General features: G+C 40.0%; 7 protein-coding genes and 1 pseudogene across 18 annotated transcripts in view; 3 read left to right on the top strand and 5 right to left on the bottom strand.

Moving 5' to 3' along the window:
• The window catches only part of kcnt2b (potassium sodium-activated channel subfamily T member 2b), a 79504-nt gene extending 19511 nt beyond the window's left edge, over positions 1–59993 (top strand). The window contains exons 1-30 of one of the 3 annotated variants that reach the window (XM_088328331.1): positions 23614–23750; positions 24660–24739; positions 25220–25322; positions 25406–25468; positions 27717–27765; positions 28101–28160; positions 33846–33920; positions 34150–34233; positions 36515–36609; positions 38091–38271; positions 44243–44407; positions 47108–47244; positions 47466–47529; positions 48827–48935; positions 51659–51767; positions 52102–52158; positions 52756–52908; positions 52968–53221; positions 53853–54177; positions 54247–54352; positions 54414–54586; positions 54982–55053; positions 55822–55956; positions 56036–56147; positions 56321–56422; positions 56517–56600; positions 56673–56801; positions 56916–57261; positions 57399–57483; positions 58407–59993. In XM_088328331.1, the coding sequence (XP_088184457.1) occupies positions 25234–25322; positions 25406–25468; positions 27717–27765; positions 28101–28160; positions 33846–33920; positions 34150–34233; positions 36515–36609; positions 38091–38271; positions 44243–44407; positions 47108–47244; positions 47466–47529; positions 48827–48935; positions 51659–51767; positions 52102–52158; positions 52756–52908; positions 52968–53221; positions 53853–54177; positions 54247–54352; positions 54414–54586; positions 54982–55053; positions 55822–55956; positions 56036–56147; positions 56321–56422; positions 56517–56600; positions 56673–56801; positions 56916–57261; positions 57399–57483; positions 58407–58524 (3531 nt within the window). In that variant the 5' untranslated portion in view covers positions 23614–23750; positions 24660–24739; positions 25220–25233 and the 3' untranslated portion in view covers positions 58525–59993. Of the gene's footprint in view, positions 1–23613; positions 23751–24659; positions 24740–25219; positions 25323–25405; positions 25469–27716; positions 27766–28100; positions 28161–33845; positions 33921–34149; positions 34234–36514; positions 36610–38090; positions 38272–44242; positions 44408–47107; positions 47245–47465; positions 47530–48826; positions 48936–51658; positions 51768–52101; positions 52159–52755; positions 52909–52967; positions 53222–53852; positions 54178–54246; positions 54353–54413; positions 54587–54981; positions 55054–55821; positions 55957–56035; positions 56148–56320; positions 56423–56516; positions 56601–56672; positions 56802–56915; positions 57262–57398; positions 57484–58406 lie in introns of those variants that run through there. The other 2 variants (XM_088328314.1, XM_088328322.1) reach the window with 2 other exon arrangements.
• A 1591-nt stretch (positions 59994–61584) lies between these two features.
• LOC148373689 (uncharacterized) lies at positions 61585–73136 on the top strand. Of its 4 annotated transcripts, none has more exons than XM_088328289.1 (9): positions 61585–61682; positions 63065–63144; positions 65091–65138; positions 65818–65971; positions 67024–67078; positions 68243–68430; positions 68495–68656; positions 69742–69852; positions 72890–73136. In XM_088328289.1, exons 4-9 carry the CDS (start codon positions 65828–65830, stop codon positions 73001–73003), a joined length of 774 nt encoding a protein of 257 aa, XP_088184415.1. In that variant the 5' UTR covers positions 61585–61682; positions 63065–63144; positions 65091–65138; positions 65818–65827; the 3' UTR covers positions 73004–73136. The 4 variants fall into 4 exon arrangements, with proteins under 4 accessions (XP_088184415.1, XP_088184407.1, XP_088184420.1 ...); XM_088328281.1 differs by having other exon boundaries at positions 63065–63208; XM_088328294.1 differs by having other exon boundaries at positions 61600–61682; positions 63069–63208.
• On the top strand, positions 64370–64507 carry LOC148373690 (U2 spliceosomal RNA; annotated as a pseudogene).
• A 1614-nt stretch (positions 73137–74750) lies between the features above and the next one.
• On the bottom strand, positions 74751–90219 carry LOC148373688 (E3 ubiquitin-protein ligase TRIM39-like). Of its 5 annotated transcripts, none has more exons than XM_088328230.1 (6): positions 89399–90219; positions 87321–87416; positions 80508–80738; positions 79347–79369; positions 79136–79254; positions 74751–76828 (listed from the first exon to the last, which is right to left on the bottom strand). In XM_088328230.1, the coding sequence occupies exons 1-6, from the start codon at positions 89927–89929 to the stop codon at positions 76269–76271; spliced, it is 1560 nt and encodes a 519-aa protein (XP_088184356.1). In that variant the 5' UTR covers positions 89930–90219; the 3' UTR covers positions 74751–76268. The 5 variants fall into 5 exon arrangements, with proteins under 5 accessions (XP_088184356.1, XP_088184366.1, XP_088184373.1 ...); XM_088328240.1 differs by having other exon boundaries at positions 74751–76801; XM_088328247.1 differs by lacking the exon at positions 89399–90219 and having other exon boundaries at positions 87238–87362.
• Positions 90220–91949: 1730 nt separating this feature from the next.
• On the bottom strand, positions 91950–99288 carry gipc1 (GIPC PDZ domain containing family, member 1). 2 transcript variants are annotated; one of them, XM_088328217.1, is made up of 7 exons: positions 98995–99288; positions 98740–98925; positions 96108–96288; positions 95926–96038; positions 95776–95857; positions 93272–93460; positions 91950–93188 (listed from the first exon to the last, which is right to left on the bottom strand). In XM_088328217.1, exons 1-6 carry the CDS (start codon positions 99286–99288, stop codon positions 93309–93311), a joined length of 1008 nt encoding a protein of 335 aa, XP_088184343.1. In that variant the 3' UTR covers positions 91950–93188; positions 93272–93308. The 2 variants fall into 2 exon arrangements, with proteins under 2 accessions (XP_088184343.1, XP_088184332.1); XM_088328206.1 differs by having other exon boundaries at positions 91950–93460.
• Positions 99289–99717: 429 nt separating this feature from the next.
• Positions 99718–111464, bottom strand: LOC148373686 (serine/threonine-protein kinase pim-2-like). Its single transcript, XM_088328192.1, has 8 exons — positions 111148–111464; positions 109345–110073; positions 108575–108669; positions 108454–108501; positions 107987–108211; positions 106748–106925; positions 103572–103745; positions 99718–100443 (listed from the first exon to the last, which is right to left on the bottom strand). Exons 1-8 carry the CDS (start codon positions 111200–111202, stop codon positions 100352–100354), a joined length of 1596 nt encoding a protein of 531 aa, XP_088184318.1. The 5' UTR covers positions 111203–111464; the 3' UTR covers positions 99718–100351.
• Positions 111465–117243: 5779 nt separating this feature from the next.
• Positions 117244–127526, bottom strand: LOC148373685 (uncharacterized). 2 transcript variants are annotated; one of them, XM_088328179.1, is made up of 8 exons: positions 127424–127526; positions 122747–123772; positions 122572–122666; positions 121720–121767; positions 120384–120608; positions 119407–119584; positions 118464–118637; positions 117244–117545 (listed from the first exon to the last, which is right to left on the bottom strand). In XM_088328179.1, the coding sequence occupies exons 1-8, from the start codon at positions 127440–127442 to the stop codon at positions 117454–117456; spliced, it is 1857 nt and encodes a 618-aa protein (XP_088184305.1). In that variant the 5' UTR covers positions 127443–127526; the 3' UTR covers positions 117244–117453. The 2 variants fall into 2 exon arrangements, with proteins under 2 accessions (XP_088184305.1, XP_088184302.1); XM_088328176.1 differs by lacking the exon at positions 120384–120608.
• A 6135-nt stretch (positions 127527–133661) lies between these two features.
• Positions 133662–139312, bottom strand: dnajb1a (DnaJ heat shock protein family (Hsp40) member B1a). Its single transcript, XM_088328171.1, has 3 exons — positions 138723–139312; positions 137283–137845; positions 133662–134841 (listed from the first exon to the last, which is right to left on the bottom strand). The coding sequence occupies exons 1-3, from the start codon at positions 138931–138933 to the stop codon at positions 134611–134613; spliced, it is 1005 nt and encodes a 334-aa protein (XP_088184297.1). The 5' UTR covers positions 138934–139312; the 3' UTR covers positions 133662–134610.
• Between the last annotated feature and the right edge of the window lie 3969 nt (positions 139313–143281).

Below are 143281 nucleotides of genomic sequence, written 5' to 3'. Positions count from 1 at the left end.
CCGGTAGATTTTTATTTTTCTAGCATGTTACCCCCAGCTCAAATAGTTTGACACCCCTGGGGTAAATAAAGGGTCATTGAACTTTTTGAAGCCAAGAGCTGCTTCCTAGCCACTGATTAGCAGTTTGATAAAAAATCTAAAATAAAAGTTGACCTTTATTATTCTATTGATCATTTGTTTATTGTTAGGGAGAAAATGACTATCTGGGCAAAGTAAAAATAAAATGGACGCAAACGTTTCAGCCTCAAAAAAGGTCCGCAACAAATAATTGATGAGAGGGTAATTAAAGGAATCCCTTTTAAATATATTGTGAATGCCTTAGTTTTTAAGATGATTCATTTAGGTGAAGATACCCTTTTATGACTGATTCCCCATAATACCTAGTCACAAATAAATGCCAAGACGCAACAGCTCAATTTTAAAAATCCTTCCACTGTGTACATTTTGAAATGCTCATTTATCTTCACTGTCATGTGTTTGTCCTTTTTTTTTTTAAATTAAAAACATCGCGGAAAGGCTACAAATGTTAAAAAGGTGGATCCAGACACATGAGCTGAAACGACAGATTTATTGTGGGTCAAAGGGAATTAACAAAAAGCTCTCCACAAAAACACTGTCTGGCGGTGTACAAGAAGTCTTGAGTTAGGCGCAAACAGGGGTCAAGGAAACAAGCGCCGGAAGGACATAAACATGGAGGGCAAGAATCCAACAGCTTCCGCTGTCAGCACAGTCATTATATCCAGGGTTGTTAATGAGCGTCAGGTGTGGGTGATTAGAGGCAGATGTGGTGACCCTCCTGTCTATTTGTCTCCCGTTGCCCAATCAGAGGATGCTGGCATACCAGATACTGTTGAGGAGTGGCGTTTTCTTCAGCGTCTTTGTTATTCTTAGATATTTTTGAAATAGAGGCTGAAAACAGATGAGCAGTTCCTTTGAAGGTTTTACTGCAGAATATATTTTGGGCGTACATAAACAAACAGAAAATGGCTGCAGCAATTTACTTGTGTACCATTATTCCTTTACAAAAAGGGCAGTCCAGAAGCTGACTGAGAATCTATTACAAGTCAAACATATGTTTTGGAACCAGCCTCTGGGCTACTGATGTGTCCATTGAGGGCTGAAGATCTTAAATAATTTTTGAACTAATGATTAAAAGCAGGGCAGCACGGCGGCGCAGTGGTTAGCGCTTGTGCGGCACAGTTCATGACATGGGAACCTGTCGTGGGTTCAAATCCAGCTCCAGACTTCCTGTGCGGAGTTTGTATGTTCTCCCCGTGCTTGAGTGGGTTTCCTCCGGGCACTCCGGTTTCCTCCCACATTCCAATAACATGCATTTCAGGTGGATTGGCCGGTCTAAATTGTCCCTAGGTGTGAATGAGCGAGCGAGTGAGTTGTCTGTCCCCGTGTGCCCTGCAATTGGCTGGCAACCAGTTCAGGGTGTCCCCTGCCCACTGCCTGGAGATGGCTGGGATGGGCTCCAGCCCCCCTGCGACCCTAATGAGGATAAGCGGTACGGCTAATGAGATGAGATGAGATGAGATTAAAAGCTTCATTTTATTGAGTCATGCGAGCAAAATACATTTGGACTATTGAATAACCCAATGTGCATCGGAGGCTTGTTCAGTATCGTTACTCACTTAGGTTTTCCTGTAACCTTGAGTGTGTCTGGATTTAAAAGCTAGAGCCAGGTCTGTTAAGTGATGAGGATATCAACAAATCAGAGTGATAGGGATAGAGGTGTGAGTTGACTTTGGTGATCTCAGGTTACTTGATAACTATTACCTGACCAAACCTTATTCATTTTTGCCTCGCTGTCAGTTTTTTTCTATGGCAACATATGTCTAAAGGTTCAAAGAGTACAAGCTAACCCTCTAAAACGTTTTTATCATTTAATTTAAAATAGAGCCTATCCCCCTCAAATCAAATGGAATAGTTGAATTGTTTAAATCTTGCCATATACTACACTCCATTAAGAGAGATATAGTTTGCTATCAATCGTTTTTTGAAAAGAGTATAGCACATATGTATGGCAGAGAGCACACAGAATTAATTTTAGGTCTAAATATAAGTTTCTCTATATCACCTGTTTCAAATCCATGGTCTGCGGGCCAAAAATGGGCTGCCAGATTCTTTTATGTGGCCCGGAAGAGCTTAAAAAGTTCTAAAGTCTAAAAAAAAATATGAATTAAAAAAGTGTTTGCCCAAAAACTACATTTCCCATGATGCTTGTTGACTAAAATACCTGTGAAGTGAGGGCCACTACACGGCAGTGTTTTTTGTTTCAAGGACTATAAGTGACATTGAGGAATCTTTGCAAAGTTGTCAAAGATGATTTTGAGATTTCTGTTATATTTAGCTTATAACATCTGATATACCTGTATGTATAGCTTCATTTTTTTAAGGTGACTGTAATGTTAGTGACTTAAATAGGTTCTGAGTTATTTTACATGAATGAGATGTAAAATATATTTTTCGTACCATTTAGTCACATTTAGATACAGCTGATGAGGCCCTTGGTGAAAATTAGTTTGAAACCCCTGCTTTATAAATGACCAAGTTGTGATTATGTGCTATTCTATCCAATGTCTGCAAACTGTTTTCTACCACCATTTTAAATGACGATCAGCAAATATTTTCTTGAACAATTTTTCTATAGAGTTTGGTGTAATTACAGAGAACCTATGTGCTCAGAAAGCAACCAGTGTAGTGAAGAAAATGTTAAACTTTGTTTGTTTTTAAAGGGACAGTTTGTAATATTTAGTGACTCCTAGTGGTACAAAAACGCTTTCATTCAGTAAAAAGAAATTTAAAAAAATTGATTTCAATACAAAGCAAAAATACATGGAGTATGATACTAATGTTAATTTTTATTAAAAAAAATCATAGGTTGGTTTAAGATCAGGTAATCGTGTAATTGTAATCCTGTGCAGTCCTTTGAGACATTTTTGTAATTAAGGGCTATATAAATAAATGTGACTTGACTTGACTCTAGGTTGAGTAATTTGTATTTCTGTTACAAATATGCTGAGCCAGTGGAGGAGTGAACATCTTGGGCATATCAGGGGCCAACAAAAGGCCAGATAGATAGATAGCGCCGTTTGAACTTTTCGGTGTGTCACTATCAATCTCAGGCCAGCCCCGCGTTCTAATCTGGCCACATTATTAAAGCTAACGATCTCTTGCATGGAGACGGGCATAACAGCATGGGGAGGAGAGAATTAGGGGGATTAAAATAAACTTGTAATTCTATTCAAGCTTGAAAAAAATAGTCTCAAACATTTAGCTGTGTGTTATCACACTATCTCGATTTTAGCTATCCTGCATTGGCTCCCTTTTAGCTTAAGATGTGATTTTAAGGTTCTGTTGGTCTCATCTCTCATTAGCCGTACCGCTTATCCTCATTAGGGTCGCGGGGGGGCTGGAGCCCATCCCAGCCATCTCCAGGCAGTGGGCAGGGTTCTGTTGGTATTATACCAAATCATGCATGGACTTGCTCCCTCATATCTTTCAGATTTAATTTCTCCTATGTTCTGGCCTGGAGCCTTCACTTTGAAAATGCTGGTCTACTAGTGATCCCAAGAGATCCGCAGGATCGAGAGCGTTCTCCATTCGGGCCCCCGTGATGTGGAATGCTCCTCCCCCTGAGATTCGATCTGCAACCTCTGTGGAACTGTTTAAATTTAGGGTTAAAACACACTTTTATTCTATAGCTTATGAATGACCAATGTTTCATGTTGACAATATATGTGTATTATTTCTTATTGCAACATCACCAATCAAAATGGCTACTACCATATAGTTAGATAACTCTTGCAAATATACCTGTAGTCTTTACTAAGCTGAAAGAGGGTGTCGCCATATGCAGGCAATACACAAAGAGGTAAGTATTAGTTTCAGGAGCGAGCAGCAGCAAGTCAACTGCAGGAGAGAGAGTGGGAAAGGTGAGATGGCACAACATTCATTTGGACAGGTAACTTAAAATTAGTTTTATCTGGTTATATCAGTATCAGAAATATTTTATTAACACTCCACTTATTGAAACATGAATATTTTGTTTGTTTGTTTGTACATGATTCAATTGTTTGTTTGTTTGTAAATGATTCAAATTGAATCTTTTCTTCCGGCGCCGTCACGAATGGCAGCCACTCCAGCAGCTCCCGTGTTATTTTCGATTGTTCTCGATTGTTCTCAGCTCAGGGATGCTGCTGGAAATGTGAATTTCCCTTCGGGGATGAACAAAGTATCTATCTATCTATCTATCTATCTGTTGCAGCCTGGTCATCCTGGAAGGGGGGGATTACCTCATGTGCGGTCCCTTCTCAAGGTTTCTTAGTTTTCCTCATGTTGAAGTTTTTTAGATTTTCCTTGCCCTCATGTAGGTTTTAGATGAGGGAATGGTGAAATAATAGTCTGTAGTTTTCAATAATCTGTGGTCTGTGCAGCCATTTGAGACTCCTTGTGATTGAGGGCTATACAAATAAACATGACTTGACTTTCTCAACTACAGCATTTTTGTAAGGTTATTAGATATTATTACAATTGTGTTACAGTTCCTATCGAGGGAGAATGAAGCGTAAAACTAAATGAAAAGGATGTTATGAAGAAAGGCAGCAGAAGTAACTCTACAATAAGTCTTGGTACACCACTTAATGGAAATGCAATTTCCTCATCTATAATACCATGCTGTAAACTCAATTCTAATACAGATTCTTCAAATGTTCCTCTCTATTAACAGTAAGTAAAAGAGGACACTTCTCTTATAATGTGTACATGCACTAAAATACTTGCAGGCAGACTTCTATTTATGTACCTTTAATGATCTCATAACGCGATCTATTAAGTGTGGTTCGGTGGCTGGGTAGAGCGCACGATAGATAGATAGATAGATAGATAGATAGATAGATAGATAGATAGATAGATAGATAGATAGATAGATAGATAGATAGATAGATAGATAGATAGATAGATGGATGGATGGATGGATGGATGGATGGATGGATGGATGGATGGATGGATGGATGGATGGATAGATAGATAGATAGATAGATAGATAGATAGATAGATAGATAGATAGATAGATAGATAGATAGATAGATAGATAGATAGATAGATAGATAGATAGATAGATAGATAGATAGATAGATAGATAGATAGATAGATAGATAGATAGTACCAATGTTGTAGGTATGACTTGGCCGAGACTTGAACCAGCAACCTCCCAGTCTCGGAGCGGGCGCCCTACCATCTAGAGCTGGTAATGGTCCCAAATGATCAAGGAGAAGGGGTTACTCCAGCTTGACAAAGACACACCTTGATTCTGATCAACGCCTTCAGACAATGACTACAATCATTATCAGTTCAGAAGTGGAGAGATGTAGACTGGAGGAGAAGAAAGCAGTGAAAGTCCCCTACACCATGTACAACAGGGCTAAGGAAAGAGTTAAAGGGCCAGAGAAAGAAGTTCAAGTAGGCGGGGGAGAAGGAGAGGGTTTCATCAGCAAAAGTACGTAACATCCTCAGCAAGAAGTTCATGACTCTAAGGAGAGCGAAGTGGCAGAGGAGAAGGAAAATAGAGTGGGCCAAAAGGACAGCCTTTTTTATTGCAAATCCCAAGCACCTACTTGGGAAAAAGCAGAATGGGCAGCTCTACTACTCCAAAGAGGATCGATGTATGTTAAAATCATTGTGAAATCCCCTACTTATTCGCCGCCACGTTTGGCTGCCATCTTGTTGCTTGCTGTGGCAGTCGTTGTCAGTGCCATCTAGTGGTCAAATATTACAAATTGGGGCTTTAAACATCTGATGACAGATTGATACATTGATACAGCTCTTTTCGGTCATAGTTTTTATAGCGCTCAAACATTAATATTTTTCTTCTTTATGGTTTGTTTTACAGCGATTCTGTATTGCTTGACTTTGAAGTTGCATAATATAAAAAAGTTCAGAGTTTAAATTAGTTAAAGGTTCACTGTTGAGCGAAAGTATATGTAGGCCAGTATTATACTCTTTTATCAATTCATCTAATGCCTTTTTATTGGCAATATATCGGTTAAATCAACAGCAAAATCTGATGAGCCGTTTGTGAGCCTAGTCGAAGGAGACGGTTCTCTAAAAATAGCCGGAATACCCATCAATTTTAAGGTTTGCGTTACAATAATATACCAGTCAATGTATACATTTTCCCCATATTTTTCCCCAGTTTTTTGATCATTTCAAATTGTGTATGCCGTATACAGGTAAAAAAATGTAAGGGGAGGAAAAGTAAATTTGAAAAATTGTCTTTTTGTTGAACTGATCTGCCCTAATCTTCGTCCCTGGTAGCCGATGACAACATCATCATAGATTTATGATATTGCCGTGGTACACTAGCAAAGTAATCCTTGATCAAGCATATTGTTGCCCCATCTATTTTTTAATCCTAAATCCATTTTTATCTATCTAATGAGCTACAAGAAAGCGGCCATGTCACTCCGGTCAGGGTGACGCAACACACTCTTCTGTTCAACAGCAGGGCCCGACAGCTTTCACTGGTTTGCCCCTGCCGCATCATACAGGTGCCCCGCCCATCCCTTAGAACGCGTCCAAACATCCTACTATCCTTTCACAACACCTCTCCACTCATTCCTATCACCAACAAGAACTCTAGCTTCCACTATATTTAGATCTCTTTCCTCTAGTGCACTCATACACCATCCATCCCGGTCAATCGCGGCCCTCCTCTTGGTCTTCTTCCATTCACTCCTGCTCTGTAGATCCTCTTCAATATTCGCTCCTCATCCATCATCACCATGTGTCAACCGAGTACTCTCTTATTCGCACGCTTGCTCAGTTCCACTCCTACTCCGGTTCTGTCTCACACAACATATTCCTAAAACACTTCATCTCAAAAACATTTCATTTCCTTCTCTACATAGTCGATTTTTCTGTTGGTAAAAAAGGAGCCTATTAATCTCCCGTCTCGTTTACCATGCTTTCTGGGTGTGACTTGTTTGCTGTGTTATTGCCTTTTATCCGAGTGTATTTATGATTCAGTTGTTTACAAGGGAACACAATCACCATAGTTCTAGCTTCTTGATTTCGCTATAAAAATGCACCAGATTGATAAGTTCGAATTTAAAATATACAAAATTCACTTATGAGGGACACCCCTAGACCGTCCACCAACCAGGGTCCGAAAAAGTTCTATGGTAAACACTGTTAATGGGAAACAGTATTTTTGGGAAACAGTATTTTGAAAAGTGTCCTTCAATGATGTTAAAGCTCTACAGCAGGGGTCGGGAACCTTTTTGACCCAAAGAGCCATAAAAGCAAAAAAAAAATGTTTTAAAAAGAAATTGAGAGAGCCACATCATATATTTTCAGACAAAATTGAAAAAACTGCAAAACACACTCTAGACAAAAGCTAATTATTCAGCACATTTTATTTCACTGTGTGTCATTTGATGATTGAATCAAATGTATGAAATGATAATAATGCCAAATCCTGTGTCCCAAATCAATGTAAATATGCCATTTACAATTTGTCTTCCACCGTCAGTTAAGAGTGTTGAGGCAATTTTTTACATGAAATTTGTCCTTAATAACGGTTTCAAAACAATGTGCATGTTGTTTTGTAAAAATGTCACAAATGACTGCAAATGATAAGCATATCGTCATATTCACTTTCGGTGTAGACTGCACTGAGCGAGAGAGAGAGAGAGAAGAAAGTGCCTTGCGCTGTGTCCAAGGATCCGCCCACCTGTACTGCTCACCCAATCAAAGTCGTTTGCCAGCGTTTTTTTTTTATCAGTTTAAATGGTTTCTTATCAAACTTCTGCGTTAAGTTGCTTCGGCTTTATATGGACCAAAATTGGGATGAAATCACTTAACTTTGGAACGCCACAGGGAGATGTGCAATAGTTAGATTTTCTTTCGGACCCATACGTACTCATGAAAAGAGCCATATATGGCTCCCGAGCCATAGGTTCCCTACCCCTGCTGTACAGCAAAGCAAAACGATAGTTCAACTCTGAGACTACGTTTCTTGAGATTATTTTTCAACATATTTGCATAATTGAGGTAACGCTAGACGTACTGTGCCTAGTTGAAAAGAAAAATTATGTTCGGGAATACCTTTTTATACTCTGCCTGCGGCGACCGTGGTGATGGCCCCCTTCATGTATCATTCCTTTCACAGCACTGATTCAAGAACATAAAGATACTCTATGCCGAGTGAATTTGATGGCGCTTGTCTTTTCTCTTCAGCGAACGACTAGGAGACGGAGAGATAAAGTGTCACTTGTTTTTTAATGGAGTTTCCCATTGTGAGGTTTATTTGGTTTCAGGCTTTGGGAGATTATTTTTCTCTCCAAAGACAAAAAGGGTCTAACGAGAGACGCCCGTGCACAAAATTTTTCAGGAGATGAGGCAAGGTTGATAACGTCAGGGAGCAAAAGGCCTTTGCACAAGCATGGTGATGTCATTGAGCCCTTGTACCTGTACATGGAAAGCCACGCGTTTCACAGGATTGCCATTGGAACTAAGATTCCAAACCTAGTGCCAGAACGGTGCCTAAGTAAAACTCAATTTTATTTCATTTTAGAGCTAAATGTTTCATTTTCAACTCACTTTTTTTCATTCCATAGTTATTGAGAGTTATGCTAGCTCATTTTGTGCAGTTTAAGGGTTGCCATTTTTGGACAAAGAATATAACTACTTTTAGTTCGCTTTTAAATTATTTTAGCCCAGGGGCCAAATTCTGGGGGAAAAGGAGAGAAAGAAAGAGAGAGGGTTGAGAGAAAGGAAAGAAGAGAGAGAGAAAGAGAAAAGAAGAGCGTAAAAGAAAGAACGAGAGATAAAGAAAGAGAGCGTGTTGTAGAAAGAGAAAAGAATGAGAGAAGATAAAAATAGAAAGACAGTGGTAAAAAGAGACAAAAAGGGAGAAATGGAAAGCAAAAAAAAGAAAGAGATTAAGAAGAAAAGAAAGAGAAAAAGATGGGGCGAAAGTAAGAAAGAAAGAAAGAAAGAAAGAAAGAAAGAAAGAAAGAAAGAAAGAAAGAAAGAAAGAAAGAAAGAAAGAAAGAAAGAAAGAAAGAGCATGTGAAAGAGAGAGCATGCGAAAGAGAGAGCATGGGAGAGAGCAAAAAAGAAAGAACCAAAGAGAGAATGAATAAAGGTGAGAAAAAGAAAAGAAAGAACACAAGAAAGGGTGAAAAAGAATACGAGAAGAAAAACAGAGAGAGACAAAGGGAGAGAAAAGAATAAAAAAGACACAGAAAAGAGAAAGGAGGAAAGGAAGAAACATAGAGAAAGAAAAGAGAGAAAGAAAAAAAAAGAAGAGAGAAATAAATACAGCTAGAGTGTCTTTGTGAGATAAAGTGGGCAAAGTGTCAATTTAACTCTCAGCTTTGCTTTCTATCTTTGTCAGGTTGTTGCCATTGTCACCCAATGTCCACGTCCTATTGTTTGTGTCAACTTTACGTTTTGGACTCCTTGCTTTCGTTAGTGTGAGTCTTGTTACTTTGCGTTTGGCCACAATTCTCACAATAACTTCGGCTTGATGTTTGTCGTGGGATCAACAGTGCTCAAATTTACCATCTTTGAACATTCCATGTAAAAATTGAGATTACAAGCTTTTTGAATTTACCAGATGTGCTTTTAAATACTTAAAAGCTTCCGAGATATTCAATATGTGTCATAATTACGCAAGTGGAGTCACCTGGGGTAATCATGTGGCGCGCTGGAATGTGCTTCCTGATTGGTCAATGCTCCCCTTTTAAACGCGTTACGCGGAGAACTCCTCGTCGGAGGATTAACTTCTGTACCCCGTAAGACTCTCCCGATTACCTGCTTTCTTGATTACCTGATTCTGCCTGCCTGCCTGCCTCCGATCCGACCTGCCTCCGTCCCAAGCTACGATCTCCTCTTCAGTCCCGGTAAACTCGACCTGCTTCCGTCCACGCTACGATCGTTTCTTCAGTCCCGGTAAACTCGACCTGCTTCCGTCCCACGCTACGATTGGCTACGTGTCCCGAAGCTGTCTTCACGGCGTTGCTGCTGACGTTCGACGGTCATCGCGTCTCCCGCTAACCCTGTACGCTTCCCCCAAATAAAGAATTGTACGAACGCTCTGGGGTCTCCTGCTCTGTTCTGGTCTTCCGTGACAATATGGAAATGTGTCCGAGACTTTCAGTGACTTTCAGTCAGTTTCGAATTATTCCAATGACAAGTTGTAGAAATCAGTTAAAGGAAAAAAAGTGCAAAATAAAGAGTGAAGGAAAGAGGAAGAGAAAAAGGGAGGAATAGAAAAAAAGAGAAAGTGAGACACAAAAAGAGAAAGGGATAGAAAGCGAGAGAAAAAGAGAATGATGAATATGTAAGAGAGAGAGAGAGAAAAAAAGAGTCAGAGAAAGAAAGGAAAAGACAGAAAGAGAGAGAAGATAGAGAGAGAGCGAGAGAGCGAGAAAGAGAAAGAGATCAAGCTCCAGTTGCTTAGCGAGTGGCAATTCGCTTGGCAACGTCAAGTAGACATTTTATCTGCTGCTCTCAGTGTTGTCACAGGGGTCGGATTCAATATCTCGGCGGGCCGAAACCGGCCCACGGGCCAAACGTTTGATAGTTCTTCAAAGTGCAAGTCATGGTGGCAAATTTAAAGTGATTTATGAAAGAAAAAGAATATAGCAGGTTAATTAAAGGTTTAACAGTAAAGATGATTGAAACAGAAGAAAATATTAAAATGAATGGAGAGTTAAAAATGTTTAAGATCAGACTCATGAAAAGGAATGATTAAATCAGTATTTCGTGGTAACGAAAAAAGGAAATTTTATGCCGCGATTGAAATGTTTCGACAGTCAGATCAGACTTTAGGTTTTCAGGACTTCTGTTCAACAACTAATTGACACATTAGCTGAATTTTCTGCTTCAATTTGTTTGGTTTGACGTGTTGGATCCCAACAAAAACCTGTCCTAGAGTATCTTTAGAGGCCTGCATGCATCACAGAAACTGTCCTGTGACTGATGGGAGGGCAAGTAGAAATTTTAGGACCTGTGTGATTTATTTCAATTTTCTGGTTGAAGACAACTTCTAAAAGATATTTTGATAAGGTTGGAGACTTTGGACTACTGCAGGGGTCTCAAACTCAGTTTATTCAGGGGCCGCTGGAAACAGAGTCTTATTTCCAATGTTCTGTTTTTAATACAAGGATGAAAAATATATATGACCAAATTACAAATTCATAAAGAAATCAATATACTATAAATAATAATAGTATTGGTGATAATAATAACAGAGGAGGTATAAACGGCTGAAGAAACCATATGTACCATAAACTCTAGACTACGGAGCGCACCTGACTAAAACCCACATATGCCAACTAACGAAAGAAATTCTGTTTCTGTACCAGCCGCACCGGATTGTAATACGCAGGCTTAAACAGGCATAAAAACGAGCTAATTCATGTTCATTTTTTTATATTTAAAAAAAAAATCAGTGGGGAAATGTCTAGTACAGAAAAGTAACACATTGTGCCCCGATGAAGACACCCGTTTGTAAACTGAGTCCACAGCTGTCAGTCTTAATCATCTAGGGCAGCAGTCAATTTCAATAAAATTGGTATTACAATTACGCAAAAGCGTGACAAAAACATTTTCAAAACAAAACTCAATGTACTATACTAACTAAAATTAGAAGCGTGTACACATGCTGAGCCATGCGCCTGATCTCAAACTCTCCCATTCCTTGCACACGTGACAACGTGATACAAAGGAGACCAAGTTCATTAAATACAAATCTTTATACATAAATGCTTGGAATGTTTATAAAAAGTAGTGTCAACTGATTTAGATTTTTAGTGTGGTAGCTGTTATCAGTACGACAGCTGTCAGCCAGATAATGATCAAGTAACCCACCTTAGTTCGTCACAAATGTTGCCATGTACAGTGATATTTTTTGCAAAAAATAAGTAAATAAATAACATGTTTTGCGATAGGGACCAAAAACAATTGCCAAACGATCCACGGTTGGCCCGTGGGCCTCGCGTTTGAGGCCCCTTTTCGACACTATTTGTTTTTTTCATCTGTTTCGTCAGTCTTAATATACAGTGAAGAAAATAAGTATTTGAACACCCTGCTATTTTGCTATTTCTCCCACTTAGAAATCACTGACGGATCTAACATTTTATTGTAGGTGCATGTCGACTGTGAGAGAGATAAACTAAAAAGAAGGATCCAGAAATCACAATGTATGATTCTTTTAACGATGTATTTGTGTGATATAGCTGCAAATAGGTCTGGAGACTGGCTGGGCCATGCTAGAACCTTGATATACTTCTTGCGGAGCGACTCCTTGGTTTTCATGGCTGTGTGCCTCGGGTCGTTGTCGTGTTGGAAGACCCTACTACGACCCGTCTTTAATGCTCTGACTGAGGGAAGGAGGTTGTTCCCCAAAATCTCACAATACACGGCCCCAGTCATCCTCCCCAGTGCACTCGTCCTGAAAACCCCCCCCAAAGCATGATGCTACCACCCCCATGCTTGAATGTAGGTGTGGTCTTCTTCGGATTGTACTCTTCAGTCTTCTTCCATCAAACAGGCTGAGTGGAATTATGAGCAAAAAGTTCTGTTTTAGTCCCATCTGACCGCAAAACTTTCTCCCATGACTTATCTGTATCATCCAGATGGTCATATGCAAACTTAAGATGGACCTTGACATGTACTGGTTTATGCAGGGGAACCTTTCGTGCCATGCATGATTTCAAATCCTGACGTCTCAGTGTATCACCTACAGTAACCTTAGAAACGGTGGTCCCAGCTCTGTTCAGGTCAATGACCAACTCCTGTCGTGTAGTTCTGGGCGGGTTTTTCACCTTTCTTAGAATCATTGAGACCACACGAGGTGATATCTTGCATGGGGCTCCACTCCGATTGAGATTGACTGTCATGTTTAGCTTCTTCCATTTTCTAATGATTGCTCCAACAGTGGACCTTTTCTCACCAAGATGCTTGGCAATTGCTCCGTAGGCCTTTCCAGCCTTGTGGAGGTGTACAATTTTGTATCCGGTGTCTTTGGGCAGCTCTTTAGTCTTTGCTGTGTTACAAGTTAAAGTATTACTGATTGTATGGGGTGGACGGGTGTCTTTATGCAGCGAACGACCTCAAACAGGTGCATATGATTCAGGATAATACAAGGAGTGCTGGTGGACTTCTAAAGGGTGGACTAACGGGTCTTTCAGGGTCAGAATTCTAGATGATACACAGGTGTTCAAATACTTATTTGCAGCTGTATCACCCAAATAAATTGTTAAAAAAAAAATCATGCGTCGTGATTTCTGGATTTTTCTTTTTAGTTTATCTCTTTCACAGTGGACATGCACCTACGATGAAAATTTGAGAGAAATAGCAAAGTAGCAGGGTGTTCAAATACTTCTTTTCTTCACTGTAAGTGGGTAGTAATAAATAAGGTATATCATAGAGAAACGTATTAGCCAACTTGTATCTCGACCACACCGGAAGAGCATTTGAAGATTTAGGCATTACTAGGTGATTAGGAAAGTCTCTGTTTCACTGGGGTGTTCAAATCCAGTGGTGCACAATTTTTAATGTTTTCCTCCGTCTCCACGGAGACTTGTTGTCTTGCGCCACTTGGAGGATGTCAAATTTGTTTGTTTTGATGACTACTTGTCTTTTGTAATATCTACTTTTATCTTTGTAATATCAGGTATTGGATTAAATCACAGTTGTACACAATTAAGTGTACAAAAGTTCCCGTTACATTACGACTGCCAGCATTTTCCGCGAAGCGCTTCGAATGAGGAGGCATTACTTGCAGCTAATGAAAACGACGTTGTGAAGAGCAAATTAGTAGTCAAGTATTTTCCCTTTGTGTCGTCTCTTTTCATCCTCTCTCCTCTTGGTTGTCCTTGTGTGGTCTTGAATAAAACACCGGCCTCCATATTGAACTTTTAGCCCTTTAAGCTATGTTTACTGATCCAGTGAATTAATTTTCTTAGTGTTGAAAAAACAAACGTCTCTGGCCAATCACCATGAACGTTAAAAAAGTCGTGTTTGCCTGAAGAGCAAAACCAAACAAAACACATTAGCTGGTATTCGACCGCGATTTAGTGATGCAAAGGTCGAATTTTAAATTTTGTTTTGTTAACGAAACATTTAAGACTTATTTGCTGTAAAAGAGTGCAAAAGCGGCTCACGGATCAGGAAAGGTGTCTTTCCGGCATCCAGGTATTTGCGAAATACCTGGATGCATGAAAGACATTTGCTCAGCCTAATGTTCAATTCCTGTTTTGGGGTGAAATCTGATTTACAACTAAATGCGACTTTCTTTTCCTATGAGGATACTTGAGGTCAAAGGTAATATGTCCATTGTTTACGGAAGTACTCATGGATACCAGTGCCGTAGCGTATGTAGCAATGTAAAAGTCATTGTGCTACTGGAGGGTGAAAAGAGTTGGCCCCTAAATTATTTATTAAATCCAAAACCTTACTTTCCTGCCATTATATGCATCTAGAACTCCTGTTCTAGATGATGGCATAGATCAGATCCAAATGCCAGTACAATGGCTCAAAATGCATGTGCAGTGCAATAACCAGGCTCATCCTTATCCCTCATGGACAAGAAAACAGCAGTATGAGGTTAGCATCACTCATAAGCTATAGAATAGAAGTGTGTTTCAAGCCTAGATTTAAACAGTTCCACTGAGGTTGCAGATCGAATCTTAGAGGGCAGAGCATTCCACAGCACTGAGGCCCGAATGGGGACTCTCTCGGACCTGCAGCTCTTGGAATATCCCCAGAAGATGAGGATTTTCTGAGTGAAAGTTCTGAGCAGGAGCATATGGGGAATTTAAATCAGAAAGATATGATACCAACAAAACCTTAAAATTGCATGTGAGACTGACAAGAAGCCAATGCAGGTTAGCTAAAATCAGGGTAATTTGATCAAACTATCTTGTCTTAGTTAAAAGCCTTGCTGCAGCATTTTGTACCAGCTGAAGGCTCTTTATTTTGGACTTCGGAGACCAGAGAGTAGTGCATTACAGTAATCGAGACGGGAGGTAACAGACGCATGAATTATAATCCCCGCATCCGACTGAGACAAAAAAGGGCGGAGCTTTGCAATGTTGCAAAAATGGAAAAAAGCTGTTCTAGTAATATTCTTTATGTGTAACTAGAGTAGAGGTAAGATCGGGCTTAGAAATCCAGCCTGACCCGACCCAACCCGTGGGTACAAAAGCCTGAACCAACTCGAACCAAAACGATTTACTTGATTTGAGGGACCGGGCCCAGAGTAAACCCGAAGCTGCGTAGTGTACGCTTTGGCACAGATGTGCCTTCTTCGGCTGAAGTAAACGTGACACCTGAATTCTTGACCGAGTCACTTTGGGTGATATTACATTTGTCAAGGTTCAGAGCAGTGTTTAAGAACAAGTCACGACATTGTGCTGGACCAATAATTGACATTTCGGTTTTTCAGGGTTAAGATGCAAGAAACTAAGTGTCATCCATCTTTTTATCTCAGTGAGGCAGGTCTCAAATTTCTAGAATTTAACAGAATAGTTTCCTCCGTTGGCAGATAAAGTTGATACAGTTGATAATTGTCGTTTTATTAACATCAAGAGAATAATACAAAAAGCACTAGACACAAAAGCTGCGGCTGGCCACAGCTCAAGCCTAGAAACCCGCACAGCACAGATGACCACGCCTTTTAAAAACACTGCAAACAGGATCTTAATTGGGCTGTACACACATGATAAAATTAAAGAGGGATTAATGGGATGTACGGGCATTTTGGTCATATTTGGCCAGTAAAATATAATGACAGAACAAGGAACAACATTCAGGAGTGAGTGTAAAATGTGCTGCTGAATTTAGGATTGTGTTGTCATTTGGTTTCACTCAATGCCGTGACTTTCAAGTTGCATCCTTGAATAAATCAGGATGCAAGCAATGACCTGGTCATGCTTATAAATAGCTATGTTCCTGTCTCGCCACCGACTGCGCTTACGGCATTTCTTTGGTTCCCCGTCATGTGATTAGAGGGCACTGCTGTGTCATGATTGGCATGCCCACATGGGTAAAGCAGTGGGAGAACCCAAGGTTCATGTAGTCATTCTCGCATCTGCAGTTACCCCACGGTATGTCTGCCTTTTACTCGCTACTTTGAGACTTATTCTCCTGAAGCTTATTTAAACTACAAGGTTAAGGTGACTTGATGAATCTCAAAGCACTTGAGTACCCATTATTAATACGGTGCTGCAACACAAAAACTGCAACCTTGCAATGGATTTTGAGAAGTCCAATATACAGTGTCTCACTTAAACACATATATGATACTTTAGCAACTACAGACTATCCTCTACTTACGACCATTCAACATACGAAAATCGTTAGATAAGATATGGTTAGTATAAAGTATATTGAAACGAAAGTGGAATAAGAAAGCTTGATGCGGTTGAAAAAATGTTTGGATCGCTTTAATTTCGGCCACTCTCTAAAACGAAGGAGGACCCCTTGAGCTTATCTTCCAAAAGTAAGTTACACCTACTATTTATCTTTATAGAGCATATTATTTTATGAAAAGTTTATTTTTTAGTACAAAACAATACAGGTTACTTATACAAGCCTTAAACATACTTATATAAACCTTAAACATACAAAATACAGCACTGAAGCAACTTAAGAACAAATTCAACTTACAAACGATCGTCCGGAACGAAAGTAGGGCAGCGTCTGTACATTGATCTCTCAGTTATCACAGTTAATGTTGAACAAAACCACTCACGAAAATGGAAAAATCAGCTAGGAAGTGTACCTTCAATAAATCTCCCAAGGGTCAAACTTATCTTGAGATGGCGCCCGTACAATTGAGAGTATACAACGCTAACAAATTGACAACTGTAGATCTTCAAATAGAAACTTAAACTTAAAGTTGAATGAATGCTCTTTAATGTAATTATACGAAATACAACAAAATTGGAGGGCTTCTCAATTCAGTGCAAGAAAGTATTTGAAGAGAGGCCGTCTAGCTGCACGCTAGCATCGGGTATTGAATTGAGCCAGGTCTCTGCAATACTCAAAATACAACCGTCCCAAATGTAGTGGTTTTCCACAAGTTGTAGCTCCAAGTCATCGATTTCATGGGCAATGAATCTGGAGTTGCTGGCATACAGTGTGAATAAGAGAGTACTCAGTTTAAGAGAGTTGTTAGCCTAGCCGTAGCTGTACCTTTGCTAATGGACTCTCTCCCAACACTGTCTGAGTCACTTCGCCAACCTGATAATAATCCACGGAGCACCCATCAACGATCACCGTTTTTTTGCGCTCTTCGGACTTTCTTTAGAGTCTGATTCAACTCATGAATCTATTTTCAATGTTACGAGCCGATAAAACTAAAAACTGTCTAACTTTCTGTTCGTCTGTTTTGGTGGCCACATTGACAAGTGGGCCTGCCCTGCTCTTTAACTGACAGCATACACCAGCCTCACACAAAGAGTCACGCCCACTCAACTCCCAAAGCCCTCCCTTACCTGCCACTGTGATAGCATTTGCTGTTTGCTGTCCTCCGAACAGAAATGCATAATACGTTGATATCATTGATGATAGAGACCATTCAATTCAATTAAAAATCCTTGAAACAAACCATAGCCGAAGCGTAAAATAGTAAGGGGTCTCTCTATTTGAAGATGAATAGATGGCAGTGGCGGGCCGTGCATTTAACACCGAGGCTTTCAGCTCCAGTCTGATTTAGTGATGTATCAACTGAACTCGATGACCCATGCTCTTGGAAGTGAACAACAGGAGCCGGCTCACCACCAATGAAGAGCCAGTTCCGTTCGAGACCTTTTTTCTCCTGCAATTGGTCAATATGCATGTGTTTTTAGGGGATTCTGTGTCATAGAATTTCAATTTGTTGAGTACAAAAGGCTAAAAATGTTCTTTACATCTGTAAATGTTACATAATTATCGGTAATATATGGATTAAAGCAACAGAAAAACCTGAGCAGCCATTTAAAAGCCAAAAGAGCAAGCTCTTTTTAGTGATCTGAGCCAAAAGAGCCGGTTCTCTAAAAATAGCTAAAATTCCAATAACAATTCTGATTCAATCCAACCCTCAATAATTATTTTTTAATAAAACATGTATTGGAACAAAAGCTAAAACACATATGAAAAAAAGCTTCAATTAAAACCTTGAAGAATTGCACCATTATTTAGGAATATAGCTAGATTTGTGTAATTGTTTTTATATTTTTTTAGCATATTGGTAATTGCACTACTTTTGTATTCTATGTAACTTTTAAAATTCGATGTTACTTTTTATGTTACATGTTAATTTGAATTTTATGTGTATATGTGCACTATATGGGACAGCTTTGAATCTCATTGACACTCAGCTTTGAATCATTGACACAATGAAAATAAAGGCCTTCTATGCTAATCTACATGTTAGTCACTTAAAATCCTTTTTATTTCTACACAAAATCGATCCTCTTTTCTTTCCTGGAGATCATTTCAATTACTCCGTAGTGCAGATTTTCCATGATTTTCAGTTCCATCAAGAAGTCTTTTTCTATCACCATCGAAGTTGATGCTGAAAGTCAAACCTGTCCTGTTGTACTTTTGGCATATGTTTGTATCAGATTTTAGTCTGAAAGAGTCAGTTTGACAGAAACAGTGAACACAGAGATTTTTTCTTCATCTCTTAAATGTGATACTTCCGTTACCGCGCCCTAGCCAATCATAGTTTGTAAAACCCTCAAAGTTTTATTACGCCAGCTCAGAATCGGATTTGCTAAACCAATAGCTTCAGCAACACCGATGTTTTGCTTAAACCCAGCCTTCAAAATCCTTTTTGAAGGCCTCCAGGCAGATTACTGACCCTGGTAACAAATAATGACTGAAATGTGATTGGTTTGCTTAAATATAAAAGCACACATCTGGAAGCAACACAGCCAAGTTAGAACAATAACAGTAAGCTTGCAGACAATTTAGAATTAATTAATAAGTATCCATCAATTATCTGCATCACTTATTCTCAGTCGGGTTGCGGGGGGTCTGTCCCAGCTATCAGGGACACCCTGAAGTTGCCAGCCAGTCGCAAGGCACACAGAGACTGACAACTCACTCGCTCATTCACACTAAGCGACAATTTGGATCTGCTTATTAACCTGACATGCATATTTTTTCGAATGTGGGGGGAAACCGGAGTGCCCGGAGGAAACCCACGCAAACACAGGGAGAACAAGCAAACTCCACAAAGGAAGGATGATAGCTTTAATTGAACCCATGACCTCAGAAATGTGCAGCGGACACACTAACCACTCAGATGCCATGCCGATTATTTAATGAGGATTAATGGACAAAATATAATAAACATCACAAGATTCAGGCATTTTTCAGACCAGCAGAGAAGGCCTTGCAGGGCCTCTTGGTCCACCACTGATGAATCGGAGGATTTAGGGTGGAAGAACACTAACACTTTAAATGGTAGAGTGTAATTTTTCCTTTACATTTTCAGGATGGACACAAAGCTCTTGTATTGCCATGTGTTTTTCCATCTAAATCCTTTCGAGTCTTATCTGCTTACATACTATCCATGTTCACTCAAGGGAAAAGGTTGCAGCTGGAAGAAAGCCACATGATCCTCTTCCTTTGGGATGTTATCACAAGCTTTCCTGACATTATTTGAGTAGGCTTCAAAGATTTTGGGTGAATGACTTATGCATTGAACAGAGGTCACGTTGTACGATTCAAGTGGTATACAAAGGGATTTGCTTGTAAAGATGGTAAGCATCACATGCTCATTTAACACTCATTTCTTAGGTCTTTAGATGTCCTGTAGATGTTCTGCAAATTCAGACATTATAAAATCAGGCGTAATCCTTTTTTTGTCAGTGACGCTGGAGATAAAATGTTTTAAAGCTTCATCTAATATTTATATTCAAAATTATGTAAGACCTCGGGCAAGAAACTGAACCCTTAATGTCCTCAATAAACAGATAGACGCTTTTTATGTCTATCGCTGCTAGTGGTGTGTGAGTGTGTGTGTGAATGGGTAAGTATGAACCACATTGTAAAGCGCTTTTGCAGGTCTTCAGGGACTTGAAAATCACTATATACAGTGGGACCTCGGTTATCGCGGTTAATGGGGACCAAAACCACCCGCGATAAGTTAAAATCCGCAAAGTAGCGGCGCACCTTCAAAAAATGTTTTTTGTTTTCTTTTTCTATTTTTAATTAAATTATCATTTTTTTAGACCCGGTTAATGGGGACCAAAACCACCCGATAAAAGTGAAAATCTGCGAAGTAGCGACGCCCCTTCAAAAAAAAAAAAAAATCTCATCTCATTATCTTCACCACTTATCCTTATTAGGGAGCCCATCCCAGCCATCTCCGGGCAGCTGACGATCGGAGACAAATTCACGACAGGGTTTTTCCTTGCGCCGCACCGCGGGTGCCGTTCGGTCGCTCCCGCGAGCAAGCCCCTAACCCGCGGCGCGGGTACTTTCGGGCGCGATACGCACGACACCGACACAGTTACAGGGGTCCTGGCCACGTCCGCCGCCTTTCGCCCGCCGCGCGCGAACGGCCTCCTGTCGTCGCGCCGCGCTCCTAGGGTCGTCGGACAAGCGGGCTCCCCCCAGTTACGGGGGTAGCCCGATCACGCCCGCCGCCTTTTCTCGCGTCGCGCCGTGTGACGCCGCGTCCGCCGAACTCGCTCCGTCGCGCAGCCCAGGAGTGACTCCCGCCGCCCCCCCCACCTTATCCCGCGTCCGCTGACGTTTCGCCAAAAAAACCCGCAAAAAGTGAAAATCTGCTAAGTAGCAACACCCCTTCCAAAAAAAGAAATATATATATATATATATATATATATATATATATATATATATATATATATATATATATATATATATATATATATATATATATATATATATATATATATATATATATGTATATATATATATATATATATATATATATGTTTATGTGTGTGTGTGTTTTTTTTTGTTTTTTGTTTTTTTTCAAACCATTGCAGACCGCGAAGCTCTGAAGCCGCGAATGTCGAACCGCCAAGTAGCGAGGTCCCAATACTGACCAATTACATTATAATTCGTTGAAATGATTGTTGGAAGAAATTTCCAAAGTTATTTAGGAAACAGGTCTCTTATAAGACTTTGGATTTTTTCTTTTCCGGAAACGTGAAAACTAGAAAACACCAAAATTATTATTATCATATTTTTTTTGCTCCCAGCCCAAAGTCAGCTGGGATTGGCGCTAGCCTCCCCTGCAATCCTGGTGAGTTATAAATGGGTATATATCAAATCATGGTGTTTTATATTATTACTGAAATTTATGTGAACAATATTTGTTTAATTTATTAGGCATTTTGTGATTCTCAAGTCTTGAATGTGGGAGAAGATTATTCTTCTAATTCTCTTTATATAGTCCTAGAAGTGTTTGTGGATCTGTGTAATTTGTAAGTTTTTTATTGATTTTGGGGTTAATGGTATAGCTTTTCATTGTTTTAAAAAGTTTAATTGGAAAAAGTACTTGTTTGAAAAACATGTCTGACTTGTTTGCCCATGGAAAATATTGATAACAGCTCATTTTGCCATGCGGCAATAGTGTTCAATTTATTTGCACATTTATTCAGCTTATACTTACTCATCAATGAATTTCCTTAAACCGACTATACTTCAAATAGAAATAGAGCCAAGGTCTTGTTGTATCTGCAGCACTCAGTTTTGCTGTAATCCGAAAGTACTATTACACCTGCACGGGCCTTTGGGATCCTTCAGATGTGTAAAATGTGTGAAAAAGTGGATGATTGATCTTAGAAGCAATAAGGGTGTAGGTAGTGTTGCCGTCAACAGGTTTGGACTTCGTGGCTGAGTGCCCATCAAAAGTATGTTTGTTCACATTTGCGAGGGGAGAAGGAGAGCTTTCTGTGTGTTGCCGTGGCAACTAGAAGGAAGCCTGTCCCTCCCTCAGCCGAAATGTGTATGCACATGCCTGTATGGCCACAAGGGTCACTCCTTCAAATTTCTGGGTGTGCACATCTCTGACGACCTCTCCTGGTCTGCAAACACCAGAGCGGTGGTAGGGAAGGCCCAGCAGCGACTGCATTTCCTGAGAGTGCTCAGGAAAAACCAGCTAAAACAGCAGCTGCAGGTGTCCTTTTACAAATCCACAGTGGAGAGCATTCTAACGTACTGCATTACGGTGTGGTATGCTGGGTGCACAGCAGCAGACAGGAAAACGCTCCAGAGGGTCATCAAAACAGCCCAGAAAATCGTCGGTTGCTCTCTGCCCAGTCTGGAGGACATTGCCTGCTCTCGCTACTTTAGCAGAGCAGAAAACATCATCAAGGACTTTTCTCACCCCGGCCACCACCTCTTTGACCTGCTGCCTTCCGGCAAGCGCTACAGGTCACCCAAAACAAAAACAAACAGACTCAGAGACATTTTCTTCCCCAGAGCCATTACCACCCTAAGCAGACACCGCACAAAAAAATGAAAAACTCTTGCACTCTTACACTACCTCATACAAACGTAAAATGGTACTCATGTCTATGTCTCTTGTAAATAGATAGATAGATAGATAGATAGATAGATAGATAGATAGATAGATAGATAGATAGATACTTTGTTCATCCCCGAAGGGAAATTCACATTTCCAGCAGCATCCCTGAGCTGAGAACAATCGAGAAAATAACACGGGAGCTGCTGGAGTGGCTGCCATTCGTGACGGCGCCGGAAGAAAAGATTCAATTTGAATCATGTACAAACAAACAAACAAAATATTACATATTAACATCACAGTACACTCTTAACCCAGCCCCGCATAACGTAGCATACCTCACTCTGTTGCTTATTCTAACGGACGACTCACTCGTACTATTTCACTTTTTGTAAACTTTACCGACATCAATGTTTACTGCTCACCTTGCACAATGTTGACTATTTTTTTTTGCACTATGATGACTATTTTTGCACCAAATGCATATTGCACAAACCCTTACGATACCAAACTGTATGTGACATCCTACATGCCGACATTTCTTGTTTAAATATTGTGTAAATTATAACTATAACCTTATCCTCCTTGTTTTATAACCTTATCTTCTCTGTTCCTTTATCTTCTTGGTTTTTTACCTCACTGTGAATGTGTGAACCTAGTGTCATGCCCAATTTCGTTGTCACAATATGTTAACCCATTTTGTAACAATGACAATAAAGGTATATTCTATTCTATTCTATTCTATCTATTCTGGTGTCTTTGCTTTGCTATTACATTTCTTCTTTCCTCGTGATTAACGGCAGCTGGCATTTGTTTGTATGGCGTTGTCATGTAAAGTATTATTGCCCCCCATAACCCCTACCCATTACAAGTGTGACATAGCCTTGCTGCGCACAAAATGTTGAGACAGAATGGCAGAATTCATGCCAGTTTATGACAGCCGATGGACAGAAAAAGATCGTTCATTGTAGATAGCACAATCCTAAATAAGCAGAAAGTACAGTATGTGCTTGCAACAAGCTAGCAACTTTACTTTAGGGTTCAAAGTCAACAAAGAAAGCCTGTTATGTTGATGGGCACTACACATTACTGTGCGAGCCACGTTGCGGTGTGTGCCTTTTTTCCTTTATACACATCACTGGTTCATATCTTGTATGTAAAAAATGGAAAATACCTTTTTATGCTAGCAAATTAAATGATCGAAAACAGTGGCTCGGATGACTGGTTCATCTTTATGGTAGGTCAGCTTACACATTCATTAACAGTTAGAAGAACTGACTTTCCTTTCTCAACAGTTTGACGTCATTGAGTGCTTTCAGAAAATTTTATACAACATATACCAAATAGAGAGTGCAGCAAACACTATTGAAATGGAGCACAAATACTCAGTTTCACTTCCATTTTATATGCGCCTTTCAGTGAATATTTGGCTTAGGATGTATCTTCTTCTTCCTTCTTTTTCCTACAGGTAGCACTCAGTGAGGTCAAACAACCGGGCTTTGGATTAATTCAATATGGATTTCTTCCTTTAATGGTACAAGAGAAATTGGAAGATTGGCTTTGAAAGTCCTTAAAAAGTGCTTGAATTTGGCAATGAAAAAAAGGTGTACAAATCCTGTCTCTTCCATCCCCCACCTGAGTCATAAGACTCCCAAAGGACAGATGAAAGGAGTCCGAGTTGTCAAAGAGGATATACGGTCACCTCCAGCCAAACCGCTCCCATCTCGGGTAACTCAGCAGGGCCTCTTTGTTGTTTTGCATCACGTCTCTGCTTGAGCGCTGTAATAATCATAATCACCCTCGATTGTGCAGGCGGGTGTTTTTGCAAACGGCGCCTTTGCAAGTAGAGTGCAGGCATGAAAAAAGGGGTGGAACAATAGCAACAATTATGGACTCCCATGTTGAGCAGTCATCTAAAAAATAAAGTAGTTTATGGCACTGCATTTAATCAGCACTCCTAACAAGATCGTCAGAAGATGACCAGGCTCGCGTGGAGTTCCATTTCCTCTTACCAGCCATTAGAGGCTCTTTTTCAAATACTTAATATGCTTAAATAGTTCTAACCTCTTTTAATCTTCAATTCAAATTGTTCTCCCTCACAGTCTAATTCCTCTCATGGCATTTCTGTCCAACGTTTGTGCTTCAGAGTCCAGGTGGAGTTCTATGTAAATGAGAACACGTTCAAGGAGCGTCTCAAGCTGTTCTTCATCAAAAACCAAAGATCCAGTGAGTGGCAAAGACTCTGGTACAAGTGGAATACATGTTTGGGAATTCAGCATACAAATTTTTGCCTGAGGTGTTATTAGGACCCCATTTTGGTAGAAAGGCATACATTTTATTCCCCCAAAATTTCGTTTTCAGTGTTTGGATTTTTGAACTTTTATAGCCCATCTCAAATCATTCCAGCAATTCAGTAAACAATATAGGCTGGATTTTGGACAAGGTAGAAGGGGGTTTAATTAATTAGTGGCACACTTTATTGGGATTTTGATGGATTTGATCAAGGCACAAGCAAATTCGGAAGTCTCAATATGGGTGGGATCATTGTGTACCATTGATAAGTATGCTTACTGCCAAATTCAGGCCAAACAGACACATATGTTGATGGAAGTCTAGTAATAAAAATCGTATCGTAAGAAATGTTAATAGTTGAGTGGAATTACATACATGACTTTAAAAACTTGACCCTTAAATCTCTAATTGCAGGTTTGAGAGTGCGAATGTTTAACTTTGCACTGAAAGTTCTGAGCTGCCTCCTCTACATTGTTAGAGTGTTGCTGGACAATCCACAAGAGTGGAAGCCTGACTGGTGAGAACCACAGCGTCACCGCGCAATAAAGAGCATCGTATGAAAAGACCTAGACAGGAATTGACCTTTCTTTTGTCCTGCAGCATGAGTGGCACAAACTGCACTAAACAGAACACATCATCCCGTCAGTGGAGCGAGTTTGACTGGTAAGCGCCCTCTGCGTCCTTAAATTTGAAGCGATGGGTCTTGCACATTGTGATCAATGCGATTTCACTTATTTGACGTGATTCACATGCTTATATCGAACATAACAGATCCACATTCATTCATTATAACCAGGCACCATGGATTAGCTGTCGGTATAATACGTATTTAGTGCCTGTGCAGCCTAATCAACAGCGATCTAGTGGAGATAAAGCTTGTAACATACAGCAGGCAGAGAGTGCGGGGAGAACAGGAAGTTGGCAACCCCAGGCCCTCGGAAGCCTGTGTCTTAAGCCAAGGGACCTATTGATCTAATTGGTGTTCCATGACGCTGGCTAAGCTCAGTTTCCAAATGATGTAGGAGGCCTACAACAAGCTCAGAGAAGGCAAGCAGCCATAATATGAATCAGGTGGCAACAAGGGGGTGGGGGGTGGAGTGATATCTGTCTTACAATAACACTGTAAATTTCCATTTAACTTGGGAATATCACTTTTTGACTACAATTTGAGGAAAAACAGCCTGCTGATGGTGCTGACACAAGTATGTAGACTATTTAAAAACCCTGGTCTCCCCAGATAAAAAATCTCTAATTAGAAGTTGAAAATAATACTGCAACCAAAATTTTATACAGGAAACCCACGTAGGCACGGAGGAGAACATGCAAACTCCACACAGGGAGGTTGCGGTAGCCTGGGCTGCGTGCTAAACACCCAGCCGCCGTGACTGAGAAAAAGGGATTGGGAAAATGTTACCATATTGTCTTTTGTATCTCTTATCAGTATCATATATGTTAGCATAAATTGTAAGGAGTTTACATTAACAAAAACTTAGGCACTCTAATTAGCAGAAAGCACATTGAAAATATTGGTAATATCATTTTCTTCAGTAAGTCACTAAATGTGTTTTTGCGGGCACAGTGACACTCCTGTATTTAGAAAATAGCCCAATTATGAGCATAATACGGGCACATACGGGCGCTGCCATTAACCAAGAAGCAGCTTCGACTGAAAAATAAATTAGCTGCATAGAGCTAGCCACTTTAACAAGGAGAGTCATTTGGAATTGTGAGCAGTGGCTGTAAATTGTTGCTTCATATCTATTATTAGTTATATCATTCATGACTACCTTACTGTCTATATCAGGTGTGGTTGCAAACTACGGCCCTCAGGCCAAATGCATTTTTTTAAATCCGGCTCACCAAACGAAAATGGTCAAGATAAAATTACAACACACAAACACACGTATACAAATGTCTGTATTGTCATGTTTATACAGACTATAGACTACCATTGCCTACTCTAAAACCTACATGAGGACGAGGAAAAACTCAAAAACCTCAGGGAATAACAAAACTTGAGAAGGGGCTGCACATGAGGTGATCCCCAGTAATACAATACAAAAAATTACTGCAGAAATATTATTATTGAAATACTACCAAACTGCAACCACAGTAATATTATAGAAATACTTAAGAAAATACTACAAAACTACTACGATGGAAATATTCTAAAACACTACAGAAATCCCACAAAAATATTACTATGGAATGCTTCGAAAATACTTCTACAGAATAACTGCAAAAATACCACAACAATAATATTATAAGAGAAAAATACCACTGTATTACAAAACTACTATTACAGAATGACTACAAAAAGACAGCTACAGTAATGATCAAAAGTACTTTTTCATCTTTACTATGGCCAAACAAGAATACCGCATACATTCTACAAAAATACTACTATGGAAACACTACAAAAACATGACTTCAGAAATACTACAGAAATACTAAAAAAAATCCGCCAGTCATACAACAAAAAGCTGACTGTAGAAATACTACAAAATAACTAAAATAGAATACGACAGGAATACTACAAAACCACGTATCAAATGTAATATATTATTTTTGCCTTGATTGTGAGCTTTTCAAATCCAGTTTGATAAAACTAATCTTATCAAGAGGAAATATACTGTGAAAAGAAAAATACCATGTAGATATTTGCTTGTACATTTGTTCCTAAAAGAGAAAAGTTAGACAGGTCTGCGGGACTGGCCTCTTGGCCCAATTTTTAACCCAATGCCGCCCGCGACTCCAAATAGTTGCCCACCCCTCAACTATATGATTGATCTGAAAACAGTATATCATGCTATCTTGGTTTGACAATAACATTCAGGTTTCCTAGAAAAACGACTGCATTTGTATTGGGTGTACCTGTACCCTTATTCTGTCATCTCCTTTCACTTTGCAGGAAGCTGATCATCTGGGTGGAAAGACCACCATCCCTTTGGGCCCTGCAGGTCAGACCGAAAAGTGTAAAGTACAGTCTGAATATGTGCGCTTTTCTTTTACAGCTTTACCGCCCTTCTCGTATTTCACTTGCATACGTCTAATGAGATGCGAGTAACGGCACACTAATGGACATAAAAGCGGATGCAATCACAGCGTATTCTTCCGCCTTGCTCCCATGTGCTCCTTTCTCTCTGTAGCTCAATCATCAACACACCCACTGATGCCACCCACGCACTCTTCTTACATCCCCGCCATGCCTAATTTCTATCTCAGACTGTCTCAACTCGCCCTCTGCTCTCTCTCCCTTTAATGCTAGTGTTCCCTCCTCTCTCTCTCTTTGCAGGTGCTCGTGGCTTTTATCAGCTTTTCAGAAACAATGTTGCTTGTATATCTTAGCTACAAGGTGAGTTGCTCAGGGAAGACTCTTTATGACAGCAGTGGCGTAGACGTCACCAGATGCCTTTGTTTACAATTTGTGATCTGCACTTTGGGTTTAGGTATTGCAGAGCAGCACTCAAACGCCCCCATGTCTTTGTATTATTACACGAAGAATCATTTGTTTATCTTGGTGCAAACTGGCAATGCATATTTTGGAATATCTTTTTTAGAATTGAAAAAAAGAGTGTACAACGTTATATGCAATCAGTATTTTATGGCAATTGACGGCAAAGAATGAGATTGATTGCCATTATCTGTCAAAGTGTTGAGTGACTTGTAATGTCCTGCGGCCATCCACAGTTCATGTGTAAATGTGCTTTTTATGTTTGCCGTCACGGATGAATGGCTAAACCTAGTGGATCAACGTCAAACTTAAATAAATCAAAACAGTATATTACAATCCATGGCATGGGTCGGCAAACTTTTTGATTCGCCGGCTGCAACGAGGTGAAAAAGGTTGCATAGGGAGGGGGAAAAATAGATGATTCGTGTATGTCATTTTTTTGTGTATGCCAATACAGAGTTTTGAATCTGATACCTTGGCAATCAGTTCACGGTTCACAGTTCCCGGATCCTTTCAATGCTAGAGTCGTAAGGGCCCCACTTCCTGTGGTGTGTCTTGGGCAAGTACAGCCCGACGGCACCCATCCCTTTCCAGGACGTTTTTTTTTGGGTAAGGGTTTGCACCCCACAGATAATACTGATTTCCATAGTCACCAGGTGCAGGAAAACCCCCCGATGTGACTCAGATACAGCACCTTCTTCATCTGCTCCAGCTCTTGAGAGATGAGACAGATTTTGGCATTGAATGACAGTGTTGTGTGACAATACTGATACCAGATTCATAATCACTGGGGAAAAAATATTTTGTTCTGAAATTTCAAGGATGACATCATTCATGCATCACTTGTGGCTTTAAATATGAGCAAAAAAGATCAAATAAGCCGATACAATTTTTCTTCTTTGCATTTTCATGCACAATATATGTTTTATTGTGTATTTGTTTATAAAGGTCTAGTACCCCATACTCGGTACATAAACATTTCACAGAACGGTTTATAACAGGAGCAAAACGGCAATCCATTCAATATTTATCATGTACTCACGATATTTCAACTTTTTCACTCTCAAAAGTCCTAAATTTATCAAATTTTAATACAAATTTTATGCAATCATTATATACAATTGAACAGCAGGGGAAGTTATCTATCACACACACACACTAAAGTTCCCTTTCCGTATCATCTGAGTCATTGACAGTTGCTAGGAGTTCCCTCTAATCCTTCAAGCAGCACTCATTCATTTTCTCCTTCAGCACAGTGGCAAAAGGCACAACAATATGTGCTTGTCCTTGTAATAAATACCTGACTTTGTGGTAGTTGCCATCTTGAATAGTTGATCTGAAAAACACGTTACGTGTACAACTTGGATTCGGTATGAAAACGGCCCAGTCTGGTGTGCGGGGGACAGCGCTGTAGGCGTTCTGCAACCAAAGGCGTCGCTCAGAAAATTCACCCCGCAACTGACATCAGGAATCTGCAAGGCCATACATCAATTAAGATTAGAATTTGGGTTTTCTGACCAATCTGAATTACCAGTTTACCTGACAAGTGACAAACAACTACTTCATTTTTGCATCCCATGTGTTTGCATGGATTTACTCTCTCTCTCTCTCTCTCTCTCTCTCTCTCTCTCTCTCTCTCTCTCTCTCTCTCTCTCTCTCTCTCTCTATCTATCTATCTATCTATCTATATATATATATATATATATATATATATATATATATATATATATATATATATATATATATATATATATATATATATATATATATATATATATATATATATATATACTGGACTGTCTCAGAAAATTAGAATATTGTGATAAAGTTATTTATTTTCTGTAATGCAATTAAAAAAACAAAAATGTCATACATTCTGGATTCATTACACATCAACTGAACTATTTCAAGCCTTTTATTATTTGAATATTGCTGATTTTGGCTTACAGCTGAAAAAAACTCAAAAATCCTATATCAAAATATTAGAATACTTCCTCAGACCAAGTAAAAAAATAATTTTATAACAGCAAAACTAAATCAAACATTTGAAAATGTCCATTGATGCACTCAGTACTTGGTTGGGAATCCTTTTGCACGGATTACTGCATCAATCCGGCGTGGCATGGAGGCAATCAGCCTGTGGCATTGCTGAGGTGTTATTGATGCCCAGGATGCTTCGATAGCGGCCTTCAGCTCATTTGCATTTGTAGGTCTGGTGTCTTTCATCTTCTTCTTAACTATACCCCACAAATTCTCAATGGGGTTCAGGTCAGGGGAATTAGCAGGCCAATCAAGGACAGTGATGCCATGGTCAGTGTACCAGTTACTGGTGGTTTTGGCACTGTGGGCAGGTGCCAGATCATGCTGGAAAATGAAATCCTCATCTCCATAGAGCTTTTCAGCAGATGGAAGCATATAGTGCTCTAAAATCTCTTGGTACACAGTTGCATTTACTCTGGACTTGATGAAACACAGTGGACCAACACCAGCAGCTGACATGGCTCCCCAAACCATTGCTGATTGTGGGAACTTCACACTGGATTTCAAGCAACTTGGATTTTGCTCCTCTCCAGCCTTTCTCCAGACTCTGGCGCCTTGACTTCCAAATGAAATGCAAAACTTGCTTTCGTCTGAAAAGAGGACTTTGGACCACTCTGCAACTGTCCAGTGCTTCTTCTCCATAGCCCAAGTCAGACGCTTCTTCCGTTGTCTTGAGTTCAGAAGTGGCTTGACCATGGGAATACGGCTATTGTAGCTCATTTCCCGGACACGTCTGTGAACTGTGGCTTTTGATACCTGGACTCCAGCTTCAGCCCACTGTCTTTGAAGCTCCCTCAAATTCTGGAAGCGGCTCTTCTTCACAATTTTGTTAAGGCTGCGGTCATCTCTCTTGGTTGTGCAGCGTTTCCGGCCACATTTTTCCCTTCCAACAGACTTTTTGTGGATATGCTTTGAAACTGCACTCTGTGAACAGCCTGCTCTTTGAGAAATTTCTTTTTGTGTCTTACCCTCCTGATGGAGGGTATCAATGATGGTCCTCTGGACAGCAGACAGATCAGCAGTCTTCCCCATACTTGTGATTTAGTTTACTGAACCAAGCTGAGTGTTTTTAAGGCTCAGGAAACCCTCGCAAGGTGTTTCGAGTTAATTAGATGATTCAGGTGATTAGTTGAATAGCCTACTTGTATACTTTTTCATGATATTCTAATATTTTGAGATAGGATTTTTGAGTTTTCTTAAGCTGTAAGCCAAATTCAGCAATATGCAAATAATAAAAGGCTTGAAATAGTTCAGTTGATGTGTAATGAATCCAGAATGTATGACATTTTTGTTTTTTTAATTGCATTACAGAAAATAAAGAACTTTATCACAATATTCTAATTTTCTGAGACAGTCCAGTATATATATATATATATATATATATATATATATATATATATATATATATATACATATATATTGTTCCACATTCATTGTTCCACTATGGCTGTGCGGACAGAAATTAAAATGTCACAAAGAAATCCATCAATTAATGTGAGGATTATTTAGCGAGTCAGCCAGAGTTGTTTCCCACAGGATGAAAATTATTTGTACCACCGAGGAAGAAAAAAAATGCAGAAAAAGGAATTGAGCAATGTCTTTCAAGTAAAATATATATACGTGAACAACTAATCTGAATATGAAAGGACTAATCCAACCCTTTTAATTGGACTATTGGCTATCCAAGTAAATGCATATTCTGATATCTATGTGCGTTTGCATTGCCTTACATGGCAATACAGTGACCTGCATATGAGCTATCCTAGATACAAGAAATGGAAGATACGAGATGTCTTTTGAGCAAAATTCTTGCCCTACATACAAGAGAAAATCCAAGTTACGAGATCCAGATGCTACCACTATAGGCCTGAGTGCTTGAGACCGCTCACTACCAGCATGAGGTCGTCCAAAATAGAAAGTCTAATTTTTAGCCTACAGAACTGATCTTGCGTTCTTGTGTTGTGCTCCCTCGCTCCTTCCAAAACCTCACTCCATCACTCCTCCCCAACCACGCATACTCCTTCAGTTAGAAATGGCCAATTTCTTCCATGGTAATTGCTGAAAGGAATATGCGGGCCATGGACATGCGATGGAACAAGAAACTAGCATCAGCTACATAGCCCATGTGACATATGAAACCAGACATGGGACCAAGTCACACATGTGCAAGTCTCAAGTAAGTCTCAAGTCTTCACCTTCAAGTCCCAAGTAAGTCCCAAGTATTTTTTTCTTGGGCAAGTCAAGTCACAAGTCAAGTCCCGAGTCTTAGATTGCCAAGTCCAAGTCAAGTCACAAGTCATAAAAACAGCGACTCGAGTCGACTCGAGTCCAAGTCACTAAGTCTCAAGTCCCCATGTCTGTATGAAACTGCGCAACACCATCAGAGTGCACAGTGGATTCTAAGAAGAACTGTAGGAAACTGTGCTCAGACAAAAACTAGTGGTATGGTCATGTCACAAGACCAAGGGGACAGGAGGAGAGTAAGAAATGGCTTGACAACATCAAAGGATGGACTAGTGTCAACTTTGCCGCAACACAGGCGCAGGCCAGGAACCATCATCAGTGAAGAAAGCTGTCCAGGGTTGCCTCCTCAGTCGTGACCTGACAACCCAAGGGATCTGTGAACTGTGAACCATCTTATTCAGCTTATCAGTATATTTTTATGTTCTATTACTATTTGACAGACATGGGACCAAGTCACACATGTGCAAGTCTCAAGTAAGTCTCAAGTCTTCACCTTCAAGTCCCAAGTAAGTCCCAAGTATTTTTTTCTTGGGCAAGTCAAGTCACAAGTCAAGTCCCGAGTCTTAGATTGCCAAGTCCAAGTCAAGTCACAAGTCATAAAAACAGCGACTCGAGTCGACTCGAGTCCAAGTCACTAAGTCTCAAGTCCCCATGTCTGCTATTTGAATTTGTTTTCCGTGATCAGTAAGATCTATAGCTATTTTGGGTTAAGTTGGATGATTTGGGAGTCCGGGAACGGGTTCATTGTTCTTCAGTTAAATCATACAGGAAAATTGGTTCAAAATACAAGAAATTCAAGATAGGAGTTTGAACCGGGAACAAATCAATCTCGCATGGAGAAGACCAGCTTTATTGAGATTTTCATATATTGTATGTAAACGCACTGATTGATACATGAGATGATCTTTAGGAGGAGCCCCCATGTTGCTGCCACGGGGCATCAATGAATCCAGTTGTGCCCATGCCTTTCATGTGCTTGGCACTCCTAAGCCTATGAAGGGCCCCACATTTGTGTGTTAATGCCAAGGCTTTAAAGCCAACTGCGTCCTGGGGACACGGGAGATGTGAGGGTGTCCACCTACACTTCTGGGAACGAGGGTCACAGAAAATATGGCATGCAACTCAGACCGAGTCAACGTATTTTGTTCAAATGGTGTTCAAAACTATTATGAGCTGTCTTTCCGTTCAGAGCTCTAACGTTTGCCCTTTCTCTAAATGGGCCTGTTACACTGTAATCCTGCCCACAGGGGTCGTCATGACAATGGAGTTCCCTGACCTCTTGTGTGTGCTTTGTGTTTCCAGGGCAACGTCTGGGAGCAAGTGCTACGTGTCCCCTTCATTCTGGAGATGATCAGCGCCATCCCCTTCATGATCACTGTGAGTGGAAAGACATGCGCCACTGAGCACCAAAAGCACTCACCCAAAAAAAAAAACCCCGACTTCCCTCCACCTTAGTGGAATACACATTTAGTACCTGCTGCTACAGGATATGTCACAGTAGGCTTCCACTTTTCACCTCTTTGCAAGAGAAGATCACATATGCACTCTGTTGTTAAAGAAACCTAAGTAGAAGTGATGTGTTTTCTCCCACTTTCTGTTCCCACAGGTGATTTTGCCGTCCTTCAGAAATCTCTTTATCCCCGTTTTCCTGAATTGCTGGCTGGCCAAACATGCTTTGGAGAACATGATTGTGAGTCAAGCACCTTCATTAATCATCACCATGCATTTCATCCACACATTTGTTGGACTGAAAAAACAAGGCACTCTTTATTCAAGCAGACAATACTATTAGGCCTGAACAGGCATACAGGAGTACATTTTATCAACTGACCAAAACTTTTTCATGTCACCAAATAGACAGCCATTTTCAAAGATTTATCAGAAAAGCGGACGCAACAACTAAAACTCAAGTAATACCCACAAAGTAATGTCTATGTCAACTGGCTTGTGTCATTGCACACAGCATTTCGTTTAATATCACGCGTTATCTTTACCTAATGGTCATTTGCCCCTTTCTCAGAAATAAGGCATTTTTTTTCAAATAACAGGAGTAGAATGTGTTTTTAATTCAATGTAAGTGATATGTGTTTCCTCAAAACAATTCGGACAGCAGTCATATATTCATGTCAGGGGATGTGTGGGCCTCAATCGCTTTGTGCAAAAGTTGTGGGCAGATCAATCCAATCCAATTATCAATATTGTCAGTACTAAGAAAGTTCTACGATTGGATCTATGCTATTGTCCTGTGATCGATACTTGGCGTGCCATGGGTAGCCCTTTGCTCCCTAACCCAGCGCCCTCAGCCACTCCGTTCGATGTTTGCCTGAGTGTGAGACTGGCAGGCACACTTTTAGCACATTTCCCTATCTGGCCTTATGCTGCATTCTGACTGCCAGCGTGAAAAGAGGGCCAAATCTATGTGCCTAACCCTACCAGAAGTGGCAAACAGGAAGCGCAGCAAGGTGTGGACGTAATTATTTTCGCTACAGATAAGGACAATGCCAGATGTCATTTGTGTGGTAAAGTGGTCTGCTCCTGTTAAAACACCACAAATTTAAATAAAATCATGAAAAAAAGCTTACCCTACAGAGAGCAACAAGGTGGAACCAAAAAATGTAAACATAATACAGTCCCTGACCAAAAACCTGTAAATCTGTTGTCACTATGTCAACAGAGCAAATGAGGGACAATTGATACTTTATTTGCATTATTGATTTTATTCTTAAAATATTTTGCAATGAAGGAACTTTAGTTGTGTTGATGACATTGTTATACCATATTGTTATGTATATGTTGGGAGTAATGAAATATTTCACTGCAGTTGAAGGATCCCTTAACTCCTAGGGTCATAGCAGCACCACTTCCTGTGGTGTGTCTTGGGCAAGTACAGCCTGGCAGCGCCCATCCCTTTTCAGGCTGTTTTTAATGTTTGGGTTTGAAACAAATTGATTTCAATGGTTACCTAAAGCAAGAGAAGCCTCCTGATTTAAATCTGATACAGCACCTTCTTTAGCTGGTCACCTTTGTTTTTCGGTGTAAAGCGTCATCTGCTCTTCAGGGATAAGCGATAGCTTGGCATTTACGGGCAGCGGCATGGGACAATATCAACACCAGATTATAAATATCTGGGGAAAAACAATTTTGTTCTAAAATTTTGAGTACATTATTTATTGCATCACTCATGGCTTTCATATTTTTGGTAAAAAAACAAACTTTGTGGCGATGGCATTACGTCATTTGCTTTTCTAGCATATTAAAGGCTATTTGACCGGCAAAGGACTTTATGTTTAATATATTTTTGTATCAATATTCGAACGATTCATGTATTTAAATCAACGAATAACTAGATGGGTAAAAAATGAAACAGTACCTTCAAAAAGAAAAACATAAATACATAAACAATTGAATAAATAAGCACTATAAAAACGGCTGAATTGTTAAATTAATCTAATCGAAATTCACAAATAAACTACAACATGTTGTACACTTGACATAATCTATAGTTCAGGAAAATGAACTAGTATGGTTGTAACAAACAGTCAAACGTAGACGACTGAAAATAGGTCAAGGGCTACTACCTTAGGGTACAGCAAGACATTTGCATTTTTACATTATTTGTAATGGTCAACATCAGTCATGTAAGCCTACATCGATCTGTGTGACAGGACAAAAACGTGCATCCCTATTTTCATGTCATAGCAGTCTACCGTGCACATCGGTGCAGATGATGTAAATAACAGTTTTAACCTTTTTCTTTACTGACAGAAAAAGAGGATGTTTTATTGTCACAAGTAGATGATGAATTGGGCCATGTGGGAGAAAGCTGTTATTTAAGGAAATATTCTTCCTCCTCTACTGCAGCAAGCCCATGTCCAATCCATTTAACCTGAGCAACGCACCTCTAGGGTTCAATTCCTTTTTTGCTTGTCTCATCTAACACATACTTTTTGTTGTTGTTGTTCCCGCTCCAGAATGATCTGCACAGGGCCATCCAGCGGACACACTCGGCCATGTTCAACCAGGTGGTGATACTCATCAGCACGTTGGTGTGTCTCATGTTTACATGGTGGGTACACGCACCGACTCCAGAGCCAAACAATGCAAAATGACAGGGACAGAAGGTGATTTCACAGCTAAAGGGGGTAGAAAGACAAATGGGCAGAAGAAAAGTGAGCAGATAATGGTGCGTTGATACTTGCAGCAAGACAGGAACAGAGTGACAAATACAAAAAGATAATTATTGACTGTGAGTGCAAGATAGCTTGTGATTGTTGCAAAACTGAGCTGAGCTCATCTTTAATGGTCGACTGCAAAGTCAAGTCATGTCAAGTCATGCTTTATAATTATGAAAATCAGCAGAAAATAGTTTATTATTACATAGAATACTACAATGCAGGCTTTAACAGTATACAAGTATATATGAGTATTTATATTACAAATAACCAAAAAGAAGCAGCATTGTGACGAAAATACAAATATAACAGATTCATCATGAGGACTATAATACCTTCCATCTCACAATATTTTGAAAATGAGTTCAAAGTATAACAAAATACTTCTAATGACAATGACTGTTTCAGAACAAAAGTCAACAAAGTCAAACCAAAAGAACAAAATGTGACAAAAATACAAATACTGTATAACAATATCAACAAGACAACTTAAATGCAGTGGTTTCCAGTGTTATAAGGTGCACCCAAAAACCCCAATTTTGCCAGAGATTTGAAATGCACCACATAAAGCCGGAAATACGCTAAATACATTCAAAAATGCATAGCTACCACAAAATGCTTCTACACCGATTACAGTAATCCCTCGGTTATCGCGGTTAATGGGGACCAAAACCACCCGCGAAAAGTGAAAATCCGCGAAGTAGTGACGCACCTTCAAAAATGCTTAAAAAAAAATATATATATATATATAGGTATTTTTTTTAATTCTTTTATTTTTTTATTATTATTTTTTTAGACCCGTGAAGCTCTGAACCCGCGAACGTGGAACCGCGAAGTAGCGAGGTCCCACTGTATTAAGTGATGTATTTGTTTTAGTTGACGAACCAGAATCCTAACATTCATGTTCTAAGAAATACGTTCTTCTGTTTTCTTTGCATGTGCCTTATAGTTCAGTGTGCCTTTTATCTAAAAAAAAAATCTTTCACAAGTGAGTATTTTTTTAGGGTGCGTTTTCTAACCAGGTGTGCCTAGTAGAGCGCAAAATGCTTTACATTTAAAGTCAAAACGCAATTGGATCGAATTTGAAAGTTATAATGAATGTATAATTTTGCAACCTATTTACAACATTATTATGGTGATAGTTAAATTGGGAAGACTGTATTGATCTTATAACAATAATATTAATCCAATCCATGTACTCGCTCGGTATCAATGATATTGATATTTGTATTTATCTGCCCACTCAAAGCATGTAGTGGTGTTATACTACATAAAAGTTGTGTTTCAACCCTGGTACACCCAGTAAGGGCTAAGAAGTGTATAGCCCAGCATGCTGCCTGCCTATGATGTTCTTCTTACGTCTTCATCAAAATAGTATCTGCGGCATCCAGCACCTGGAACGGGCCGGCAACAACCTGACCTTGTTCGATTCCCTCTACTTTTGCGTGGTCACCTTCTCCACGGTGGGCTTTGGGGATGTCACCCCGCAGATCTGGCCTTCGCAACTGCTGGTGGTCATCATGATCTTTGTGGCCCTCATTGTGCTTCCAATCCAGGTGAGAAAGACAGGAAACAGGAAAAAGCATGGATTACCAAAGCGTACGCACCAATACAAACAAGTCTCCAAAGACAAGATTGGCTTTTGAAAAGTATGCCTTTGACTAAAAAATTGAATCTCACACTTTGCCTGGTAAACTCGTTTTAGCAAAGGTTACATTGAGACAAGCACATTGAGTCAAGTCATGTTCATTTGTATAGCCCTTAATCACAAGGAGTCTCAAACTGCTGAACAGACCACAGATTATTGAAATCTACAGACTATTATTACACCCTCACCTGATCTTAAATCTTCATGAGGGCTAGGAAAAACTCAATAACCTCAACATGAGGAAAATGGAGAAACCTTAAGAAGGGACAGCACATGAGGTAATCCCGCTTCCAGGATGACCAGGCTGCCATGGATGTTGCAAAAACAAATAATGCACAGATATTGTCAACATAAAATCTAGGTCATTCCTAAGCTATAGAATAGATGTGAATTTTAAGCGTTAAATCAAACAGTTCCACTGAGGTTGCAGATCGAATCTCAGGGGGCAGAGAATTCCCCAAAAGTAGGCAAAGGACACACTGAACTGGTTTCCAGCCAATCGATTAATGTGAACAAGGCATTTTCTGGTGCATAGCTGCTGAGGAATTACATAACTTTGAAGTCTTGGCTTCAAACCATCATCATCATCCGCATCATTGCAAAAGCCGCAGGGTTGAAAGCTTGGGAAAAAAGTCGCAGCTTATAGTCCAAAATCTATGGTTTTCAAAAAAATGTTTGGCCCCCCCAGTCCATCATACTTTAACATTTTTTTAAGATGATATTATTCATACAATTTTACGATTACATTTTTCGACCTATTTCCATTTTAACCCTACAAATAAACAATTGTGATGTAAGACCCACATTGTTCCTTTAAAATGTCACGTGTGTACGTATTTGCTATCTGGCGCCGCATTTCTCAAATGCCAAACAATAACAAAGTCATTGGAATAAAATTTCTCCTATTACACGACAAGTTCACGACCAAAATTGATGCCAGGTCCCGTCGTTCTCTTTACAGTAATTACTGCGCTCTTCCATAAATGTCCATTGACATTTACATTTGGGCCAAGCTTAGTTTTGACCCACATGAATCGTATTTATGCACATGTGTGGGCCCTGTCATGACCTACACTGAGTGAAGTTTAGACCAGTGTTTCGCAACTGGTTGCCTGGGACCCGAAAGTGGGTTGTGGATGCGTTTTCAGTGGTTTCCAGGTGTTTCCAGGTGTTTGCCTTGGCAAAATAATCCAGGGTAAAAGAAAATAACGAAGGGTCAATAACACTCCTTAATAGTCCCTGTTGTGTTTGTTGTGTTTTTTTATAGCATTTTATTGTGATATCGTGCGTTTTATTTCCCCTTTCTGCCTATAATAATGAGTTTGCAAGAAAGTTAATCATAAGGAAAAGAAAAAGATGAAAACAGTGACAACGACGTCCAAGTCGAAATAGGAAACGATTACGAAATACCAAAATGGTGTATGAGTGTATGCCATTGAAGCACTGCTGAACAGTAAATGGTTTCTGTTTTTAGGCTTTTACCAGTATATTATTCTTTATTATCTACATGATTAAATAGTTTTGATGTTTAGGTATATATTTTCAAAATATTAAGGTACAAATTTGTTTTAGAATGTGGCTATTTTAAAGCAGTTTTTGGTGGTTGCCTACAGAGATGTAGGCTTGTATGCCAGTTTATACGGTACTTGAAGTTGTTCAAGTTTTGCTGGTCATTTATTTTGGAGGGGGAAAGGGTTTTTATTCTACTATCTCTGCTTTAAACTGTACAATTATTTCCTTTAATAAATTTGTTTATTTCTTAATGTGGGTTTGCGTCGCAGCCTGTCGTTAGGGTGGAAAGGTGGGTCCTGAAGTCAGAGTCGTTGAAAACCTCCGGTTTACACAACATCAAGATTGAGCTATTTTTTTTCCTTTTTCTCAATTAAATCCGCTACACATTTTGCTCTTGCTCATACCTTTACCTCTCTTTGTTGTGCTGTTGAGAACACAGTAAGTTATCGTGATGTAACTTCGATTTTGTCTTGAGCTTTATATTGTAAAGAAATGACAAAAGGGTTGACTTAGATGGATCACAGCTTTTCAAAAGGTGCAGACATCGTCTGAGCATAAAAATCAATGGCATTTATCGACATGACCACCCACGGCAAAGGACCATGTAAACAAATTGTCGCTTGACTCCTGTTGTCATGTGCCCTGAAATTTTGATTTTAGAATACAAGTCACAGTTTCTATATCCACCAAAAGACTCCGTTGTCCTTATTAATATATTGATTTTTCAGTTAGATCTGCAACTTTGAAGATTACCAGAAACGAAAATGCAAAATGAAGATTTGTAGTTGTAGCCTGTTGCCATATTCAGCAAAAGGCTGATATCATAGCAAAAGAGAACGGGATTCTGTGGAACCGATAAAACATTTCACCATAACCCCTTATAGATTTTGTAACAGAACGTATGTGTTTCTTAAAAATACACCATCATGTTGACTACTAATGGTATCACGTCCATGTATTATCAATCCAATTTATTGACCTTAATCGCAAACTACAATTTGCTTTCAGCTATCTGAACATTTCAGGACCCAAAAATTTTGAAAATTCAAAATGCAACTACAAATTCTTCAACTGCAGAATCTGGGTGGGTTAAAAGTGTGAATAAGAAGCGGATCCCATAAATGATTGTGGGGATTTATTTAGGATGAAACGCTAAAACACACATTTTTGTACTAGATTCTTCTTTTCAAAACAGCATTTATGAGGGCAGCATGCCTAAAAAAATGGGGGCAGACTTTTTTTTTCAATTGTATTGTAAATTGTAAATGTTGAATTCATTGTCCCCTTGTATCTGGATAAACAGAGAAATAACAATGAAATGTCAAAAACAGCAATTGCTGTGGATTTATCCAAGATAAAACTTGCACAAAAAAAAAATATATGTATATACATATACATATACATATATATATATATATATATATATATATATATATATATATATATATATATATATATATATATATATATATATATATATATATATATATATACATATACATATATATATATATATATATATATATATATATATATATGCATATACATATATATATATATATATATATATATATATATTATATATATATATATATATATATATATATATATATATATATATATATATATATATATATATATATATATATATATATATATATATATATATATATATATATATAATGTAAACGCTTGAGAGTTACATTCTCATTGGCTGATGAACAAAAACATTCAATAAGAACCCGTCACAAGGACCACTGGGTTCGGGAGACTATCCCATCTGTCTTCAAGCAGAAGACAGAATACACCCCAATATTGCCAGCCAATTACAGAACACACAAAGACATGGCAACAATTATTTACACCCATTATTTTACATTAGGACAATTTCACACCTGCCATGCCAGTTTTTCTATTGTTGAAGAAAACCACATTAACATGAGGAAAACCCACCGAGGCAAAGGAGAAGATGCAAATTTCACACAGGAAAGTACTAAGAAGTATTTCACCTGACCTGGTGCTAGTTTTTAGTGTCTTATGGAAATGATTCATCAGGGAACGACAAGAAACTAATATTGATGACACTGTAAAAAAATGCGTCAATGAGCATAGTACTGCAAAATATCCCACTCATTTCATTATGGACAATTTCAAGCTGATTTGCACCCTGAAGCAATGTTGAATCTACTGCATGGCTTTTGCCAAATCAATTGGGGACTCTCCGCAGCACACGGCCTGTTTTTCATTGCCTGTTTGAATCTAAGGGGCCGGTCACACAGACATTTGCGGCTGAATCACGGCCAGAAATTTCTGACTTTGAGGCGGACGCTATAGGACGCATTGAGATCGCCATTCAGACGAGTTACGGCAGTGCATAACACGAGGTCGGAAATTTGCGCGCGGGTGGCAGCGCGAAAAAATTTTGCGCTGTTCAAATCTTGAGAGCGCGTGGACACAGCCTTTCACGAGTTTATCGAGGCTGGACCGCGGCCGTAAACTTCTAGCCGTGAAGCAGATGTCGTTGGGCGCTGTTGGACGTTTTGAGACCGCCATATCGACGAGATAGAGCAGTGCTTTACTCGCGGTCGGAAATTTTCACGTGGTTGGCCGCGTTCAAAACTTTTGAGCTGCTCAAAAGTTTGAGCACGTGTTAAACCGCGTGCCGCACACGTGGTCAACACGAGGTAATGACGCGGAAATGACGCGGAAATGACGCGGAACGACGTGCTCTGGCCGCGGCCAGGGCGTAGTTACACATGGGTAGGACGGGAAATTTCAGCGGGTAATCGTGGGCGGAGCATGGTAATAGCATGTTCTGCGCCTGTATCGCGGTGTTATTACGTGAAATTAGCGTGTTACGCGTGTGACAGTCAAACGCCTTTCTCCGCGTATATACAGCGCGATTTGCCGAGCACACCATTGTGCTCGTGACGTCAAGGGGGTGAACATGGATCACCGTCAGCGTAGTTTCTCTTCATTTCGAATAAATCTTTCGGTGCATCAACAATGGTCGTAGCAAGGCTTTGATGCTAGGTCCTTAGTTTGGCTAACGGTGCATTCGCAATGATCGCAGCAAGGCTTTAGGGCTAGGACCTTAGCTTGGCCTTTTGGCTGAGAGTAAGTGTCCCGGCTCCTAGGCTTTGTAGCGTATTATGAACTGACCGATAACGGATAATGGATAATGAATAACGAAGATAGAACAATAACCCTTAAAAACCCCTATAAAAAGCCGGTGCATTCGCAATGATCGCAGCAATGCTTTAGGGCTAGGACCTTAGCTTGGCCTTTTGGCTGAGAGTAAGTGTCCCGGCTCCTAGGCTTTGTAACGTATTATGAACTGACGGATAATGGATAATGAATAACGAAGATAGAACAATAACCCTTAAAAACCCCAAAACCCCTTTTGGTCGAGAGTAAGAGTCCTGGCTCCTAAGCTTTGTAACGTGTTATGAACTGATCGATAATGAATAATTAGAAAAATAGATAAAACAATTACCCTCAATAAACCCCTCCCTGTCAGCGTAGTGATCTCGTCTTAACCCATATTTATTTCTTGACATTTCTTTTCAAGATAATAAAATAGCTTGAAATCTTGATATTCACGGGTCTGTGTCTAGAGCGTTTATGAATTCTACAGCCCGATAAATACATTCCTGCCGAGATTTGCATTTCCTCGCTTCTCCAACTATTTATACCTCGTTTTATCTCACTTATAGGAAATGTAATGGCGAACATATAACCAAATTCACTTTGTTTTGCAATCGTTGGGAATGTAATACAACATAATCCATTCTGTCTTTATTTTTATTGTGAACGTAATCGAACGGTAAATCCTTCCCCCCTCGCGTGAACGCGCATTCTGCTGCGCTTTCATCAGAAGCGATCGTATTCTATATTAAACGCTTATTAAAACAATAAAGCGAGCTAATTATAATAATTGGGAGATCCTAGTCTATATAACGTGTTTATTTAAACAATAAAGTGCGATCGTATTCTACAAAATGCGTTTGTTAACGCGGATGAAAAGGTCAAAAGCAATCGCAGCAGAATGCGCGTTCACGCGAGGGTGTGGGGAGGGTGTGTTGCGTAGGAGTCGGATTTGGGCACAACACCGGCTCGGGAGCTTTTATACCCGTGGTCCACACGAGGAAATGACGCGATGAGGAAGCGGAACAGTCGCCGGCTTTTTTTTTCCGGCCATACCACAGAGGAACGGCGGGTTGTCAAATTTTGCGGATTTTCCATCCCGGGCAACCACGGGCAAAAAAAAAAACGCAAAATTTTAGCCGTGATTCAGCCGCAAATGTCTGTGTGACCGGCCCCTAATGTCTGTCTGCTTAGTATGTTTAATGGTATCTTGATAACAGTTCGAGCAGCTGGCCTTCCTGTGGATGGAGCGTCAGAAGTCCGGTGGGAACTACAGCCGCTACCGGGCACAGACGGAGAAGCACGTGGTGCTGTGCGTCAGCTGCCTCAAGATCGACCTTCTCATGGACTTCCTCAACGAGTTCTTTGCACACCCTCGTCTGCAGGTACGTCTCCAACAGCTTTAGGTGGTACTTACAAACGTGGGCTAATTTAGGATGGTTTTAAAGAAACATGTTCATGCTTGTAATCTCAGAAAATATATTCATCATTCATTTTCCAACCATACGGGTGCTTACACTCACTCACCACCCATTCCTAGGGATACTTTTTTGAAAGACCAATTGACCTGCCGAGTATGTGTTTGGGAGATGGGAGAAAACCAGAGAGCCAGGAGAAAACCAACGCAGACACTAGGAGAACTAGCAAACTCTACACAGGGAGGCCGCTAGCTGAAATTGAACCCAAGACCTCCCAAGACAGTCAAACAACCTAACCACCATGATGAAAATTAAATCTCAAATCTCAGTTCCATCCATCCATCCATCTATCCATTATCTTCCACTTATCCAGGGTCGGGTCGCGGGGGCAGCAGTCTTAAAAGGGAAGCCCAGACGTCCCTATCCCCAGCCACCTCCTTCAGCTCATCCGACGGGATCCCGAGGCGTTCCCAAGCCAGCCGAGAGACATAGTCTCTCCAGCGTGCCCTGGGTAACCCCCGGGGCCTCCTGCCAGTGGGACATGCCCGGGACACCTCCCGAGGGAGGCGTCCAGGAGGCATCCTTATCAGATGCCCGAGCCACCTCAACTGGCTCCTCTCAATGCGGAGGAGCAGTGGCTCAATACTCAGTTAACATGGCAATTTCGTAGCTATGTCCCGCCAATGACATTTTCAGTAAACACTGAAGGGCTATTATTCCAGTAACTAACCATGATAAGTGAAATCCAAAGAGCAGATTTTCTGTCTATTACATTTTTTTTAATTGATCACACTCTTCCCACCCTCTCAACATATGGTACACAATAACATAGACACTTTCTTACATAAAAACCTGTACGGACAATGTCACAGCAAGTGAAAAAGATCTGGGTCTTTCCCAACCAATGAATCCCAGAAAGGTGACTGGTGCAGATGAAGTAACAGAGAGGGGGTTTTGCCATGATCTTCAACTAGTCCCTGTCACAAGCTACTATTCCAGCTTGCCTTAAAATATCCATTGTCATTCCCAACCCCAGATGTCATCAGAGTTCAGCTCAATGTTTACTGCTAGATCATTGACTTTCTTTCCAACCGCCCATAGGCTGTGAGACTCGGCCACCACATCTCTTCCATCCTAAAACTGAGGACTGTCTCCCCAAAAGCACGTGTGCTGAGCCCTCTGCTGTTCACTCTTTAAACCTGTTCAACACCCCCACCACCACCCCCAACACAGTTGTAAAGTTAGCCTTGTCTCTAATGAGAATAAGGTGGCTTACAAGGAGGAAGTGGAGGCACAGAAAATGTGGTATTTGAAAATAAACTCACACTGAACACCACCAAATCCATGGAAGTCATACTCAATTTCAGGAGGACAAGCACGGATCCAAGTGCACTCATCATCAATAGACATTATGTAGAGAGAGTCATTCTTTTATATTCCTGGGAGGGCACATCTTTGGTGACCTCTGCTGGTCTGCCAACACCACAGCTATCATGGGAAGGCCAAGCAGCAACACCACTTTCTGAAAGTGCTCAGATAAACCTGGTACAGAACCTGCTGGTGTCCTTCTTTAGACAGGGGAGAGCATTTTGGCATACGGGATCACGGTGAGCTTGGCTGCGGACAGAAAAACCTTTCAAAATATCATCAGCACAGCCCATAAAATCATTGTCTGGCTTTCTGCCTACTCTTGAGGACATTACCAACTTGAAATACGGCAGCAGAACCAACAACATTACGAAGAACCCCTCTCACTCTGGCCTCTACCTCTTTGACCTACTTCCTTCTGACGGGTGGTTCATGTCTCTCAAAAACAAGGACTTACAGAGACAGTTTTTTTCCCCTGGGCCATCCCCACCTTAAACAAGTGCACAAGACTGAAGAAATACATATCTTGCCAATGCATTTGTATTTATATTTTTTTCAGGAATCTTATTTTGGAAATATGTTGCTGCTAATGTCATCGCATGGTTTTCATCTAGTATTGTTCTGATGCGCTGATGACTTAGGCCAGTCTCCAAGCCCATTTATCCTATTTTCCTTTTTTATCTCGTTTTTCTCTTTTAAGATTGTTTTACTGAAATGTTCATCCTGGAGTGGCATGTATTATAATCTCATTGTAAAAAAATAAAAATCACACTACACTTTAAAAAAAACACAAGTGTGTCCAGAAAAATCGATGTCCTGTGCAATACTTGAACATACAGGGAATTTCAGAAAATTGTTCCAATGTGCTATTTGGTTATCCACAAGGAACCATGTGACAAGACTAACTATGTTAGTTTTAATTATACAGGATTAAAATTAACTGATTTCCTGAAAAGACATTTTATCAACTACAATTATTTGTTGCAATTTAAACAAAGAAGGTACAAAAATGTATATTGGTTTAAGAGTTTTTGAGGCTGTGATAAATAGATTCCTTGAATGTGTATTATGTCTATTATACCACATGCATATAATGTTGCCTCGATTGCAAGGATGTTTGTCAAGAAGTATTGTTATTTTCATTTTGATATAAGTCTGACAATTTATTTTCCTCTGGGCCTTGCGACAAATGAGAGGATTGTGTCCTGTTTGGGAAGTCATTGATTTGAAAAGTGCTATATAAATGCAGATCATTTCATTTTCATTTCATTTAAGATGTGCTTTTATATGTGTTTGCAGGATTACTATGTGGTGATCCTTTGCCCGGCAGAAATGGATGTCCAGGTTCGACGAGTACTTCATGTTCCCTTGTGGGCTCAAAGAGTTATCTACCTGCAAGGGTCTGCTCTCAAAGACCAGGACCTGATGAGAGCCAAGTAAGTCCTCATTGCCACATATAATATTTACAGCATACACAGTTGAATGAATGCAACATCTTGTTTATGGTACACCTGCTTCACAGTGACTGACTTTAGGTCCCTTGTTCATTCATCAAAGATACAATGTTTTTGTCTGCTTTTCAAGTAAACCAACAAAAGCTTTGCTTCCAGTGCATTCCCTTGACTCTCTCCTTCTCGCTCCTACTAACCACCTGCAGGATGGATGATGCCGAGGCCTGCTTCATCCTCAGTAACCGCTTTGAGGTGGACCGTATTGCTGCTGTACGTTACACTTGGCTTCTCTAACCCTTGATTTCGCCTTTTCAAAAAGCCTTATATGAATGAATGCCTGCAAATTATTCTTGTAGAGCAAAGACTAACTGAAAAAACATCTCAACTTATGCGTAGATAATTATTTGTATATTCTCTACAATGCAAGTAAATACCCGATTTAAATTCACACCTTTTAGTGCTTTTTTGTAGCTCCACGGTGTTAGAGCAGCAGATTTCAAACTATTACCCATCAATGGCAGAATGTGATCAAATGTATCACCCATGACTTCTTTTAAGTCATGTCTGACCAGATAATGGTGCTTATATCAATAGTAGGCATGTCACTATGGAAAATTGGATGTCATTGTTATAATATACCGCTTTCTCTAAGTTTTAAGAAAACAGGTACAATACCGTATTTGATTTATGTGTTTTTTTAATATTTAAACCTCAAAAAGATTTTAGATCATTCATCAAACCAATTTTCATATCAAACAGAGACAACACAAGGAAATACAAAATGCAGTTTAGAAATGTTGATTCCATTTATTGAAGACACAAAAAATCCAAACCTGTCTGGTCTTATGTGAAAAAATAATTGCCCCTTAAACCTGATAGCAAGTTGGGCCACTCTGGCAGCAATAACAGGATTCAAACGTTTTTAGGAATGAGTCTTTCACAATGCTGTGGAGGAATTTTGGCCTTCTCTTCTTTGCAAAATGGTTTTAAATATGCTTCTTTGGAGGGGTTTCAAGCATAAACTGCTCGTTTAAGGTCACACCACAGCATCTCAATTGGACTAAAATCCGGACTTTGACTCTGCCACTCCAGAACCTTCATTTTGTTTTTTTTGAGCCATTCAGTTCTGGACTTGCTGGTGTGTTTCGGATCATTTTCCTGCTGCATGATCCAAGAGCGCTTGAGTTTGAGGGCACAAATTGATGGCTGGGCGCTCACCTTCAGGACCTTCTGGCAAACTCACAAATTTATTTTTCCGTCAACCAGAGCAAGTTGTCCTGGTCGTGAGGCATGAAGGGGGCATATATTAATCATGGTACTGTATACAGTAAGTGTTGTAGTACGCCTCTGAACTTCATGTGGCAACATGACACAAGGTCATTCCAGGGCAGCTACAACACAAAAATTCTGTGTGAAGTATTGTGTACCATTGGATTGCACCGCTCAGTAAGTAGTTAAAGAGGATTATTATTTGAGGTCTGCAATCTGATTCGGTTAATGAAAGTGTGCAGCTCCATGTCACTCTGGTGTCACCCTCACTCCATCAATTTCTCTCTAATTTGATCAGGATCATCAGACTATTCTGCGGGCCTGGGCGGTGAAAGACTTTGCTCCCAACTGCCCTCTGTACGTACAGATCCTCAAACCTGAGAACAAGTTCCACGTCAAGTTTGCAGGCAAGCATAAAAAATGAGAAAAATGATCAAATACAAATTGGAAAGGACAAAAGATTGACCACAGATAAGTTAAACGGAAACAAAAAAAGTCAAAAGTATGAGATTTGAAGAAGTGCAGAAGGAATATTAGATCTGAGACATACAGCTGTAATAGAAAATGTTATTTCCTCATTCGTGTTTCTGTCCTTTCCAATTGACCAGGCTGCCACCTCTGTCAAACACGGGAGATGATTGTGCGTGAGCCGCATTCTAACAAGACTGTCTGCTCAGAGACAAAAGTTTTGTTCAAGCTCTTAAGAGTGTGTTTCCAAAGAAAATCCGTTCATTTTCTTGCCAATATTGAGAAGCAGCTCAATGAAGTTAGTTCACACAACTTCACAGTGTTCACAGTAGTTTTTCAGAGGGGTATGTTGTATAATTATGGTTTCATGCTGTGGAATTTGAGATAAAAAGAACGAAAAGCCAAAACTCCTACATCAGAAGGATTTGAGGACACTTTTGTTGAGGGTTGTTGGTAATTAGCCTCAACAGTTGATCCATGCAGTGCTTTTTCATTGATTAATTTACCCAGCTAAGCCCTATGATGCCTGGCCAGTCAACAATGAACACAACACAATTACGAATTACGGGACACAGCAATGGCGCTGAGTACATGCAGGGTCTGTGGATTGATTGCCTCACCAGAAGCATTAATCGCTGTGCTGCTTTTGCCAATGATGAGCAATTGTGTGTGGTCACAGCTTCACGCAAACTGCCCTTTTGTCTGTCCAGTTGTGCAACAATGGATGTTCCTGTTGACTAGAACGACAGTTACCATTAACTATTTATGTGATGTTTTATTTGCTTTATAATATATAAATAGGCTAATCGACAGAGAGCGAAGGATATATTCTTACTTAAAGAGCTAAGCTAAGCCTTCATTTTCATCCCAATTTATTTCAATCATGTTTTTGTAGGGTTTGTATGATTGGACTGTAAGGAGCTGTTTTGACCTTTTACAGAATGAAGGCAACTGTAAAAAGGTGAGACACAAATGTGCAAAGATATTTTTGCTTGTTTACCAAAGCAAAAGAGGGTACATCTTTAAAATTCAAAAGCAATTTGAAATTAGAAACATATCATCTTTTGTAATGTTGTTTCTGTTGTTCGGCACACAAAGGAACTTCTGATGATTGCTGTGGAAATGCCAGACACGTAATTCTTTCTACCTGCTACTTAAACTTGTTCTTTTATGTTTCGGATTAACAATGAAACCGATCAATTTTTGCTCCTGTATTGAAAACACTGGTTCATCTAATACAGGGGTGGCGAACTTGCAGGCCAATTTTGGATCACCAGTTGAAAATTTGAACTTTGCAAATGTTAAAGTTTGATATGGCTGCTTCTTCTCTGCAATGGCAGGACTTTAAATTGGGAACAATTCACTGGTGAATGTGGCCAATTACAGTGCATCTGCGTAAAAAAAATTAAATGAAATTACTAGCTCACAAAACATGAGTCGCATGTAAATAAAGTCCACTTACTTGGCTGGCTGCTCATGTTGAAAGCATAGGACTGAGCGAAATACATAACTTTTTGTTTTTTTAAATCAAATTCCATGCGTGAATTTTTAAAAAAAGATATTTGGGACCAGGGATTTTTTTTAATCATAGTTTTTCTTGTAGAAAACCCAATGCGACTCCCCTATGCTCTCGTTTATGGCGGCCTCAAAGTAAATTAAATTTGAGACCCCTGATCCAATGGAGAGGCATGATGCATGCGCTTATTTTTGATACATCAACAAATAAGCAGGGTTGGGTAGGGTTACTTTAACTTGATTACTTTCAATTACTTTTGGATTACTCCAATACCAAATATGCTAATAAAAGACCAAAGAAACTAAATATGAATAAAATGATGACTCACAACACGTGGTAAGCTTTCTCTCCTGGCTTTGATCTCTTTGATCTCCGGCAAAACTAACATAAAATGCGACAGAATAAAATGAAAATAAATCCAAACAGCTTGCCAACATCATTTTTGCCGTTCCATGTATTCCGTTACTCCCCAAGCCTGCACAAAATTTAGTAATTGTATTCATATTTAGTTTCTTTTGTCTTTTATTGGCATATTTGGTATTGGAGTAATCCAAACGTAATTGAAAGTAATCAAGTTAAAGTAACCCTACCCAACCCTGCATTTAAGTGATACATGTATACCTGTTAGATTAATACTGTCATGATTGCTGCTGAAACGAAAATGGATACTCTTGAACTTGGACCTCGCCTCTTAGGAGGGATTAAATTAAATATCCCCCTGACATGAGAAGCTGTGCATCTCAGGTGTGGTCGGATAAAGGTGACTGACATGGCTTGATCCGTGTTTTAAAATATCATCTTAATAAAAAAAAAACATTAAAAATTACGCCAATTTAGAATGGTTAGAAATGAGATACTTTAAGAGCAACTGGATGAATTTTATTTTGAAGACACCCCAGACATATTCTTTGGCCCACATCAACCTTATCATTTACCAGGCATACATTTTATAAAAATGTAATGGTCTTTAATGCCATTCAATCACTTCAGTGCAGCGTAGTATTGAAAGATACTAGTGATTTTATAAGGAAAGACACATCAAAAAAGGATGCAGTGTGTCATTGTCTCTCTCACAAGATCCCCACTGCCCAGGGTTGGCAGCTCGCACTTGCTGACCTCCACAACTGGTGTCCTTTTTGTCTGCAGATCATGTTGTGTGTGAGGAAGAGTTTAAGTACGCCATGCTGGCTTTGAACTGCGTGTGCCCTGGTACTTCAACACTCATTACTCTCTTGATCCACTCCTCCAGAGGACAGTAAGTTTGTTCACCTTGACTTATTTTCTCAAAAGGAAGACACTCGTAAAACCTCATACGACACAAGAAATTGATTAAAAATAACGTTTGTGATATTGTCAATGTTTTATTTGTGCGAGTGTATTTTGCGGCCACATTATATCCAATTTTAAATTGCTATGGCTATTTAGCGAGTATTGAAAACAGCCCTGAGTAGAATACACTCAAACAATACAGAATCGCAAAAAGTCCAATAATCCAATGATTGGACCGAGGTCATGTTAGTGTCCTTGCGTGGAAATGATCAACTCCATTTGCCATGAATTTTAGATGTACATTTTCTTTTGTTTTTTAGAACTGCCCCTCAGGAGGGATTTAAGCAACGTGGGGGTGCGTTTCAAGCCCTTAACAGGTAAGCTGTGTCCTGCAACTGCGTTTGTCATGTGTGTTTAATAAAAACATATTTTACCTCTCTGAATGTTTTTTTTCCCTTGGGATTGTGGAGGAAAAATGTAACACATTTTGTGGCAGCCGAATCTACTTACACATTAAAATCCAGACTTGTCTACAGGTTATTTGGCCAAGGCAATGATTCATGACAAGGATGTAATTATATCATCAGAACTTTGTCAAATGCGAAGCTGTTTAAATGTTTGTTTTAAATGTTTTTTTTTGTCACGAGCCACCCACATTCACACTGCACCCACAGCCTTTCTTTCTTTAACCACCTAGGTTGAGTCGACATCCAAAGCTGTACTCCCCTGAGAACACGGCTGTCTATTTAACTTGTTTCATTGTGGGCACCACAGTTCCAACAGGCTCCCTTTTTGTGTGTATTGATTGACCTGTTGATCCAGGTTCTGTGACAAGTTGTAAGATGATAATTCTCCAGTCTTGGCTAACAAAAATCATTCTCAAAACAAGATTCATGTTGGAATATTTGAGTTAATTTCTTCAAAAGGTAACTCTCGGACGCCACAGCCAATGAGTCCCCCTCCTTGTTTCACAGGGAGGGTGGTGCCTGCTCGGCCGACCAGTGGCATCGAACGTATCGCCGCTGCTCAGCCAATGAAGTGCACCACATTCGTCTTGAGGAGAGCAAATTCTTTGGGGAATACCAGGGCAAGAGCTTCACCTTTGCCTCTTTCCATGCTCACAAAAAGTAAGTGACAGTAAAAGTCAAGAGAATGTAGGTCATGTCTTAACTATATTTGGCATCAGGTACGGTGTGTGCTTAATCGGAGTACGGAGGTTGGACACCACCAACATCCTGTTGAACCCTGGCCCATGTCATATAATGGGAGCCTCTGACATTTGCTTTTACATCAACATCTCCAAAGAGGAGAACTCTGCATTTGTCCGAGGACAGAGAGAGCCATCGTGGGGCAACTCAGGGAGCAATGCCAGAGAAGTTCATCAGAGCATTTACCACGGACTGACCCGTCTGCCAGTGCACAGCATTATTGCCAGCATGGGTCAGTGAGCCAGGATTGGTATATTCTTATTCGACTTCCGTATGTAGTTTCAGGGGAATCTCAATCACACACATAAGTACTCCAAGTTCAAGTTTAAACCCAAAGTACTGGTGTGCACTATACTAGTTTGAAAACAAGAACATATGTAGTTAGGCCCAATTTTTCTCTGAAAATAATTGGTCGTAGATTTAAGATTTCATAGAGAACTGCCACTCATACAGAGTAAGACTAGTAAGATAAAAGATTGCTGATGTACAACTGCATGCCTGTATTCAAAATTTGGAAAGTCCAAAATTATCTTGAGGAGATCAAATTAATTATGTGACAGACATTTGCAAAATTACAATAGTGCTAGCCCTATAGATCAAAGGTCCCCAGCCTCCTTGTACAGAGTTTGCAAGTTCTCCCTGTGCCTGTTTGGTACTCCCCTGGGCATTCCATGAGTCAGACTGTGGCGCCTTTATTTTAGAAAGAAGCGCCAAGGTATAGGGCCCATTAATTAATCCAAGGAGACACTAAAAATCTATCTTACAACTTTTGATGTTTTACAAAGACAGCATGAAGTGGATAATATTTGATTTTTTTAGTTCTCCACACCCTGATGAATTACTATGAATTTGCCATTTTGAAGGCACAGTGGCGATCGACCTTCAAGACTCCAGTGACAGCAGCCCAGAAGGTCCAGACCAAGGGAGTACTGGGCCTGGCAGCGGGAGAGGAAGTCGAAGCAGCTCGAGAACAGAAATGAGCGGGACTAACACTTTGGCCCTGCCGGGCCTGAGTGACTCTGCAGAAGAGAGGAGGCACAGTATTGCACCTGTCCTAGAGTTGGTAGATGGTGTGAGCAACCCTACTTTTGACCTGTTGGGAGACCAGTCAGAAGATGAGGGCGGGGAAGAGAGCAAGGAAGACAGCAACAAAGATGAGAGTGCCCATTGGTGGGGTCAACACTGCGAGTAAGTATTTGAAATGTGTAGTTGAAGTTGATTGCAGTTACTCAACGGTAACTGTGACTATTGACTCAGGTGGGTGAAAGGCTACCCGCTCAACTCCCCATATATCGGTAGCTCTCCTGCTCTCTGCCACCTTCTACAAGAAAAGATGCCCTTTTGCTGCCTACGTATGGACAAGGTGAACTTTTTAAAAACATAACGGTCCGTTTTACATTCACTGCATGGTCACTCTCCCACAGGCTTGTCACCATATTCCATTTGAAGATGCCCGTTCCTATGGCTTTAAAAACAAATTGATCATCGTGTCAGCAGAAAGCGCAGGAAACGGCCTTTACAATTTCATCGTACCTCTTCGGGCCTACTACAGGACCAGAAAGGAGCTGAACCCTATCGTACTGCTTCTGGAGAGCATGTGAGAGGGTCACTTCTATTTTATCTATTTGGTGTGGCTATTTTTGAAAGCAGAAAGGATATCTAATTATTCCCAGGTTTATTGCTGTAAAAATAATTCCTTGCTTTAAATTTTAGTTCCCCAAGGTGGTAAGTTGTGGTCCGCTACACTGGCGAATAATCTGTTCTCTATTTTTAGCTACATTTAACATGATTTGTGACATTCCAAATGCTCTCAGGTTTTCGTGCTCCACAATCCGGCATTATGTGGCTGTTAAAATACCAAAATAGCTTTGTAAATAGCAAATAAAGTTATGAGTCACTCCAGAGTTGTAATGTGCTTGATTTATTTGAGTGATAAACGTTTGTATCGCTGAAGTAAAATTGATATTTTTTTCCTTGTTTTGATTGGTCTAGACCAGAGGCAGACTTTTTGGAAGCTATCTGCTGGTTCCCCATGATTTTCTACACAGTGGGTTCTATGGACAAGTAAGAAACATCTTATTTTGACCAATGTTATGATTAATTGCATACGGTTGTGGATAATTTGGAAATCCTCTAAAAAACAAAATAAAGACAAAGATTACGAAACCAATACAGCTCACAAGCAAATTTGAGTAAATATTCAAAACAATCCTTTTCAGATGAGCAATGCAACTCTAATGCAGTATCGACTGGGAAGCAGACATTTTACACATGCCCACAAATCATGTTTTTAAAAAATCTTTTTTTACGTAAATACTATACACACCAACGTTCTTTGTTGTATACGACACAGCTTGACACATGATCATATAGTGTCAACTATGCCACGATGACCCCAACAGTATGCAACAGACGATAGTTTGCAAGACGGATAGCGGCAATGCACATTAGCACTTATATGCCAGAAACTGTCAAGTCTGTTGAAAATGTCACATGAATGTGACAGTTTTGACCTTTGTCTCCAGTGCTAGAACCTGGAACGTGAGTGACAGCAGTGTCAAATTTATTAGAAAGCTGTACCTGGCAGTCAGAGCACTTCATATATAATAGATTCAGGAACATGAGTCATGCATTTTTGGCGGATAGTAGCACTGTTTTCAGACTTAAAAGGACTGTTGCGTCAACTAGTGGTGTGAAACTGATAACAACACCTAAGTGATGGTTGAAATGTGAGTCAGATAGACCAGCCACATTCAACCTTTAATTTGGTCATTGTTGCATTTAACAGCTGCAGACTTTTCTTGTGTATATGATTATGTGGGGTCCTAAAAGTTTAGACAGCTTGTTGCGGTGTGGAGTGACGTTTGCCGACACCATGGTGGTAGTTGACAAGGAGAGCTCCATGATTGCAGAAGAGGACTACATGGCCGATGCTAAGACAATCGTCAATGTGCAGACTCTCTTCAGGTATGCCTCATCCACGTGTTGCCTGCTGAAATACTTCAATGTTTCTTGACTGTTGCCAACTGTGCCTGCATGCATCCAGACTGTTCCCAGCACTGAGTATTATCACTGAGCTCACACACCCAGCCAACATGCGCTTCATGCAATTTAAGGTCAAAGATCACTACTCTCAAGCACTGTCCAAGCTGGAAAAGGTAAATATGACTGTAACCAATATTGTGGGATGTCTTGAACAATCCGTACTTGTGCATCACTTAGCAAAACAAGATCAAATTGTTCAGTTCTAGGTTTAGTTCATGTAATCAATCGCAAATTTAAACTTAAACAAAAACATGTCTTTGTGTGCATGGGTGTACATTAACCACAGAAGGAAAAGGAGAGTGGATCCAACCTGGTGTTTATGTTCCGCCTACCATTTGCAGCTGGGAAAGTGTTTAGTGTTAGCATGCTCGACACATTGCTCTATCAGGTAATAAGGAAAAGTAAAATTTCTAACTCAAATCAATGCACCCAAAAAGTCTGAATTCATATATACTCATATAACATTGCCTCATTTTGGCCAGTCGTTTGTCAAGGATTACATGATCTCCATCACCAGGCTGTTGCTGGGCCTCGATTCAATGCCCGGTTCAGGTTTCCTCTGCGCTGTAAGAGAAACCACAATTTGATCGCCTCCTGTTAAATGAATCCAGTGAAATCTTTAATTGTTTGTCTTTTAGATGAAGATTACAGAGGACGACTTGTGGATAAGGTCATACGGCAGACTGTACCAAAAGCTGTGTTCCTCGACAGGGGATATTCCTATTGGAATCTACAGAACAGAAGCCCACAAGCTTCCAGTTTCCGAGGTCAGCTGCTACAGTGGCGCGATGGCCTTCCTTGCATCATGAATAATTAAATTGAAGAAAAAGTGTTTCTTATTTTGTGTCCAAACATTATGAATCAGATTGTTTATATCTCAGTCACAGGTATCCATCACTGTGGAAGACTATGAGGACACCAGAGAACCTAGAGAGCCGTTGCTGTCCCGAAGTAGAGCTCATCGTAACTCTACCTCCTCGGAGCCCATCTCGACCTCATCCCACTCCTCGGACCACCCACTGCTCCGCAGAAAAAGCATGCAGTGGGCGCGCCGTTTGAGCAGAAAAGGGGGCCGGAGCTCAAGCGGGGCAAAGAGTGGCGCTGGTAGTGCAGCTGAGAGAATTACCCAACAGAGACTGACTCTCTTTAGGCGATCAGAGAGGCAAGAACTCAATGCCCTTGTGAGGACCAGAATGAAGCATTTGGGTCTTTCTCCAACTGGCTTCAGTAAGTCTCACATCTTTGAGTGTCTGTGCATTGAACTTGTTATCTACTACACATTCCACCTCCTATTCCTTGGCATTTATTCGGTGTGTAAATGGAATTGCTTCCCATCTTCAAATAATTATTTCTTCCTATTTTAGATGGAATGACAGACCAAGGCAACAGACTGTCTTACATCCTAATCAACCCTTCTCCAGACACAAGACTGGAGCTGCACGATGTTGTGTGAGTACAGAAATGACAGGAGATATGGTGGTGATTCTGCAGTGGATGCAGTGGCTAGAAGTAATCCATTGGGTTAGAGGTGGAGACTAGAAAAACATGTTGCCATCAATTTAAATTTTAATAAAATCCTCCATAGACCGCATCAGAACAATGGCACTAAGAGTACAAGGGAGGAGCAGCTTCCTCTAAATATCTACTAAATATTCACTAGATTGGAATTCCTTGATGTTTTGTTCAAAATCAGCAATCTTTTTTAACAGGTCACTGTAACAGGCCCCAGGTGTTTACAATTTGCACTGAGTCGAGGGTTCTTAAAAATGCACGATCGGCGACTATCATTGTTTTTTTACAAAATATAATGTACCCTTATCCGAGATCCTTTAATTGTTGAAAAAAAAGTGTAGTTCACACTGTGTGATGCAGCATCATAAATGTCACTTCTTGTTCAAGTCCATAGCATATGTGCAGAATACGTAATAAATCAATTCACCTATACAGAATGAAAGCTTATCTGTGTAACCAACCAAACTAAGTGCAAAGAAGCAAGATATCACACATGCGGTGAACATGAAGGAAACACAACCTCAACAGGACTTCAAACAGAGTTGTCCAGCGGCCATATTCTTGGGAAGAACGGGACATACATATTAATATCTGAGGGCAGGAGAAATTGTGGCATTAATATTAGATTTTCTGACAGCATTTTTTATTATTTTACAGTTGACCTTGGACACTGGCAGGCATGCCAAATAAATAAATAAATGAAAATACATGTAATTTGTTTTATAGGATCAAAAATGTAACGTTTACTAATGCAAGAAGGCTTCTACTGCCTGCAGTGATAATTGAAAATTAATTTGCAGTGACTTACACTATAAGTATCCCCAAGGTAATATTCTTACATGTGACCTCCCAATCCATAGGTACCTCATCAGACCTGACCCTCTCTCACTGGTACCCAACCAAGGGAGCTGCAGGAAGTGTAGCACTGGGCTCGCAGAGAGCCACAGGTTTGATACCCAGGACAGCACCCATCTGTGAGACATGAATGGACAAATTAAGGCAGAGCAAAGAAAAACTCCAACGAGAAGCGACAAAGGAAGCGAGAGTGATGCAGCCTCATGGCGGTCAAATCTTCTCAAGTTTACCAATAGCGGCCATGCATGGAGCTTGTTTTAAATGCTGGGTACATTTCAGTCATGCACCTTCCCAGTTATCAAAAAAGAGTGTTTGGGAGAATGAATTGGATATTATAGGAAAAACATTACCCTGTTTATGTCTACATATGTGCATGTTTTTTTTTATTGTGGCCTCCACGACTATGTGGACTAAAGTATTGGGGACACCTTATCCGTTGTAGGATCACATTTGCGCACTGCTTAGTGGGGTTGCTTTGATTATGCTGGAACAAAAAGTTGTGCAAACTGTTCAGGAAAGTAGGTTATTGTTTAAAAATAATGGTTAGGGACTGGCGACCGGTCTGAGGTGTACCCAGTCTTTCCGCTATCCCAAAGTCAACTACAGGCCTGTATGGAGAACACACGCTATTAGAGATAGCTGACAGCCGGGTTGATGGGGGAACTGAGGTGTGCTGTTTACTTTTCACTATGTATGTAAACCACAAATACAAGGTTATTTTAAAGTTATTCTACGTACCGTTGCAACATATTTTGAACCTTGCACAAATTTAAAAAAAATCAAGCAGAATATGCGAGTGAGGATAAAGTAAATATGATGCCACAAATAGTTTGGAAACATCCATCCATTATCTGCACCGCTTATCCTCAGTAGGGTCGCGGGTGGTGCATCCCAGCTATCTTCGGGCAGTGGGCAGGGGACAACCAATCACAGGGCACACAGAGACAGACAACCCACACGCTCGTTCAAACAATTGCTATATAAAATCTTAGTTTAGTTTTTAATTTTGGGTAATTTTGCAAAGACTACAGTAATTGATACTTGTCTACATTAGCTTTACAAAATACAATTGTGTTCGAAATCAATCAAACCCCACAGTAGTGTTTTTGCTAGTTTTATATTATTTTTCCTCTTGTTTAGAATAACGAAAAATAATGGCATGTCACATAGATACAAATAGAATAACAAAGAAAATTGAGGGGATTTTCCAATCAATGGCCATTCTGGGATTAATGTGCTGTGTGCACACACATGTGAGAGAGTTAAAAGCCAGACACAAATGATTTAACCCAAAATGGGAGAGGCACCTTTGTGTGAGTGTATTTTTTGGCAGTCAAGCTTGTTGGGTTTTATTAGTAGTGTTCTAACCTTGAAAGTTCCCTCCATAATTTTGATGAAAATAGGAGACCTTCAACTGCTCATATTTGTCTTTGCACTGTTGTCTGTCAAAACAATTTCTTCATGGAGGTTCTGTTGTCCAAAATACTCAATGTGCCATTCCCACCCTTAAAAAAATGAAGGCTGCAGCAATTTGGTGGCTGTAGTCTCGGTGCCAACCTAAAAACATGTACATATTAAAGTTTGTCAACTTGTTTTTGGTTGTTTTTGCTGCTATGCACTTCTAAATCCGGCTTTGACAAGGGACTTTTGACAAAATGTGAGTCTTTGATCTTTCATTTATGTCTAGATGGTTACCGCAGTTCAAATGACAGGAAGAAAGGTAGGTGGGACTCAGCGTGAAATCATTTACACTGAAGAAATATAATCTGTCACCAATAAGTCTATAGGGAAATTCGGCGAGAAATGCAGAATAATATATTAAATAGTGGTAAAGTGCACTTCCCATGGTTTTGCCATTTTTATGTCATGGCTATTGCTTATCTCACACACCAACCTTTGCTTTAACTTGCAAACAGCAGTTCTCCTTCATTACTTCCCGTCTCGATTACTGTAATGCACTACTCTCCGGTCTCTCGAAGTCCAAAATCAAGAGCCTTCAGCTAGTACAAAATGCTGCAGCGAGGCTTTTAACTAAGACAAGAAAGTTTGATCACATTACCCCAATTTTAGCTAACCTGCATTGGCTCCCTGTCAGCTTAAGATGTGATTTTAAGGTTCTGTTGGTAGTATAGGAAATCATGCATGGACTAGCTCCCTCATATCTTTCAGATTTAATTTCCCCCTATGTTCCGGTCCGGAGCCTTCGATCTGAAAACGCTGGTCTACTAGTGATCCCAGGAGCCAAGAAGAGATCCGCAGGTTCGAGAGTATTCTACATTCGGGTCCCGGTGCTGTGAAATGCTCTGCGCCCTGAGATTCGATCTGCAACCTGTGGAAATGTTTAACTCTAAGCTTAAACACAAGTGTCCTTGGGCAAGACACTGAATCTCTACTGCCCCCAATAAGCAGGTTGGCGCCTTGCATGGCTGCATGGCCGCTATTGGTGTGTGTGAGTGTGTGTGTGAATGGTTAAATGTGAAGCACATTGTAAAGCGCTTTGGGAGGTCTTCATTGACTTGAAAAGCGCTATATAAATGCAGACCATTTACCATTTACTTCTATTCTATAGCATATGAATAACCTATATTTTATGTTGACAATATCTGTGTATTATTTGCCCTCATGTAGGTTTTAGATCAGGGGATGGTGTCATAATAGTCTGTAGTTTGCAATAGTCTATGATCTGTGCAGCCCTTTGAGACTTTTTGTAAGTAAGGGCTATACAAATAAACATGACTTGACTTGACATTAAAACTAATCAATAACTTCTACACATTCTTCTACAAATCTACCAGGTGGAAATTGTATGTTTTGCCTACCGTTTTTCTACCATCTTATAGCGGCTAGATTAAATGTAGCCCATGTGAGGATTTCAATAAAATATTGTATGTAATGACGTTCCAAGGTAGAGTGGCGCCATTTACTGGCAAAAGTGGAGAGTGCAGGCAAGGGGCTTTTCCCAATTCCATAAAAAAATGGGAAGTGAGAGTTCTCCAACTTCCAACTAGGAAAATATCATGAAAATGACTCTGGAGGTGGGAGGTCCTAGTTGCAAGGTCGGAGGAAAAAAATATGTACTCTGACTCCTTCGAGTACTTCAATCTGACGTCACTTGACAGTCAACAAATGGCGATGCCAAAGGACAAACACACGGTGAATGATTAAACATTATTTACATTAATACAATATGCGCTATTGACATCAGTCGCCGTTTTTCCTTCACATTTTCTGAATGCTTACGAGAAGGCTGTTTTGCTGGAGGTCAAAACGTCATTAAATGGGTAAAACAATCGCGATTAATTATCTTTGCTGTTTACATCCGCTTTGAACGCTCTGATGTCTGATCTGGTTCCGTCGGAGTGGGAGCAATCCCTTTTCCCATTTTTATTGAAAGCAGCATTAAACAACTTCTGAAACTGGATCCTGTCATTTCATTAAACTTGAAATAATTTCGTCAATGTTATTTCCAATATTTCCAAGATAAAAATGATATGCCTGGTTCGTGAAATCCATAAAAATAATGTAATGAATAAACTGAACACCACCATGTGAATTAAACTGATTTTCCTTTACGGTCACTGATATCAACGTTTTGAAACACGGCACTCCAGGGTAAACATGTAGTAAAGACTTATAATGGAATAAAAGATACACGATTTTCAGTATAAAAGGCAGCAAAAGTATTAACAACGTAGTGCTTAGAGACTGGCCTAGGTTAAAACGTTCAGGAAAGAAAAAGAAGAGTGCATCATACATTTAGCTGCAACGAGAAGTCCAAAACCAGTCACAACTTATATATTTTTAATTTTGTGCAATAACATATAGGAGCAACGAAAGCATATTAAAAAACGAAATAGGTTGAGAGATATGTTATTTCATAAGTTATACTGTGTAGGAAGTTATTGTAGTATAAATGCTTACATAGACTTGGAAGCGAAGTCAAGCAATATTTATCTTATTTTTCTATTAATAGTACCTCACATTTACTGTACCTGGTTTTACCTCAGATAACACACAAACAATCCAAATCGTGCGATTGGTGAAAAAAACAGCGTGATACAAGAAAGGAAAATGAGACTAGCAACAGGCTCTGATTGACTTAATCACAAAATCAAAATCATAAGGTGAGCTTTAACAATGTCAAGTCAAGTCATGTTTATTTGTATAGTCTTTAATCACAAAGACTCTCAAAGGGCTGCACAGATTATATATTATTGCAAACTGCAGACTATTATGACACCATCCCCTGATCTAAAATCTACATGAGGGCAAGGAAAAACTCAAAACCTCAACATGAGGTAAATGAAGAAACCTTGAGAAGGAAGCTTGATAACCAGCAAAAAGATCAAATGTTAGCCAGACAGCATGTAAAAAAATGTAACTAGCTAGAAATCTTACTAAATAGCTAAAAGGGTAGGACGATAGGTAGCTACATAGCTAAAAAGGTAGCCAGAAAGCGAGCTAAACAAAACTGCACATTATTTGCTCATTCGCTTTATAAAAAGCATAAATTGGTATTGAGTTTGTCGAATTACCTGTAAAATAAATAAAAAAAAACGTGAATACATCCATTTAATACATGAATAGATTCTCATTTTATTCTCTAAATTAATTGTTTAAAAATAATGATCAATACTTCAATATATATATTTTTTTTGTCCAGGAAGTCAAGAGGAGACCGATTCAAGGCAAATGGTTTACAAGCTGCGCCGACTGAGTACAGCGTTCAAATCACATTCATAAGTAGCATGATTTTCTGTATCACATACTCCTCCTTCCCTTTTAACGTCGCTGTGGATACTCAAATGTATGTTAAAATTACCATTCCTGTCAACTTATAACGTTTCCCCTTTATTTCTACTTTTTCTATTATTAAATCAAATTGTGTACACTGTCTAACAATTTTGGGATGGGAATAAAAAAAGAAAATAAAACTTTTAAAAAATCGTTTTTTTGTGGGACGGGTCTCAACTGGCCCATTTTTCGTTCTAATCCAGATCGTCTCGGTCGCTGGTATAAGGCACCTTTATCAAAGAATGTTAATACAGTTGCAGTATTCTAGATAGTCTGTCTTGCTGTGAGTAAATAGGTGCCACGTGGTGTTTGTACAGCTTATTATCTGAGTAAAACAAATAGAAATTTCTCAACCTATGATTTTTTTTTTATAAAAATGAACATTGGTATGATAGTTCAGGTATTCAAATACATTTTTTACTGAATAAAAGTTTTTTGTACCACTAGGACGGACTAAATATTACAAACCCTCCCTTTGATAAAGGGAATTGCAATTATAAACAAGGGGAATAATCTGCTGAGGTTGACAGGCATGAATTACTCCAAATAATATTACTCTGTTGTGTAAATCTGTTGTCGGCAACCACCGGCTGCGGACCGGGAATTGGCCATGGGTCGTTTGGTACTGTGCCGTACGAAAGGTGCTAGAATTTGCCTTGGTTTTTGCTTATAATGTATTCATTGGTGTATTCGCACATATATTTTACCCAGAAAATCAAAGTTTAGGTTTGTGTTATACGCAAGGTTACCGTATTTGAAGATGATTTACCAGTGGACAATACAGTTGACCACATTTGCATGGGATGCAACGGGAATCTAACTCGGATTGCGGGCGGTGAGAGTGCCAAATCCTGACCACTAGACTATTGGGATTGTAAATGACATGGGAAAAGGCATTCGATTTCATGTCATTATCACACTATATTTACTCACAGTGCCACGTTGTACGTTGTATTGGAGCATTATAGGGAAGAGTTCAGCCAAAACATTGTTTTACAACGCGGTACCGTGAGTAAAAATAGAGTGACGATGAGATAAAATAGAATGCCTTTTCCTATGTCATTTAGATCCCTTGTAGTCTGGTGAGGGGCAGACGCTCCCTACAATAAACCAGAAGTATCGGCATGTGATAATGCTGGCGGTGGATTTAGGATTGTGTATCTTGACCGAAAACGTACTATCCAACGCTTTATTGCTAGGACCTTAACTTGGCGCTTTGATTTTTGCATTTCGGAGATGGAATATGAGCTTGCTCTGTCCACTCCACGCATCGGCCCGGTATTGCAGTACCTCCGGGAACGGTGCATTCGCAATGATCGCAGCAAGGCTTTAGGGCTAGGACCTTAGCTTGGCCTTTTGGCTGAGAGTAAGTGTCCCGGCTCCTAGGCTTTGTAGCGTATTATGAACTGGCCGATAACGGATAATGGATAATGAATAACGAAGATAGATCAATAACCCTTAAAAACCCCCACCTATGACCATTCGACTTACGCAAAATGGTAGATACGTAAAAAATTCCGGGACGGCGAAAAATTTCCGGACATTGCTGTGAGTTAGATTTTTTTTATTGTGTATTGTTTGCACCTTTTTCTGAGTACAATAGTGGTGCTTCTTTCCGCCGCTGCCGTGTGTGGTGCTGTGAGAGGTCACCCAGCATCCACCCCGAAAAAGAAATTCTTCCTCCTTCTGTCACAGTCCCAGTTTGTGTGTCAACATACTGTACTGTATCTCAGGCGCGCTAAGAACTTTGTCCTTTTTGTTGCTTAATATCTCGTGCATCCTTTCAATATGGTTGGTTTGAAGTGTAAAGTAGAGGCGAGCTGTTTCTTTTGAAATGAAAGCGGAATTAGAAAGCTTGATGCGGTTGAGAAAATGGTCCGAATTCTTTTTTTCAGAGGCTTTTTACCACGGAAGAAGACCTCTTGAAGCGCATCCTCCAAAAAGTAAGTTAAACTCAACTTTATTTATCTTTTGAGAGCATTTTATTTTATAAAATGTTTATTTTTTAGTACAGAACAATACAGATTACTTATACAAGCCTAAAACATACTTATATAAACCTTAAACATACATTCCATACCAAATATAGCAGTGATGCAACTTACGGACAAATTCAACTTACAAACGATCGTCCAGTTCTCGTTTGCAAGTAGGGCACAGTGAATTTAGGCGTATTATTTTTAGTATTATTGTTATCATTATTTTAACTAATGTTTTTATTTGGCTAGCCAGCGAGAATAGATATTAAACCAGTTCATGGTACGGAAGAGGTTGCGGTAAATGAATGACCTCCTGCCCAGGCTGCAGACTTAAAAACATGATTTGTTTCCTGCTTTACAAGGATAAACAAAGTGTTTGCCCTGTAGCTTGCATGCAAATGTGACCTGCATTTGAGTTCAGTGTATTTGCATTTTTCTCTCATTTTTCATTTACTTTGCATCAATTCAATCGGTCCACGGCATCGTTGCGAGGGACTTGACTGTTTTTCTAAAGCATGAACTGCATTCATACCATATATTGTGCCGACATTGTGAACTTAAGGGTGTGACCATGAAGGCGAACAGGTACAAATATAACGCGTGTGAAGAGTCTTTCAGTTTCAGTAGCGTCCTGAACCAACAGGAGCTGAGCTATGGCTTCAAAACCGATCAGTGTGGTCATCACCGGCACCAACCGAGGTATTGGCTTGGAGATGGTGAAACAAATGATGGAGGACAAGTGCAGAGTGAAGAAGATGTTTGCCTGTTGCAGAGACCCAACTGGACCAAAAGCTGAGGTAGGGAGAATAAAATAAAGCGGAATTTAAAAAAAAAACACTAATAGCTTACCTACTGTATAGCCCGAAATTGGTGGCTTTTAATTTCTTATTTTCAAAATGTCAAAGCCCATAAAAGGCATTACTTATTACAGTAAACTGACAAAGGGCTAATCAATACTACAAGCATCAGAATCCAAAGTAAACATGCTAGGTCAAATTTTTGCATACATTTTACAATGTTTACTGTGTTCGGACACAAAGTACCATCTTTTGAGCGTTTTTTTCTTAAAGTCGAGGTGGGTTGTCGAATGGGAGAATGAGGAGGGTGGTTAAAGAACAACTGTACGCTCGTCTGCGCAGTTCTTTGTGAGTGTATCAGGAAAATGGTGATAGTTAGAAAAAGCGTGTTTCAACTACATCAACCCAAACACCAAAAAAGATGAAAAAAAAGAGTTCATTCCAGCGTTTCTAAGAAATTCGTGTACTTGCACAAAGTAAATAAGGAGCTTGACACAGGCTGCAACGATATAAGGAGCCAGATGATGGCTTCAGCGGGTAACAAAGTTCGAAATTCCGTGCAGCACCATTAACTCTAAGGTAACATCAAATCAGAAAAAAATGTGCTCTAAAACGTTCAAACAGAGAAATAATGCAAATGGGCCCTCATTTGATTTTCGTTTTTCGTCAATTATAATGGTTATTTACTCAACTAATATACTTTTTTTTAGTCCATTATCTGAAAGAAATCAGAATACGGACAAAAAAAATCAAGAATTGAAATACATTTTTTTTTAAAACACTCAATCTCATTTATTTACAGCCTGGTCCTCCTGGAAAGGGGATTACCTCATCTGCGGTCCCTTCTTAGGGTTTCTTCATTTTACCCATGTTGAGGTTTTTGAGTTTTTCCTTGCCCTCATGTAGGTTCTAGATCAGGGGATGGTGTCATAATAGTAGTTTGCAATAATCTGTGGTCCATGCAGCCTTTTGAGACTCTTTGTGATTAAAGGCCATACGAATAAACATGACTTGACTCGACATAATGCCTCTGTTTTCTGTTGCATTCCCAGAATATACAAGCCCTGGCGGAGAAGCATCCAGACATCATAACCATCGTCACAATGGGCAAGAGTGCTTTGTTTGAAAAGCCTTTGATAGAGCAATTATTCTTGCAGGCCTATTTCTATTCTTGAGGAGAAATCAAATTACTGTCCTCTTAAATCGCCTTTCCTTCCTTTTTTTTTATCAATGTTGGTGACATGTTTGATCTATGATTTGTAAGTGGTGATTTTTCAGCACAGTACGGGAATGACATATAATCATGGTATCGCATAAGCAGTGTTGGGAATAACGCTGTTATTAATACCTTACATATTATAATTACATTTCCTGTGTTTTTCAGTGGTAATGTGTTTATATAAATATGTAATGTCCAGGGTTGGGTAGGGTTACTTTAACTGGATTACTTTCAATTACTTTTGGATTACCCCCAATACCAAATATGCTAATAAAAGACAATAAAAGAAACTAGATATGAATACAATTACTAAATTTTGTGCAGGCTTGGGGAGTAATGGAATACATGGAACGGCAAAAATGATGTTGGCAAGCTGTTTACTTTCATTTTGTTTCTGTCGCATTTTATGTTAGTTTTGCCGGGGATCAAAGAGATCAAAGCCAGGAGAGAAAGCTTACCACGTGTTGTGAGTCATAATTGTATTTTTTTCAATATTTGCAGGTCGATACATTTTTATTTTATTTCTTCTGTCTTTTATTAGCAAATTTGGTATTGGAGTAATCCAAAAGTAATTGAAAGTAATCCAGTTAAAGTAACCCTACCCAACCCTGTAGTATATTCTTTTTTATCTCTCTTATTCCTTTTTTTGATGTATTTATTGTTTTTTTTTTGTGCCCCTTTTTAAGTCATTACATGCATGTTAGATAAGAATTGGTAATGTAGGGATTGAAGCAACAAAAACAACCTGAAGAGCCGTTCTACTGTAATGGAAAGAATCACTTTCCCTAGTAACAATTAATTTTTCAAGCTCTGTACTAACTCAGTAACTTTTTGGAAGAAGTAGTGAGTAACTATGACTAATTACTTTTTAAAAGTAACATGACACACACTGAACATTAGAAAGGTGGATGACAGGTGCCGAAGGAAGCAAACCAGTGATAACACTCATATAGGTTGAGCTGCCGGTCTCAATAAGAAACCAATGCACATGATTTGGGCATCTCCAACTGTGGTAGTCATTTGTTGTTGTTGTGTTTTACATTACATGGCAGATGTCAATAACTTGGAGAGTATCAAAGAGGCAGTCCGGCTGATCGCCTCTCAGTTGGGTGCGGAGGGCCTCAACCTTCTGGTTAACAATGCTGGGATCGCCTTTGAAGGGAACATTCAAGAAACAACTTCCAAGAACATGGAAGATTCCTTCAACACCAACGTCCTCGGCCCCATGAACATCATCAAAGTAAGTTGTAAGCTTGTGACGACAAATAAAAGAGCCATCTAGCGAATGTTTTCTCACCTTGTAGGAGTTTCTGCCTCATTTGCGGGCAGCTGTCAAGGCCAGTAAGATTTCGGGGATGTCCTGCAACAAAGCGGCCGTCGTCAACATCACCTCTATGGAGGCTTCTATGGAAGTCACAAAGCATTCGTACGCCGAAGCCGCGGTTGTGCCGTTCCGTGTCAGCAAGGTTACCTCAACTTCATCCAACTACATACTCACCAACACTACCTTTTAACACATTATATAACCGCTTTACTATCCTTAAAACACTTAGCATTTATTTGGTTTAAATCCACAGCTTTTCTGAATTTATACGACAAAAATCTAGACTCAAGACTAGTATTTTTAGTCTACGGCTGCTTTATTTTGATGTGTGACTAACTCTGTGCATGAATAGAACGTTCTAACAATTGCATTAGATATCCGTTTTGCATAAATGTCAACCTCAGCCAATTGATCCTCTTAGTAATGATTGCAATTTTCCCAATTAAAGGTGCTCTCTAGAATTTGAACATTTTCTAATTGCTGACGCCATTTTCTGGCTTACTTCATCATTACAGCCGCTGTCATAAACTGGGTTTGTTCTTTGGCTTCAATGTATAATCCGAGTTAAATGTTGAAGTGTCCTTGGCCAAGACACTGAACCCCCAATGCGCCCAAAGAGCAGGTATGGCTGTCGCCGCTATCAGTGTGTGAGTGTAAATGGGTAAGTTTGAAACACATTCAAAAGCATTTTGGGAGGTCTACAGTGACTTGAAAAGCGCTATTTAAATGCAGATCGTTTACCATAGTTTTTTAACAATTATGTGCTAGATTAACAGAAAACCGCAAGCAGGAGCATGAAAACACTCTACTTTTGACATTCTATTTCTTAAAAAAATGTTCCCCTGCAAAAATAGTTGTACGCCGTGCACAATTTTTAAATAATCATACGGGAAAGATATACGTTAACAGCTATGGTTTCGGTAAATGTTTGCCACTTACGGCTTCAAACGAGCACATATTGGGTTTTTCTTATTTATTTATTTTTTCATATTCTGGATTATCTTTGCACGTAAAAGTAGAGTGCACAATAAAATATACTACTTTTTATTGCAAAGGTTTGGCATGCATGCCACCTACTAGTAGCAGTCATATGAACTCGGGTTCTTACTGGTCCCAATGGCTGTGGGCTGATTAGCTCCACATAACAACACAAAAACTATTAATTCATAACTGATTTTATTGCAAATATAAACATTTCTGTCGTTGCTTCATATTTGCTCTGTCCAGGCGGCTATGAATATGTTAACAGTGTGTGCTGCACAAGAAATGAAGAAAGACAAGATCCTTTTTTCCTTGTTGCACCCTGGATGGGTGCGCACAGAAACAGGTGGACCGGAGGTGAGTTGAAAAGCCACAGCTGCTTAACACACACAGACACATAAGGTACATGTACACACAAACCACAAAAGATGTGATGTGAATAGAATGAAAAACATTTTGCACAGGTACACACACCCACACGATGCCCAACCCTTTTTATCTCATTGTTAGTACAGTAGTTCGCAAACATAATGCACCGACTGAAATCAAGGTATCTATCTGACAAACAAAATTCAAACCAACGGGTGTTTGGATTAACAGAGAGAACTGGTCTTTAAACAAACTATTCTTGACATCTGTACATGAAAACACGCCTCGTACAGTTTCACTATGGGAAATTTCCACAAAACTTTGCCACAAAGGAATCGGTCCCATTCAACTGAATAACTATAAAGGAGAAGAAGTTCAATTGAATAATATTATGTTACTATATTATGTGGCCTCAATGGTAGTTGTCAGGTATGGTTTGTACTCACGCCAACTTTGTTTTCAGGTAATGGTACTCGTGAGGATCAGGTGCCCTCTATCTGCCATTTTGTAATCAGTACCAAGAAAATTAGAAATTAGATTACCATATTTATTTAATGCTTTTTTTAAAGAAAAATATTTAGTTGGGAGATAGGCCTTCATTTAAAGGAGGGGTGTGAAAAACTACGGCCAGCGGGCCACATTCAGCCTAAACAAAAATGTTAAAATAATGGTTTGTATATAGTGGTAAAAAAAAGTGCAACTGATAAAAATGTGTTGATTTAGTGCCAAGCTTGTACCCAGTGTCTACAACATGCAAAAAGCTGGCTACGTTTTTTTCTTAACCTGCTACTTTATTATTACGTATTTATTTTATCATCAAATTTAATGACAGAAAAAAATGTATGCATATTATCAATTTTAACGCTTTTAAAAGTGGGCATAGTTCATTAATTTAATTCTAAACATTCGAAAACGAGTTTGATCAGTTTAGTTATAGACAAAAAAAGGGGGAAATAGGTATGTATGTGTAAATGTCTGGCTGGGGGTGGTAATGCACTGAAATCTTGGTGACAACCGCTGTTATAAACTTGAAGTCGAAAAATGTCGGAATCATTGCATTCATTGTCTTTTATCATTTTTGCCTGAATGCAATCTGCAAATAATGCGAAGAATACATTTAAAATGCTCAAAAATAAAGATCCCCTTCATTATCTTGTTCCCTCATGTATTGCTGAGGTATCGGAGTCGAGACTATCAGAAGATGGTTGCTTGGTTGGTTGGATCCCTTAACCAATAGGGTCGTAGAGGCACTATTTCCTGTGGTGTGTCCTGGGCAAGTACAGCCCGGTGGCGCCCATTTTCTTTTTTCCATCCCGGCCATTTTTCAAAATTTTTTAACCTAATGCCACTCAAAAGGTTTGCCCACCCCTGATTTATAGTGAGACACATTTTAAAAGAGACATTAGTTGTGTCTATAGCTGGTATTGATGGCTAGTAAGAAGTTGATTATCACTATCAGTTGTAAAAAAAAATTATAGTATAAATACCTTGCCAATATTACATTTGATTCTTTATTATCAAACTCTCTTAGCAGAACATGCTAATATTAACTGCAGAGGAAGATGGTAATAATTTTTTAGATAGTGTTTCGGCCAAATACTATTCTTAGATACATTGGAAATTAAAATATTAGAGGGGCGGTAAGGCCAAAATGATGGGGCCAACCGCCGTTAACATTTAAGAAAAAGAAAAAAATATTGGTGAAATGTTTATCTTAAATGCTGGAGGAAGAAAGACACAAAGAGTCGAACTTTGAAGAATCTGTCGATGCGTTTATTGGTGCAAGACTATTACAGTATATTCAAGGTCTGGTTGTAAAACAGGTTCATCAACAGGAAATAGAGAACTTCCCCCTGATCACCATATTTAGACAATCGGGGCATCTTGACATTTATCAGACACACAATAATTTCATGACCAGTTTCACAACGTGAAGATGTTCTCCTCAGTTGTTCATAGAGTTGACTGTTTTTCTTCACGATATTTCCCCCTTTTGATAATTTAAAATCAACATCCAAAGTCTAGGATCCGAGTTTCAGGAACGTTTTGAACTGATTTATGCGATGGTTCCAGTCCACGCTGCCTGTAATTTGATTGTTTCTTTGATATTTTACAACAAATGGCCGCCTTTGAAATAAAGCCTGTTACCGAATACCGTCAGCATAACCAATATCGTAGTTAATTTTCCACTGACTTGACCGCGTGCGAATATTGTTCACACTGACAGTGGGTGTTATCTGAACACTCAATGTCACTGTATTGTGTAGTGCAACCAAAGTGAGTGCTAAAAAGCACAAGGAACAATACAAACAACGGGGACTCAAAATGACCAAACCGCACCAAGTGTTTTTATCATTATGTCTCAAGGTTTGTTTTTTGATCAACAAACTTAGGGTGAGGCTCATATAATGTAAAATCAATTCAACTTTCTTGAGCTACAACTATTTTTAAAAATTCACATTTTAATGATAGATAGATATAGATGGATAGATACTTTATTCATTGTCATTTATATCAATAGTTTTTTTTAATGAATAAAGGATTTTTTTTACCACTAGACAGCACTAAATAATACACACTATCCCTTTTAAAAATGTTTCAATAGAAAACAGACACCTTTTCTCATAAGACTTTATTTTGTCCACCGAAGATAGTATTTCATCAAGTTCAGAAAACTCATTTTCAAATGATTTCTGCCCTCAACACCAGGGGTCACCAACGTGTTTTAAACTAAGAGGTACTTTTTGCTACTGGTATACATTTATAAAATAACTTATGTTGTTACTGTGTTGTTACCATGTTTTTCCAATTTTGTAATTTGGAGAAGTCAACCAATATCATGTCAAGTAGAAGTCAAATTTATTAGAAAGATGCAATTACCAATTTTCAGAACCTGTCTGCAGGCTAGTCAAGTCTTTTTAGGGGGCTACCTGGTGCACCATGTTGGAGACCCATGCTCCATTTGTATATTATTTTGTTGTCCTCACCTACCAAAATGAAAATGTCATCTCTATCTTTCCGACAGGCCGAGATTGACGTCAGGGAGAGCGTGAAGGGGATGCTAAAAGTGATGGCCACCATGGCTGAGAAACACAATGGTGTCTTCCTGGATTACCAAGGCAAACAACTTCCTTGGTAGTGTCACCACCAAAATGTGCATTTCAAATTTGATATGCTTTTGGTGACCGTAGACTACTGAAATGAGTAAATAGCAACGTGTGGAATCCACCTAGTGGTATCCAAACAATCACTAATATAAATTGAGACACTGATGACTTATCTCATGTCTTACCTTCACACTGCAAACATGTTTTGATTAATTATAACCTGCAAGCAAAACAAGGGTGGTGATGTTTTTATTTGGGATCTAAGTATGTATATATATATACTGGACTGTCTCAGAAAATTAGAATATTGTGATAAAGTTCTTTATTTTCTGTAATGCAATTAAAATAACAAAAATGTCATACATTCTGGATTCATTACACATCAACTGAACTATTTCAAGCCTTTTATTATTTGAATATTGCTGAATTTGGCTTACAGCTTAAGAAAACTCAAAAATCCTATCTCAAAATATTACAATATCATGAAAAAGTATACAAGTAGGCTATTCAACTAATCACCTGAATCATCTAATTAAATCGAAACACCTTGCGAGGGTTTCCTGAGCCTTAAAAACACTCAGCTTGGTTCAGTAAACTAAATCACAAGTATGGGGAAGACTGCTGATCTGTCTGCTGTCCAGAGGACCATCATTGATACCCTCCTGAAGAAGGGTAAGACACAAAAAGAAATTTCTCAAAGAGCAGGCTGTTCACAGAGTGCAGTTTCAAAGCATATCCACAAAAAGTCTGTTGGAAGGGAAAAATGTGGCCGGAAACGCTGCACAACCGAGAGAGATGACCGCAGCCTTAACAAAATTGTGAAGAAGAGCCGCTTCCAGAATTTGGGGGAGCTTCAAAGACAGTGGGCTGAAGCTGGAGTCCAGGTATCAAAAGCCACAGTTCACAGACGTGTCCGGGAAATGGGCTACAATAGCCGTATTCCCATGGTCAAGCCACTTCTGAACTCAAGACAACGGAAGAAGCGTCTGACTTGGGCTATGGAGAAGAAGCACTGGACAGTTGCAGAGTGGTCCAAAGTCCTCTTTTCAGACGAAAGCAAGTTTTGCATTTCATTTGGAAGTCAAGGCGCCAGAGTCTGGAGAAAGGCTGGAGAGGAGCAAAATCCAAGTTGCTTGAAATCCAGTGTGAAGTTCCCACAGTCAGCAATGGTTTGGGGAGCCATGTCAGCTGCTGGTGTTGGTCCACTGTGTTTCATCAAGTCCAGAGTAAATGCAACTGTGTACCAAGAGATTTTAGAGCACTACATGCTTCCATCTGCTGAAAAGCTCTATGGAGATGAGGATTTCATTTTCCAGCATGATCTGGCACCTGCCCACAGTGCCAAAACCACCAGTAACTGGTGCACTGACCATGGCATCACGGTCCTTGATTGGCCTGCTAATTCCCCTGACCTGAGCCCCATCGAGAATTTGTGGGGTATAGTTAAGAAGAAGATGAAAGACACCAGACCTGCAAATGCAAATGAGCTGAAGGCCGCTATCGAAGCATCCTGGGCATCAATAACACCTCAGCAATGCCACAGGCTGATTGCCTCCATGCCACGCCGGATTGATGCAGTAATCCGTGCAAAAGGATTCCCAACCAAGTACTGAGTGCATCAATGGACATTTTCAAATGTTTGATTTAGTTTTGCTGTTATAAAATTATTTTTTTTACTTGGTCTGAGGAAGTATTCTAATATTTTGAGATAGGATTTTTGAGTTTTTTTCAGCTGTAAGCCAAAATCAGCAATATTCAAATAATAAAAGGCTTGAAATAGTTCAGTTGATGTGTAATGAATCCAGAATGTATGACATTTTTGTTTTTATAATTGCATTACAGATAATAAAGAACTTTATCACAATATTCTAATTTTCTGTGAAAACTGCCCCAAAAAAGGTTGACTTGGTATTTTTGATTTTGCTAACCAGCTTTCCCAGAAAATGGTTTTGCGTCACGACGCAGTGATGCTCTAATGGCACACAGCCATTCAGTCTACTTTATTCTAAGGTTATTTCATTTTATTTTCATTTTATAAGTGTACATATATTTTTTTTTCAAAACGTAATAGATATGGCAGATTTAAAATATTTCAGGATTACTTTTTACTACAAGAAAAAACAAAATACTTGATTACGTAATCGACTATCTCCCATAACAGACATATTTCTCTTAGTTTAGGGGACACTGTGTAATATTTGAGCACTAGATGTCTCTGTTCTGTGTTGTGCAACCTAAAACGAGTGCTAGAAAGCACAGAGAAAAATAAAACTGAGGAGACTTAAACTGAACAAACTGCACCATTTATCTTCTCATTTTTTTGCCCATCCTTTCACGAGCTCTTTAACCACAACAGTACACAGACATTTACTTCTGAGTATAATTTTATGGCAATCACTTTAAAGGGAAAATGTTTTGTAATTATTTAGCGCCTTCTAGTGGTAAAATACATTGTTTATTAAAAAATAATAATAATAAATGAAAAAAATACATGAACTATGACCTAAGTCTGAATTTTTTCAATATTTGCAGGTCGATACATTTTTATTTTCCAAACCATGAGGCTCACATTAAGGATCTGAAGTGTCCCCCATCTTGATGCTAATGGTACCCCCAAAAACCTTGTGAAAGGGTGAACAGAAAAATGATGGCGTTGTTTGGTCATTTTGAGTCTCTGTAGTTTGTTTTCTTCCTTGTGTTTTGTTGCACTCCTTTTTAATTGCACTACACATTACAGCAACATCTAGGTGTCAGTAGTTAAAAGTTGGCTAATGAACTTTAAAATTAAAAATCTTGTCGATTAAGTACGAGTTAGCGATGCCCAACTGAGTTTGAAGGGCACTTTTTTTTTTTTTTTTTTTCACTGCGCCTATCTGCATTTATCTTGCTTTAACCATCGGTGTTCCGGCTACGGAGCGCCATACGCTGGAGGAAAAGAGGTGGGGGGATAGGTGGGGAGGAGGGTGAATCTTTAATTCTACAATAAAAAACAAAGAAAGAAAAGGACTGTGTAAAATGCAGTCCAAATGTCGACCCTGACCTACCAAAAACTTGAAAAATGAAGTTTATTTAAACGCATTTAAGAATTTCACATACTTGCACGCGCAACAAAAGGAGCTGCAATGATGTTGTTTTTGTCGACACTTTTTTATGAACATGCAGTACTGCAAGGCTTCCTGATTGTCAAACAATTCCTCAAAACAAAAACATGTAAAATAGAAAAACAAATGAAGATTATTTCAGCCAGTACAATATTTTGAAGTTATGGACACCACCCCTAATATCTGGTGAGTCAGATCACCAAGTGGCGCTGTTCCATACCGCCACAGTGGCAGGGCAGATCTTGAGCGGGTTGGGATTATTGCCGTTAATGTTCGCCCCGGGGCAGAAGAACGGATACATCTTGTCCTCGAATCGATCAGTGAAAGTGTAGATGTGCACCATGCTGACGGGGTTGGAGAATACAACTTCTCCGGCGTCGTAGTCCAGCTGGACTCGGATGCGCCTCAGCTCGCCTTCCACTCGCAGTGGCGTGGCGGGTCTCGTCATGGCCGAGTACTCACCCTCGTAATGCGAGATCATCCAAAATCCGCCCTCGGGACAGCCCGAGATGCGACCTTTCCTGTCGACGGAGCCCTTGACCACCCCGAGCATCCAGTCGTCCTTGTCACCTACCTCCACCTCCCAGGCGTGACGACCCGAAGTGAAACCCTCAGAGCCTAGCGCGAAGACAAAGTGACCGAAACGCTCAGGGTTGTCCGGGAGCTTTTGGAGGGAACCGCTGTTGGCCACGCTGGTCAAATCCTTAGAGATGGACAACCAGGAATATCCTGTGTTGGGATCGAGGGTGATGGGAGCTAAAATAAATTTTAAAAAAGCTGATCAAATGCTTGCAAATATCAATAAATTGAATAAGACCTTGCAGGTTTTTAATCCCACACTGTGCTTCCATGCTCCTTGCCAAGTTATCATAGTAACTGGGCTGTTTTATCCATCTGTCCATTATCTGCACCGCTTATCCTCAGTAGGGTCTCGGAAGCGCTGGAGCCCATCCCACCTATCTTTGGGCAGTGGGCAGGGGAAACCCTGAACTGGTTGCCAGCTAGTCGCAGGGCACACAGAGACAACCATTCACTCGCTTATCATATTACACACCAACCTGTCACCTGCAGAAGGTCTCTGATGACTAGGCAATTGTCGGACTCATCACAGATGGGGACGACAGTGAGTACAGAGAACTGACACAGGAATTTGTGGACTGGTACCAGCGAAACTACCTCCAGATCAACGGGTGAAGAACAAAAGAACTGGTGGTGGACTTCCGCAAACAAAGACTACACCCCCCAACAATGGTGAGCATTCAGGGAACGGATATCGAGAGGGTGACATCCTACAAGTACCTGGGCGTTGACCTGAATGATTAACTGGACTGGACCCATAACACAACTGCTCTGTACAAAAAAGGGCAGATCAGACCAGTCTTTTGGAGTGCAGGGGGCACTCCTAAAGAACTTTTATGACACCGGGGTGGCATCAGCCATCTTCTGCGGAGTGGTCTGTTGGGTAGCAGCATTTCAACAGCTGACATGAAAAGACTGGACGGTCTGATCAGGAAGGCCAGTTCTGTCCTGGTATATACCCTCGACTCAGTGGAGGTTGTAGGTGAGAGGAAGGTGATGGCTAGGCTGTCATTCATGACTAGGAACATCTCCCTTCCACTGCGGGACACCGTATCTGCTATGGAGAGCTCCTTCAGTGACAGGCAGCTTCCCCCCAGGTCAGGGGTCGGGAACCTATGGCTCGCGAGCCATATATGGCTCTTTCTATGAGTACCTGTGGCTTGGAGACAAATTTGATTGCATGCAAATTTTCTACATCTCGTCCAAAACATAAGCTATCAATCCTGTTCAAAGACTCACAAAGCCAAACCAAAGCTGACACTAATGCCGTGCTTGGCAGTATATATAGGGTACGTTTTTCACTACAATTTACAGTCAAGGTGTTGCACAAAAAAAAAAAAAAAAAAAAAACTTGTTCTGGCTGTACATCGCTAAAGAATCCGTTATATAAAACCTCACTATATTATCTGTCTTCAGTGTTCAGATACCTTATGATGAATCCACAGAACACACTGCAAATACGCCAAAACACCGGAAGAGAACTTAAAGTTTTTTGATTGGGTGAGTGGGAGGGATGGGTGGAGCTATGCAAAAAGTGCAAGCACTCCCTCCCATCTCTCGCCCTACGCCGTCTGCGCCATAGATAAGCACATCAGGCTCCCTGTTTGCAGAATGTTGTGACGTTTTTACAAAATAACTGCTTACTTTTGGTTTTGAAACCAATATGTGTGGGAAAAAAAGGGTCAAAATAAGTTTAACCGATCTTGAGTAATTGCAAGAAAGACACAAGTTTAAAGTGGTATGTTTGTTGATTTTGGAACACGGGCTCTGGCATTATTCTCTTGTCATAATTTTTATCAAATCATCAAAAATAAATGTGCTGAAGACTAAGCTTTTGTCTGGGGCGCGGGTTTAGCAATTTAGTAAATTTGTCTCATAATATATGGTGTGGCTCTTTCCCAAAATAAAATTAATATATTTTGCTTTTATGGCTCTTTGAGTCAAAAAGGTTCCCGACCCCTGCCCCAGGTGTTTGAAGGAGCGCTTCCACAGGTCCTTCCTTCCTGCAGTCGTCAGACTATATAATAAGCAGTGCCTCCGATAGACTGCACACACGCCATGACTTTGCATATTTGCACATTACTGACCACTTCACTTTAACTATTTTGCACACCTGCCATTGGAAATATTCTGGTTTTTATTTTTCATGTTTTGTTTTCTAAATACTTGTTTACATTGTTTATTTTCTTAGCTGTTATGCATTATTCACTGTCGTACTGCTGTAACAAAATAAATGTCCCCATTGTGTGAAGAATAAAGGATTATCTTTCGTATCTTATCCACACATAGGGACAATTATAACCGGCTAATTAACCTGAAATGCTTGTTTTGGAAATGTGGTAGGAAGTGCTTGGAGGAAACCCACAAAAGCACGGGGAGAACATGCAAACTCCACACAGGAAAGCGGGTAACTGGATTTGAACCCATGACCTCAGAACTGTGCCGCAGACGCGATAACCAAATGAAAAATGGGAATTTGCTTACTGTATTGAACCAAGTCCACCATCTTCTCCCAAACATGGTACTTGAGGGAACTGACGTGCTTGGCCACGTTGATCAGCGCTCCGCGCACTTTTTCTGTCTCCTTCTGAGGGATCTCTACTCTTTGATGCAATCATTGAGAAAAGTGACTTAAATTCAAGTGTACACACACATATACAAAAGGGTTGCAATGAGGTTACAGACATATGCTTACCTTTTCTTTGTGTTGGAATAATTCTAAAAGGAAAATAACTTTTATTATTGGCATACTCCCCAATAGCATTTACAAGTTTGGTTTCCTATATGCCATTGTCAATTACAGCATTACTCATACATTCTAATATCAAACTTCATGTTATATTTTATATTTACTTACATGATGATCTTAAACTTGTACAGCCAACGATAAGTGAAACCCAAATACCATCTACCTCTTTTGTATAATTTAACTTTCCCAATCCAGTTCCCATCCTTTTTCATCTTTGTTATCATACATTTGCCTATTAAAATACAGTATTAGGTCTCAATACCTTGCACAGACAGTGGACTTGTTTTAAATTACACATACTCTAATTCTTTGCCACGACAGGTTGAAAATACTCCTTTGTATTTTGTAAAAGTAACGAACAAAAATTCACCTATTGCTGTTACTGGAGGTCGGCAAAGAGCATTGTGAACTGCACTCGTTTGTTCGCGATCTATTATCCCCGATCCCATATTATTGCGAGCGGAAACCGGCAGAGCCCACGGTTTTCGGGCCTGCTAGCTTTTTTCGCCCTTATTTCCACCTAAAATACACTGCGCTTCTGCAGCTGTGATTCATTGTTCCTTATCCCTTATTGCTGAGAGCTGAGAATGGAAGAAGGAACTTTTGTCGGGAAGCTGCCGTTCTGGCCCGCCTTAAGTGAAATGCACGATTGTGCCAGCAATACATTATCCCTGGTCAACTATGACAGAACATGGGTCAGCAGACCATTGTTTTTTGGGTTCAGGCCGCTGCAACATGCCATTGCGGCCACCCTTAAATGAACTGCACTGAGTGACGGCAGTCAAATAATACTGTCCACTATTGCTGAGAGCAAATTTCTGTCATGCGTGGAGTTTTGTTCCCCCTCTTTCAGCCTAAAATGAACTGCACACATGCAACAGTGATCCATTATCTCCCGTTGCATATTTCTGCAAACCGGGGCTGGCTTAACACATTTTTGTCGGGCCTGGCAGCTTTATTTTTGCTGTTATTTCCACTTTAAATTAACTGCACCTGTCTATTATCGCTGGTCGCCTATTGCCTTGAGCGTAGAAGGTTCTGGTCCTCACCCGCGAAAATGGTAAAATAACAATATTCAGAGACAACAAAACTAAAAAAAAAAATCACCTGCAGGAAGAGCACATCAGCAGATGCAATCTCGTTCTCTACGGCAATGACTGCGTGCGAGAAGGTCAGGATGTCCTTGGTGATGCTGTCCGCCTTCTTCCTCATTTGCTCCCGTTTTTCTTGCGCCTCCTGCTGGAGTGAATCAAGCCTGGCCGTTTCTTCCTTTTGTAGAAAGTCCCGCAACTGCTCAAACTCCTCTTTGATCTGCTGCTCTGTGGCCTGAGTTTGGTTCTGACACACACAGACAGCAATACTGTCTGACACAACCGCAAAACATATCACAAAGAAATAAAGTAAGATCCGATGTTTAACAACAACTAATCCGATTTTCTTTCTCTATAAGCAGGCTTGGGTAGGGTTACTTTAACTGGATTACTATCAATTACTTTTGGATTACTCCAATACCAAATATGCTAATAAAAGACAAAATAAACCAAATATGAATAAAATGATGACTCACAACACGTGGTAAGCTTTCTCTCCTGGCTTTAATCTCTTTGATCTCTTTGCTCTCCGGCAAAACTAACATAAAATGCGACAGAAACAAAATGAAAATAAATCCAAACAGCTTGCCAACATCATTTTTGCCGTTCCATGTATTCCATTACTCCCCAAGCCTGCACAAAATTTTGTAATTTTATTCATATTTAGAACATGGCGGCGCGCATGGATGCTGCTGCGGCTAGTTGCTCTCCAGCTAATCTTCTATTTATTGCCGTTCTCTTGTCTTTTTTGCTTTCTTTTTTGGACACATGCGTGGCCAAAAATACTTAGAGTAGGGAGGAACTTATTCGGTTGGGTAGGCGTCTAAATTTCGACTTTTCGGGCACTTTTTACACCGCCTATGATATACCGAGCGAACTTCAAAGAGATCCGGCATCCTTGTGGACAACTATTCCTCCTAATAAACGACGACAACGGCGCCGTAAAGACAGAAAACAGAAGCGTGGTTGCCGTGCGGGTAGATGTGTGAAGCGTGCGAAGTCAAAGGAGCAAGAAGGACGCGAGGATGTACCTAATTCCACCATTCATTCCTCGCCGGACAACGACGCTTTGAAATCAACGCTCACGGACGGCCCCAACGGCGACATCTTTTGACGATCTATACAAAGACTACAAAGACTTCAGCTAAGTCAAATGATTCGGCAAAGCTAAAATTAGGTCTTTTAAATATTAGATCGCTTGCTCCTAAAGCTTTACTTGTTGATAACATTATTCGTGATAATAAACTTAACTGTATTGGTCTGTGTGAAACTTGGTTACGCCCGGATGAGTATTTAGCGCTAAATTATGCTTCACCCCCTGACTACACGAGTACCCATGTAGCACGCATGTTGAAAAAGGGTGGCGGTGTCGCGCTCATTTCTGAAAAAACGCTCAAATTGAATCCTCGTACCGCTAATAATTACAAGGCGTTTGAGGCTCTTGTGATGCGGTCCTCTCTATTGTCAATTTATGTAATAACTATCTATCGCGCACCTGGGCCATACACAACTTTCTTAGACGAATTTGCTGAAATTTTGTCTGAACTAGTAACCTATGCAGACAAAATTATAATTATGGGGGACTTTAACATTCATATGAACTCCCCACTCAGTTCACTTACTATTGCGTTTAGGTCTCTAATTGATGCATTTGGTTTTAATCAACTGGTTGATTTGCCAACCCATAAAGATGGAAACACGCTAGACTTGGTTCTGACTCGAGGAGTTTTAACCTCAAACATTATGGTGTTACCGTGTACTACCGTTATCTCGGATCATTATTTAGTAACATTTGAGGTGCTAGCTAAATGTAGTGTTAAAAAAGCTGAAGGATTTAGCGGACGCAATATAAGCACTGGCACAGTTTCTGAGCTCTTTGATCTCCTTCCTGGAGTAGTTGTGTCCTTTCCTTCATACAATGGCTCAATTGACTCACTCATGAATGAGTTCAATACTACCCTGACTAGTGTCCTGGATTCAATAGCGCCCATAAAGCAAAAATCACATCCTAAAAGACGCACGCCTTGGTTTACTGATGAAACTAGAACCCTTAAACAAGAATGCAGGAAATTGGAAATAAAATGGCGCGCTACCAAGCTTGAGGTTTTCCATTAAACCTGGTGTGACAGCTTGTTAAAGTATAAAGCAGATCTGAAAGATAAGAGGGAGCAAGTCCATGTATGATTTTGTATAATACTAAGAGAACCTTGAAATCACATCTAAGGCTAACTGGGAGCCAATGCAGGTTAGCCAAAATCGGTGTTATGTGATCGTACTTTTTTGTCCTAGTTAAAAGCCTCGCTGCGGCATTTTGTACCAGCTGAAGAGACTTGATTCTAGACTTCGGGAGACCAGAGAGTAGTGCATTACAGTAATCGAGACGGGAGGTAACAAACGCATGAATTATAATTTCCGCATCCGACTGAGACAGTATTGAACGGATTTTAGCAATGTTGCGAAGATTGAAGAAAGCGGTTCTAGTAATTTTCTTTACATGCATTTCAAAGGATAGCTCAGGGCCAAATATGACACCTAAATTTTTAACTGAGTCACTCTGTGTGATGTGACATTTGTCAATGTTCACAGCAGTTTTTGAGAATAAGTCACGGCATTTAGATGGACCAATGACTAACATTTCGGTCTTTTCAGAGTTAAGACGCAAGAAATTGAGTGGCATCCACTCTTTTATCTCAATGAGGCAGGCCTCCAAATTTCCACAGTTTAGTGTGGGAGATTCCTCCAACGGAAGATATAGTTGAGTGTCGTCTGCAAAGCAGTGGAAGCTGATATTGTACTTGCGAATAATATCACCTAATGGAAGCATGTAAATACTGAAAAGAAGGGGGCCAAGCACTGAACCCTGCGGAACACCACAGGTAACATTAAAGGGCTCAGATGTCATTTCACCATATTTAACACAGTGCGTCCTATCTGAGAGGTAGGATCTGAACCACGAGAGGACGGTTCCTGAGAGACCAATCCATTTTTCCAACCGTTCTAGTAGGAAATTGTGGTGCACTGTGTCAAAAGCAGCACTAAGATCCAGCAGCAGCAAAAGTGATGAAGCGCCAGAATCCATTGCCAGTAGGAGATCATTTGTTACCTTGATCAGAGCTGTCTCAGTAGAGTGGTTAGCCCTGAATCCTGATTGCATAGATTCAAAAAGGTTATTCTCGGATATGAAATCATTCAGCTGCTGTGCCACTACTTTTTCAAGTACTTTAGAAAGGAAAGGTAGGTTTGACACAGGTCTATAATTACTTAAGATTTCTGGATCAAGGTTGGGTCGTTTCAGTGTGGGTTTAATAACGGCGGACTTAAAAGCTGCTGGAACTACACCTGAGGAGAGTGATATGTTTATAATATTTAGAACTGAAGGTCCAAGGACGCCAAAAAGACTTTTAATAAGTGAACCTGGGAGCGGGTCGAACTGGCAAGTTGTCGGTTTGGCCGTATTCACCACCTGTTTGAGATCATCAAGTGACTCTCTCACAGTCGGTACATCCAGTAAAGGAAGTCAGCACATCCCCAAACAAGATGATGATCGTACTGCAAGTGACAATACGGAAAGCCCACCTCGGTGCTCTGAAAACATGATCCCTTTGGATATGGGCCCACCAGACACTGTCCTCCCAGACGAGACCCCATTGAACACTGACCATACGGACACTGTCTCCCCTGATACGGACTGTTTAGACTTGACTGTCCCAGACCCTCAAGCTCAGGTTATTTGTACTCAACCTAGCCGTTATGATCTTAGGGTCCGCCAGTCCATCAGGCCTCCCAGTCGTCTTATTTGTCAGATGAATGACCAGTTTGTAGGTGACAACTCTGTGTCCGCAATATCTGCTAGTTCCCTGTTTAGGTTCTTTAGAGATGCACTTTCAGTTTGAGTAACAAAGCTTGAGCAAGAAACAAGAATTGTGCCTATGTGAGCACTTGAAACAACAGGAACAATGTTTTATATTTCAGAGATGTAACAGGCATCTTTGAGTCTCTGCTTAGTTAGGAGTTTGATCGCCTCCTTTCTTTTCACACTCCTTTTTGGGAGAGTTTTAGAACTGACATGCACTTCAGTTTGTTCCTTGTAATACTGTACCAATTTTTGTGTCCTTTTTTTCATCAGTATTTGCACGTTTGGCATGTGATTTTTTTCTGTTTAGTGTAGCACTCCCATATTTAGCAGAATTTCAGGGGGGTGTATGTAACGGGTGTAATAATAACTTTTGTTTTATTGAAATTCCTGCTGAAATATGTGTATAGTTTTTGGTAAATGTCCTGCAATGCTGAGTCCAACAGTGCCATCTGCTGGTATGGGGTGGGGTTTGGTTTTGGCTTCTGACATGTGACTGGGAGGCGAGGTTTGTTGGCAGTCTTACCAGAGAGAACTGCAATGAGATCAAAGAGATCAAAGCCAGCAGAAAAGCTAATGTTGTGACTCATCCATTTGCAGAAACTGTAATAATAAAAACCTCATCATCCAGTCCAGCGCGAATGTGGATCTTTGGTGGGACACGTACACCGCGGTTACATTGGTGCCGTGACATGTAACGGGTGTAGTAATAACTTTTGTTTTATTGAAATTCCTGCTGAAATATGTGTATAGTTTTTGGTAAATGTCCTGCAATGATGAGTCCAACAGTGCCATCTGCTGGTATGGGGTGGGGTTTGGTTTTGGCTTCTGACATGTGACCGGGAGGCGGGGATTGTTGGCAGTCTTACCAGAGAGAACTGCAATGGTAAGACACATTTTTTGGTGCTCCACAAAAGAAGGTAATTTTAAACATTATAACTCCAGCTGACAAATCTCTCAACATGCACAGTAATGTGATTGATATTGTCAATCAGATCTGATTTGCCCCTATGTCCCGGTCCGAAGCCTACGATCTGAGAGTGCCGGTCTTCTGGTGATCCCAAGAGCAAAGAAGTGTTCTGCTGGTTCGAGAGCGTTCTCCATCCAGGCACCGGTGCTGTGGAATGCTCTTCCCCCTGAGATCCGATCTGCAACCTCAGTGGAAATGTTTAAATCTAAGCTTAAAACTCACTTCTACTCCATAGCATATGAAAAACCTACTCTTCTCGTCGGCTGAAAAATAGTCTGTGTAATAATAATCTGTGAGGCCCTTTGAGACTCTTCGTGATTTAGGGCTATACAAATAAAAATGACTTGACTTGACTTTCTTTTGTCTTTTATTTGCATATTTGGTATTGGAGTAATCCAAAAGTAATTGAAAGTAATCCAGTTAAAGTAACCCTACCCAACCTTGTCTATAAGTGGCATACATACTACTTTGCTCTCACATCCAAAATCGGTCAATGTAGCTGACAGACAATTTTTGATTTCCAAATGTTCACTCAAGACTTTTGCCCAGTGATTGTCGCCTGTGGCACACCAACTCCCTCAAGCAAAGGGGCGCCAACCCAATGGCCCGCGGGCAGGATTAGGCCCGCCCACAAATTGAATCAGGCCAGCAAGACAATCCTGAGAAGACCGCAAGTGAAAAAATAAACCGCAATGGCCTGCAGCTTTAAATATGTCCTCTTGATGTTGCGAAAGCCAGGCAAAGCCACTCCCAAAACAACTGGAGCTGTATTTGCTGACTACCATTTATCAACATTTAATGTTATATACTTAGAAAAGAAGTCAAGGCAAAAAAAATCGGAAAGACTTGAAACAGTAAAACAAAAATGTACATGATTTGCCTTTAAAATAAGTATGTGTGTGCTATTTTGTCACGTCTCAGTTCGCATGAATTTCAATGAGTTAGATCAAAGAGACAGTGTGCAATATCCAATCACTAGATGTCATTGTATTGTGTGGGAGTGCATGCAAATTGATTGAGATGAACAATAACTAAGAAGACTAAAAATGAGAAGAAAAAAAACAAACTATTTTTCTCATTTTGTTATGCCCAGGCTTTCACAAGAAAAGAAAGAAATAAGAGAAGAAAAAAGACAAAACAGTAAAAAAATATTGGGGAAACAAAGCAACAAATAAAGAAAATTGGAAAACATGGAAAAAAGGAAAGAAAAGGAATGAATTGCTTTCTTTCTGGGCAGTGCAGTGGTTAGCGCGTGTGCGGCACAGTTCTGAGGTCATGAGATCGAACGTTCCTGTGTGGAGTTTGCATGTTCTACCCGTGCTTGCATGGGTTTCCTCCGGGCACTCCGGTTTTCTCCCACATTCCAAAAACATGCATGTCAGGTTAAATGGCCGCTCCATATTGTCCCTAGGTGTGAATGTCAATCTCTGTGTGCCCTGGCTGGCAACCGGTTCAGGGTGTCTCCTGCCCACTGCCCAAAAATAGCGACCCTACTGAGGATAAGTGGTGAAGATAATGGATGGACGGATGCTTTCTTTCTCTTTCTTTCCTCTCTCTCTCTATTTCTTTTACTCCATCTTTCACTTTTACCCCTCTCTCATCTTCTAACTGTATTTCTCTTTCACTCTATTTCCCTCTCTGCATCGCCCTCTTTCTTTCTTTCCGCTCTTTTTCTCCATCTCTCTCTCTCTCCTTTCTTCTAGTCTGGCCCCCTTGCATGAGTGCTATTTCGACTCTGTGGCGCCTGAGCTAAAATGAGTTTGAGACCCCTGCTCTAGCGGTTTTATTTCCCTCAATCCTAAAAAAAATGCAAAAAAAGGTGAAACTGGGTTTTCTTTACTGAAACTTAGAAAGTAGGGATAAACACATGAAACATATCTGTCATCCGAATTTCCTGTTTTCGAAGGACTGTGTAGTGCAAACCTGGAGGATTGTGAAAAATACAACCCAAATCGGTGGTGATGCGGGACCCCCGACCCGCTTGCCGGCTCCATGTTTGTTGATACCTTGATGTGCACGGTTGTATCATCACACTCCTGCTTGGCCTCATACAGGCGCCGCAGGTTCTTTTTCAGGGGAATCAGGTCATTCTTCAGATCCTCCTGAGGGCACGCCATGACATGGTATATTAGACAACCCAAGCGCTGCTATGTATTCATCAAAAGTGTCTATAAAGGGACAATTCTTAATAAAGAAAGACAATTGAGCCCACCCAGTTAACACACTAGCAATGTTCATAAGGAAAAAGAGTTGATTGTCGCTGTGTTTAGTCTATTAAACTATCGTAAATGAACCAAAAGCCTTCTAGTTTGAGCAAAAACTGTTTAGTTGGCAAATCTACAACTAACAAATAAGGATGACTCAAAATCACTCACTAAGCGTACTAGTGTTTTTTTTCAGCTCTTTTGGCTCGGCTCTTTCAGCCTATTATTTTTAATGGAATATTGCCTATCGTATTAAAACATTATGCACTAAATCACGGGTGTCAAACAGGTGGCCCGCGGGCCAGATCGGGCCCGCTAAGGGATTGAATCCGGCCAGTGAGACAACACTCAGAGAAGCGCAAGAGAAAAACAAGCTTCTCTCTCTCTCTCTCTCTCTCTCTCTCTCTCTCTCTCTCTCTCTCTCTCTCTCTCTCTTTTCCCCCTCCTCTCTTCCACCCCTGTTTCCCCACTCTCTGTCTGTCTCTTTCACTCTCTGTGTCTTTTTAACTTCATTTGCTCTAACTTCTCCTTTTCCTTCTCTTGCTCTCTTCGTACCCATCGTTCTTTCTTTATTCTTTTCTCTCCTTCTTTCTATTTCTCTTTGGATTTCTTTCTTCCTCTCCCTTTCTTTCCCCCTCTCTCACGACTTCTCTTTTTATCTCTTTTGTTTCTCACGCTCTCGCCCTCTCTCCCTTTTTTTCTTTCTTTGTCCCGCCCTCTCTCCATTTCTCTCCCTCTTTCTCTTATTTCTGTATCTTTAATCTGCTAGTCCAGCCCCCGACAGAATGTTTGTTCTATTGTTTATCCCCCCCCCGAGTTAAAATGAGTTTGACACCCCTGGCTAAATTGATAAATAATTAGTTTAATAAACGTGTTATGGTACTACTCAAGTCAAGTCATGGTTATTTGTAAAGCACTAAATCACAAAGAGTGTCAAAGGGCTGCACAGACCACAGATTATTGCAAACCACAGACTAATATTACACTACCCCCTGATCTAAAGTCTACATGTGGGCAAGGAAAAACTCAAAAACCTCAACAGGAGGAAAATGAAGAAACCTTGAGTACTCTACTGCAATAGCATTTATTGTTTCAATCTGCAGTGAACTATGACCTAATTAGAACTTGTTGTTTATACAGTGTGAAATATTTGACCACTAGATGGAACTGCACTAGTTAATGCGAAGGAAACCAAGTACCAATGTATAGGCATAGTGTAGCAGCAAGATGCTAGAAAACATGGTGACGACTTCTAGATAGGGATTCGACTATGTACAAGAGATACAACTTTCTAGATCTGACTTTTTATAGAAATTTACATTGTGGTGATAGTTATGTATTCTTGCGTATTTTTCCTGAATGATACTTTGTACACTAGAGGCACTACATATGACACACTGTCCCTTTACAGCTACACAAAACATATGTCCGAAAAACACCGACACAAGTAAAAACATTTACTTTTCAACAAACAAAAAATGCAGAACGCCGAAAAAAACTGCATTATCGCTAAGCTATTTCTCTTCTCGGGCAACAGATTTAAAGTGAAATATAGGATTTCTAAAAAAAAACACAAGAAATATGATTAATAATAAATTGAAATATTTACAGATCTACAAAAATGAATGGCAAAATACAAAACAGTTTAGATTTTTACACACTGGATCGATTTAAAAATGGACCACCCAGAATCACAGAATCCCTGAAAAAAAAGCAAAACAAAAATAAGTTAATCCAACCAATTCGACACATAAATAATACATAAATAAATAACTAAAGCTGACATGGGCTCAGTAAAAACCTATTCTGGTATGGAAGACAGCAATAAATGACATAATTCTATCCATTTTCCTCTGCGTTTTGGTAAGAAAATGACCTACCTTTAGATCATGGGCGCCTTCTTCTAGAGGACAAACTCGATGTCCGTGGTGCTTTTTAGAGGTATGGCAGACACAGCAGAGGACTTCCAAGTCATCCAGGCAGAAGAGTTTGAGGACTTCTCCATGGGGGTCGCACCTCACTTCCTTCTGAGGCTCAGCCCAGTAGGCCCTCTGCCCCGCAGGGTCCGACTGGCGCTGCTGCTCTCTCAGGAAGGTGTCGGCAACGTTCTTGAGGGCCAGGCTGACGGTGGGCTCGGACAGGGAACACTTCCTTCGGCAGATGGGACACTCACGGCGCGCCTTCTTCTTGTTCCAAAATTGCTGCAAGCAGGCCCGGCAGAAGCTGTGGCTGCACTTGAGCACCACAGGATCCGTAAAGATCTCGCAGCACACAGGGCACGAGAGTTCCTCCTCCAGCACGGAACCCGAGCGGGAGGAGACAGACCTGGGTCGCAGGAGCGTGTTGGCCTTAGAAGTCTGGAGGAAGGAAAGCTTGCCGGGCTGTGAGGAAGCACGAGGGCGTGACGCCATAGCTTGGACAATGCGCTTACAAGCAGGATGCTCAGAAAGCAGGGCATACTGGACTGACTTTATGTGCTACGGGGGCTTTTGAGCAAAAGGGACTTGAAAAACAGGTTTGGAGAAACACCAACACAAAGTCATGTGATGCACACAGTGCCAAATTTACAAATCTTATTGCTAGTGAAGCTTGAAAGAGGCAACAATGCCTTTGCAGTGTGCACTGCTCAACTTTAACTGAAAACGATACACATCACGCTACCATAGGTTGGGGCAACATCCTTTCAACCTATGTTTTCCTCGTATTTTTGATCATTTCAAATTGTGCATGCCTTTTTTAGAAGTTTTGTACGATTTATCATTTTTTAACTTTTTGTTAGACCGATAAAGTCTCGCTCATTTTGTCTCTAAGCTCAATGGGAATGGAGGCTACAGTTTGAGCAGTTTTTGGTGAACTTTAAGGGTAGTTTAATATTTGACCACTATATGTGTATGGTGTTGAGCAACTGAAAACAAATTCTAAAACGCACAAAGAAGAATACAAACTACGGAGACTCGAAGTAACCAAAATACAATATTATTTTCCCTCAATTTTTTGACCTAGCTTTTTGCTAAGAAAAAAGTTCAATATAAAAAGGATGAGAGGAAAAAAGGGAGAGAAAACCATGAAAAAACTAAAGTTAAAAAAAGGAAGAAAATAAGAATAAAAAGGGGGAAAATTACTAAAAAAAAAAGGCAGAATTAAAGGGGAAAAAAGAAAAAGTAGAAAACAGTAAAAAATGAAATAAAAAAGAGAAACAAAGAAAAATACCAACTACTTAAAATGAGCAAAAAATATCTTACAGTGGAACCAATTTTTTGTAAAAAATAATAATTACAATTACGTGCAAAAGGGAGAAAAAGGGTTTCTAAGCTAGCATTGGCAGCAAGATGGCAGCCAATCATGTCAGCTCCCTCTAGGTGAGGATCATCCGTCCATCCATCCATCCATTATTTGCCCCGCTTATTCTCAGTCGGGCAGTGGGCAGGCGACACCCTGAACTGGTTGCCAGCCAGTCGCAGGGCGCATAGACAGACAACTCACTTGCTCATTCACACCTAGGGACGATTTGGACAGGCCAATTAAACCGATATGCATGTTTTTGGAATGTGGGAGGAAATCCACGCAAGCACGAGAAGAACATGCAAACTCCACACAGGAGATTCAATCTCATGACCTCACGTGCTAACCACTGCGCCACCGTGCTGCCCGGTGAGGATCATCTTGTGTCAAATAAATACTATTTCTTGATCCGCCAAGCATTTTAACGAATACATGTTCACATGATAGTTCATATATTTTTATCTTATCATTTAAAAAAATTTGTTTTTCAAACGGAAGTTTTTTTAGCGCTTGAAAGCAGCTTAATTAACACACACTGTCCCTTTAAGTGAAATGACTCCCACTGCTCTGGTATCTACTGTTTGTCAGGGGACAATTTGGGAAACACTCTCCAATATTAGTCGATGACTCGTAAAGCTCAATAACGGGCAACGAAACCTGGACAATACCTCGGCCAAAAAAACTATAATAGTCAGCAAATAGTTACAGTGGGAGTGGCGCCTGGCTTTTGCGACATCCAGTGGATGTTTTGAAAAAGGCAGGTCATTGTGCCTTGTTTTTCTCTAGTGCTTCTCTCAGCATGTTTTAAAACGTTATATAACACATTAATTCCCATTTTGTTGCTGTTACCTACTTTGAGATAGGAAGAAGTTTAAACAGCGGAGTTGAGATAATAGTGGGTCTCATTTCAAGAAAGGCTCACGACTCAGTTCCACATTTGCTAATTGGCAATCATTCATTAGTGAATTCTGAATATCCCCTCTCATATTTATGATGCTTGGACCAAATTGTTAGAATCTCTTTGTTGCCATTTTGTGGAATCAATAAGACAGAATTCCTCACAATGGTTTGCCCTTTCAGAGAGGCTTAGATTTTTTTTTAATATAACGCAGGGGAACATCGATAAAAAATTCAAGATGGACAACCAGGTACGTTTGTTTAGAACTGCATTATAATTGAAGAGTGCCATATAAATCCACAAGTCGTTGCCAGTGTTCAGTAACTTCATCTACAAAATGTGAATGACAAAATAAGTTTCATAACGCCGCTATACTTTCGAAGCATATGCAGCCCAGTGATCACGGACAAACATGTTTTTCCCCAAACAGCATAAAGACACGTGACAGGAGTTTCTAGTAACAGTAGTATGTCCTCCCATTTTAGCTTTGATTTAAAAAAGTGGGTACTTAACATTAACTTCCATTACTTACACAACATTGAGTTATGTTTAGAAAACAGACACTATTCTCCAAACAATTTCACAATATCACTTTGTAAATAAAATAATAACAGCATGGTAAGATGGGTAATCAACTGCATAACCGTCTTTGAAATAAGTGATCAAATACAGCATTTGTTTAACAATATATAATGCAAAAATGTAATACTATTACCATTAACATTTATGTAAATTTTGTGGCAGAATGGAATGTGAATAAAATATTACTCTATGCAAGCTACATACGCCTTAAAGATTCCTTTCTGACACTTCACCTAAAATTGAGAACACAAAAAGAAAAGTTGATATGAAAAAATAAAACATGCTTGTATACAAAACAGCAAATAGAGGTTTGGCACAACACAAAACGGGAGTTACAGGAGAGCTTCTGTTGTCTGCAGCCAAGTAACATGTCCACCACAAACAAGCATGTAACATTTACTCATGTTGTTTTTTTAACAGTGGAGGGAATTTAGTGATGGTAGGGCTCGATTAAGTGGGGAAGGAAATAGAAGACACACCATGCAAGCGAAAAAAAGATGAGGAACAAAAACTATTTAAGACATGTAATGAAGGCAACAAAGGCCAGGAATTTCTGCCTGATTTTGTCCCGTCTGCACCAGAAATTTCACTCCTGTAACAACATGCACATTTTCAAGGCTTGTCTGCATGCTTGCACACTCCTTCATAGGGTCATACAAAGTAAACAATACCTTAAGAATAATTTAAAAAATAATGTGGACGTTTCATTCATTTGCATGGCAGAAGCTGATTAGTGAATAATCCCAGATAAGACATGTAAGTAAATAAACTAATCATTGACTCAAAAACTTTTGCAAGTGGGGGACACAGCTAAGATGATTCAAAAACCAAAAACGACTTATCTGCTTATTTTCCACAAACAAATCATTATATATATGCCTTGAATGTTGCCTTCCCTCTTCAACAACCTGCAGGAGTGTACAATGTTGTGAATAAAATCAAACTCTCTTCGTGCATGCTTTCCAAGTAGTGGCAACGCACTGGAACATACATAAGAGTCTGTTGAATCCAAGCAAGTGTGACGCGCTTCACACTCGTCCGACCTTAGCGTCACCGATGGCGCCCCAAACATCGAAAACAAACTCATCTGGGAAGGCAAAGTCACCCAGCGTCTCGTCGAGAGCCTCGGCAAACTCGTCAGGGTTCTTTTTGTCCTTTCCCAGCTCCACCATAGTGGCCGCTGGAGGAGGGAAGAAATGATTGGAGTTTAAATTGAAAACATGTATTGGTAATTAACTCATTCAGTGCCATTACATATAAATACGTTTTTAGGAAGCATCTTCCCTGAGTGCAAAAACTCAAAAATATGTTTGTTTAGTTTTATTTTATAAGACTATTATTTATAAGTAAGTATCATGTCACTAGGAATGATTTCAGAAAATTGCCATTAGAGATCAGGAGTGGCTTTGATCGGATCTTTGTCAACACATCGAAGTGTGTAAGGCGGCCCCGTGTGGCGAGTATAAGCCTATACAAGTAGAGTGGTTAGAGTATCAAAGATATGAATAAACACAGTTGAAAGCTTTTTTATTTCTAAAAAGATGACAACATCCTTTCGTCATTGCCGCGGCAGAGAGGGATGACGTTTTACTCTCGTTCGCCGGACCTCAACCGTCGTATTGACCAAAATCGTGTAAAAGTGTCACCGGTGAAATGGGTGCTGAAAAGTTTTTGCGAAGTTCATGCATCGGTCATGCCTGCAGAAGAAGTTATTTTGCAAGCCAAGGGCCATTGTGTTTATGGAAGCGTTGTTTAGGAATTGGAGGTATCACAAAGGCAAAGAAAAATCACTGAAGCGACGCTAAATTTGCATGATTTCACAAAAAGCATCATCATCTTAAAGGTTTTCTTTGAGACAAGAACTTTCAAGAAAACTCGCAATGTTTAACCATTGTTTACTAAACAACAGTAAAAGCTAGAAACATACTATTTTCTAAGATGAGGGTTCAAGCTTTCTTTTGATGTCATATGCCTATATAGCTACAGAACTAAAGTTTTTGTAGGACTTGAAAAAGGAGTCAAAATGCCAAAAATTGGCTAGCACTGGCTTTTCCCTTAGAGAGAAATGTCTGGCATTGAATGAGTTAAAATCAAACACAATTTTTGTAGAGCACATTTTAGGCAATTAATTGCCACTCAAAGTGCTCCATAAAACATTAGGTGCACAAGACAATAAAATCCCCTCCTTTATCCCCAAACAACAACCCGGAACACATAATACACAGACATACACACAGTAGTGGAAATAAAATATGGTTATGGTAAGGCACAGTATAACCATGTGATGAAAGGGACCTTTGGGGATGGTTATCCACACTGATAGGGATGGCAGGAGTAAGGCTTTAGGCTATTGAACCATACCCTACCAGTGGGCCCCACCAAATGAGGAAACACTGAAATAACAGAAAATAACTGGAAAAGATATGGAACTAAATAAAAATTATCAAATAAAAGCCATATTAGAGAGTGGTCCTTGACCCTCCTCACGAAAAATTAAGGTTCATCGCAGACCGGCAGAATATTTCACAAGTGAGGACCAAAGCGGCGGAATGCTGCTTCACCATAGGTTTTGGTCCTCACCCAAGGAACAGTCAACATACGCTACCAGAGGACCTCAGGGGACCACGAGGGATGATGTAATAAAAGCAAATCAGACAAATATCATGGCCCAAGACCATTAAGACATTTTAAAAAATAGTAAAAGCACCTTAAAGTCGATCCTGAGATGCATGTGAATTTAAAACTGGTGTAATGTAATCCCTTCCTCTAGACCCCGTGAGCACACGTACTGCTCAATTTTGTAGTAGCTGCAAGTTGGCAATGTTCTTTTTGGGAAGACCAGAGAGCAGGGCATTACAATAAACTAAAGGAGAGGCTAAATAAGCATGCGTCAGCACCTCAGCGTTTGCCTGAGAGAGAAATGGGCAAACTCTGGCGATAATCTTCAAATGATAAAACCCAATTTCAGATAGATTTTGAGATTCGGAATTAAATTGAGCCCAGAGTCAAATATTAAACGCACATTATTAACACAATCTAAGTTTTAAGATCTTGCAGTTTTTGTATTGGGTCTTGTGAAATTATTTGGAGTGAATTGAGTGTGTTTTTTCACACTATACAAGCAGCTTGACATAAATGATGATTTCAGCCAGAAGGTGGCCTCGGCAAGTGGAATATTTCGAAGTTACGGGCACCACCTTTAACTTTAAATATCAACTAACAATGAAAAATGTCGAAAGCAAAGACAACTGATGACATGGACTTGATTAGACCAACTTTGGAAGGATTGAAAAGAAAAAAAATATATGTGAAAAATACTAGAAGTCTAAAACTAGCTAAGTACTTTGTTTAAACTCATGATGTTAGCCAGTGTGAAATGTCTGTGCAATAAACAATAATCGGAGTTTAAAATAACCATCTTCATAACAAAAAGGGGAAATCACATTAAACACAGAGGTTGCATGCAAACACTAAACTAACATATAGTAGACATACCCAGCTCGCTGTCTCTGATGCCCATGTAGCTCTCCAGCAGATCGTCTACCTTTTCTATGGCTTTTTCCTCAAAAGCTGAGGGCTGTAAAGGTTAAATAATAATAATTTAAAAACTTGGCCCTGGCACCACATATCAAAATGCAATCTCACCACTTCCTCTAGGGTAGCAGGACCCTTGGAGCGCAGGCGCAATGTTCCCCTGCCAGTGCCCAGCTGGACCCCCGACGACGACCTGGAGCCTCCAGACCGCTGACTGATCATATCTGCACAGCCGAAAGTCAATTGAAACCGCAGGGAACAAGCGGGAAGAAAAAGCGTCTTCTCCATCCTACCGAAGGCTTTGAGCGGTTCCACAAGCTTGATCGTGAAGTCTTTGCCCTTGGGGAGCTCCTTGAGCATCTTGGCCACCTCGTAGTGTCGACAGCCAATTAGGCGATGGCCGTTGATGGACTCGATCATGTCGCCCACGTTGATTACCTGGATCTGGTGGATGATGCTGCCCTCGCGGATTCTCTGGTGTAGGTGGGAGGCACATTTAGTACGAAACAAATACAATGTAGCCTCTTTCTCACTATGCCAGAAGCTAATTTAGATATGACAATTGCGGTCAAATTTGCTGAAATGCACATCATTTTACAATGGTTAAATGTCATTGAAGTCTCCATGATTATATTATTCAGCAGTAAAGTTATAAATGAAATGAAAAAAAATTGAAATATAACCTAATTGCACAGTCGATATCACAATGTCCATCAGTTACGTACCTAAAGCAAGCTTACCTATTAACCGGTATCAAAGCCAGTTGTGTAGCTCATTCAAGCTGAGTATGATCTTATTTTTGAATATTGGACGGATGCAAATTAAATAAATTCTTCCCAAGCATTCATCAGTATAATATATTTGTAAATGGACGGGATGCATGCTATTGTCTAGAAACCAAAAACCTGATGCATCAGTCAAGTTTTTGTGACGGGATTCATCTCATTAGCCGTACCGCTTATCCTCATTAGGGTCGCGGGGGGCTGGAGCCCATCCCAGCCATCTTTGGGCAGTGGGCAGGGGACACCCTGAACTGGTTGCCAGCCAATCGCAGGTCACAAGGGGACAGACACCTCTTTCGATCATTCACACCTAGGGACAATTTGGACCGGCCAATTCACCTGAAATGCATGTTTTTGAAACGTGGGAGGAAACCGGAGTGCCCGGAGGAAACCCACGCAAGCACGGGGAGAACATACAAACTCCGGACAGGAAGTCTGGAGCTGGATTTGAACCCACTCAGGAGGTTCCCATGACATGAACTGTGGCGCACAAGCGCTAACCACTGCGCCGCCGTGACGGGATTGTATTTCTATTTATTTATTCAGCCAGTATAGACCATAAACATGATATATACCAGAAATGATTTGACATGCGAACCTCTCGACGTGACGGGTCGCCTTCGATCGGCGCCGTTTTTTTTTAGACCCAACTGCTGTGTTGGGAGTCATGAGGTGACCAAACACCCCAATTCCAACCCTTAATGCCGAGCGCCAAGCAATGAGTACAAATGTTGTAAGTCTTAGGTATGACTCGGCCGAGGCTTGAACCAGCGACTTCCCAGTCTCGGAGCGGGCGCCCTGCCACCTAGGCCACCGAGCTGGAAGCTTGTAGTTGCTGTAATCTAGACCAGAGGTCGGCATCCAAAGGCCCACAAAGAACAAAAAAAGGTTGCCCTGGCTTTTTATATATATATATATATATATATATATATATACACATACACATATATACACATACACACATACACACACACACACAGGAGCCATATTCCCAGGGTGGGAGGCGGCTGGAGTCAAGAATACATTCAAATTTTTGAGAGAATTCCCAAGTCCCCTCACTCAACCCCACTTATGTGTTGCAACATCTCGTTGGGAGTCATTAGGAGACCAAACCCCCCAATTCCAACCTCTAATACCGAGCAGGGAGGCAATGGTTACTAATGTTGTAAATCTTAGGTATGACATGGTCGAGGCTCGAACTTGCAACCTCCCAGTCTTTTAAAGTTAGGAAAGTTTTACGGTGTTTACCACATTTAAGCAAAGGCGGTTGATCAGTAGACAAATATCGCCGACCAATTTTGCTCAACATTGGATACAACAGGAATCAAACCCAGATTGCGGCCGTGAGATTAGTGTTGATAACGTAGGAAAAGGCATGAGGTTTAATCACTACACTATTTTTACTCAGGTTATCACGTTGTCATAACTTTTTTATCCTGAAGGTGCATTATTTGGTCAATCGTTGTACAACGTAGTTTCGGCTGAACTCATTCCCTTAATGCTCCATTGCAACACTGTACAATGTGGCACCGTAATGGAGCTTTACGCGATTACAACATCATACAACGTGGTACCATAGTGGAGCATGTTGGGAATAAGTTCAGCCAAAACAATGTTGTACAACGACTGACGAATCATATACTCCTTCAAGGAAAGAAAGAGAGGAAACATAGTACCCTGAGTGAAATTAGTGTGATGAGATAAATCGAATACCTTTTCCCATGTCATCCGAATCCCATTTGGCAGAGAAATAACAGTGGATTTAAGCTTATTGTTATAATCACCAATCTTATTAGTGGGCCGGGCCGCAAGGATCTTGTCAGACGTCAGACTGATCCGTAATCCAGAAAAGGTTGCCGACAAATGATCTAGACTTTTTGTATGATTTAGTTAGTGTTGATGTAAACTGCGTATTGTCTGTTTGTGCCCTTGCAAAAACCATTGCAGCCTGCCCATCCTGGAAGGGGGATTACCTCATATGCGACCTATTCTCAAGGTTTCATCATTTTCCTCATACTAGGTTTTAGTTTTCCCTTGACCTCAAGTTGAATTTGGATCTGAGGGGGTTGTAATGGTGGCCTGTTTTTTGAGACTTTTGTGAAAAAGTTGACTTTACTTAACAAGCTGTTCAAAAGTGTCTCACCTTGATGAAAGCATATCCTGCTCCATTGTCAGTGATGGTCAAGCCAAGTGCATCCTCCCCTTTGAACACTTCAATTTCTTTCTTCTGGCCTTTAATGTGAGCAAAAATAAAGTCCTCTAAGCCAATCTGGCCTCCCAACAGTTTGTCCATGTCCACCTTGTGAGTGTTCAACGTGCAAAACATCACCTGTGGGGGAAGAGTAAATGTGGTTATCCCGATGTGTTCTTGCTGTGACATGTCCACATGAGAACCCACCTCGGCTGGAGGGATACCGAAAGCTTCACCGATCTTTGCGTAGAGCTCACGCACATTGCTGAAACCCTCGATGCGTCCAGTGGGGCTGCCGTGCGCCAGCTGCGTGTGGAAGATGAGACGCGGCCGCATGTTGCTTGGTGGTGGGGGCAAACCCTCTGAGGTGGCACCCCCTCCTAAGCCCACCATGCCACTTCCGTCCAAACTGTCCACATTGAGACCAGCACGTATGGGCTCTGCTTCTTCGTTTTCCACCAGGGGAGATGCTTTCTTTCTTCTTCCCAGACCCAGAGGCATACTAGTCTTCCTAGAAGGAGGGGGTTAAGAGTGGTGGTCTTAAATGCAGGTTTTGTAGGGTCCTAGGTCGCAGAGGTACTAGTGCGTTCAGACGAGCTCAAGAGCTGTCTTAAAGCGCCGAGATGAAGAACCACAAATCCACACATCAGAAAAGTGGAAGAAAAAGTCCAGTTCTGGGGTAGGGGGCGTGGGTGTCTTCAGCTACAAAGATAACAAAAGTGACGACAATTACGTTCACCTTGTGGTATACAACACTCCTAAGTCAAATTGGTGCCAGGATTACTTTGAATTGTTTGTATTCCCATCCAATTGCACATTGTTTCCCCTCATCTGTCTTGTCACAGCTAGCACACACAATAGCATGAGAAGCGCTGACGGCTTTGAAAATAGAACATGCATATTGAATATAAAACACAGAATACAACTGAAGCTGTTATACAAAACTGGCGATTTAATAGTTATATGTGGAGAGGTGAGGTTAAAACAGGTTAAGCAGTCAAGTCTCACCCGAGCAGGAGTTTTTAGCTTGGTGTTGTTAGCCCGTCCACTAACAGCAAGTCTTTAGATGAACTTGTCAAAAATAAAATCTACAAATAAAACCATATGAGGTTGTCCACCTGGCTAGGTATATTTGTTGTTTCTGAGTTTTTAAAGCGAAAAGTAAAGCACAAAGTGTGTGTTGGTATGCCGCTATGGATGCTTAGCGCTAGCATTCCAACCCGGTTCGGGGTGGAGCAATGATGCGTCCACGTACACTCGGAAATATGAACGCATAAAAGAATCGACCCATGACGCCTTCACTTCTGCTCGGAAAACACAAAAGGCCATACCTCGACTCTATTTTACACGGAGAACGTCAGTTCAAACGTTAATCGAACGTGAAGTTTTGCCACCGTAAATATTCACGGTTTAGATCAGAAATGTCCTTTTTCTTGGCTTCTGGGAATCTTGTTTTCATGACAACAGATTGGTCTAAAAAGATAGAAAAGTCCACACCAAGCAAAGCTTTTCATGATTGCCTGCACAAGTCCTGCCTCAAAGGCAAAAGTCTTTTCAAGTTGAATCAGAGGAGCCACGGATGCCATTGCATCTGCTCCAAAGTGGCTCGCTGCTCCATGTCTGACGTTAAGCAAATCCAAAGAAAGTCTTTGCAATCTGGGCGGGAAACAAAATCTGATGTTATCCACAAGTGTGTTATTGAGCTATTTTTTCATTGCACTATTGATAAAATGAACAATTTTCTATTGCATTGTTATCATTAAGGAAATTGACCTTACAAATTTGACCAGTCACCATGCTTTCTGGGTGCTCTGAATAGAGTGATGAGTAACAAGAGTATGAGTATGGATGTTAAAAGAGGACTGTATAATAGTGTGATTGTGCCGGCTGTGTTGTATGCTGCAGAGACGTGGAACCTGAATGCAGATTTGAGAAGGAAATTAAATGTTTTTGAGATGAAGTGTTTGAGAAGTATGTTAGGAGTGACAAGATTCGATAGATTGAGAAATGAAATTGTGAGAGACAGAACTGGAGTAGTAGTGGAACTGAGCAAGTGTGTGGATAAGAGAGTACTCAGTTAGTTTGGACACATGTAGAGGATGGATGAGGAGCGAATGTTGAAGAGGATCTACAGAGCAGAAATAAATGGAAGAGGAAGGCTGCGATGGACGTGGATGGATGGTATTATGAGTGCACTGCAGGAATAAGGTCTAAATGTAGTGGAAGCCAGAGCTCTTGTTGGTGATAGTGATGAATGAGTGGAGAGGTGTTGTAAAAGGATAGTGGGATGTTTAGAAGTACCACACTTTATAAAAAAGTTTGACAGCTTTTTTTTATAGAACCTTGAAAGTGAAAAAGATTTGTGCTTATGTAACGAAGCTTCATCAAGCTGTTTTATATATGTGTACAACTAAGACCGCAATGTTATTGACAGACAGGCAGACCCAGGCACGAAACGGGCGGGTTGACTGTTTATCCAATCAGAATGCAGATCACAAGGCAAGATGAAAACACCGCAAGTAGCAAAGCCACAAAAAAATAAACTGTAATACAGCGAGGGATGGTACATTGTACACTAAATAGGTTATTTGAATACTTCCCATGCTTACCTTTATTTAATGGCAAATGTTTTTCAAGGTATTTGAACAGATTTTACGAAATAATAAGTGGATAGCACTGCGGACAAGACAAAAATATTTTATGGGGCTACCACGTACTGATTGCTCTTTTTCTACATTATTTTTTTTTTACTCCGCAACCCTAGTGAGGGGATAAGCGGTGCAGATAATGGATAGATGGGTGGATCTTCTTATGATCAATATACTGAATTAAATGAGGAGTGTTTAGCATTACAGCTGAGCATCATCATGTGTTGAAAGCCTGCCATCTGAGCAGGTGACCCTACATTGAAACAAAGTCCACCAGTCCCGGCCACGCTTCTACTCTCACCTATCAGGCCCATTAAAGCACCTCTTATCAGCGTGTAATCTCTTTATTCTTGTTTCTAGAACTCCACTGGGGAAATTTCACTAGTATTTTAATGGGGTCTTTGTTGTGGCATGATGGGGTCTGTATTACAAAGAAACTTTAATATTAGGTGGCATTCATACATAACTTTCTAAGGTTCAATCTGCTTGATAGCATGCACCACTTTTTACCATTCTTAAGTCATTTTGAGGTACCGAAAACAATTTTATTTTTGTTTCTGTCCCAAGCTCATCTTTCCATTGGGGTCACTGAAGCCAGGTTCTGGGTTAGGTTGTGTTGCATCAGGAGTTCCACAAAAAAGTCAGGAAAATGTTCCAATGTTCTCAAATACCTTGATTTTTGTGGTTTGCAATCCAAAATAAAATGGAAAAAAAAACAACAACAAAAACATAATAAGTATCATAGTTTTGTCTAAGGAAAAAAATGTCTGTTAAATTACCAAAATCTTTATTTACATATTTGTAACATTCAATTTTCCTGCTATATGCAGTTGCTAACAAAACGTTAATCTATTTCATCTCATCACTAAAGTGGGAGAACTTTAATTTACTCTGAGAAGTATTTAACACATTTTATATTATTTTATCAATATTTAACATAATTTATATTATTTTATCCATTTATCTACTTTGTGGAAATCCAAAGATAATTTACGGTATTGCTGCAGTGTGTGCAGGACAGAAGGGAACAAAGGTTCGTTTTATAACCGTGATTAAGTATATGAAATGTTTGAAACACATGGCTAAAAAGGCATCATTTAACCAAAAGTTTAAGCTACAGCGAGGATGACCTCTTCCCCTGGCCAATGGCTCTTTTCCTATTCGCTTTCATCTAATGGCCATTTATATTTTGTGATTAAGTTGCAAAAATGAAGTGGGTCATTATTTGGAATAAGATAATCTTTTAAAAATATAGCATAATGTCTGACGTGTACACACTGCTCTCAAATGTAATTATCTGATAAGAGCCAAATCGTAGCTTGCCAATCATATTACTAGCAAACTTACATCAAATGCAAATTTCCAATCCTGTCTCTGTCTCTGTCCGTGTCTCTGTCTCTGTCTCTGTCTCTATTCTGTCTCTGTCTCTGTCTCTGTCTCTGTCTCTGCCTCTGACTCTGCCTCTGACTCTGCCTCTGTCTCTGACTCTGACTCTGACTCTGACTCTGACTCTGACTCTGACTCTGACTCTTTCTCTGACTCTGTCTCTCTCTCCATTGTTCTCACTCTCCTTCTTAGCTCCATCTCGTGTTTTCAACGGGAGCGGCCACCCAAATAGCTAACCTACAAAATCTATGTCTAAAACACACTTCAGACGGAACAAAAGTTTTGCGAGCTTATCTATTTTATTACCCGCATGCACTGTAATTGTGGTCGCATTTACAAATGAACTGATCCCACATTTTGAACCCTGTCAAACTATTTCGATCGTCCATGTCAAACTTGCTTACCCCGCACTGACAATATTTAAATTGAATTAAATCAATATATATTTATTGTTATTGATATGAACGTTGTGAAACATTATATGTAATGGTATTAGACATGGCACTGCAGGGTAAACATGTAATAAAGACTTAAAAGGGAAAAAAGAGAAAAGACTGGATAAATGAGCAAATTTGAGGCCCTTGGTTTATATGGTGTTGCCACAGCTAACAAAAACTGAAAGGTGTTGCTTTGAATCCGTGGGCAAATTATGTTCTTTTAAAAAAATGCCAGTTGGAGCAGAAATAAATGTGCACTGTCCCTGCTTCCACAAACTTAAAATATGTATTAAAATTTGTGAATTGCCTTTACCTGGAGAAAGCACCCGGTTCAATGTGAGGCCTTTAAAGAGGAACATGAGTGTGTCAAAACGTTCGGTTCCATCCAGCAATTCGAAGAGCAATGCGCCCAGTTGCCAAACCGTGGCCGGGCCAGCCTTGTACGGTCGCTTGAAGACATATTCTGGAGGAGCGTAGCGTAAGGTTCCTGTAAAACAAGTCAATACAAACATATATTAAAACATATCTTGTAAGATTACCCTGAACACATCCTTTAAGGATTTTCACTTAATGCTAATTAAAGTTAAATTAAGTCCATCTATCACTTATCCCAAAAACTGGGGTTACCTCTGGTTCTCAGGTCACCAATCCAGTCTTTTGTTACCCTCACTTAACACACCAGATTAAAATATCAGAATTCTTCTGGCTTTTTGAGTTATTTTTATAAGATGATCATAGAAATTAGCTGTTTTAGACAACCAAATAATATCGATGAATGCATCCGAGGACTGATTGTTTACCACGGCTCCAAAAATGATCCTGAGTCAGTTGGTGTTTGAGGATAACTCTGCTGTAGTTTCCATATATGTGTGAATTAATTCTTCTTCCTTTGTCACCTCTTATAACAGTCCCAAAGACAAATTTTAATCGTTGAACATGTTACGTCATGTTCATTTGTATGGTCCCTAATCACAAAAAGTTTCAAATGGCTGACAGAGCCCCATTAAGATATTCCCTAACCTGAAACCTATATGAGGGCAAGAAAAAAAAATCCAAAATGATCAGCGTGACACACACAGCCCGTGAACCTTTATAATCCAGTCCGCCAAACCAAAATTTCAAAAATATCTCATCTCATCTCATTAGCTGCACCGCTTATCCTCAGTAGGGTTGCAGGGTTTCAAAAATATAATGGTGATTTTGTGTATCTTACCATTAGATGTCAAAGTATTATGTAATGCAACCAAAAAGCAATCGTTATCAACTACAAGGAAGAATACAAATTACAGAGACTCAATGTTAACACACCGCATCAATTTTTTTTGTTTTTTACCTGTAGCAGCAAGATGGCAGACAATCATGTCCAGCTTTCCCTGGTTGAGCCTCATGTTATGTAAGATAAATACAAATTTGCATGTTCCAAGGATAGTTCATTTTTGTTTATATTTCATATCTATGTTGTTCTAATTGGTGAATTAAGTATTTTTTAATAATAAACTTTATTTGAAAGTGCCCTTCCGAACAAAGAACAGGTCTCAGTACACAGAATAAAAACAGTGATATTAATAACAATAAATACAAAAAATAAAAACAACGCACAGTAGAAAAAAAGAGAGAGGACTGTCTAAGGCAGTTAGCAAGTCTGAAAAGGTAAGTTTTGAAACTGCATTGAAAGATAGAATTACAGCGGTCTGGTGGTAGTCCCTTCCAGAGCTGAGGAGCGGTTGAAGGCTCTGCCCCCCATGGAACTGAGACGGGCAGCAGCTACAGTGCGATAGAGGGAGGAGGAAGATCTGAGGGCACGGGATAGGGTGGTAATGGGAAGGAGGTCAGAGAGGGACAAGCTTCAAGATGGCCTTGAAGGTGTACAAGGATTTTGCAAAGGATTTTTGGTTGATTAGGAGACAGTTGAGTTGTTGTGGTGGCGAGAGGGGGATTGGGGGAAGTCTGGACCAGCTGAAGTTTATTGAGTCACTTTAGAGGTAAGCCATAGAGGAGAGAATTACAGTAATCAAGGCGGAAGGGGACAAACTATGGATGAAGATGGCGGTAATGAGGGGAATGAGGGAAGCGCAAAGACTGTTGATGGAGCGAAGGTAAAACTGAGCAGAAAGTGAAAGTGGCCAGACCATCCATCCATCCATTATCTGCACCGCTTATCTTCTGTAAAGTCGCGGGGGTGCTGGAGCCCATCTCAGCTATCTTCGGGCAGGGGACACTCTGAACTGGTTGCCAGCCAGTCAGTCGCAGGGCACACAGAGAAAGACGTTCGCTCATTCACACCTAGGGACAATTTGGACCGGCCAATTAAACTGACATGCATGTTTTTGGAATCTGGAAGGAAACCAGAGTGCCCGGAGGAAACCCAAGCAAGCGCGAGGAGAACATGCAAACTCCACACAGGAAGGTTCGATCTGATGATCTCAGAACTGTGCCGCACACGTGCTAACCACTGCGCTGCCGTGCTGCCTAGTAAGCAGACCAAGTGATATTTTTTTATAAGAGAATGAATGTGCTATCGAGGATAACACCAAGACTATTGACGGGGGGAGAGGGGAAAGTCAAGGGAGCTGTCAATGGGAAAGCAAATGAGTCTACTTTAGACAAGGTAGATTTGGTGGCAGTAAGAAGGAATTCAGTTTTATTGCTGTTTAGTTAGCGATGAAAAAAGGTTTCACTTCAGAAAGGCTGGAGGTAAGGGAAGAGGAGGGAGTGTGGTGTTGGGTGTCAACCGTGAAGCAGTAGAAAGAAATGTTAAATGCTAAGAAAAAAAGTGTGGAAACAGAGGAGCTGCTGGATGGAGCTGGTTTCTTCGTTGAATAAGTGCATTCAAAGAGTTACAGGTTTCAATGGAGTTTTACCACTGGTAAGCACTACATAATACACATGACAATACAAAGGAAATTATTATTATTATTAAATTATCCATCCATTATCTGCACCGCTTATCCTCAGTAGGGTCGCAAGGGTGCTGGAGCCCATCCCAGCTATCTTCGGGCAGTGGGCGGGGGACAGGCAGGGGCACAAAAGAACATACAAGCATTCACGTGCACATTCACACGGAGGGACCATTTGGACCGGCCAATTAACCTGACATGCATGTTTTTGTAGTGTGGGAGGAAACCCACACAAGCACAGGGAGAACATGCAAACTCTGCAAAGAAAGGCGGGTAGCTGGATTTGAACCCATGACCTCAAAACTGTTCCACGGACCCGCTAACCACTCAGCTGCCGTGCCGCCCACATCATACACATTCTCGCTTTAATTCCGGCAGTGTCAAAGTCATTTGATGAAGTGGTCTATGTCTAAGTATGCATGTACAGTATACCTTTTGAGAAAATATGGATAGGTCTTTTCTCCTAATCTATTGGGAGTCCAGACTCTGTATAAAATCCATCTTTTTTTCTCTCTCCTATGCGTTTTGGGTCCTATGGGAGTATGGGACTCAAAACGTTTGCCCACCCAAGATTTACAGTTTGAATGCTTACCAGCATATTCTCGATAAGGTTCTTCGTTGACGAAGCAACTGCAGCCGAAGTCTATGAGGCGTACTCGTGGGAGACTGAAGGTCGCTTCCAACAGAATGTTCCTTTGCTTTAAGTCCCGATGAAAAACGTTGACAGCATGCATTTTGATGGCGGCGTCCACCAACTGCTTCATGATGTTCTGATGATGACAAATAGACCTTTGTGACTTTATTGATGGCTAAACTTGTGGGTGATTTGTTTGTTATTTTCTTTAATTTTCCCCAATGTCACATAAATGAAGTCGCAATTTTAAATTGATATCGCTCTCGCTGTCAACTACAAAAAAACTTAAGGTGATGCTGGCCTTAATACTAGCTGAGGTGACTAGTATCGGCTGCCCTCTAGCGGTCATTTAAGAAACAGGGGCTACAAATTAGAGGACGATGATGAAAGCCATTTTGTAAGGATTTAAATGTATTTGATACAATGATAAATTCAGACAGTTTTTTGAATGCACATTAAATTTTATACACCAGTGCACATTTGTCAAAGTTAAGGTCTGCAGTCTACATCCAGCCCGATAAGGTTGTCTTTGACCCCATGATAATCGTTATTCTTTATTGTATCACGCACCAGGAATTATTCAGTATTTGTTTATATTGTTTTATCGTGGTTTAGTGAATAAAAGAAAATTGCTATCATAGTTATTGTTATACACTTTTTTTTAAATATAAAATATAATGATTGGTGGTCCCTGTAATGTCTTCTTTCTTTTAATATTCATGTAATAGGGATTTTTATACAAAGGAAATTTGTCTTTTGTGCCTGTTGGAATTTGAAGATTACTGACCGTAGGAGACATACCAAAATATTGCTTTATTTATCAATACATACGAGAATATATTTAATAGCTTTTCAGTCGGTTTAATTAGGTTAACTAAACTATGTCACTTTAAAAATGTTCAACTTTCGATACGTCTGACCCTCGGCTTTTAGCTTAATTTTTTTATTTAGCCCTTCCATCTGTATGACACCTTTGCAATAGTGTTTACGGTTTTAAATCGCGGTACCTGTGAGCAGGATGACTACTCATGATGAGTGTTAGTATTATTCGGAAAACATTATGGCCTAAAACATCCTTACTATCAAGTACTTTGAACAGGCAACTGAGGAAAATGACAATATTTCTTCAATTTCAGATAGCTTAATTTTCTTTTAACCGATTTATCATGTGTAGAACCTCATGTGTAGTTTCTTTACCTTAGCTTCATACTCCTCTAACGGACCAAGCTTGTATTTAGTTCTGAATGTGAAAAGGTCCACGGAAGGTACTGGCCGTTCCATAACCAGAACCAGTTCTTTTTCCAGGTCATAAGTGTCCAGCAGCAGGACGACCGCCGACGACCCATCAGCGTTCTTCAACGAGGACGCTTGCAGCATAAGCCAAGCTTCTAGAGGCACCTTCTGGACCTTTCCATTGATGTACTACAGAGGAACATACAATGTCTTCATGTAATAAAGCACATGATACAGTATGTCAAACTTTGATGACATATTCATCATACAAGAAGCAACCAATCTAAAAAGGAACATTTCTAATTGTGATTGTGCTTCTTACAGGAACTCGATAAATAAGCTATTGATTGACAGAATGCAATATATATTTAAATTTGCTTACTTGGTTTTGAAGTTAGTTTGGCATTACAACAAGAAATGGACACACTTACCAGAAAGACGCTTTCTACTTTTTCTATGGGGATGTATTTGATGGCCACCTACAGGATTGAGTTGCATAGTTTGTATGGGCAATGGTAAATGTATTTGCATTGTACAGTGGTAAATGCTTACTGGAAAATAGTCACTTTTTCTGTATCCAGCGTACACTGATCCAAAGCCTCCTTCTCCAAGTTTTTCCAGCTGTTGATACTTCTGCACAAATAATGCTGCCAACACAAGATTCACATTTTGCTTTGTTTAGCTTGGAAAAAACAAATTCATTATTCTTCTCAACTAAATATACTTAAGGCAAATTAACTTCTCTGGTCTAATCTGGATTTTTGATCCGGTTAAATGTCTTTCCTTGAGTTTACTGATTCAGAGGAAAATGTTACGACACCTTTTGAAATAGGAAAACTGTCTAACGTATAAAAGAACAGTAGTCACTTTAAGGGTCAGAAAAACATACCTGTCAACCTGTACGGTTTTGCCGACCAAAGTATGTTTTTTATGCATTTTAAGACGAGTACGACCTACAAGGAAATCTGTACAGAAAAATGCAAATTTGTCAATGATGGGTACCATCCGGTAAACACCGACTATCACTAAACAGCAAATCAATCAAGTCAAAGGAGTTCGCTGCGGAAGCCTCTGTCTCTATTGTTTTTTTTTTTGTTGCAAACGAAGCGAGCGGTTTGATGCTACTGTGCCGCCTAGGATTTTCCCATCATGTATCATTCAAAAAAAAAATGGTGTACGATTATTTTGTATTTTGTACGGGAAAATACGACAGTTTGTACGGGCATCGAGCCGTGGATGTTGACAGGTATGGAAAAAGTATTACAATTTATTCATTCACAAGCTATGTGGCCTACCGCAAAGGTGTAAGGATCTAATCTTACTTTGAGTGGTGTCAGATTGTGGCATGGTGGGAAGGCAGCAGGGACAGGAGGGGACCGTTCCTGGTTTCTGGGCAACATTGTTAATAGGTGGCCTGGTTTGCTTTTGGGCCTCTGCTTTAGTGCTGGACTTCTTCTTGGTGTTCAGCTTTGCCAGCAAAGCTTTGACAGACACCTCTGAGACTTCCACCTGCGGCTTTTTGGCCGGAGCGGGAGCTTCAGGTTTTGCACTGTATTTGCTGTTAAGGACTTTAGCCAGCAAAGCCTTGACAGACAACTCGGTAGTGGGTTCTTTGATCAGGTTTTCCGGTTTGGCGTTGGACCTCCGCCTAGGCCTTTTAGCGCGTGATGGTTTGGCCGAGACCTCGGTTAGGTTGAGGCCTTGGTCTTTGGACTCTGTTGTTCCTGCTTTTCTTTTACTAGTCCTCCTAACATGTAGAATGTTTGATGTCATGTCAGCAGGGTCTGCTTCCTGCTCCTTGGGGTGGTTGTCCAGCTTTGGGGTTGCCTGCCACTTGGCCGTCTTCACGGCCACAACCGTTTGGGACACCTGTTCTTTGGTCTCCGTTATAGTCTGCAGCAACTCGACGGGCTGCATTTTGGGTTCGCCAACGATTGGTATTGTGCCACACAACTTCCTCATGGGCATCGCTCCATTTCTGATGGCTTTGGTGTCAGGTTTCAACAGCACACAGCCTTCCATAAAGGGGGTGAAATTTCTGGTCTCTGTAACTAAAAGCAGAGAATAATCAAGCGAATCGTTTTTTTACAATCGAAATGGACGTTTAGCTAACTGGTTAACTAGTTAGCTATTTGCCCTACCTGGCTACCTTTACAGCAAGCTAGCCATCAACTCAACTAAGTCAACTTAAGTTTATGTACACATGTAACCTGGAAGCTTACTTAGATCCTGTCTGACTTGGGCCCGATCTCGCACTGTGTCCCGTTCGTAGCATACGTCTCTGCGAAACATTATCTATCTGCTCGTTATATACTATTACGTTTTTTTTAATGCTTGAATATTGTTTCATAGAAACCACACAGTGAATAAAAAAATAAAGAATCACGAACACGTGGAAGCATACAGAGGTCTCCATTCCTGCCTGACTACGTCCCTGACTACCTGCACATGTTTGCTTGAAGGGAATCAACGGGTCGCTTTGAGAAAAGTGCATTGAGATTTTGTAATTAATGAGGTTCATAAAAAGTGCTGTTCTGTTGTCAATGTAAACATGCGAGTTGAAAGTATCCTCCATGCTATTTGGAAAATGTCCTTTCTGTTTTAAGAAACCAGAGCAATCAAAGAAGTGTAACTATGTTATAAAACAATTTCCAAGTGAAACATTGCTTTGCCCTTTTGTTACTAATAAATGTTCAGAGTTATTTTCGGGGTGTTTTTTTTTCTGTATTTAATGAATTGTAAGACTATCAAACATTCCTAATGAAAAACACCCTTACTTCAAATATTTTTTTGTTCACAATGAAGCAATCTGCACCATTTTCCCCCTTTTATAAAGACGCTCAAGGCTGCCCTTTTTAAAAATTGGATTGCTTTTCGGCATATTTTGCAGCCTGGAGATTGCACCAGAGCTTATGAAATAAATACATATTGGAAATATTGTATGGAACAAAATGATTGCCAACTATTAATACAAAAGTTATGTTTCTGCACTGTCTAAGATATCTTCCCATATTTCTTATTCCATGTCCTCACAAACGTTTTTGCGATGCAACTTTAAAGAAGCGGCAGGCTAGAGCAGCGCGCTCTGACACTTATTCAATGGATTTATATGATTTGTAACTCACCAGGTTGAATGTTTGTGGGCAAAAATGGAAATGGGTGAAACTTCTCCACGTTCATGTTGCTGTCGCCTTGTGGTTTCGGGACTTAACGTTCATTTCCTGAGTGTAATCATGCAGCCCTTTGCACATAATGCAAAGACTGTGTTTTAGAGGCTTGTGCTGCTCGCGCGTGTTCCACTCGAGTCATAAAGGCGCAGCGATCACAAACACGTCAAAGGCGCTATGCGGCCCGGCGGGACTCGAACAAGGGCCCGACGGGCGTGACACAAGCTGGCGACTTAAACCAGCGGCGAGCACGATCTTCAGAAATCAGTCCAGTTTAGACAAAGAGATGAAGCGCCGTCACTTTTCTCGACGTGGTGTGCTTCCGAGCATTTCACAAACTGTCACTGACGTTCCAGTCTGTTAATCAAACACTTGATAGAAGGCACGAGTCCCTGGTGTCGATTGCGCTTTCGACACAACACACACACACACACACACACACACACACACACACACACACACACACACACACACACACACACACACACACACACATATAAAAATATATATATATATATATACGCTTGATTGCTATTAAGATTTTCGAGAAGGGTTCAAACCTCACATTGTGTTTGCTGTTAAACGTCATCTCATCTCATTAGCCGTACCGCTTATCCTCATTAGGGTCGCGGGGGGGCTGGAGCCCATCCCAGCCATCTCCGGGCAGTGGGCAGGGGACACCCTGAACCGGTTGCCAGCCAATCGCAGGGCACACAGGGACAGACAACTCATTCGCTCATTCACACCTAGGGACAATTTGGACCGGCCAATTCACCTGAAATGCATGTTTTTGGAACGTGGGAGGAAACCGGAGTGCCTGTTAAACGTCATATTGAAATATAATATTGTGAATGTGCTTGATTGCTGTTGAGATTGTCAAGATTGTTTTCTGTTATTAGTGTCAAAAAAAAAAAAAAAAAAAAAAAATATATATATATATATATATATATATATATATATATATATATATATATATATATATATATATATATATATATATATATATATATATATATATATATATATATATATATATATATACATGTTAATTGGAACAGAGGAATCTATTTTGTGGGCCACGAGAGCCCAGCAAGGCATACTCTGCTGGCCTAAAAATAACTGAATCATCCATCTATCCATCCATTATTTGCACTGCTTATTCTTAATAGGGCCACCAGAATGCTGGAGGCCATTCCAGCTATCTTCAGGCAGTGGGCATGGGACACCCTGAACCGGTTGCCAGCCAGTTGCAGGGCACACAGACAAACAGTTCACTCTGCAACAAACACTTAGGGACAATTCGTTACCGCCAATCAACCTGACACGCATGTTTTTATAGGAAACCAAAGTGCCCTGAGGTAACCCATGCAGGCATGGGGAGAACATGCAAACTCCGCACAGGGAGGCCAGTAGCTTATCTGAATCATGTGATGTTAATTATACTTTGTCCATCAATACTTGGTAATTAATGACTTATACCTAAATAAAGTTGACTTGTTCAAATAACCCTGCTGGAAGGGGCAGAGAAACGTTACTACTTAAACAAACATGGGGGGGTCGGAAATTCACCAAAACGATCACGCAACTACACTAACAAATACAGTTTATTTAGCGAATCCATCGCTTCTGGGATCAAGAGATCGCAGGTTCGAATCCCGGCTCCTCCGTGTTATATGTTTAAGTGTCCTTGGGCAAGACACTGAATCCCTAATGCCCCGGATAAGCAGGTCGGCGCCTTGCATGGCTGCATGGCCGCTATTGGTGTGTGAGTGTGTGTGTGTGTGTGAATGGGTAAGTGTGAAGCACATTGTAAAGCGCTTTGGGTGGTCTTCATTGACTTGAAAAGCACTATATAAATGCAGACCATTTATCATTTACCATTCTGTCAAATTAACATATTCAGCCCTAAAAAGAATAAAAAAATATGCCAGAAGTACAAGAGGACAAGCTGGACTTTTAGCATTAGCTTCAATGGCAATAGAAAAGAACTTCTTGGTGGAACTGTGAAGTATTTTATTTATTAGACTATAAGGGATTTTATACAATTTTATACAAATTACAGTTATTGAATGCAATGAAGATTTTTCACAAAGGAGGCTTAAGTTCGATGACAGGTCGTGTGGAGTGTTTTGGCTGGGGAATTTTGATAACAGGGCGCTGACGAAGGACTTAGGCCTTGTTTTGATAAATGCTTGGCATTGTTTTGAGAAGCGCTTTGCTGATATGAGTTTCCTTTAGACATGGCGGCGCCTTTTGGCAAGGAGGTGGTGAAGCTGGCACCTGACCCGCCCCATGGGAGGTGTCAGCACGCCCCTTGGGAGGGGCCTTCATGACGCACCGGTCAGACGAGGTGGTGACTAGGTGGAGGCCACGTGGGGAGTTCCTGGCCCGCCCATGGGGAGGAGCCAACACCCCAGCTTGTGATAAGACATGGGCAGAAGACAGAAGACAGAAGACGGCAGTAGCTCAGGAGGTAGAGCGCTCGTCTTGGGATCAAGGGATCCCAGTTCGAATCCCGGCTCGTCCGTGTTACATGTTGAAGTGTCCTTGGGTAAGACACTGAACCCCTAATACCCCCAATAAGCAGGTGAGCGCCTGACATGGCTGCACGGCCGCTATTGGGAAATGTGGAGCACATCGTAAAGCGCTTTGGGAAGTCATTGACTAAGAAAGCGCTATATAAATGCAGATCATTTCATTTCAAGACGGAGGAGATGGGAGATCCATCGTGAGAGGGTGGCTCGACAAAAACTAATTAGACTAATTCGACAATAATTTGGCTAATTCGATGGAATTCACTTGGATAAATACTTTGAGAAAATAAATCTGCCCCGTGTGAAAATGCCGGCTATCTTTGTTAATTTTGCCAATAAGAAAAGAGCATGCATTGTTGGGTGAATAAAGGTTATGTTTGGTTGCACTATCGGCATTATGGTAAAATACTATACGTAGCCATAATACAATACAACTTTTACTTATATCTGTACATTCGAGGAAACTGTGCGGGTCAGATGTATCGACATTTCGTTCTGTATACACGTGTACTAGAATGACAATAAAGTAGATCTGAATCTGAATCTGAATCTGAATTAATGGAGTCAGATAACTTATTCGAACAATTTGGCAAACGTCTATATTTGTAATGTAGTCTTTTCCCCAACAACTGAAACGCACGGATAATCTGTACGAGAGAGTAATTAAAATCTTCTTGAGAAAAGAAAGAGGATTTATTTTGTGTCCAAATAAAATCTTTTTGGTGAGCAAAGTGTGGCTTTATTCCTTAATAATATTGCAATGTTAGGGTTGTTATTGATGCTTTTTACGTATTGCAGCCGCAGTTGTAATAAATGTTTTATAGCCAAAAATAGTGATTGAGGGCTGGATTGATCCACACTAGTAATGAATTGAAAAAAGAGAAATAAAGCAAAAAGTGAACTAAAGCGGAAAAATATAAAAAGCTTGGACAAAAAGGAGAACACAAAAAAAGACATGTTTTTGGGGGTCCCTTGATCAGTATTTTATCAATAATAATGTTATAACATTTGCAATTAATGATTTAGGAAAAACAATTCTCCTAAATTATTGTCACATTAATTTCTTTCACTTTACTATAAGATGTCACTGTGTTGTGTCACTCATTTAAACTTGAACTTTGTCTCATACTAAGCAACTTTAATGTAGAGCAACTCAGAATCTCTGAAAAACACACAACAAAATGTTGGTTAAAGATATTGACTTGCAACAACAAATAAACTATTTAATACAAGATAAACTTTATATTTGTTATGTAAAACACATTGAATGAAAACCACAGGAAACAAATAAATATATATACAGAAGTACAAAAAAATAAATACCAAACATTTTTAACTTTTTTATAACTAACAGAGTTAAAGACAACGACATACAATCACTGAGGAAAAAAAGTTGTCCTTCCGCAAACAAAACAGTTGAGCTGATTCGCTCGTGAATGACCCATTCCACAGAAGTCAGCAAAAGGTGGAGGAGGAAGTGTCATGGTTTGGTGCAGCAGGAGTTGGGCCTCTTGTACAGCTGCATGGCAGAGTTAATGCAAATATGTTTAAGAACCTTCTTCAACAGCACATGGTTCCTTACTTGCGTCATTTGCCCAATCAGCCTGCAGTCTCCATGCGAGACAATGGATCCATGTCACACAGCAAATCGAGCAAAGAATTTCTTCGAAGGTAAAAACATTAACTTAATGACATGGTCTGCCCAGAGTGCTTATCTCAACCCAATAAAGAATCTCTGGAATTTCCTTGGTGACAAAGTTATGGTAAATAAACCCTCTACAATCACTACACCAAACTGTGGAGGAGGCTGGAAGAAGAATGGACCAAAATCACACCAGTGCAGTGAGAGAGACTAATGCTGTTTCAGATGTACTGAAGTCATCAGAGCAGAGGCCTGTATGAACACTTCTAATTGTTCACTGTTGTAACATTCAGACTTTTTTTCTCACATGCCAAAGTCATTATTGTTCTCTACTTATTCCAGAAATAAGGCCTTAATTGGCATTAAAATGTCTGAAATCCAATTTTCAAAAGTCTTAGCAACGTGAACACGTTATTAAGATTTATATTGCAATACACATTGCAACTTTAGACTAAAGCGTTTAATTTGGACCAGGGCTCTCCAACCTTTTTCAATCCAAAAGCTACATTTTGTTACGAATTAGCACAAGGGGCATCACTTTCGTATGCATTTCTTTAAAAACAAAAACCTTTTTATGTTATGTTTTTGCAGTGCAGTGGTTAGCACATTCGCCTACCATGCAAATGGTAGAGGAATGGGTGCCCCAGGGTGTACTTGCCCAAGACACACCACAGAAAATGGTGCCTCTAGGAACCTGGTGGTTAAGGGGTCCATCCATCCATCCATCCATCATGTTATTTTTAGGTTGTTACTATGTTATTACTAGGTTAATTATTGGAAATAATGGTAAAACATTCAGTCACTCTCTAAAAAACATTTTAGTAGTAAATAACAATGACCCTGCAGTGGTGAGATACTTTAAGAACAGGTCCATGGGAACCTGAGCTGTCCTGAGGGGGCACCACATTGGAGACCCTTGCTTCGGACCATAGGAAAGTGTAAATTTAACAAGAAGTGGCTCTCCGAAAGTTTTTGGCCATGGCTAAAAGCTGTGCCTGGCAATTATCAGGCACGATGTATCGTGTGCAAAAAATATTTGTGTTTTTTTGTTTTGTGTTTAAATTGTGTGTTGTTTTTTTTGGTCGAGTTGGTCTTAAATTTTATTTTAAAAAAGCATGAACTATGTTAAATTTAACTTGCCTTAAATTATATGTCGAAGTGTCCTTGGGCAAGACACAGAATCCCTGATGCCCCCAATAGCAGGTAGTTGGCTTGCATGGCTGACGCTGCTATCGGTATGTGAGTGTGTGTGAATGGGTAAGTGAAAAGCACATTGTAAAGCGCTTTGGGAGGTGTTCATTGACTAGAAAAGCACTATACAAATGCAGACCATTTACATTTACCTTTGAGAAGCTCATTTTCTGTTGTTTTTTTATAGCAAGGTATAAACACAACAAAATGTCTTCAAACTGCTGAGCTTCTGAATTATTCAATTTTCTACAAGTTTATATATATATATATATATATATATATATATATATATATATATATATATATATATATATATATATATATATATATATATATATATATATATATATATATATATATTACCGTGCAGTGTTCCACGTACCATTTCTGAGGAAGATTTGATACTTTTTCGTATTTTTTTTTTTTTAGACTGATCGTGATGAGTATATTTTGATATGGTCCTCATATCTTGAATCGCAAAAGTTTAGTCTTTCCAATAATATGTAGCATGATGTAGTTCAGTGACTGGTGACATCGTGAAGACAAGACTTTTGCCTATTATCGTTCCGTCGGGGTTAAATGACCAGCAGTGCTATGTGAAAAATTGGTTCAACGTCTCTTTTATTGAAAACCACTTTTTGAAGTACCTAAAAGTTTTGTTAAATAATACTTCCACTTTGAGACTCATTTTCAAAACAACGTCATGTATAGTTTTATTTATTTTGACAGACAATACAGAAATAACAGCTCTGGTGCTCTTTTAGAATGCTTTTTTGGTGCTGTAAACTGTCAAACTCTTCTTTACATGCATGATGGACACACCTGACGCTGTACATTTGTAGAAGGTGGAGCTAGGAGTGCCTGTAAAATGATAGTTGGCATGACTTTGTGAAAGCCTCAAATGAGCCATTGATGCTGGTGGATCTGCACCAAGGTGGCACGCTTCTGCGGGTCACAATGCAAGCATGCTTGCAAGAAATCGGTGCAATCTGATTGGAGAAAAACATGAGAAAACACACTATCGTAACTCATCACCCTACCATTGTTTTTTTTTTATCTTATTTTTCTCTTTTGATTCTTGATTGCATGCTTATCCTTGAGTGCCAAATCTAATCTCGTAAACAGAGTTCACTGTACTGTTGTCAATGACAATAAAGTAAATTCCAGTACTTTTTAGCGGCATTTTGATTTTAGAGGTCTTGCTTTTAGCCCATAGTAACAGAGCAAAGGATAAGGTTCGGACTATATGCACCTGCAAAAGGTCAAGAGACCTCTCACACTATTTTGAACTATTATTATTATTGTTATTCGGGCCATGGCCATGAAATATTTGTAAAGTAAACACTTCTACTGATAACACCAATGCAATCAGACATCTTAGGAACATCAAATAAATAATCATACATATAAGAGGCCCGTATTTGAAAATCATGGCATTGTAGTGGTGGATACCATTGTAAAAAATGCAAATGAAACATCTCATCTCATCTCATTAGCCATACCGCTTATCCTCATTAGGGTCGCGGGGGGGCTGGAGCCCATCCCAGCCATCTCCAGGCAGTGGGCAGGGGACACCCTGAACTGGTTGCCAGCCAGTCACAGGGCACACAGGGACAGACAGCTCATTCGCTAATTCACACCTAGGGACAATTTAGACCGGCCAATTCACCTGAAATGCATGTTTTTGGAATGTGGAAGGAAACCGGAGTGCCCGGAGGAAACCCACGCAAGCACGGGGAGAACATACAAACTCCGCACAGGAAGTCTGGAGCTGGATTTGAACCCACGACAGGTTCCCGAGACATGAACTGTGCCGCACAAGCGCTAACCACTGCGCCGCCGTGCTGCCGGCAAATGAAACATGAATCGCAGTATTATGTTAGAACACTAAAGAGTTGAGATAATACCTTGAGAAAGGACCCGATTGAGCTGGATAATCTGGGAGATAAAGAGGAGTGTGTCAAACTGTTTTCTTCCAGCTAATAACTCAAAGAGCATGGCTCCCATTTGCCACACTGTGGTTGGGCCCGCCCGGTATGTCCCCTTTAAGACAAACTCTGGAGGAGCGTAGGAAAGGGTTCCTGAAAGAAAAAAACACAATAAGTCGCTAAGCTAATGATCTACATTGCATTTGTAGCTCAGCTATGAATTTATATTATATTGTTATTCCAATGTTTTAATGCAGAAGTCAAACTACTGGATTTCCTAATAGTAATGTGTTTTATAGTCCCTGACCAGCCTCAACACAACATTGTGATTAATACTAGATTTTCAGAATACAAACTTAAAAGCAAAATCCATTTGTCTTTATCCATCTCTGGGTTAACACCGTTGATTGAATACGACATCGGAAATTCTGAGACTCAGTAAAAGCAATCAAAGATTACCTGCTTTCTGAAGCAAAACCATTACTGAGCTATTGTGAATTTTAACATCCCTTGACACCAACTCTCAAATTGGTCAACTGGTGATTGTTGCTTAGCTCATATTCCACAAACCCAAAATACCATGTTTTGACAAGGAAATGCCTGTATATAAACATTAGATCCATTAGCTTGATTTCCGCTTTAAGATATTCTTACTACTCCCTGTTAAAGATTGCTGTCAGACCAAATTAAAATGATCTTCGCATTGCTTTTGTGTCCCATTTATGCCCTTGCTCAATCGTCATGTTTTAACATTGAATCTTCCTGTAGTATGTCAACTGGTTGAAAAACATATTGACAAAACACATTGAGACATGTTAAGATCTGGTCTAAACTAGTTAAGTCCCCACTAAAGACACAGAGGCAAGAGCACAATTAGCTGTTTGGAGCCAAAATCCAAAAGGGTCTGATTAAGCCGACTCACCCGTGTAGTCATGATAAGGCTCCTGAGTTACAAAGCAGCTGCATCCGAAGTCGATGATACGCACTCGGGGTACACCGTAGGTGGCTTCCAAGAGGATGTTTCCTGGTTTAAGATCTCGATGGAAAACGTTGACAGCATGCATTTTAATGGCAGCGTCCACCAGCTGCTTCATGATGTTCTGAAACAAGCATCAAAGTGGACTTAGTCTTAAACATACTTATCGGGCGCACCATTAGTCCATCCATCTATTTTCTTCGCCTTATGCGGGGTCCGGTCGCGGGGTGAGCAGCCTAAGCAAGGAAGCCCGACCTTCCTGTCCACAACCACTTTGTCCAGCTCATCTGAACGGATCCTGAGACAGTGCCAAGCCAGCTTAGAGACATAGTCTCTCCAGCGTGTTCTCGGTCATCCCAGGGGCCTCCTACCGGTGAGACATGCCCCGAACACATCCTGAGGGAGGCGTCCAGGAGGCATCATTAGCAGATGACCGCGCCACTTGAGCTGGTTCCACTCAATGCGCAGTAGTGGCTCTACACTGAGTCTCTCCCGGATGACCAAGCTTCTCACCTTGTCTATGGAAGAGCCCAGCCATCTTGCAGAGGAAACTCATTTCAGTTGCTTCAATCCGGGATGTTGTTCTTTCAATCATGACCCACAGTTCGTGACCAGAGGTGAGCCTAACAACGTAGATCAACTAGTAAAGGCCTTGCCTTTTGGCTCAGCTGCTTCTGTACCACGACAGACCGGTAAAGGGTCCGCATGATGGCAGACGCCACACCAATTTGTTGATCTCCCAGTGTCCTTATCCATCCATCCATCCATCCATTATCTGGACCGCTTATCCTCAGTAGGGTCGCAGGGAGTGTCCTTATCTTTAGTCACTATTAAAAACTATCTTAATACATGACTGTATTGTGTCATGCACATTAAAAACATTGTAAACTACTAAATATTATAGACTAGATTTGCATCAATACCTTGGCTTCATTCTCTTTGAGGTGTCCTAGCCGACATCTGGTTATGTATGTCCAGAGGTCCACAGATCGCGCCGGCTTCTCCATAACCAGCACCAGCTCGTGATCAAAGTCATATTTGTCTAAAAGAGATGTGATGGCTGATTCCCCGTCTGCGTTTTTGATGGAAGATGCCTGCAGCATAAGAAGCGCCTCTAATGGCACCTCATGTTTCCGGCCCCTTATGTTCTATCGGGTAAGAAACAAATGTCAACTGTGAATACAATTGGCTTATTTAGTTCAGAATTGGGTCCATCTGCAAAGCATTAGCAACAATAGCACACAAAAAATAGCATGCATATGAAGCAGTCATGTTGAAATTACAGCCTGCGGGCCTTGTACAGTTAAGCCTTTGAATTTGGCCCGAGGAACACTAATAGTCAAAATATAATGTTAAAAATGGCAATTAATGTTTTCCCATATGTTGCGATGAACAAATTTCCTCAAAAGATGGCACTCTCGGACCACATTGAAGGTTGTTGGAAGTACACCATCCTTTCCCAGCTACAGGTACAGGTTTGGTGACTGGAATTACAGTGAGACTGCCACACATAGAACAGATATTACCATCAAAGCATCTCTTTGATGTTTTTTATTCAATGTGTTTTAAGTCGAGTATTTTATTAAAAATGAGCTGACGAAACAAAAAATGGAGAGTGCACCAAGAAGATTGGAGAGGTGATAGAACAATCATGACGGTAATTAGCAGCTGTGATGCACATAGCTCCAAATAAGTTTGCCTTGATAGAAGAAGAAGAATAGAATAGAATTTACTTTTATTGTCATTCTTTGTAACAATGCACACAGAACGAAATGTCGATACACCTGATCCGTACAGTAAAACTGTAGCGAGCTGATGCAGCTGCAGCCAAACAGGGCACTGCCATTTTAGTCATTAGGTGACCAAAACCCCCCAAATCCAACCCTTAGTGCTGAGCGCCAAGCAGGGAGGCAATGAGTACCAATGTTGTAAGTCTTAGGTATGACTCGGCCGCGGCTTGAACCAGCGACCTCCCAGTCTCAGGGAAGGCGCCCTACCATCTAGGCTACCGAGCTGGTAACTGATTCTTACTGTTTTAAAACCACTTTCAGAACAAATATTAGATCCAAACACTATTGAATCAATCATTATTTTTTATACTGGCCCGGCCCCTCTGTAAAATTCTACAACCCGATGTGGCCAGCGAGTCAAACAGTCTATCATCTCCTACAAGAAGCACATAGCATAAAATAGAAACCAAGTTAATGAGCATGTATTCGTTTTCTAGTAAAAGCGTTAGATAAGTAAGGTTCTTCTCACCAATGTAATGATCATGACTTCATTTTTTGGGATGTGTTTGATGGCCACCTATGGGACAAAATAGTCGGTAATTACTAGTTTTAATGACAGCGTTAGGAAAGACAGCAGTACACTCTTTAGTTAGTCTGGTTAGCCAAGATGACTGAGGCCTTACACTACAACAACATTAGCAATTTGTCTCATAAGCTAACATCATTTATATTGATAAAATAAATGTATCTGGGTCGGTTTCAACCAGAAATAGCTGGCCTTTTGTCTCCTTCAAAACACACTTACCATAGCTTTATGCAAACACACATTGTTCAATGTTCTTTGGAAAATGTTGGTTAAGTAAACGACGAGAAATGATTAGTGTTGAAGACTACATTTTCCCCACAACTGCCTGACATGGAACACATTTGTCCAGTCTTAAAAATTTCATAAATACCTGACATAATAGGAGCATGAGCACAAGGTCTCCATTGACAAAATGACAACTTATCGATGAATGTTACAAGGTTGACTATTTTCTTGATTAAGTAAGTAACACAGCGTGAGAAATCTATAAGTGCGTTATTTGACAGAACGAGTGAAACAATGGTCAACTGTCAATAGTCAATGTTTTCATTCATCACAACATAATCAATACACCATTTTGGTTGTGGTAGAACACTGCTACATTTTTCTAGTTGTTAACATGTTGGTGAAGAAGCACTTGGATAAATGCCGCACATATTTTTTTTTTGTATGCTCCTGCCTGCGTAGCTAACAAAAAATACTAGTTCACCTATCGTTAGCATAACAATATATGTGAGTGCAACTAAAGAGAGAACTAAAACATATTAACAGTTGTGGGGGGCACAGAGCACTTACAGGAAACAAGTCAGCTTTTCGGTAACCAGCAAAGACTGAACCAAAGCCTCCGTCACAAATCTTCTCTAGTCGCTGGTATTTATCATCCAACGAGGCTACGCACATGAAGTCAAGACTTAAGTCAAGAACGCTTCTCAAACCCAACAAAGGAAACATCTGTTCATTGATGACTTACCATGACTAGCGGTGTGCAGGAGTCGTTTTTCAGCTTGTTGTATCATGGATAAGTGTGTGGCTTTAAGCCACTGGCTCCTAGTTAGAGTTTCTGGTTTTGTACTTGATTTTTGTTTTGTTCTTTGAGACCTTTGGACCTCATGTTGCTTATTGTTGACTGTGACCGTTCGGCCATTTCTGATGGTGCTTGGTTTCGATTTAGCCCTCGGTTTGGTGGAAGTGTCAGGAATTATACGCTCGGTCATGAGTACTTGTCTCATCTCTATGTTGCCTTTATTCCTCCGATTACATATTTTAACTTGGGACTGACCCCGCCCATTTCCATGTAAGGTCTCAATTTTGGTTACATCATTTGATTTCCTTAGCAACCTGTATCCGCTGTTTTTTCCTCTTTGCCTCTTTATTAGGTTCTGCGGTTTGGATTTACCTCGGGGCCTCCTCATAAGATTCTGCGGTTTGCATCGATTCCTGCATTTGGATGTATTTGCAGGTCGATTCCTACAGTAAGATCCATTTGGATGTAAAATATTTACAGGCATCCTGGGGGTTACTAAGCCTTGCTTTTTCACAAAAGTCTCAGATTTAGTGCTGGCTTTCCGCTTGGTTCCCCTGGCAGACCTGACCTTTTTCGATACCCTGCAGGTCCTGATCCTTCGCTTTCTGAGAAGAGTCTCTGTTTTGCTTGCAGTCTTGTATTTTTTCCCTTTTCGCAGTACAGAAACCTTTTCGACTTTGAGCCTTTTACAATTTTTAAGACTATCCAGTTTTGTGCTGGTCTTCCGTTTGGTCCTCTTAGACAGAGATGCCTTTACTGACACCTTTGAGGCTGTCACACTGTTTTTCGTGTTTAAATGTTTCATTCTTTTGGCTGGTGCTGCCTCTTCAGCTGCTACCTCCCTTGACCCACAAGGATCTGGCATTGTATGGTGGTGCTTCTTATTGGTAGGTAGCCGTCTTTTTCCAAAGACCATACGTTCAGGGTTCCTCACCCTACAGGTCTGCATACATGAGTGATATTGTCTGTTGCCTGCAACAGGTAGGAAAAAACTCAACATCAATTTTCATGTTTAGGAAGTGTATAGACCTACAGGACATAATAATCTAGCAAAGCATAAAAACCCATCTCGTTATATTTTCACTTTTCCATTTGCAAGGACTATGAGGTAGTTCCAAAGTAATGCTTCATGAGTTCGTAGTGCTGACACCGCGACTCATGCAGTCAGTATGGTCTGTCTGCCTTTTCCAGATGACCTGGTCCTGTAAACTTCTTCACAATCTGTAATTCTCACTTGGGAGATGAACTGCTGATTATAAAGTGGTTATAATTCAATCAGCACCTTCAAACCGAATGGGTCTTTGATGGAAATAAACCGATTGACCTCTCTTGGTCTTGGTTAAGAGTGTGGGCAGGATAGACTGGGAGATTGACAGGCAGTTTCAGCTGCGATACAGACTCGATATCGATCCTTATGGAAAAGAAAATAATGGGTCAAAATGATAACTCTTTATCCATCAATTTACTTTCCTTCCATCATCTCCTGTATAGTCAGTGATGTGTTGTTGAAATAACAAAATCCCAAATACATGAAGACAAAGTATTTGTTTTTAAAAACAAAGTATGACGCATTGCAAAGTATGAGCACTAAGTGCAACTTTTATTACTCTAGAGCAGTGTTTTTCAACCTTTTTCTAAGCCAAGGCACACTTGTATTCATGAAAAAATCTCGAGGCACACTGTCCATTGAACATGTTTAAAAAAATAATTCCTGGCACAAGTTTCATGTTTTGTTTGGTTTTTCAATTTCATTTTATTTTTAAAGTGACTTAAATTGACAGTTTAACGTTTTTCTGATCATTTGTAGTCAGCATGGCTCAGGAGGCAATACTGATTATTTACTTAATTACTATATTTATAACCTGTTAGACTGTATTGTTATCTTGTCTTTTGAGACAAATAGAAAAAATAAAACTTAAAATGAGCAAAAATGAACAGCCAGTAGAAGTAAATATTTTTTGACTACATTCTAACCTTTTCTTTTTTGGGGATTGGGGTAAACTAACAAAATAATAATTGTAATCAAAAAGGGTGTGTGCAAGTTTTTTACTTTATGTGTTGTATTACTGTCATTTTTGCAGTGCAATCTTAAAAAACTTCATCCAATAAAATGAGTTATTTTAAAAAGGTCACTCTCCTACCTCGTGATCAGGTAATTACGGTAGTATGTAAAAAGAAGAAACTTATCATGAAAATAAGAAAAAACATGTGCTTTACCCTATGTGGGTTGTTATTTTTTTCCAGTGCAATCTTGAACTGCTTTGTTAAACAAAATACATTTTTAAATATACTGTGCTAAGTCATGAGCAGATAATTAGTATATAAAGGGAAAAAAGTGCAATCTGCTGCCCCCTACTGACATGGATAAATATTACAGTTTCTCAGGCTAATCATTGGGAGAAAGCAAACACTGAACAATGACATGCTTATGTACAAGGTCCCACGGAACACTAGTGTGCCCTGGCACACTGGTTGAAAAATGCTGCTCTAGCGCACGTGGTCACTAGTATGCCCTTAAGGACAGGTAAGGTCCCTGCGGATCTGTTCTGAAAAAAAGCTCACCAGGGCTGGGTCATTGTGATTATCGAGTAAAATGATTTTTTCAGTGTTTAACTGAGTCTATTTAACCCTACATCCAATAACTAATCTGATAATAACAGGGTAATGACAGTAACAACAGCATAATAACATGATAAACTGTTATTATATTATTATTATTATTATTTAAAAATGCATATTAAACTGGGTGCACATTGCGGTAATTAGTAAAGAAGCTCTTAGCTTCAAAATGGTTGGGAGTAATGTTCCCTTTAAGCTGCATATGTGCGCAATTGCGCACTACCCAGAGCTTTTCCGCGGACAAGAAAATCTAGCCAGCTCAGAAAAATCAGGGCTCGAAATTGCTAATTAAGAAGCGAATTAAGTCAAAGTTACAATGCATGAAGGTGAAAATACAGAGGTTTCCCTGACGTTGTGTTCTAAATGCGGTATTTTGAAGTCAAGGTCGAAGTACAACAAAGTTGAGTAAAGTTCGTAGAGTTTTTCGAGAACCGGCGTCTTCGGCTCAGCTCACTAAAAAGAACCGGCTCTTCAGGTTGTTTTTGCTTCTTTCATCCCTATACGACCAAATATTATGTAAAATTGTGCACAAAATGACTTAAAGGAAGGGGGAATAGAACCAAAAAGAAAAAAATAGCAAAAGGAAAAAGTAGTGAAAAGCTGAGAAAAAAAGAAACAAAAGGAAGAGAAAAAAGAAGGAAAAATTCAGAAAAAAAAGCCATTAAAAAAGAAAAGAAAGAAACAAAGGGAAAAAGTTAAATAGAGAACAAAAAGAAAAAAGTAACAGCTAGGAAAAAATAAACACAATGATATTTTTTTAAAGGAATTAAAAAAAATTGAAAAAAACAGGGAAAAAGAAGAAATATTCTAAAAAGTTTGTGTTGCATTCAAATAATTTCCAATTATACCAAGTCAATCTTGTTGCCAACATTGTACTTCCACTAAAAAATGTGATTAAATACAGTTGTTTATCGTGCAACCGACTAAATGAGCCCCCAGAAATGTTAGTATTATGCGACAAAAGATACCAGGAAAAAAAAGAAATGGAAATCTTGTGAAAGAATTGTTGTAAAAACAAATTGCGTTTGTAGGCCGTACAACCTTCGCAATAATACATTAGTCAATTAATTCAAAAGTGAAAACAATTTTTGCATTCCTGGAAAATCAGCAAAATGTAACGTGATGTCAAGTTATGGACATTTTTGATATTGACTTAGTTGCCACACTTGGGATTGCTGTTGCTCACTGTTGTTTCAAGCGTTGCTCACCAACTTTGTGTGAACGCTCAGACCCGTGGAAAATAAGAGGGAACATTGGTTGGGAGACCCCTGTTCTGGTGAACTTTTTGGATTGAGATGTTTTAGAGCAGTTTTTCTCAAAAATGGGTCACAGAACTGTTTTCAGTGGGTCAGAGGTTTTTTTCCCCTTGGAGATAAAAGCTAACAAAATAAAACAATGACTGAGGGCAATTTAAACTCCTTAACAGTAGATATGGATAATTTCCTGCACCACAGAAAAAGACCGATAAAGTTTGTTTACATATGTTGAGCCTGACCAAACGCACATACAGTGGAGAATTTCTGAGACACGGATTTTACTGAAGTAAAACATTTGGGATTTTATTAAAAAATGTAGATGATTGCGCATTAAAGGGATTATTAAGTCTTGAAGCCGTTTAGGTTAAGGGGATATTTTTCATTTGAATATATTCTATTAAACAACACTATCCTTTCATTCAAATCATTTGAGAAGTGAACATTTTTTTCTTGATTTGGGTCTTGACTTGTAATGAGGGTGGGTCCTCAAGTCAGACCTGTTGAGAACCACTGTTTCAGAGGGTGCAGTCCTTTAACAAATATTATTTGTAATTGTATAGTTGACTTAAAATTTGATACCAATTGGTGAGAAAAAGTTTTTCCCCACACTCCCTCAACTGTGGAGAAATAATCGGTCTGCGGTTCAAAACCGCTAGTATTTGACCTGCCGTAAATATCAATTGCTAGAAATAAACAAAGAACCCATTTTTTCATCATGTAAATGAGCAATAATTTACATGAAACCCACCAGGCTGGTCGACATCCATGTTGTTTCAAAATAGTGTGGACTGCCAGTGTATGTGCATATTTTTTTAAGTTTTAGCTTTGGTTTCATTTCTTAACTTTTGTCCACTTTGTATTACACACATAAGCTTTGGAATTAAGTGTAGATGGCAATTGCGACGGTAATATCGCAAAGTTACGTACCCTTTAATCACTGCGTGACATGTTATACACTAAAGTTCGCTGGAGGTGACGTCAACGTGGAGCTCACATGCTCGAAGCTGCATTACAAACCCACAATAGGTTATAAGTATAGGGCCTCATTCGGGGAGTTCTATAAAAAAATAATTTCAGGTAACGTTTAGTTGTCACGGAGCTATGCCCTTGCACAATAGTATTGCCTTTTACACGCTGGTTAACTACTGTTAAAAGAAAATAACTCTGAAATTGTTTAATTGATGTTGGAAATGTCAGGAAAAAATGTTAAAACGTCATATCGTCACGTCATATTGTCAAATATAAAAAAATTGTGAATATGCTTGATGGCTGTTTTGCTGCTGTTGGTGTCGGTGGATTTGTTCAGACCGAGGACAATCGACTTTGGCCTGGACGGATCTATTGACAATAACAAAGATGTTATATAATGAAATTGTGAATATGTTTGATTTTCGAGAAGGTTTGTACAAACCTCACTTTGTGTTTGCTGTTAAAAACGTAATATTGGAATATAATATTGTGAATGTGCTTAATTGCTGTTGAGATTGTCATGGCTGTTTTCTGTTTTTAGTGTCAATAAATTTGTTCAAACCAAAAAGGAACGATTGTAGCAAAATCTTACGGCGATGCAAAATATCCCTTATTGGTGTTTTCCACTAGATGTCGCCAGAGGCAACGTTCAGCGGCACAACGGCTACGCCACCATAAATTACATAGGCGTTACACTTTGTTTCATTAAACATTTCAGGGCAAACCATCTGTCTAAAAAAACATTTCTGGCACCAATTTCACGTTTTGTTTTAAATCTTGATTTATTTAGGTGTCTAAAATGACAATATTACGTATTTTTGGTGTGGTCAGTGTGGCGCAGGACATCCACTCATCTATTATCTGCACAGCTTGGTCTCAGTAGGGTCGCGGGGATGCAGACAATATCTGCCTGTGGGATTTTTTTTTTACTGTATTCCAACTTTTGTTTGCAGACTAATTGTTAAAATCACTCAAATTGATTTTTTGTCGCTTAGTATTAAGTCATCAAACCAAATAACTTATAAATAAATATACAGCTTGTTTCAAAAATGTGATATCCTTTGACCAGAAAGGGCCCCTTTTTCAGCCCAGGAGTTTTCCACCCACTTAGCAACAGAGGAGCAATTTGAATGAATTTAACAGCAGCTAGCTGTTATGATGCATTTTATCGAGAAGAAATTCAGGTATATGTTGATAAGTTGACAGAAAACTCTTTACCATTTTAATTCAAAGGAAAATTATATAAAGATTCTGATATAGATGAGCAGTATAGTTTGAAATCAAAATTGTATTTGGCTTCCCAACAGATCAATGGGATTTACACTGAACCATTAGAACTCTTATGAAGTAGCTTCATTGCATATATTTTGAGTGGGCTACTTAAAACATCTAAATTCTTCCAAGCAAAGCACTGGTCTCGGCAGCTTTGTTGATGACATTTTCATTGTCTATAGACATGATTATTTTCTTTTCAGTGTGCAGCAGCAAGAGGGCCTCCAACGGTTCTTGAGACAGTAGGCTTCATAGCTTTGTTTTCACACATACTGTGAGAGAACCTGCTTTTTTCTTTTTCTTTTTCTCTTCTTTTTTCACCTTTTGATTCTTTATCCCAAGCTTTTTTTCTGCTTATTTATTTCACTTCATTTTTCCACCTTTTCTTATTTTTCCTGACTTTTTTCTTTATTTTTCTTATTTTCCCTGCATTCTTCTGGTTCTTAATTTTAGTTATATTTTCTTCCTTTATTATTGTTTATTTTCTCTTTTTTTGCTTTTATTTTATCTTTTTCCTTCAGTTGTTCCTTTTTTTCTTGTGTATTTTCTTCTTGTTTCGCCTGAAAGTAATTTTGTGCATTGTGTTACATAAGAGTTTTTAAAATATGGATAAAAGAAACAACAATCTATAGATGCCTTTAGGAGCCAAAACAGCTGTCTCTTTTTAGTCTTTCTCAATAAGAGATATAAAATCCCATCAATACAAGCTTATTTGAGTGTGAGGAGCTACCTGGTAAAGGCCCCTTAATTCACTACTAAATTCTAAAAACACGTAGCAGAACACACAACAAGGGACACACAGATGACAGGCGAAAAGTGCAACATGAGTGAAATCAATAACACTTTTTTTTCCTGGCTTTTTCCGGCTCCTGGTGGCACCTTTCTGCCCTCCATCGTACCTGACTCATGTCATTCACGCTGTTCTGTGTTGATTTTACGGCTACAGAAAAAAAGAGTGGTGGTGGGCCAAACCAGCTTTGATTAATTTGGGGGGAGGAATTCCCCGAGATGGTAAAACTCACCTCATCTGTTGCGCTGATTATGGCGAAATAGCTTACCTGTAGATGAATGTGCGAGTAAGGTTAGATAGTGCAAGAAACAGATCCATCCATCCATTATCTGCATCAACAATAACCTCAACAACTTTTTTTCTGATTATGAAACAAGTTTTTACAAGTTTATTCTTACGGGTCTTCTGATCATGCGTCCTGATCGAGTAACAGTAGGAGTTTCTGGGATGACCCGGATTTGGAATTAGTTTCTCCAAAGATTTCTGGAGAGTATCTCAAAGTTGTATGAACTTGGTGGTTGCCCTTTGTTCTTTAACTGGACTCTGACCTGGTTTGAGCTCCTGTCTCTGCTGTCTATTGTTGAAACAGGATTCTTGCTTCGCCATCATTTTGAACTATTCTCCCTGGACGCTTGTAGGTCGGGCCACCAAGTTCTCTTGACTGACAGGCATGGGTGTTGTGATGTTTTGAGCCATTAGGAGCTGCAGCTGGAGAAGCGTCTTGCGTCAAAGGTGTGGCCCTGTAAACCATGGGAGCCTTGAGTGAATCTGTTGGGGATGGACTTTCTCATACAGACAGACCACAAGTCCCTCATTTCCCTGTTGGGCAGCAGAGCCCTTGATGACTTGACACCTAGAATCTTGAGGTTTAGGCTGACATTGCTTTGCTTCATCTACAAGTTTGAGCACGTGCCAACCTTTCACCTGACGAATGTTGTTGCCTGGTCCCAGCAGTCTTTTGCAGTGATGAGTGGGCCATGCAGCTTCTTCAAGTAGACTTCAGCTGGAATCAGTGTTCCCTCTAAGCTGCGCGCGTGCGCAATTGCGCACTGCTCGCACATTCTCAGCGCACGAGAAAATCTAGCCAGCGCGCAAAAATGAGGGCTCAGAATTACTAATTAAGAAGCGACTTAAGTCAAAGTTACAGTGCATGAAGGTAAAAATACACGGGTTCCCCTGACGTTGTGTCCTAAATGCGGTATTTTGGAGTCGAAGTAGAACGAGGTTGAGTAAAGTTAGTAAAGTTTGTCAAGAACCGGCTTCTTCGGCTCGGCTCACTAAAAGGAACCGGCTCTTTCGGGTCCTAAACGGCTCTTCAGGCGGTTTTTGCTTCTTTAATCCCAACATGACCAAATATTATGTAAAATTATGCAAAAAATGACTTAAAAGAAAGGGAGAATACAACAAAATTAAAAAAAAAATACCAAAATGAAAAAGTAGTGAAAAGCGGAGAAAAAAAGAAACAAAAGAAAGAGAAAAAAGAAGCCAGAAAAAAGAAAAGAAACGTAGGAAAAAAGTAAATAGAGAATAAAAAGGAAAAAAGTAACGGCTCGGAAAAAATAAACACAATGAGACTTTTTTAAAGGAATTTTTAAAAAAGTAGAAAAAAAAGAAGAAAGAGGAAAAAGTTTGTGTTGCATTCAAAATAATTTCCAATTACTGTTTATCAAGTGAATCTTGTTGGCAACATTGTACTTCCACTAAAAAATGTGATTAAGTAGTTCTGTTTCTTACAACCGACTAAATAAGCCCTTAAAAATGTTAATATTATGCGACAAAATATATCAAGGAAAAAAAAAAGAAATGGATATCTTGTGAAAGAATTGTAAGAACAAACGACGTTTGTAGGCCGTACAACCTTTGCAATAGTACATGAGTCAATTCATTCAAAAGAGAAAAATAATTTTGCATTGCCGGAAACTCAGCAAAATGTAACTTGATGTCAAGTTTTGGACATGTTTGATAATTAATTATCTTGCCACACTTGGGATTATGGTTGCTCACTGTTGTTTCAAGCATTGCTCACAGACTTTGTGTGAACGCTCAGACCCGTGGAAAATTACAAGGAACATTGGCTGGAATGCCCATCAAATCCGCTCCTGTGTCCAACTCAAAGGTGATTTGTTGGCTGTTCAGCATCAGCATGTCTGTAACTGGCCACACGCTAACACAATTCCCATGAAAACAGTATACACTTCCCCTTCCTGAGATTCTTGTACACTGCTTAGCTATGTTTTACAGAGGGCTGCAAAGTGACCCTTTTTGTGGTACTTTCAGTTCACTCGCACCTCTTGCAGCACAATCTGTCCGAGTATGGGACAGTGTTTTGCCACAACATCCACAGGGTCTTTGTCGTCTTACCTCTCTTTCGATCCCTGACTTCGGGTACCTTTGATGTGTTTCTGGAACTTTTTCCTGTCTTATATCTCGGCTGCATCAGCATCTTACAACATACTGACTCAGGTAATGGGCGTTACCTTTAATGTCCCCAGTCGGCTCCTAACATAGGCACATTAGTTCTGCCTATTGGTTCCTCCCAATATTTTCACATAGACAAGCTCTCATGGTAAACTGATTAAACACAACAGATTTGTATACACCAAAACATAACAATATTAAGAAATTTTGTTATTTGCGTTTGTGCTTTCAGCATGTCTATCAATTTTTTCACATATGCCAGTGTGTACAGCTCTGGTTAATAATAATAATAATAATAATTTCCTTGTATTGTCATTCTGTGTAACAATGTACACAGAACGAAATGTCGATTGCACCTGACCCGTTGTAGCGAGCCGATGCAGCCGCAGCCAACAGAGGGCGCCGCCGACCACTTTTTAAGTCTTAGGAATGACTCGGCCGGGGCGCGAACCACCGACCTCCCAGTCTCAAAGCGGGCGCCTTACCATCTAGGCTACTAATGCAATCAAAACAATGTATAACTCATTAAATAAGTCAAGCAAAATTAATAGTTTAATCAATTACTACAAATCTACATGAGCATTAAAATCAAACACACCACCTTCGTCATCAGATTGAGCTGGTGAGTCCTACCGTAAATAACGAAGTTTGTGGATACAAAATAGCAAAACACCCACCCATGCTAACATATGATCATGTAAATGCCTACTAGCCATTTATCAGATTCCACAACTGCCGGAAATTTCTATCACATGAAAAAAGTTATCACGTATAGATTGTTGCCCCTTCATAAAAAATGATATATCCTTCTAAATGTATGTGCTCTTGAACATAAAAACACTACTCAGGTAGCAGTTTTGAAAGTGTCATTCTGCCTTTGAATATGGAGGACAAACCCATATCCAAAACCCACTAGATTTTTAAGACTTACATGCTTCTATTCGGTAGAAACACCTTCAGCCATGATTGGCTGTGGAAAATTTTGACCTGTAACAAGCACCAGTTGGTAAGAGCGAAATTTCATGAAAAGCTTAGGAAGGCGTTTGGTTTTATTAAAAGCGCATGTAAAGAAGAATGATACGATGGTGAATGCTGTTTTGCGTGGTCGATTCTGGACACAGCCACATTATAATTTTTCCGTTGGTGTGTATATTTACGCAAAAACTATCTAAATTCCTTGTGGAAAATAAATATTACAATATGTCCCAGTAATGTTTGGAAAATGTAATTTGGTCTTGGCTTGGATGGGCTGCGTATTAGTCCTTTTAAAGTCAGACGCAGAAATGCATAAGCAATTTCCACTCACAATAATGAAACTAGACTCCTGTAATTTACATTATGATTATACACATTGTCGAACTTAAGGAAAAGTCAATGTACATTTTAATTCTAAACGGTTTACCCTGGCATCTGAATTATGCTCTGCCAAGTACTAGCACTAACTATAAATGTTGGGCTCTAATTTGAACGATGACGTTTGGACGGTTCATATCTAGTGTATGTGAATGAAACCAAATACAGCGTAAACATCCCAACATGTGGAGAAATTAGTCTTTATTTCCCAGGCGACCCCCACGTAAAGTAAAACTTTTCAAAAACTTTAAACACCGTTGGGCTCGTTAAATTTTCTTTGAACTTTGGTTCAATTTCTTCACACAACCATTAAAAACCATTTGGCACAGCAAAACGAGTTTTTAAAAAATCGTGAAATTAATACAAAAGTATTTGCGTGCCACTTGACTGGCATTGTTAATCGTGGGACTAAAACGCCGCGTGAGGTACGATTGAGGTTGCCAACAACCTAAACATAGCTCGCATGAGGTCAGTGGTGGTGAACCGGAGCTCACTATGTGACATCAGAGGTATCGTTCATTTATGTTGCGCTTGCACCGCAGAAGGCTTGAGCGTCTCACAGATGCTACACGGGCAACAAAAGGTCAGGGCTTCTTCAAATACATTTTAAGTTTCTTTCTGTCAAGTTATGACAACGCGTCTTTGGCCTTGCTCTCCGTGCTAGTCAAAATTAGACTTGAAAGGCCCATCGCAGTTGAAATCGGATGGCCAGTGATCGGTTTTAACAGTCACAAAGCATATGAAAAGACATTTTTCCCATAGGAGAGATGGAAACCAAATGGGCGAGGTAGTATTATATCCAATTTGGACAGAATTGATCTCAGTCGGAGCAGTTCCTATGATGTTATGAGGGCCTTTCCCTCACAATTGTTCATCGCTGCTGGTATAACACATCAAAGTGATAAAAGGCTCCAAACTCTGGAAACTAACGTTGATTCACTTCAATAAAAACAAAACTTTTGTCCGTTAATAATTAAATCCCCTGCCTGGTCTCACTTCAAGACAATGTGAATGGTTTGTCTTTAGCCCAGAAGTCAACACTGTGCAGCCCTGAAGTTTTGCCTGAACGGTTGAGTTTCAAAGTCAGAGCACTCTGAAGAATCGTTAGGTGGTAAGCCGCCGTTCTGTTTACATCACGGTGGAAGGACCTGCCTTAGGGCATCACGCGTGTTTTGGCTGAGCTTGTCAGGAAATTTGACGTAGAAGTCCAGGATCATGTCGCCGCGCCTGTCGGGCCACTTGGATAGCGGTAGGCCCTCGCCCACGATGCGCTTCTTGGTGCCTGGCTTCACCACATCCCGCGACGTCACCGTGATGGTGCGACCGTCCAGCGTCGGTGCGCTTACTGTACATCCGCAAAGTGCCTGAACGTGACACAAAACCACACGAGTGAGCCAACAAAGGAACTCTCTGATGCTGGTGGCATCTGTAGAGATGTTGTTTCAATACATTGACTCCATACAACCGTTCAAAAGTTTGGAGTCGCATTATTGCAAAGAATCCTTATTTTTTTTTTTAGGGAAAAATACTTTTTTTAATGAAGATATCTAAATCAGAAATAAATCATTAATTGTTATGGTAAATGACTGCTTCAACCTGCAAATATATTTTTAATGCAATATCCATATAAATGGAAAAGCCAATTTCCAGCAACGAGTACTGCAAGTTTCAATTAGTAGGTCGTGTTTGCTATTTGCATTAGAAGGCTAATGGATGATTAGAAAACCCTTTTGCAATGAAGTTAGCAGAGCTTAAAACATTCAAGCATGTTAGAGAAGCTATTAAGATGACATTAATTTGTGTTAATCGAGTGTCTGCAGCATCACTTTGGTGGGTGCGATTCAACTTTCAAAATGCACAGAAAAATAACTTTCATATGAAGAGTGCATTATTGTTCTTAGACATGAAAGTTATTCCATGAGAGAAATTGCCAAGAAACTGAAGATCTTCTACAACTGTGTGCTTACCACTCCCTTCAGAGAACAGCACAAACCAGAGGAGAAAGAGAAGTGGGAGGCAGAACAAAGCAAGAGGACAAGTACATTAAAGTCTTTAGTTTGATAGTAAACACCTTTACAACAGAGGCGTGTTCAGGAGAGTGGGTGATTGCTTTCGCGAGCTATCGCTAGCTTCTGAACAGCCAGTGATTATTGAGCGCACGCGTGCGCGAGTAATCACGGGAGAAAGACCGCTTACTCTAATTTCCAACATGGCGTCGACAGTGCAGAAGATAGAGGATCTCACCCTGACGAGTGCTGTTGGCGATGTAATATATCGTCTTGGTAATGTTTGTGAACAATGCAAGACAGCACTGTGTTTAGGATAACCTTAACTGTGTCAATATGCGAACTGTCGCTCATATCAGCCAACTCGCTCAAAGCAAGCTGTAGAACGAAATCCATTGTACTGTCGTCAGCCATTTTGGATTAGTAAGGCAAACAGTGAGCAACTACAACTTGTTCAGCAGTGCGCGGCAAGCAACTAACAAGAGACTACATGTCTGACCACTCTCCTGAACACGCCTCTGGTCCTCTACGAGCAGCTTGGTTAAAAAGCCACAGCAAAACACCAGTGTCAACATCTACAGTGAAGAGGCGACGCAAAGATGCTGGCCTTCAAAGCAGCGTAGTAAAGTAAAAACTATTTCTGAGATTGGCCAACAAAAGGAAGTGATTAATATAGTCAAAAGATCAGACATTGGACACATTTCATAAAAAAATGTGTGACGTTTTAATGGAAAGCAAAATAGTGCATCAATTTAATAAATCAGTCCTGGTTTGAAAAACAGGCAGCGCGGTGGAACAGTGGTTAGCAGGCGTGCGGCACAGTTCTGAGGTCATGAGATCGAACCTTCCTATGTGGAGTTTGCATGTTCTCTCTGTGCTTAGTGGGTTTTCCTCCGGGCACTTCGGTTTCTTCTCACATTTCATTGGTCGAATCGCTATTTTTCTGCCACTTTTTACCACGAAGGCGGAAGTTGCCTAACTGTTGAAGGTCATCTTCCAAAAGGGAGTTTAACTTCATCTTTATAGAGCATATTATTTTATGAAATGTTTAATTTTTAGTACAAAACAATACCGGTTACTTATACAAGCCCTAAACATAATTATATAAACCTTAAACATACATTGCATACAAAATATAGAACTGAAGCAACTTACGAACAATTCCAACTTACGATCGTAAGTAAGTAGGGCAGCGTCTATCCATTGATGTAAATAATACAGTGTTTATACGTGTATTTCCTTGGGTGAAGCTTGCCAACTTATTTAAATGCATAGAAAATTGTGAGAATGCTCCCAAACTAGTTTGTCCCTTCTGCAGTCACTCGAGATTTGAGCTCTTTTTTGCCGTCAGAGTGTCAATCTTTAATGTTAAAATCCTTCCTCGCCGTCAGGTTCTGCTCTTTAAGTGTCAACAGTTGCAACAATTTTACTACTCTCGTGTATCCCATAATGCCTCAATAGAGGCACTAGCTCAGTAGGTAGAGCGCTCGTCTAGGGATCAAGGGATCCCAGTTAAAATCCCGGCTCGGCTCTTTACATGTCAAAGTGTCCTTGGGTAAGACACTGAACCCCTAATAACCCCAATAAGCAGGTTAAGGTCTTACATGGCTGCAATACAAGCCTGCTATTGGAAAATATGGAGCATATTGTAAAGCGCTTTGGGATGTCATTGACTTGAAAAGCGCTATATAAATGCAGATCATTTCATTTCATAGATGAGAATTCAGTAAACATGGAGAAAAGAACAATGTGAACATTCTCTCCTCCATAATGGATTTGGGGATGTCAACAATACTTACATCTCTGAGTGATATTTTGGCAGGATAAACAATGTCAGAGCCCTCTCTCCTGAAGACGGGGTGAGGCTTGTCTTTGACGACAAACACCACATCGGCAGGAATGTTTAATGGGGTTTCGTCGCCCTCACGGGGGAACGTGATCTTGGTTCCCTCTTTCCAGCCACGCTTGATGTCCACAGACAGAATCTTGTCCTCGCTGCGTGTGGTTTGCCCATCAGGGTTCAGTCTTTTACGAGAGATCTTCATTTTCTTGGTGCACCCAGCATAAACCTCCTCCAAGCTCACTTTCAGCTCATGCACCACTGGCGGGTCCTTGCGCCTCTCATGGGAGCCACCCACGTGCGACTTGAAGGGCTGTTGGAAACCACCCATGCCGCCCATCCCAAAGGCAGAAAAAGGGTCGGCGGCATCCAATGTGTCATCGCCGCCGTTATGTGAGAAGAAGTGGTCGAAAGGACTGCAGCCACCAAAGAACTCTGTAAACATGGCATGGGGGTCGCCGTGGAAGGTGTAGTTGTAAGTGGATCCGTTGTGGCCTCCGCCACCGCATGAACCCTTCAGGCCTGTAACCAGGAATAAAAAGGAAAAAAAATCATTGCTGATATAATTTTATAATAAAATATTGGTCAAAGGTAGGTTAAACACTGGGGTCGTAGGGGGCACCATTTCCTTCAGTGTGTCATGGGCAAGTCTAACCTGGTGGCACTCGTACCTCTCCAGGGCAACAGGTTTCCACCCGGTCTTGAACTAGCGACCTTTCCCGTGACAAGCGAAAGTGCTAACCACTGCATTACAGAAACATCAAATGGTAATAGGCCTGCACAACGTGCCACAAGGTCCACTCGGCTCAAAGTATCGTTTTTATGTCATTCGGTGACATAGGGGTAAGATTATACTTTTTTTTGCAACGAATTATACTTGGGTTATAAATTCAGTAGAATTGTCCTAAAATTAGAGGGGGGGGGGGTGATTAGTAAGCAAGATTTTCTAACAATATTTTTCTTGCAATGAGGGTATGATGAAGTAAAAAAAGTATAATAATATTACAGAATATTAATTGAGTGACACATTCTGTCAATGGTATGCAATTATTTTTTGTAATGTTTCCGTAGTGCAGCGGTTAGCACAAAACCAACAGACCAATGCGAGTACTACTTTGTTTTACAAATTGAAATAAACATTTTCTTAAGTGCTATATATATTAGTGTGTATATACAGGTATATGGGAGATTTTCTGACGAAAGTAAGAGTATTATCCTTTTTGCAACGTGAAAAAAAAACGTAAATGAAATGGTACTAATAAATCAAGTACAGTCATTACGCTGATGTGGCCATCGGTGAAAATGAGTTTGGCACATGTGTTCTAGAAAGTTCTGAAGCTGCAGCGCTGACCCATTTATGGAGACCGTTGGGGCAATTAACAAGAAAACATAAATTTACCTTCTTCGCCATATCGGTCGTAAATGTCTTTCTTTTTAGCGTCGCTGAGGACGTCGTAAGCTTCCGCAATTTCCTTAAATTTATCCTCAGCGCCAGCGGATTTGTTCTTGTCGGGGTGATAGCGTAGGGCCTGTTTCCTGTACGCCTTCTTGATTTCGTCTTCCGACGCGCCCTTAGCTATTCCGAGCACCTTGTAGTAGTCTTTCCCCATCGCAAGGGCCGCTTTCCTCTCCGCTCACGCCCAGAGAAAAAGCGACGTCACAGGCGAAGGCGCCGCCTGCGCGCGGTCGGACGGCTTTAGCTTCTCACTAGCTAAAAAGTGCTCGCCAGACAGGGCTCACATTGGATAGGTAGTCGAATTTGCGCTTAGCGCCAAAGAGGCAAATGTCAGTCGGATGGAGGGAGCCGACGTCCGGGCCGCGTGTCGGTCTAAAGCACCGACGACTCGCGAAGCTCAGTTCGTAGCCACTGAGGCTCATAGCCACCAAATGCAGGGAAGAAACTTCTGGAAAGAAAGCCACCGGGCGCACGTAACGTGCATTAGAGATACGCGTTGAATCGAGATGCTTCCCTCCTTGCACTTCCGGGTGTTCGCCTAGCCTGAAAGTGGGTTAAACTTTTAAAGACCTAGGATATATTTTTTTCCTCTATCTAAGGCAAAGATGCCAAACTCAGTTTGACTCTGGATCCAGACTTTCTCTTCTGAGAGGACTAGATCAGGAAAAGAATCAAGCATACCTGTCAACCTGTACGTTTTGCCGTACAAAGTACGTTTATAATGCATTTTAAGATGTGTACAACGTACAAGAAAATCTGTACGGAAAAAATATGGGTACCATCCGGTATACACCGACTATCACGAAACGGCAAATCAATGTAGTCAAACGAGTTCGTCGCGGTATCCTTTATCTCTTTATCTCTGTATCGTTTTTTTTTCGTTGCATACAAAGCACGCGGTTTGATGCTAATGTGCGTATGCGTCTGCCAACTCGGATTTCATGTGGTGGTTATGTAGTGAAAGGAAGTCCGTCTCTTTTTAGAGAACCGTCTTTTTCGGCTTAACTCATTAAAGAGAGCCGGCTCTCAAAGGGCTCACTTGCTTTGATGAATATTTTTACGAATCATTAATGTTGTATAAGGAAGTTAAGAAAAAAAAAGGAAGTTTAAAAAGAGAAAATGAAAAAAGACAGGTTTGTGGTTATCCCATTAATCAGTATATTACCAACAATAATTTAATGGAGAAAATGAACGAATAATTTGAATAAGATAATGTATTATTCTACTTACTTATATTTGCATGTATTTTTTCCTTCTAGAGTGAACGTCCATGCGACTTAATTTCTGAACTTTTTTTTATAATAAACTTGATTCATGTTGAGCAACTCAGGATCTCACAACAAAATGTTAATTAACATTATTTATTATATAACGAAACACATGTACAATATAACATGTTAAACTACATAAGTAAACACATTTAAGGAAAAAAATGGTTATTTTGTAAGGGAAATACAACATTTTGTAACGGCATGGAGCCGTGGAGGTTGCCAGGTATGCGAATGTCAACTCCAAATTGGTACCTTTGTTTTTCAGTATTGTGTTTCATTGAGCCTACATTAAAACCTACCCTACATATTACTATCACGGATGGCAAGGGTTCTTTTCTAAAACAAAACACAATTATTTTCATGTTTGGCATAGAGTGTGTCAACTCGTCTCTTTTAAAGGTTGGGTGCATAGTTTGAAACTTACAGTACTAAAAAAGTTTTAAATTAAATCTTTTATCTATTAAATACTGTCAAATTCGGACAATAAAGCGCACCCGATTACAAGCCACACCCAGTACATTTTTAAAGGAAAAATGATTTTGTTTATGCATGAGCCGCACCTGACTACTAGCCTCATGTGTCGACATCCTTACAAAAAAAAACACTACATGGTAAGAGTTTTAATAATATGTTACCTTACCCCTTAACTTTTAAAAAAACAACACGTGTCTTTACGATGTTACAAATCACTGAAATGCCACATATGATGGGAAAACGTAAACTTTTGGAATTCAAGATATGACGACCATTTCAATATATACATATCGGAGAAACATCACGATCAGTCTGACGCAAAATACCCGAAAACTATAAGGCGTAACTCACCATTACGTCCCCTGGCCGTCTTCAACTTCTTTCATTGTAAGAAAATGGCTTTGTTACATCAATGAAAATCAATAGAATCCTACCGTGAAAAATATTTTCTCCAAAATACGCAAAATGCTGACAGGTAAATAGAAATCAGCCTTAAACATTTCTGCTAGGCTGGATGTTCTTGTAAACCGTTTTTGCGCCTCATAATTTTCGTTTACAAATAAAGATTATTGAAAACAATTATTCCCAATATGTAGTTAGCGGCGACACGGCGGATGAGTGGTTGGCACATCCGCGGCACAGTTCTGACTTCAAATGTTTGTCTCCACCATGCCTATCTGCGTTTATCTTACTATTAACCTCGGTGTTCCGGCCGCAAAGCGCATTCACTTACTTGCACGCGCAACAAAAGGAGCTGCAATGTTTTTTTTCAGCCAGAAGATGGCCTCAGCCAGGACCAATGTTCCCTGTAATTTTCCACGGGTCTGAGCGTTCACAGAAAGTTGGTGAGCAACTCTTGAAACAACAGTGAGCAACAGCAACCCCAAGTGTGGCAACTAAGTCATTATCAAACATGTCCAAAACTTGACATCACATTACATTTTGCGGAGTTTTCGACAATGCAAAATAATTTTTTACTTTTGAATGAATTGACTCATGTACGATTGCAAAGGTTGTACGGCCTACAAATGTCATTTGTTTTTACAACAATTCTTTCACAAGATTTTCATTTCTTTTTTTTCCTGGTATCTTTTGTCGTATAATACTAACATTTTGGGGGGCTTATTGAGTCGGTTGCACGATACAGAACTGTATTCAATCACATTTTTTAGTTGGAGTACAATGTTGGCAACAAGATTGACTTGGTATAATTGGAAATTATTTGAATGCAACACAAACCTTTTCTTCTTTTTCCCTGTTTTTTTAATTCCTTTAAAAAATCTCATTGTGGTTTTTTTTCCTAGCTGTTACTTTTGTCTTTTTGTTCTCTATTTACTTTTTTACTTTGTTTCTTTCTTTTCTTTTTTTCTGGCTTTTTCTGAATTTTTCCTTCTTTTTTCTCTTCCTTTTGTTTCTTTTTTTTCTCAGCTTTTCACTACTTTTTCATTTTGGTATTTTTTTCTTTTTTGTTCTATTTCCCCCCCTTCCTTTAAGTAATTTTTTTGCACAACTTTACATAATATTTGGTCTTGTAGGCATTAAAGAAGCAAAAAAAAACCTGAAGAGCCGTTTGGGACCCAAAAGAGACGGTTCTTTTTAGTGAGCAGACCCGAAGAAGCCGATTCTCGAAAAACTACCGACTTTACTCAACTTCGTTCAACTTCGAGATTGACTTCAAAATACCGCATTTAGAACACAACGTCAGAGGAACCCGTGTATTTTTACGTTCATGCACTGTAACGTTGACTTAATTCGCTTCTTAATTAGCAATTCCGAGCCCTGATTTTTGTGCGCTGGCTAGATTTTCTTGTGCGCTGAGAATCTGCGCGCAGTGTGCGATTGCGCGCAGTGTGCGATTGCGCACGCGCGCAGTTTGGAGGGAACATTGGCCAGGACAATATTTTTAAGTTAGGGACACCGCTTTTAACAGATGACTGCAGTTTTACACCATGCTATAGAACACAGGTGTCAAACAGGCGGCCCGCAGGCCAGATCAGGCCCGCTGAGGGATTGAATCCGGCCCGCTAGACAACACTCAGAGAAGCGCAAGAGAAAAACAAGCTGCAGGTTGAAATATGTCAACTTGATGTTGCCAAAGCCAGGTGATTTAAACAAGGACACTGTACTCGTATTTATTTCTCTCGCTCTCTCTTTCTTTTCCACTCTGTCTCTTTCACTCTGTGTGTCTCTTTTTTTTCTTCCTTTGTTGCTCTTTGTTTCTTTTTCTCTCTGTGTCTTTTAACCTCTTTTGCTCTAACTTCCTTTTTTCCTTTTCTCTCTTTTCTCTTTCTCTTTTCATACCCTTTGCGCTTCCTTTTCTCTTTTCTCTCCTTCTGTCTTTCTCTTTCTCTTTGGATTTCTTTCTTCCTCTCCCTTTCTTTTCCCCCTCTCTCACGACTTTTTACCTTTTGTTTCTCACGCTCGCTCCCTCTCTTTTTCTTTCTTTGTCTCGCCCTCTCTCGTTTCCCCTCCCTCTTTCTCTTATTTCGTTATCTCTTTTTCTTTCTCTTTAATCTACTAGTCCGGCCCCCGACAGAATGTTTGTTCTATCGTGTGGCCCCCGAGTTAAAATGAGTTTGACACCCCAGCTATAGAAAATAAACACTGCCCTCTAGAGGCTGGAGAGAACATTTAGCTTGACCGTATTAAAAACAAAAAACACTTCTTTTTTAACATACCGGTACTTAAAATTTATAGAGGGCTGGATTAAATAATCCAACGGGCCGGATCCGGCCTGCGGGCTGTATATTTGACATG

The sequence above is a fragment of the Urocampus carinirostris genome, chromosome 1, assembly GCF_059441175.1.
Source record: "Urocampus carinirostris isolate Australia breed hairy pipefish chromosome 1, RoL_Ucar_1.0, whole genome shotgun sequence".
NCBI classification, from domain to species: Eukaryota; Metazoa; Chordata; class Actinopteri; order Syngnathiformes; family Syngnathidae; genus Urocampus; species Urocampus carinirostris.
This window is presented reverse-complemented; position numbering and strand designations above follow the sequence as displayed.

Bases quoted from the DNA above. Each gene is read 5' to 3' on its own strand.
- LOC148373689 (XM_088328289.1), top strand. From the start codon at position 65,828: ATGGCTTCAAAACCGATCAGTGTGGTCATCACCGGCACCAACCGAGGT. The intron at 65,972-67,023 runs GTAGGGAGAATA...TTGCATTCCCAG, and splicing joins CAACTGGACCAAAAGCTGAG to AATATACAAGCCCTGGCGGA. The intron at 68,657-69,741 runs GTTACCTCAACT...TGCTCTGTCCAG, and splicing joins TGCCGTTCCGTGTCAGCAAG to GCGGCTATGAATATGTTAAC.
- LOC148373688 (XM_088328230.1), bottom strand. From the start codon at position 89,929: ATGGCGTCACGCCCTCGTGCTTCCTCACAGCCCGGCAAGCTTTCCTTC. The intron at 87,417-89,398 runs GTAGGTCATTTT...GCGTGCCCTCAG, and splicing joins AAGGCGCCCATGATCTAAAG to GAGGATCTGAAGAATGACCT. The intron at 79,370-80,507 runs GTGATTTTTTTT...TTTTCCTTTTAG, and splicing joins CTGATGTGCTCTTCCTGCAG to AATTATTCCAACACAAAGAA.
- gipc1 (XM_088328206.1), bottom strand. From the start codon at position 99,288: ATGCCTCTGGGTCTGGGAAGAAGAAAGAAAGCATCTCCCCTGGTGGAA. The intron at 96,289-98,739 runs GTGAGACACTTT...CACCTACACCAG, and splicing joins CAGGATATGCTTTCATCAAG to AGAATCCGCGAGGGCAGCAT. The intron at 93,461-95,775 runs GTATGTCTACTA...TCCCTCCTCCAG, and splicing joins CATCAGAGACAGCGAGCTGG to CGGCCACTATGGTGGAGCTG.
- LOC148373686 (XM_088328192.1), bottom strand. From the start codon at position 111,202: ATGAACGTGGAGAAGTTTCACCCATTTCCATTTTTGCCCACAAACATT. The intron at 108,670-109,344 runs GTAAGATTAGAT...TTGTGTTGGCAG, and splicing joins ACAATCTGACACCACTCAAA to CATTATTTGTGCAGAAGTAT. The intron at 100,444-103,571 runs GTAAAGGCAATT...TTTCCCGCCCAG, and splicing joins GAACCGGGTGCTTTCTCCAG to ATTGCAAAGACTTTCTTTGG.
- LOC148373685 (XM_088328179.1), bottom strand. The intron at 122,667-122,746 runs GTAAGTCATCAA...TCATGTGCGTAG, and splicing joins CCTGCACACCGCTAGTCATG to CCTCGTTGGATGATAAATAC. The intron at 119,585-120,383 runs GTATTGATGCAA...TGCTTGTTTCAG, and splicing joins TCAAAGAGAATGAAGCCAAG to AACATCATGAAGCAGCTGGT.
- dnajb1a (XM_088328171.1), bottom strand. From the start codon at position 138,933: ATGGGGAAAGACTACTACAAGGTGCTCGGAATAGCTAAGGGCGCGTCG. The intron at 137,846-138,722 runs GTAAATTTATGT...TCCTGGTTACAG, and splicing joins CGACCGATATGGCGAAGAAG to GCCTGAAGGGTTCATGCGGT. The intron at 134,842-137,282 runs GTAAGTATTGTT...TGTCACGTTCAG, and splicing joins CCAAAATATCACTCAGAGAT to GCACTTTGCGGATGTACAGT.